General features: G+C 38.6%; 2 protein-coding genes across 5 annotated transcripts; both read left to right on the top strand.

Annotated features, from left to right (window-relative positions):
- Nucleotides 1-38,788: 38,788 nt before the first annotated feature.
- Nucleotides 38,789-91,129, top strand: LOC138204482 (collagen alpha-1(XVIII) chain-like). 4 transcript variants are annotated; one of them, XM_069159785.1, is made up of 44 exons: nt 38,789-38,877; nt 38,975-39,057; nt 68,150-68,397; nt 68,489-68,659; nt 69,206-69,337; nt 74,144-74,218; nt 75,523-75,618; nt 77,809-77,935; nt 78,277-78,320; nt 78,606-78,794; nt 78,993-79,019; nt 79,222-79,275; nt 79,388-79,468; nt 80,205-80,252; nt 80,332-80,466; nt 81,583-81,636; nt 82,081-82,116; nt 82,270-82,404; nt 82,621-82,680; nt 82,794-82,820; nt 83,418-83,462; nt 83,888-83,950; nt 84,103-84,138; nt 84,221-84,304; nt 84,443-84,508; nt 84,781-84,843; nt 84,988-85,077; nt 85,186-85,221; nt 85,335-85,388; nt 85,644-85,700; nt 85,934-85,993; nt 86,087-86,128; nt 86,822-86,849; nt 87,005-87,073; nt 87,283-87,308; nt 87,457-87,546; nt 87,627-87,780; nt 87,898-87,971; nt 88,121-88,249; nt 88,670-88,717; nt 88,815-88,877; nt 88,956-89,153; nt 89,234-89,349; nt 89,448-91,129. In XM_069159785.1, the coding sequence occupies exons 1-44, from the start codon at nt 38,867-38,869 to the stop codon at nt 89,647-89,649; spliced, it is 3,726 nt and encodes a 1,241-aa protein (XP_069015886.1). In that variant the 5' UTR covers nt 38,789-38,866; the 3' UTR covers nt 89,650-91,129. The 4 variants fall into 4 exon arrangements, with proteins under 4 accessions (XP_069015886.1, XP_069015885.1, XP_069015884.1 ...); XM_069159784.1 differs by having other exon boundaries at nt 84,778-84,843; XM_069159783.1 differs by having other exon boundaries at nt 88,815-89,153.
- A 543-nt stretch (nt 91,130-91,672) lies between these two features.
- Nucleotides 91,673-92,968, top strand: LOC138204264 (apolipoprotein D-like). Its single transcript, XM_069159387.1, has 5 exons — nt 91,673-91,767; nt 91,906-92,010; nt 92,158-92,279; nt 92,365-92,453; nt 92,557-92,968. The coding sequence occupies exons 1-5, from the start codon at nt 91,753-91,755 to the stop codon at nt 92,793-92,795; spliced, it is 570 nt and encodes a 189-aa protein (XP_069015488.1). The 5' UTR covers nt 91,673-91,752; the 3' UTR covers nt 92,796-92,968.
- Nucleotides 92,969-144,179: the final 51,211 nt, after the last annotated feature.

The raw sequence follows: 144,179 nt of genomic DNA, 5'->3' as shown, positions 1-144,179 counted from the left end.
TAATACAAAGTACATGAGAATGCTTCCCCCGAAATGCAGTTTCCAATAATTTTTTTTTTTTTTTAAACGTGAGAAAGAGGCCTTTAATGTCTTCTGGGGGAATTCAAGGCCTGATAAACCCATGATGGATTTAAAGGAAAGTAGGATTTCAAGAGACTTTTGTCACAGTTTTTATGCTGGTGTCAGAGAAAGAAAATCCCCCCCCCCCTCCCCCCTTAAAAAAAAAAGAACTACACAAACAGAACTACACACCCGGTGCCGCAATCTTTATTTCATGCCAGTGGCACCACGCAGGTCCACAATCACCGCGCCGTTCAACGCCGCCTCGGAGTCAATAAAGTCTTGTCTGAATTCGTTTCTCGTATCGCCCCGTAGAGGCGGTATGCTAATATCATCCCTCAGACAGACTCCTTGTTCCCGGTGTTTGGCTCGGGCTTCAGGTTTTTTTTTTTCCTTTTCTTTTCGCTGTGCCAGGAATGAGCTGCCACTTTGATGACACATTAAAATACTCTGACACGAGAACAGAGAAATCCATCTCCCCGCCGAGGGCCGCCACTCGCGGCGAGGCGCGAGTGTATTGTTGAAGGTGACTGTGGGGGAATGTTGATGAGAGATGGGCTCGTTAGTTCTCCTCCATTATGCATTCAGGGGGAACTCGGCCTCTGAAGTTCGCCGACAGCTGCGCGTGTCCCCGTCCCTTCGTCCCGTGTCGACGCGGCTCTTTATCGATCGGAGTGGGTCACGAGATGGAAGAAAAAACAAAACAAAACAAAACCCCACGGGTAAAAGTGGCTTAAACGCTACGGATGTACACTTGGTGTCGTATTTGAAGTTGACCTACAATCTGACGTTTGCTGTTCAAAGAACGTATTTTATTGCAGAAAAACAAAATATGAACGAAGGATAGTGACTGAAAAAACAAGTTGATTTTGAGTCCCGAGGAAGATGTTCAGCCTGTCTGAGCAAGTCCTGAAGTCAAATGAACAAAATACAGGAAGAGATGCGAGTTATTCAGGACAAATCTTAATCTGAAGTCATTCCAGACAAAAATCTAAGCTGTGAATATTTTTTGAACGTTGAACCTTTTTCCTTTTAATTCTGTCCGAACAGTGTTTTTACCATTTTCATTTAATGCATTTAACTTTTCTGAAATAAATTTATAAAAAAGTGCGTAACAAACTTTGCGTATCCTCCGTACACAGACATCAAACCGATATTACTAAATTAATAAACTGACTAACACGTTTTCTACTTCATGTATTTTTTATTGTTTGTTTTTTTTCTAGCAGAGCCAAAGTTTTAGATCTTGATTTCTTGTGATCAACTGCCCTCTGGGGACCAAATGTATATTTGTGAGCTATTCCAACACAAAAGAAGATTTTGGTCCAAACTAATCAGTCTGATGTTGAGCCGCGTTCACCTTCATCATCAACACACAACACAGTGCGGTTAATGAAGGCTGGGACACGCGAATGTCATGTTTATCCAGCCCTGTTTGTTTGGATTTAAAAAAAAAAAAAAAAAAAAGTTATTCCACTCTTATTCTGAAAATATCTTTATATAAATTTTTTTTTTTTTTTTTAAATGCTGTTTACGATTTTTGCCGCCGTCAGATCAGACGAGCCGAAGCGTCGGTCCTTTATTCTGTCATATCATCATGTGATATCATATCATAGCATCATATCTACGTACGACTCGTCGTGTGAAATGTTGAACGTATGGAGCCTCGTTGACTGATATGTTCTTTAATCCGATGCAGGTTTCCGGTCTCGGGAGGATTTTCTTTCAGGGGCGAACGACCTCCTCCTGTGGGTGAGTACTCCATCAACACGGGCATCTGGCGATTTCACCATTAAGTTCTGCAGAGAGCGCACGTCCTGGTTTTTGTTGTATTTGTGTATTTGTGTACAATTTATATATAGAAGGGTTTCTCCGTCTCAGCCTGCAGCTAATTCACTCTGATGAAATTGCATACCGGCGGCAACCTAATGACTTGATTGCAGCCCCCCCCCCCCCCCCCCCCCCGTTATGTTCAATCAGTGCTTTCAATTGAGAATAAATGCACACCCGCACGCACACACTCTGATTTGTGGTATAATTTGAATGTGTTTTTTTTGGGGGTTTTTTTTGCGGGTTTTGAGGGGAAATTCAAAGCGCCGTTTGTCAATTATCCGTCACATTTACGAAACATCACGGGCAGCTCGTCGAAAAGGTCAAAGGTCAAACTCGTTCACCTTTCGAAGCAAATTGGAAAAATCAAAGCGTGGGGGGGGGGGGGGGGAGGGGAGGGGAGGAGGAGGGGGGGGTGAACGGACTTCTCCTTTAAAACCGCTCTGAGGAGCCTCTGACCTATTGGAGAACAACAATGGAGCAATCCGATGGAGGGGGGGGGGGGTGTCGCATCCAGCATGTGATGAGGTAAGTGTGGCATTATCGATCCGGCAGCAACCCCCCCCCGCTTCGATCACCGGGTCCTGAGGAGAGCTGCCTTGCTGCCGCTCAGCCCACTCATCACCCCAGTGTGTTTCACACCCACGCTGAAGTGTCCTCCCCCTGTCACACACAACACACACACTCACACTCACACACACACACACACACACACACCACACACACACACACACACACACACACACACTCTTAATACTCCTCACAAAAGACAATCTTTGCTCTGTCAAACAAGGCGAGGAGTGAAGTGACCTTTCAATCATTCCTCCGGGATGGACCGGGGCGGAGTCTGTCCCCCCGTCTCCCCCGTCCCCTCTCTCTCCACCTCCCCCCTCCCCCCCACACACACACACTCTGACAGAAGATTGGAAAAAATAGGGAAGAAAAAAAAACCGCCTGCCTGGATTTTGTTGCTAGGCAGCGCGGCCCGGCAATGACAGTGTGTCAACAACGAGAGGAGAATGAGGACTAGATTGCGCCGCGGTCGGTGGACATGAGAGGACGTGTGATTGGCGGAGACCGCTCGGTGTGCTCGGGGAGCTCCGAGGCACGCCCGAGGCGCCGGGAGGTCGTCGGGAGCGCCGCTCGCGGACGCAGCCTTTCTTTCTGCACGTTACGCCCCGGCAATCGTGATTCCTCCCCCGGCGACGAATGACCTTCAGATGACTTCGGTGCGAAGTCATCTGAAGTGCTACGCCCACCGTTGAAAACGCAATCAGGGCATCTTTTGGCGTCGCCCCGAGAGCGGGAGGGCCTTGATTGTAGTTCCCGGACGGCTGATGAACCGTCGATTAGTGGTGCGCTCGCCCGCGGCGTGAACCTTCTGTTTCAGGCCACGATGTACTTCTGGAGGTTTTGCGCTTTAAATTTTTATTTTTTTTTAAAATCCAACTTATTAATCTTTCTTACTCGGTTTGATGTTCATGTAAAAAAAAAAAAAATCCCCGTCGCTCCGTTACAAAGTCGGAACATTTGCAGGCGTCCCACCCGACTTTGACCATTTCCGCATCCGCCGTGTTTGTCGTGGTTACCGTGACAACGGACACCCGAGGAAACGCTCACCGCCGTTCGTCTCCAACAGTCAGAAAATTGAGTGTCGTTACCAGCAAATTTCTATTTGTGCCGTTTTTGGTTTCGGGCATTTTTTTTTCTGTCCAAATATTCCATTATTTGTTTCGTGCAGCGATTGCTTGAAACGTTGGAAACCGAATACGAATCATATTCAAAGACACTAAAACCCCGGCCGACTTTTACGACTTACAAAATACAATTTCAGCCGACACAAATAGGATTTGAGGGTTTTAATCATGTCGACCAGGATTTTCTTTGAGTTGAAATCTTTACAGGAGTTTTGATTTTGCAGAGCTTTTGTAGAAAAAAAGAAAAACAACAACAACTGAGCCGTACGGATGTGCCCGAGATGGGAGTTTGATATCACGTCTTAATAGTTACCTTTGAGAATAACAGTCATCCTGGTAAAAAAATAAATAAATAAAGTTGTGGTGCTGAATGATTTCTAGTCTGCGCTGAATCTTTGTGTGTTTTCAAGGCTAAAAAAAAAAAAAAAAGAAGTTTTTACAGCAGCGGAAGGTGCAAAATAAAATGCGACAGGGTGGACGAACAACGTAACCGGCGTTCAAACGTCGGCTGACACCCACGCAGGACGGGTCAATTGGAAAAAAACAAAAAACAAAACAAAAAAAAAGGCATTTTGAATGATTTGAGGAAGAGTTTAGAAAAGAAAATGATGAAGACGAGTTGGACAACCGTGACAGGCGGGAGGCCGGGAGTCACACTCACACCTGTTTGCGACGACGGCGGCGGCGGCGAACGGTGCGAGATGAAGTGATGAAGTGAATGTAGCGGACAGACGGACGAGTGTGGAGAGACGCTCAAAGGAACCACAAGTGGCCCACTGTTCCCCCGGCAGCAGCACCTGCCTCGCCGCCTCCCTCCTCTTTATTACCCGGCAACAGAACGCCACTTAAGGCCACTGCACGGGGTGTGTGTGTGCGTGTGTGTGTGTGTGTGTGTGTGTGTGTGTGCATATATGCATATGGGAGCGTTACAACAGGTTCTGATATTTACCTCCTTCTGGGAGATGCAAAATGTCATGAACAAGAAAAAAAAAAACATGAAAATACCTGCTTTGCTCGTGATCCATAAAGCGCCCCTTCAATTATTGACTGATGCTCATCGTCGACACGTCATAAAGAGTATGAGCCTTGTACTCCTTAGTTACTGTTGCTACGCCAGTCGAGCTTTTCCGTTCTCACATTTGCACACTTTGTACCAGGGCGGATTTTTATTTATTTATTTATTTTATTTTTTTTAAGTCATTTAAGTCGAGACGTAGACGGAAAAGCAGGCTTCTCATTTTGAGCCAATTACGGCGTTTTTTTTTTGGCAGATTTGATCTGTCGTAGAATTAAATGTCTCTTTTTTTTTCTTTTTTTTTTAATGAGATCTCTGCGTGTAAATACGCAGCTGACAAACACGACATTAAACCGCGAAAGGTGGACGCGCAAAGAGTAAACGATCCCACCGGTCGACGGTCCGACGGGCTTCGCGTTGTTCGTGTATTGCGGTGCGGGTTCTGGTATTATAAAGAGCTACCAAAATATCCTTAAACTTATCTTGTCGATTCCAACGCGGCGATATTCATTTGAATTTACAAAACTCACTGTAATCTAGCGGGTGTGAAAAAAAAAAAGAAATCTTAAGAAATAAAGCTCAAAAGCAGTTTTAATAACTAATTCTGCAGCAGCACTGATCCCGACCTCTTCACACATCCAGCTGTTGTTGTCATGTGAACCGCCGCGGCCTGTTTAGTCCTTTCAGCAGCCAGCCTTGACTCACAGCAGATATCCTGCTGAATATTAGTCTGTAACAAAAAAACAACAAAAAAACAACATTTATAAAGATTTGCGATGTTCAGAATGAAACACCTCTTCTGTTTAAATCAGCGGGGGGGCTAAAAACCTTAGATTTGTTATTGACTTCCTCGTTGCCCGCTTGAAAATCAATGCGAAGAAACAGAGGAGTCATTTTTTTCAGGAGCAATTTACGACGAGGGCAAATCCTGCCGGTCGATGGTCAATCGATGACAGGCCGAGTCTTCACCTGCTGTCTGTCCGGAGATAATTGCGCCGCGGATAATTGGCCTCGGTGATTCGGATGCCGTCCCGAGAATACGCAACTAGTGACGTTCTCTGTATTTTTTTTTCATCTCCAGCTGAAACAGAGGTGCTCGTTGGGGAGCGCTGCGGGATGCCGGGACACACGGAGGTTTTGCTCGTTGGGGAGCGCTGCGGGATGCCGGGGCACACGGAGGTGCTCCCGTTGGGGAGCGCCGCGGGACGCCGGGGCACACGGAGGTGCTCGTTGGGACGCCGGTAAACACGGAGGTGCTCGTTGGGGGAGCGCCGCGGGATGTCGGGACACACGGAGGTGCTCGTTGGGACGCCGGTAAACACGGAGGTGCTCGTTGGGGAGCGCCGCGGGACGCCGGGACACACGGAGGTGCTCGTTGGGACGCCGGTAAACACGGAGGTGCTCGTTGGGGAGCGCCGCGGGATGCCGGGACACACGGAGGTGCTCGTTGGGGAGCGCCGCGGGACGCCGGGGCACACGGAGGTGCTCGTTGGGGAGCGCCGCGGGACGCCGGGACACACGGAGGTGCTCGTTGGGACGCCGGTAAACACGGAGGTGCTCGTTGGGGAGCGCCGCGGGACGCCGGGGACACACGGAGGTGCTCGTTGGGGAGCGCCGCGGGACGCCGGGAAACACGGAGGTGCTCGTTGGGGAGCGCTGCGGGATGCCGGGACACACGGAGGTGCTCGTTGGGGAGCGCCGCGGGACGCCGGGACAAACGGAGGTGCTCGTTGGGGAGCGCCGCGGGACGCCGGGGCACACGGAGGTGCTCGTTGGGGAGCGCCGCGGGACGCCGGGGCACACGGAGGTGCTCGTTGGGACGCCGGTAAACACGGAGGTGCTCGTTGGGACGCCGGTAAACACGGAGGTGCTCGTTGGGGAGCGCCGCGGGACGCCGGGGCACACGGAGGTGCTCGTTGGGGAGCGCCGCGGGACGCCGGGACACACGGAGGTGCTCGTTGGGACGCCGGTAAACACGGAGGTGCTCGTTGGGGAGCGCCGCGGGACGCCGGGACACACGGAGGTGCTCGTTGGGGAGCGCCGCGGGACGCCGGGAAACACGGAGGTGCTCGTTGGGGAGCGCTGCGGGATGCCGGGACACACGGAGGTGCTCGTTGGGGAGCGCCGCGGGGGACACCGGGACAAACGGAGGTGCTCGTTGGGACGCCGGGAAACACGGAGGTGCTCGTTGGGGAGCGCCGCGGGACACCGGGACACACGGAGGTGCTCGTTGGGGAGCGCCGCGGGACGCCGGGACACACGGAGGTGCTCGTTGGGGAGCGCCGCGGGACGCCGGGACACACGGAGGTGCTCGTTGGGGAGCGCCGCGGGACGCCAGGAAACACGAGTGTGTCCAAACGACTGCCGACGTCGGCGAGAACAGCGCGACGGGAACACGAGGCAAAAATCCCCAAAACAAAAGCAATGATGAAGAGGTACAAAAATTAACATATAAATGTTTTTTTTTTGGTTTTTATTTTTGCCCCTTTAGGACTTGAACATATAACTGTGCTTTGATGTTAGTGGACCTCTCAAAGAAAAAACAAATCCTCAGCAATCTCTGATCTTACTTTTGTTTTGTTTTATGTCCTACTTGCTCTACAAGCTCAGCACGTCTCATTTCTACCGTTTCGTTCAGTTGATGAGGATTTCATTTCTGCCTTTTTTTAAAAAAAAAAAAAGTCTTCGTAGCGCCGGTCGAAACCCATTAAACCCCGGTTAGTTTTAAAGTGTAAATCCCGACAAAGTCCCGGTACCCCCAAGAGTCCCGTGTGAAAACGAAATTCAACATTCGACTTACAAAATGTTTTTTTTTTTTTTTTTTTTTAAAACGCACTTATTTTAAACTAAACCGCGATCTTCTCCTAAAACCCGACCCGAGCGCTTTCGGTACGTTTGTCGTTGTCGCCACGACGACGAACATCCGCAAACGCTCGCGGTAGTGAATTTGAAAACGCTGGAGCGAAGCTCAACGCGACGCGGCCCGTCGAGGCTTTTCTTTATTCACGCATTTCCTCCGTCTCCGCTGCGAAAAAAAAAAAAAAAAAAACACCGACGTGCAAATATTTTTAAAACGATAATCTGGATTTGCAGGAGCGGGACAACGCCCGGGTGCGACTGACAGCATTAATCTGCGACGTGTCAAAAAAAAAAAAAAAAAAAAAAAAAACATGGGCTGCGGATGAAGCGCGCCCCGCATTATTTGGCACCGGAGCCTAAACAACATGCGTGTTTCATAGCCTGCAGCCATGACAGCACCCACGCACAGCTTTTCTCTTTTTTTTTGACTGAAAAACTGAAATTCCCATTTTACGATCTCAACGTCAAATGACAGTTCAGATGTTTCTATCGTTGGTAGATTTCTGCTGAGATAACAACGGCACGACGGCGGCGATACGACACGATGTCGGATTCATTCGGTCGGCGGTCGGACGCGCCTGCGGATCAGCGGTGTGTAAAAACTTCTACGCTGAAGACAACACAAATTTTTAAAAAAATTCATTAAATCCCGATAAAAAAAAAAAAAAAAAATTAAAAAAAAGTACAAACAGAATAAGTCGCCGTGCGTTCGGTAACTATCGACTAACTTCTGAAATGTACACGCGTCTTCGGGGGATCATCCCGAAGAATACATGGTCATGTGTTCCAGTACAAAGGGATGAAGTGCTCACACACACACACACACACGCACACACGCACACACACACACGCACACGCACACACACACGCCTCCTCAGCTAATGGGAAAGGGGACTCAGCCAGCTGGTATAACACAAACAGACACACACACACACACACACACACACACACACACACACACACACACACACACACCTAATCCACCGTACGATTTGTCACCCCTCCAAATCCTATTCATCCCACTTCCTATTCACTGCTGTAGAGCCTCTCCAGCGGAGTCTCCATCAGCTTTGTTCTCCGTCTCAATGGCTCGAGCCTCGCAGTCACAGCGACACGCAGCGCAGATGAACACATTTCTCGCACTGCAAAAAAACAAAAATAAACAAATAAATAAAAAACGAATGACTCAATGAATCGGTGTGTTGAGTTTCAAAGATGTTGTGTTCTGGAGAAAGATTTTAAACTACATTTCAAAATATGCATTTCTGTTTCATCACTTCGTACTGTTTGAAGTTTTATTTCTTCATTTATTATTATTTGTTTTTTTTCAAGGAATAGTTTGACAGTTTGGTGTCTTGTTAAGAGTTAGACAACATTAATACAACTATTTTTTATTTGTTCGCGAAATTTTAACGGAGCGACTTAACTTATTTTAGCATGGAGAAGCTCTCTAAACCTCCTAAACGTTATATCTCATTTGTTTACTCTGTGAAGATTTAAAAAAACAACAACAACAACATCTTACATCCTGGACTTTATATAAACTGGGAACTTATTTTTGCCGAGGCAGCAACTCTGCCTTCAACTCCAATCTGTTCCAATCTGAGCAGCGTCTTCACAAACTGCTTAACACTAATCTTGGGGCACCTTATGCCCACCGGACTAAGTCTCGCCCTAAAGGCTAATCGTGTGTTGGCACAAACCTCAGGTGGGACTGACCAATGGCAGGGCGGCGAGGAGATTGAGAATGAACTCGGGTGACCTCCATAATATATTACTTCCATAACACCCAATGAATGCCTTACGGGGCCGTCATTACAGGCCTGGGCTTGTAACAACATGATGACAGGGCGCACACACACACACACACACACACACACACACACACACACACACACACACACACTCTGAGTAGTAATAAAAACCCATTGACACATTTCCAATTATAAACTCTTGTAAACAAACACAACACCGATGTCCTCTGTGAGCTTTTATAAAAGTTGAAAGCTGAATTATACGGTTTTTTTCCCCCCTTAAAACTATTACAAAGTTTGAAATCGATCATGTTCGGGTGCATCAGTAACTATACGTCCCAGTTTTGGAGACAAATCCAAAATTGTTGACACCCATATGATTCGGCTTATTATTTTAATAATATTTTTTTTTCTTCGTATTCTCCCATTCCTTGACTTTGCTTTGCAGCCTGTGATATAACAGATACGTAGCTCCACCACGTGGATAGAGTTGGTATTACACCGACTTCAATCACTTCAACTTTGGTCTCATATTGAACAATTCAGTTTTTTTTAGTGTAGAGTTTAAAAATAGGAACACGATTAATGATCATGTAAAAGCCGTCGTATAGAACAACACAGAAGTAACTCAACACCTCAACATTAAAAAACAAAAACAGTCCCACCAACTTATGTGTCTAGATGTTGGCTACCAACATCAATTCATAATGAAATAGATCGACGTCATATCTTCAATGAAATGTCCGATTCTGCCGATGGTACAAATAAAACGTTTTGATGTTCGGAGGAATCCGCGTCACTAACGCATCTGAATCATCAAACGTGGACTCCCTGACTTGTAGTAACGCATTTTTGAGGCGACTGGTGTTTTATGGCGTTAGCACTCAGCGGAGGTATTAATTAAGTTGAACAAGATGTTGCGCATCGGATCAAAGGATCCTCAGCTTTCCCATAATCTGACTTTGATATTTCAGGGAACACGGTTCAAATTCAAATCTACCGCAGGTTATCAAGCGACCATTAGCTGGCATCAGCCACTGTTAGCCGCCGGTCGCGCTCGATCGAGTGAGGCTTCAGGAGCAGATCCCCCACGGAGGCGTTGAACTGAGCTGCGGTGTATTTCCGAGCTCACGCTTACGCGTGACATTTTGACCCATTTGAAGTCAGCGGGAACGTAAAGATATCGTCACGTTTTAAGCACACGGCAGAATTTTTTGGCGACTCGAGTCACGCTCCTTTCAGCTCTGCTTTTGGTCTCCACCAACTCCCGAGGGAAACGGGTTTAAGAATACGAATCGCATCTGCTTGAAGTTTTATATTTCTAGTAGTGTCGTTATATTTTTGTGCTGCGGCACACGGCGCCCCAACTGTGTGTCAGCGCCGTGGAAGGTCATCGTTTATCTTCTGACCAAATACCCTCGTCGGAGTCGTATCTCCAAACAATCCCTCGGGTGCGGCAAAATGCTGACAGTCTTCACCCTTCGCTGGAAGTGTGTGTGTGTGTGTGTGTGTGTGTGTGTGTGTGTGTGTGTGTTTTGTTTTTAACTGCGTGCTGTGTGGGCTGCACCGAGTGTGTTTGCAGCCAGCAGAGGGAGGTGCAGTTTCACATTGAGAAACGTGGAACAGCTCGTCCCGTTGAAGTGTTTGACGTCACACCGCCGGCTCATAACGCGTACCGACGTTTGCATTGACACGTGCCGGCCGGTAACTTTAAATAATGAGCTTCTTTTTTTTTTTTTACAGCACATAATGGGCAAAAACACACACACACACACACACATCTGCAGGCAGACAGATGTTTTTTTTTCTTTTCATCATCTCTTTTGCACCTCACTGTTTTCTCTATTGGATAAAACTCTTTCTGTTCCATTTATTTTCATTTTAATGGAGATTTCTGGTGTAAACTGTGATAATAAGCTACAAAATGAAGCAACCTGTACTTGCCTATACGTACCTGGGTTCTGTGCACCATTTAACTACTTGGCTATGAACTTTTAACCCCCCCTTGCCTCCCCCCCATGCCATAACACCTGACACCCCCCCCCCCCCCCCCCCACCACCACCACCCACCCACCCACTGCTACTCAGATCTTTCTCCATTCATTTCCCATCTTTTTTGTTTTGTTTACCTGGTTCCTTCATTTCTGGCTTCATCATCTGTTCTCATCTCATCACACGGTTTTTTTTCCCTCCCTAATACTCGTCTTCCAGTCTGGTTCTCTTTTTTTTTTATTTTTACCTCCACTCTTGGCCTCTTTTGACACCTTCCTTCCTCCCCCTCCTCCCCCTCTCGCTCTCTGTCTGACTCATCGTCCTCACCCCCCCCCCCCCCCCCCCCATACCCCACCAATACTTTTGGACTTTACCTTCTCTCAGATAACGAACCTGACTCATTGACAAAAGTGCACTTAATCAGCCTTTCTCCGTCTTTCTTCTTTTCCATGCTTTTATCCCGGTCTCAGCTAGCCCCCCCCCCCCCCCCCCCCCCCCCCCCCCCCCCCCCCTAATGCTCGCGGAGCCTTTTTTTTTTTTCCTCACCTTCCTCTCATTCTCTCCAGGCTGTGACTCATCCTCAAATCTCCTGTGTTATTTTCCCTCGTTGTGCATCGGCGTTAATGTTTTTTTTGTGGGGAGGGAGGAGGAGGAGGAGGAGGGGGGGGTTTAGTAGCACATGTGCAAGACGTGGGAATAGCTAATGTGGTGCAGATCATCCAGATGTTGCATCTCCCAGCTTGTGACCAGGAGTAGCACGGTGACCAGAAAAAAAACAAAAAACACCACAACATTTACAGATGGTTCATGGATTAATGCCTGACACTGTAAAAAAAAAAAAAAAAAAGGCTTCAAGGATCGGGCAGGAATTTAAACAACAAGGCGTGGCGGTGCCAAAACACTATACAGCAATCACAAACTGAACCTCTCGTGTAACCACGGGCGTTTAATTCAAGTAATTCACACCTAAGATCTGAATTAAATGTATTTGCTGCTTGTGCTGACTGTTAAAGTGCCAGTTTGTGAGCAAGTCTGCTTTTTTTTTTTTTTTTTTTTCCAACTAAATTATCAAGACAGCAGTGTCTGCCATGAACAGTAAATTTCCTTATTTGAAGATTCTCATTTGGGAGTTTATCCTGGAAACGTGGCTCCCTCTAGTGGTACAGAAGTGACACTACTCAGTGCCTTTTAAACATCCAGAACAGTGTTATACTCTCCTGCATGATCTATTAAAAGACACCTGTAGGTGTCTAATATGCCAGATGATGAATTTAAACAATGGTATACGCATGATAATGTATTCAAAGAAGAACGAATCATTTTTATGTACCATTACTGAACGTGCAATCCCATTTCACACGTTAATATAAGACATAGAAGAAGATCAGAAATGACTTATGTTACAGGTCTGAGTTGGAAAAAGTGGGTTAAAACAGGAAAAAGTCAAAAATACCTTCATAGTAGCCTCATGATGACGCAATGTAGCGTGTAGATTCAGTTATTTGTTCACCACAAATTCTCGCTTTCTTGAATTGCCCACGAGAATTGAACTCAAGTGAATAACTACTTATTAATATGAAATGAAGTTCAGCTGGAAGCCTCAGGTGAAAATCCAAATCTCGATAATGATAATAATAAAAGCCAGATTCTAACAACAGCTGTACAACTTCTGCCTGAGTGCTTGAAACATCTTGTTTTAAAGGGGTTTTTGTGTCGCTGGGCAGAAAATGGCCACAACAAGTATTTACCTTGACGCAGTGCCTCTGTATTTTTTTTTAATTTTTATTTTTTTACTGTGTCTCTGTTTACAGTCCCCTCCTTCTTCCATTTGAAAGCGTTTTGAGCCTGTTGTGTTGTCTGCAGACAGCCAGCGGTTCAGATGTAAACTGTTAAGTGTTTGCAGAGCATTGAATGCCACCCAAGGATGTAGAGACCTCCTCCCGCTCTTTGTCTGATTTTCATTTAAAACCGCCGGCTTGAAATTCGGTCCTGTCACTGTTGCAGCAAAGCTGCGGAGGCTTTTTCAACAGACGAACACTTGCCAGCGGTCGCATTTAAGAGGAAGGAATGCAGCCGGCGGATGTAAATCTCAGTGGCTTCTCAGAGAAATGTGACATTTTTGATCAATAATCTGTTGTGGATCAGTCGGTTGTTGGATGGGGTATTTTTCTAGATTTCTACACCTCCTCGTGGACAGGAGGTGTCATTTTTAAACAGCACCCTCGGCGGCTCGGGAAGAACTGCTGCGAACAGCATGAATAGTCGACAGCGAAAGAAAAAGGCCTGCAGGCACTCGCAGTTAAGAAACAGAAACTCTAAGAAAGAACTGCTGTCGTCCTGGTGACACATTTTCTATGACGATTAAAAAAAAGAAAAAGCCAGCGGGCGCGCTGTGCATCGTGCAGCTGTGACTTCCCACGTGAGCCGTTGCTCCCCGCTCGCTCCCCTGGCGGAGGCTCTTCATCACGAGGCTCCGGCTCCGTGGCCGACCCCACATTTTCCACAAAATACGTGATTTTCAACCTCGTTGAGCTTGAAGTAGAACTTGACCTCGTGGGCTTTAAACATTACGTCGGCTCATTCAATTGATGTTAAAAATCAGTCGCGCGTATAAAGAATCAATGTAAGTTGCAGAAAAGGGTGCAAGGGTGTGTCATCGTGGCTTTGATGTTTGTTCTTTGGAAGATTTTTCCACGAAAAAGTTGCTTCCATCTCCTTGTACCCGATGGTTTCCCTTAAATGGAAACGGCGGCCTTTTTAAATGGCAAAGTTTTCCAAATGTTCCAAATGAGCATTGACCTTTTATTGACCTGAAAAAGATCAGATTTGTTCTGACCTCCGAACAGGGACAAGCTGTTTGTTCATTTGTGAACTCTTTGACCTTTTTTCTCTGTTGACCAGACTTATATATATATATATATAAAAATAAAACCTTTTTCACATCGGCAGACCCCCAAACTATTGCTTCAGTTCACACCCGCTCAGGGGAAAACTGCTGAGTCAGCTGGGCGGGGAGGACAAAGCTACACATGCACGCCAGCGACAAAAAGCAATTCACAAATACTGACATGCACGACGCAGACAATAGAAGCTGCGACCCAAACATCTTCTCTTGGACACAAGTCCTGCTTCATGTGTAATTCTCTCCACCGCACACACTTCTCTCTGGGGTCACAATATGTTTCGTGGTCATTAGTATCGCAGCAACAGTGGAAATCCCCCCCTCCCCTCCGCCCTCCTCCTCCTCCACCACCACCACCACCACCACCACCCCCTGGACCATCGGTTGTGGATTTCCTGCGAGCGGCTCTGCTTCACTCTCGTCTGGCAAACTACATGAAAAACTGAGAACAATGGGGGAAAAAAAAGAAAAGAAAAAAAGTGACCATTATCTTCCACTGACCTTATCTGACACATTTAGTCATTGGAGTCTTTATTTTCACGCTCAGTGAATTCAAGCTGCTTTCGTGCTCCACCCGTAAACAGGAAGTGACTTGGTCGCGTTAGTGAGATACGGACGTTGGACTGAGCTTTACGAATTATTCCACAACTCTTCTAAAAGTATGAGATTTTTAAAGATGTTATTTCAAACTGGTTTTTTTTGTTTGTTTACAAAGCAGCGTCCCCCTGGAGCTCTTATCTCCACGGTGACGTACCTGCCAAGTCCCGCCGCATTTTCTTGGGGTTTGTTTTGGAATAATTTGACTTTTACAGTCCTGCGTAATGTGGATTTTTGGCTGCCAACCCACTGTGCATTACTAAGCCATTAAAACGGCTAATCCACGAGGAGCTCGGGTTCATTTCGAGTTTACCACATGCCTCCGTTCTCCATTACAGCGCTGAAATAAAACATTAAAACTCCGATAAGGGTTTTCTGAACCTCTTGCCAGCAGTGAGCTGTTTCTGTAAGACGTCACGTCAACTTTGGCACGCTCGTAGAGAACATAGTCCCGTTTCACCGTTCGCTGTATAGATCTGCCCTGGAAAATGCTCCTTTCTTTCTCCTTTTCGTACCCTTTAGTTATTATTTCCACAATAATTATATCCGTCACGCGAGTTACGAAACATATTTTCTATACTGCCTCCTTTATTCTTTGATCTCGCTGTAGCTCAACGGACAGCAATAAGTTTGGATAACAAGACGTATTTATATTGCCGGTATTACCTGTATGTTTTCCGAACGAGTCTCATCCATTCCCAACTGGAAAAGCACAAATTAGTCATATGTTTTAGAGCAATAAATTGCCGCTATTAAAATACCTCAAATCCCTCTACCCTTGCTGGCATACTGTTTCCAGTGTCGCCATAGCAGCACTCCACAGGAAGCAAAAAAAAAAAAATCTCTCATTGGTGCAGTCCATGGGACGATTGTGTCACTTCATCTAAATTCCATTGTTCTGACACTGTCCCCCCTCCCTCCCCCCCCTCCCCTCCCACACATACACACTGCATAAGCATGATATTAAGACAGAAATATTTCAACAGATGGTGAATCATTGGTGAAGGCTCACCAGTGCTGGACACTGCCCCCTTTTAAAGGCATGAATATGGTCAGAGATGCCTCTGAGGGGCTGAAATGACCACTTTTGGTCAAAAAGATGCTGTGATTTATTTGATTTCTTCCTGAAAGCCACACCAAACCATGGAAACCAAAATCAAACCAAAAGGCCGACCAAAGCTTTATCAGTGGCTCAAACGCTTTTTAAATTTGTTTTAAAACACACTTTTTGTGCTCCACTCTTGCTCAACTATTCGTCTGGTATGCGGGACTCGAGGGTAGTGTGTGAAAGGCCTTGAAGCTGCGAAACTTCAAGGCCACCGAGGCTGGGTGGGAAGGTCGCTGCGCTGCGGGGGTGAATGTGAACTGTCAGCGTTTTAACATGAATATCCTGTACTTCAAACCTCTCTCGTACTTTATTTGTGTTGTTGTTTTTTTTGTCACAGTTTTGGTCTTTCTGCCTCTTAATTACTCATTTTGGTCCCTGTTTCACTCCCTCAACTCACCAGAGGTCTCCAGTCTCTCTCTCTCTCTGTATCTCTGTGCCTGGTCTGACGCCCACCTCACCTGTAGCCACTCTGCAACCAGCCCACTCAGCATATCTGCTGCCAGTCTGCCACCACATAGTTGCCGAATCCTAAACCTTCATTGCTCGGTTCCTAACCCATAGTTGTCCTCGAGTTCTGGCTCATTGTCGATTTAAAAAAAAAAATTTATTTTAATTTTTTTTGTCAGCCTTGGACTCTCTGGATTTGTGACTCTGCTAAAGTCTGTTTGCTTCAAACTGCCGCAGCATCGTGTGTTTGGTTCCTTCGTCTTGTTGAATTGTAACGCGTTTAAATGTTTGCGTTGTCGGTCCAATACTTGCTATAGGCAAATAGGTCAAAAGCCAATTGTAAAATTGACACCAGAAACTTAAATCTAGGTCCTGTAAGGATTAGTAATCCAAACTACCATGTAAAAATAGAATAAATTCATTCCTCCAAAAATAAGGCAAAGTCCATCTTCACACTTTTAAGATTGGCTGGTAACATAAGCAAGATAACAAAGAGCCAAAAAGCCCCTCCGTGGTGACTGATACATCTTTTGTGGGCTTTACATAATCCAATAATAAACTACTAAGCCACACATTTTTTAATTTTTTTTTTGAGAAAAGAGTTTTACTGTCTAACGACTGTTTGAAAGACGTCCCCTGCTCCCAAAGAGCAACATTAAGAGGAAACACTAGTATATCAGGATATTAGCCTCGGGGGCCGGGAGGACGTTCCTCAGCCGGGCCTCACGCTGTGGATCTTGGCTTTTAAAATGGGCGGTTTGTCTCGTCCAGCGTTTCCAGGCCTCTGGAAGGAAGCAGGGCCCAGCTTCTGCACTTCCACAGCGTTGGGTTGCTGCAACACCTCAAATATCAGACCGCCTGGCGGTTCCTGGTACTCATCGGTGATAAGAAGCTTCGGAAAAGTTCAAAGTTTAGTGTAAACAATGCATCACCTCTGTATATTCATATGAATTCCTCCTTCTTTTTTTTTTTATTCTGTCCTGCTGTCCAAATTTTCAGTTTTATCACTTATCTGCAGCCCAAACATGATCTGAAGTAGAATTAGTTGTTTGAGCCACCGTGAAATCAAAACTAGCACCAAAATGACCATTAATAATAATAGAAAGAAAGATTAATATATAGAATTCCAACACAGTCTTCCGGTGTGCCTTTAAGCAAAGCACTGAATCCGTTGTTGTGGTTCAGCTGATCCTTTTGCATGAAATGTAATTTGCTTGTAATGATATGAGAAGAAATATTTCATATATGGCAATGCAGCGCTAATACGAACAACATGGATCCTCGCGGTGGCCCAAATGCAACCTTTTCTCTTTTTTTAATATTTATTACAAATGATTTACATATTATTGGATGTCTAAAAGTCAAGGTGGAAGGTTTAACTCTTTGCCAAGCTGGCGCCTTTGAGAGGCTTCATCATGGTGCAGTGGTGCTTTAAGCTATTTCGAATCGGATTTAGCCCGATCAAGAAGCACAATTCCTGAGACGTTGAACCTTACAGTGGCGCTCGAAGAAAGAAATGTCTGATAGAATGATCTGCTAGATATGAACAGGATAGCCCAAAGTCACGGTGTTCCTCCATGTTCGAAATTTCCTTCCAATTTATTTGATAGCACAGATTTTTTTTTTTTGATTGACAGACAGCCCAAATGACTGTCTGACCTTTAGCATCCCCTTACGTCTAAAATTGCAACAAAATAAATTAGACCAACTCATCACTTCATCCTTTCTAAGCACCGGTCTCATAATCAGGCCGTGAGGTCGGAGGTCGCGGACGTTGATTTCTTCTGCAGATTTGAAGTTTGTAATTCTCCTCGTGGACCGGAACGCGTGGTCGGTCGGTCGGTGAAATTCCAGATGATGGACACTCGAGTCGAGGAGCGCCGGTGGGCGACTGACTACCTGTCCATGTCATCAGCTGCTGGAAAAGACATCCGTCTCCGTCTGATGGAGTGTGATCACCCACGCTCCCTTTCCCCCCTCCCCGGTAACCTGAGAACATCTGGACCGGGAGTGAGCTCCCGCAGGGCCTCGCCACGCATTTAAATTCACAAACGTGGACTGTGTGTGTTTCAAGTTTCAGTTTCTTTGGATCACAGCTAGCAGAGGCGACAGCGTTCGTCCTCCCGGTGCGGGAGCTCAATCTCAATCACGGGGAAATGTGTTTTATGGGCGTATATTTACTTGCCAAGTTTAATCTGATTGAAAAAACATGAGAGGAGACAAAGATTTTTGTTCCCGTTCACTTCCACGATGTGGAGGATTTTTTTAGCTGTGGCTCAGTTCATTGACCAATGCCAACAAACCAGGAGACAGTTAGCTTAGCTTAGCTTTGCAGAAAGACAAGGAAAAACAGCCTGTCTTCTTCTGTCCAAGAACCCCCAAGAAAAGTCAAATATTAAAAACTGCTGATGTGGCACATTTTCATTCAGCATATTCCACATCTCACAGCGACGTCAATGTTCCAGCGATTTACTTGGTTCTCTTTCTTTTTCCTTTTTTTTCTTCTACAGAACTACGAATGCGAAGGGAAACGTTGTTTGGTGTCATCATTTTCACACACACACACACACACACACACACACACACACACACACACACACACAGTCCGGCCGGTTATTTTCCCAGAAAGCCCCTTCGCCGTCGTTACCTTGGAGATAACCTCGGTCTTGCAAATTGGCCATATATAGTCAGCAGGTATGCGCGCACAAATACACACAATCCTGGACGCACACAGACACGGTAATCCCTGTGGGAAAGGCGGACGGGGTTTTGTGTGGAGGTTGCGGGAGATAGGGGCGAGCATTCATTACGTGTAAGCGATATCCGCAGGATCCGAGCGGAGCATCCACCCAGGTCCGAGCGCTTTCCGCAGGTCCGCTGCTGACTCTGCATCATCGAGCGACAGATGAGATTTTCATAAAGACACCAGAAGCCAGACCTGATTTTTTTGTTTTTGTTTAGCGTCTTGCTTTAATTTTCCCCGCCTGAAGAACTCAAGGAAAATGCAATCGGCCAAAAATACACGTTACAATAATAACTTAAATCAAATGCATTGAGATGTGATAATAGAAAGAATAACAGGTCCTCATTACTCTCCTCGCTCGATGCTGGTTGCTTCATTTAGAGCCGCTTGTGAAAAGCCGGCCAGCTTTGGGAGCTGTTTGTCTTGAAGGATTCCTTCTCTTGAAGGAACGCATGCTTTCAACTTGATTCATTTCGAGTGGGAGTTTATTGTGAAGCGTTTCGTCGAGGTGAACGGGGCGGTCTGTCCCGACAACTCGCCGGCCACGAGCAAGAAAGAAATACTAAGAAAGAAAAAAAAAAAAGTGACATCGCTTTCTCTCTTCAAGGGAATCTTCAGAAGTTCCTTAATGGTCTCTTTTATGGTACTTTAGGTTAGACAGCGACCCTTTGATAGAGCCACATGTCAACACCAGGAAGCAGGTTCACTGATACGAAGACCAGCGGGATGGAAACGCTGCACTTCCTGCCTTTTTCCTGCTCTGTCACTATTTGAGTAGAAAAAAAAAACAACAACAACCACAAATGAGTTTCCTGCTTCTATTCATTACAATTAAATACATGATGAACTTTAACTGCTTTCTTCTTAGGAAGCTGCAGGAGAACTAGTGTTTGCATACAGGCTTTTAGGAAACTTTACTGCATTTCGATTGGTAGAAGTCTGTTTGGAACAGGAGGACCGACTTCAATTCAAAGTTGTTTTTTCAGTCCACAGGAAAAATACAAAATAAAAAGGATGGACATAGTAGATATCACACAGGAGGAAAAGGACATTAGCAACATCTGAAATTTCGTGGTTGTGTCGGGTCGTGCGGTGCTGGAAAGTCACTCTTGGACTTTTATGAAAATGTTAAATCCATAATGCAACGTGATATTTTCAGTGTGCCGCATAATAGATACCCCGGGGCTAACAAATCATTCATCCGTTAAAGGTTTGCTTTTTGGACTTCAGAGTTAAAGAACACTTTCAATGCATTTCTCGGTAGAAGGCTGAAAGTCGGCACATCAACATCGAGCGAGGCCTTTTATTAACTCAGAGGAGTTTCTTCACTGGTTTTGAGGAAATAAAACATATTTTCAGAGGGTTTTTTTTTTTGTTGTTTTTTTTAGACAAACAAGCATCTCGTAAATCTGAGTCCACACGTGCTGATAAGAAAAGAGACCATCAGACCTTTCGCTGCTGCTGCTTCCTTTAAAGGTATCAGGCCGGTGCGATGCAGACCAAACCGTTCTTACGAGGAACAGATTTTTGGATGATGGTGTTTACTTGATTTGTGTGACGCTCGTTCGCCTGCTTTTTAACGGTCCTCGCTCTGGAGCTGCCGGGAGGGTAAACAGGAACAAACAAAAAAACCAATGGAAAAAAAAAAGAAAAGATGAAAGGCTTCGCTGTGCAGGCAGCAATCTCACAATCTCACACTGAAATGTTATTACCATGCAGTGGGTTAGAAGTGGACGTCACCGTTTTACTAAATGAGTTGTGTTGTGTCCTGTCTTCCATTCATCATTTGCCACTTCTGTTAAAAAGGTTGAGTACACCTCAACGGCTGCAGCCAATGGCAGATCACCAACACTGGCATCCTTTTCATCCCACCAGAAATCTGTTATATGCTCACAATACTGACAATACGGCATAAAAAGAGCTGCAAGTAATGTGTGCAGATGTCCTCCCCTCTTTGTAAACAGCAGGTAAGAGAAAGGAAAAGAAAAAAATAGGGATGGCTGGATTCAACGCTCTCTTTTTATAGGGCGAAAAGTGAATATTAACCATATATATTTCTGACCAAATATCTTTGATATTTGCATTGCAGCTTTTGCAGTGTTTGTCTGAATTTACTCCCTGATGGGAGGAGTTTTCTGCTTCTCTCTCCGTTATATCATCGTAAATTGATTATGTCTGCGTTTTGTTTTCTCTCTCCGCCTTTTACTGCGAGTAACCCCCCCCCCCCAAATGGAAGCGCCACCTGTGTCGTCCCACTCGGTCTCTGTGACCGCTTTTTCCTGTTTCCTCTCAGAGGTGGAAAATAACCCTGCAGAAAAACAGGGAGTCACGGGGCAGATAACGAGGCGCTCATCAGAGCACGGCTTTTCTATTACAGCACATTAGTCTTGTTTTAATGGAGTTCAAGTGAAACCAGCTGCTCTTCTTCTTCTTCTTCTGCTCCGGTTTTCACATCTGAGAGGATTTATATCCTTAAACTATATGAAGGGTTTGATTAAGGATTGTTTTTAGATAGTTGTTTGTGGATAAACACGTTTTTTTCCTACAAATATGTCAGTCATCTTTCCAGCCATCATTTTTCCCCCCAGCTTCCTCATTGTGTACGAGTTATGTACCGCGAGATATTTGGGGATATTTAAAAGCAGAACCACAAGAAAAGGGTTGTTTCTGAGGTCAAGGTTTTCCCACCGTCCCATTCCCAGTTACATCACTGGTTGTGGCGGAGAGCGCTTTCTGGCTCCGACTCCCTGTTTGATCCGCAAGAAAAGATGACAGATCTCTTTTACATCGAGCCCGGTAGAAGTCGACAGTGTTTTGACACTTTTCAGTCATGTCATTATTATTACTGCCAATCAATTACCACTGTTTCAGTGAATTTCCATTGCGGTTGGATTAATGGTACATTAAATTGTCGGGATTTCCATCCTTCCAGGGTGCTGAAACAAAGCCATCTATCCCCTCTTTAAGAATCAAACTTTAATTTTTTTTTCTTCTTTAACGTCATTTCTCTTCAGCTGGCGCACATTATTATTTCTTTTGAGTCCTTGGATCTGACAGGACTGTCTAGACATTGTGATTCAGTTTCAATGTCATTCTCCTGGAAGAGTTGCTCTACTGTTACCAATTATAAACTCTTTATTATATATATTTTTTTAATCCTTTAAAATATGCAGAAATGAAATCGGGAAAGGAGGTGTTTCTTTTTTCTTCTTCTTTTTTCTGCAGTGTTTTTTGTGAAAATATATTTCAAAATACAATCAAATACAGGTGAAGTTAGTCCAAGTTGTGCGATTGCTGATTCAGCCTGCGAACAGGGATCTCCCTCATTACTGCTGACTAATACACTTTTTCCAGGATGGAGCGTATTTCAGCCCGATTTACACCCAACCAGGTGTTGTGCTGGAAGAAAACAATGGACGAGGTGGAGGTGATGTCACGGTGGCATTTCCTCCACCGAGACCGTCCTCTCCGGTCTATGCGAGGACGCCGGCGTCATTTTTACGGATGTTTTTTTTTTTTATCACGTGTTTATTTCCAAATTAAGTTCAAGATACAACATTATTCTGATGTGGAAGAGAAGTTTAAACCGACTTTTAATGGTACCCCCGCCGTGCAAAAGTGAGTCATGGTGGTATTTTCAAGAGAAGCAGAGAGCTGATGGTTTGGTTGGGTTTTCCATGTGTGCAGCACGTGTCTGTATTGTGCGTTTTTTTGTGTGTCCTTTCTTTTCCGCCTTGCTTATAATGTTGTGAATGTGTTGTCAGATTGATTCCTGCATTGGTCCCTCAGGGCCACCGTACCCGAGTATTTATGAAGCTTAAACCGGAAGGGAGGAAAATTTTTTTTTTTTTATCTTCCTCTTCTACACGTGGGAGTAAATTACAAAAAAAAAAAATCCCTTTTAATACGTCATATACTCTGCTGTAGACTACACAATGAGATGACTCGGCAAAATCCACGAAATGACTCATTTCACCATCAGAATTTGATCCATTCGATACTCCGATGACATTCAGCATTGTGTGAACTGGTTTAGACAAAAGCTTCGTCCTTTATTTCTATTTTTTTTTTACACCCTAAATCTGTAAAACATCTCAATCCTGCGCAGCACCGTGTCGTCTCCCGAGTCCGAGTTGTGATCAGAGGTGTTCTCTCACACAGACATCACCGTACAACTGTTTTTCCCTGGCAGAGTACGTCCTCATCATGACTAAGTGATTTTGATGGGAGCGAGTCCCCGTGGGGAGAATTTGACATGAGTTGATGAATGACCAAAATCAAACAAAAAAAAAATGAGTGTAATTTCAAAAGAGGACTCGTCTGTTGTTGCAAAAAAAAATCCTCCCTCATCGACTCGCACAGCTTCATTAACACTCGGTGTTATTCCTTCTTATTGTAAATCATCAAAGCGGAGTGAAACACACACACACACACACACACACACACCAAAGGTCTGCGTTACATCTGTGTGCCACCACCACTGCAGGCCTTACACAGAGGTGTGTGTGATTGTGTGTGTGTGTGTGTGTGTGTGTGTGTGTGTGTGTGTGTAGATTCCCTGGTGGGCAGTGTGTTTGTTCACGGTAGCAGCTTCTAAAGTCTTCTAACACCCCCGTCCCGCCGTCCCCCCCGTCCCCCCGCAGCAGTCGCAGCATCCATCGGTGGTGTTTTACATCCCCTCAAAAAAATCTACAGTTTTAAACACACTTGCGCGCTTTCTGCTGCTTAAACGATCAAACACGGTCGTAGTCGTACACCTTTTAGGATGTCACGAGGGAGGCGTTCGCTGTCTGTCGTCCAGAGGAATGCTTTCAGTGTTGGAAAAGCTCAAGGTTTTTCAAATGACAGTTGGCACCCGTGGCGTCCCGCGTACGACTGTACGTGCGGGGATTTATGATGCCTGTAAAGCTCGCATTCCTGTGTGACAGGAAGTGTGTTGTTTGCCAATGTGTGCGTGTGTGTGTGTGTGTGTGTGTGTGTGTGCGTGTGTGTGTGTATGTGTGTGTGTGCGTGTGTGTGTGCGTGTGTGTCAGATGGATGAGAAGGAGCAGAGAGATCGACGGTGGCTTTTCAGGGTTGGCCGACGGCGAGTTAATCTGCGATCACGTCATCATCGTCTGTCTGAATCGTGTCTCGTCTTTTGAGCCCCGCTAGTTTTCGTCTGTGTTACGATCACAAAGTTGTTTTTTTTTATTATTCTTTTGACCCCCGAAGAAATGACAATGTGAGGGAAGCGAATAATTGAAACCAGGGGGAACATAAGAGGGATTATCTCCTATTTGAAGGAGGGAGTGTCGCGGAACAAATGAGAGGAAGAAGAAGGTTGGACAGGAGAAGACAGACAGGAGGTGTCTCTTGAAGTAAAGACGTGTCATGTTGCAGATGTAGGGCACCCAATGATACTCTTTCAAGTTTTTTGCGTTTGATTAATCGGCGGAGGATGGCTTTATGTTTCAAATTAAATTCTGGCTCAGATTCTTTTTCTGGAGTTACCCTGCAGTTTATACGCTCTTTATTGTTGTTGTTGTTTTTTTTTAAATCCACTTGAAATACTCCAGCGACATATTGAATTTAATTAGATTTCAGCTTCGTTCTTTCTGAATTCACGCTACAAACAATAATAAACTCGCATTGGCATCGGCGTTGTTGACATCTCTGGCAGTCAACATGAATGAACCCAGAGGGATTTGAAGAGGACTTCTGTCACTTCCAGAGATCCTTGTGAATGTTGCATACTTTATGAGCGACGCCATGAATCTTTAAAGCTGCACGGAGCAGGTAAAAGTCTCCAAGGAGCAGCGGGTTTCGCTGTCTTTTCTATTAAATATTAAACGATAGTAAATAGATGCCTTGCGGTATTTAGGCTCCGTGGGGAAGTAGATGATACACCGGGGAGCTCGAGCATCATGGGTAATCCTGCCAACCAAAGGAGTAAAACGTAGCCGCGGGGGGAGGGGGATGAACTGTGGATGAGATATTCGGTTTGTGGGAACAAATAAAGTCACGAATCTGATGTTGGCTGCTTGTTTTGGAGGTTCGACACAGTTGATATCTGCATTTTCTCTTCGGATATTTTTCTGTCTTGTTTCGTCGCCTGTTTTACTTTCATATATTTTGTAGCAGTTCATAACAGATGAGCAGTTCGTGATGGTTACTAAAAATATGCAGAATCTTAAAAGGAACCTTGCTGAGACTTTTCACATGCCATTTGAACTGAATACACTTTTAAAATCATGCACTGAGTGGGATTATATTTGCAAAAGTGTTTTACTTGTGGTCCACTTTTTCTCATTTTTATTCACATAATTCTTAACTTGCAAGTCACGAAAGCAGAAAGCTCTTTCCTCGGACCCAGTGGTTATTGCATGATTTTCTCAGGTATTTCATTTTAAAACCATTTTACTCCAACCCTGACCAAATCTGATGCCACATTTTGCTCATCCCAGATGTACACGATGGGAATGTTTTGCCATATTTTACTGTAGTGATTTAAACAATTACCACACACGCACACACATTTTTCTTGCCCAAGAGTTAAAAAGCTGAAGTTGTGATTTCAGTCTCTCGAAGGTCTTGCATCAGTTGAATGCCTCTTTTTTGTAAAATTTCAGTTAAAGAAATAAAAAGTACTCTTTCGGGCCTGTTATTCTGAAGTAATACACATTTTAGAGGGCGAGTTCAATGCTTGTTGCAAGCCCTTGAGAGATTTCAAAAGATCATTCATTTTTGAAGTTTCTGTGCTTTGAGCAGCTGCCGTCCCACTTCAAATCTTTCGGGATGTACATTTCTAGATGTCCAGCTCATCTGCTTTTCTTTTTTTATTTACTCACCTGAGGAGCGAAAGTAGTTCATGTGGACAGAAGGTGTTAAACATCTGTCTCAATATAAGGATAACACTGACTGATGATGTAATTCCTGGCTAATGTAGATGAATAGCGAAGAGTTGCAGCAGCAGGACACCCTATCTTTCCCCTCGCAAAGCAGGATGTGGACGGTGACACATCCACTGAGGTATTAGCTGCGAGTCCCTGGTGTGGGAGATAAGATGGGATATAGGAGATTAATGACTCTGTTATTGTTTAAGTAGTGGAAAGTCTGGGTCACAGCAGGAACAATTACTCCACTGTACGCCCGAGCCATCTGTATCCCCTGACTCAACTAATGCCGTCCTCAAATTCAATTAAGTTTTAAATCTCTTTCCACTTGTAGAGGATTATATAATCAAAGTCGCGTTTTATACAACGCAGACAAGGTGTGTTTTTGAAAGGTAAAGCTTAAAAACGAACCAATATCAGAGACTCACTGAGCCACCGTGCCACTTAAAAGTATCGCGGGGATGAAAAAAAGCAAAAGCTTTTAAAAACTTTGCAGCAGGTGGAAAACATCATTTCAGCCAAGAAAAGCCAGCGGTGAGTTTAAATCAGCGACCTTTGCACCAGTTAACATCTGCTCTGGTGTTACTTTACGCAGGACAGGGAAATCAAAAAGGAAAAAAAAAAAATCCACCCCAGAACTCACTGATTGTTCCTTTTTTTTTTGTGTGTTTTTTTTTAGGAGTCTGTCAATTACTGTTCACTAAACGGGCCCATGTGTGTTCCGTGTCAAACATCGGCAGCCGCAGGCGTTGTCGTTTGATCAGTGCAGGAACAAATAAAAAGCATCAGGGGTTCCTGTGTGCCGGTCCCTCTGCAGACCTGGCAGCACAGGAAGCTTCTCTGTTTGCAACCCTGACAAAATGATCCCCAAAAACCTGGAAACCGAAGTTTGGTGGAAATGAATTTGCCAAAAAAACAGAAACGTCTGCCAGCACAGAGGCGTAACAGCCGCTCATCCTCAGAGAAAACACCCGCTGAATCCAAATCCAAGCAACTCAGAGGTTTTTAAATGGAAATAGATTTACATAACGCCCTGGCGGAGAGCAGAGTGTCTGGCAAAACAAAAGTGTGGATTGATTGGGATTTTTTTTTTTTGGGGGGGGGGAATAGATACGCCCAGTTGAATCCTCAAATCTGGCAAGCCGTGGACACGAGGGGGTTTTGGTGCAAAGAGCTCACTGTAAATCCCTTGAAAAAGAGCTCAATCTGAAGCCAGGAAGACGGAGGACAATTCCTGATTTAGACTGATGATCTGCGGTGTAACGCTGGAGGTTTGTCGAGTATCTTTTCTGTGAATCCTCAGCGAGCTCAGGAGCCCAACGCTGCCTCAACCGCTGGGAAGTCTGACGATTTATATAACACCAGCTGTTGGTTGCCAACGTGCAGCACGTAGGAACGGTGAGAAATCTGAATTCTGATGAGGATGTCACTGATCACAAATCCCACGTAAACAGAGGTGGAGCTCCGCCCCTTTATGAAACACACAGAGATCAGAGGACAGAAACACAGCACAGACTCTCACACTGAGCTGGAAAGAAACAGCTGCTAATTAGGTCAATTATATAAATACAATATTTTTGGCTGGACAGCAACAGTGATCTAACTTTTGATGCAAGACAAAATTTCATGATCTCACCAGACAAGGTCACATTTTATTTTCGTACTTTTGCTGGATTGGTTTTCAACGCCGTCAGAGAATCATCACTGCAAACCTGAATTCCGTGCAAAGCTCCTCGTCTCCTTAAAACAAAGCGGGAGCAGACAAACGCGGATTAAACCTTCAGGATGACGTCCGCTGCTGCAGCGCCGCTTATTTCCATGTGCTGCCTGCGTCAGTCTTTCTTCGCGTTTTCTGTAAAACGCCTGCGAGTGTGTGTGAGCGGAAATTCAAAGAGGCACTTCAGTTTCGTGGTCATCGAGGAAAGAAGAGGTCACTTAGCTGAGAGGAGGAGAGGACACCACGGAAACACTGATGCGCGGGTTACTCTGTTGACTTGGAGTTTGCGTGTCCGTCTCAATACATCTGAAACCGTCCGAGTCACCTCAGGGTGATAATCCTTTTAGCAAATTGCTGCGAAAAGAAAACAACGTTCCCCGCCGTGCAAAACCACAGGGAGTTCAAACATGTGAAAAGAACCCATCACTGCATAGAACTCCATTTTTTTTAAATTTATTATTATTTCTCTTCATGCATTTCACAAGAAAACACATTGAAAATGTCCTAAAATGAAAGCTTGACTTTATTCTTTGAATCAGAATGAAAGTGAAGTGAAAACTGACTTTGATGGTAGTTTCACTCTGGTATTTCATTCCTCTGAGCTGATTGGTCGGATTCCCCCGGCCGCACTTATTATTGACTTACCTGAACTGTCTGGGAGGTGACGTAGAAACATGACGCTTGTGATGGTGCTCTTACAATATCCAAAGATGATGGCAATACACCTCCCCCGAACAAATCAAAACCCAAACATTATTATCAAGACAAGCAGCAAATTCTTACATTTCGAAACATGGGATTGTCGGTTGTTGTTGTTTTTTTTTTTTTTGCTTGACAGTATATCAAGCGGCTGATTCATTTGTATTTCAGTTCAGTTTATGGCTGTTTGACATCGAAGCGAAGGCACATACGATCATTTTGCCAAACACGCATGTGAATATTAAAAAAGCTCAGACTTTCTGAATGTTGGTTGTTTCAACTTGTGCTTTTTTGTTTTTCTCCCTTTTTTCGATGCAGAAACTGTGATGTCCTGAATTTTTTTTTTTTTTTTTTTTTTTGCAGCATATTGCATCAGAAACAGCAAAATGTAAGTTAACCACTGTATCCCAGTCCTAACGATTAAGTGAAGCCAATTCAAAGAACGTATTTCTCGACCGATGGGAAAACACAAATCTTTCTGTGCCGATGAACACACTCGGCCGCGGGGATGAAAACCTTTCGACCCGGTCGTGACCTGCATCAAGAAAGAAACCTCTTGTCTGCTCTTCTCGCCATCAGACGTCCACCTTTTAATTGGCTGCCAAAGTTGAAATTGGAAGCTGCTTCAACCTGCCTGCCTGTCGGAGGAGGAGGAGGAGGAGGAGACAGAAGATGGACGGCGTGCCGACTCCACCGGAGTCGGAGGCTCCTCTCTGGCGAGTTCAAAGTGAGTTTCATCACGCTCTTACCTTTACAGACTTTACAACAACACGGCGCCGTACGTACTCGGGCCCGTCCTTGAAGAGGGATGAGCAGGTAATAGGGGTGCGATAGAGTGGTGACAGTAAGCTGAATGGTGGTCAAGGATTGAGGAGTTATTCTGCACACAGAGAACAAAGACGGCATCAGTCAGGACGGTGAAGAGAAGAGGGCCTCTTTGTTTTTGATCGTTTGCCAGTGTCATCATCACGTGAGCAGGTGTGTGTGTGTGTGTGTGTGTGTGTGTGTGTGTGTGTGTGTGTGTGTGTGTTTGTACACGTGTGCACACGCTTAAGAAAAGCTTTTCTTGGACAAATCCTTCATGGCTGATCTGACAGTCCAAGAAAAGAATTTTAAGATTTCGGTTTTTATCAAGCGGCAGCCGTCGCCATCTTTTTAGTTAGGAGCGGTTTGGAGCAGGAAGTGACCGTATTTGGACGAGCTGGGGGTCCGACTTGATCTGATTGGAAACCCGCCGATACTACGCTGTAACCTGACTGCACCACAGGCCTGTCAATCAGACAGACACACCCCGCCCCTGTTTTTTTTTTTTGTTTTTTTTTGGAGCCAACCTCTAGTGGCAGTCGGTGGTACTGCAGCTTAACGCACTTCTGCATCTGGGCTTCATTTTTCAGACCAGGAAGCTACGTCCACTTTCATAAACAGTCTTTGGTTTTTATTAGTTTCTCAGCATCGTAGTCATATTTGGACGCTCACACCATTTCAAGTTTGCCATTCCACAGGAATTCTGAAAAATTTGTTCAGGGAAGTCCCGTCGGACCAGCACATTTTTCTGACAGCAGTTAGACATGCTCTGCAAGTCGTCCACCCTCTTTGTGTGGACACAGCTGCTGTCTTGACAAGCTTTAACTGCAAAATCGCCTTTTCCAGCCAAAACCCAACCGCAGATGCAGATCGGTCGATGATATGAGGGACAGACTTCGCGGATGACCTCACATTGTGTTGCTGTTGTTCATCATTTCCTCTCTGCATTGTCAGGGGACCTTTTACTGTCTGCTTGGCAGGAAGGAAGCTCTTTGGTGTTTGACTGAGTTACAGTCGACACCAGTTACAAAAACTGCAGATACTTGCACGATTACATAAGAAAAGGGAAGGACGCAGCGTCATTTCGGTTTTCAGAATCCCGCGTCGACATCATCTCAGTGGCTCCGTGAGGTAAAGGGAGTCGGGTTGGTACCGAACTGAGTTGAAGCAGCTCCTTACATCACTGTGGAAAGCGTGCCAGGAATGAAGTAGCTGGCTGATGCAACTGCTCGAACAAGTTATTAAAGACCCGTTTTCAGTCTGTTTTTGAAATACCTTGTGACCTGTTACCCCGTTTGCAAGACAACAGCCACAGTTGGTTCGCCTTCCAAAAGAACAGGTTTTTGACCTTTTAGGTTTGGCAAAGTCTAAAGCTACTCCTCATCTTTAAAAAGAGGTCCTACGTTGCCTGTAATGCTTGGATCATACTACACCAGAGGTATCCAACCCTTTTATTTCCTCTGACAGCTTCTTCATTTATCAACCGCTGCGCCCGTCGAGTGCAAATTTCAAAATCAAAGCTCGGTGAGTTAAATCTAACCTCCGAAGATATTTCATTGGGATTTTTTTGGTGGTTATTATCAAACGTTTCTATCTTATTAGGGCTTGATGGCTTATCAATACGAGCGATATTATCACCACGTAATGTTACAAAAGGAAAAAGAAATGAACACCCTCGAACGAACTTTGATAAAAAAAAAAAAAAATAACGTTTTCAGTCTCTCAATTGGCCTTGAAGGTCTTAATTTGGAGGTTTAGCTCCAATTCCAGTTCCATTAAGATCAAAATCTAATCTAAAAGATAACAACGGCATTATAGACGCAGCGCTGAAACCTTTCATGAATACTTTAGACAGGTTTTTATCTGCCCATTCACGGACCCACACTTTACACCCAGCTTCATTTCACACGTCGCTGCACGCCGTTCAAGTCGAGCTTTTTGAATTTGGCCCAAACAAAGCAGTGCCGTCTGCAACACGAGAGGAAAGAACAGTTCGGTGCAGAAGTTTTGTTGAAATTCATCTCTCCTCTCTCCATCTGGGAAAAAAAGAAAAGTGACTTTTTTGATCGACGCTCAACAATGTTGATCCGCCCACAGCGGAGACGTCAGAAGTCCTGACTGGAAATATTGGACGGGGGAGTGATGGAGGTTATTTATGGTCCCGGGGGCTTTAGTCAGGGCAGCAAACACAAGGAGAAGAGGCCGGATTGTCCCGAGTCAGATGTTAATAGCAGACTTTTGGACGGGACACCCTCCCGGCGCTCCTTCTTGTGTGAAGCACATTTTCCCTGAAGCCAGTTCTTCACCTTGACGGCATTCTGCCTTTTTAAAATCTGTGTTCTGATCTGCACGAGATGTTCGCCATCCAGGAACGACGAGCAACGCAAACAGATGTCCGCGATTGTCCGTCTTTTCCTCCACGTCTTCCAAATTGTGCGTTCAAAGACATCTTTTCTCTCTCTAGACAAACATCGCTGTAAACTCAACACTGCAGGTAACTGATTTCAGATGCATGTAAAGCATTGCGATGCCATGAATTTGAAATGTGTTTAAATATTAAGAAATCCTCGTTAAAAAAATATTTGGTGCTGATTTCTTTTGATGCATTAGTTGCAATTATGCTTCTTGTCTTTTTTTTTTTTTTTTCCTCCAGTGTGAATATGGGGGAATGTTTTTTTTTGGTGGGGCGTGAGAACATGCACTGTAATGTCCGGTAAACTCTTTTGATTGCAGTGTGTACATGTTCAGTTAGTAACACAAAACCCCAGCAGCCCCACCTTCGCTAATGAGAATGATTACATGCGCTGATGTAGAAATAAACTAAAAACTCCAGCTTTTGAAAAAAAAAAAAAACAACGCGTTTGTATTATCTTGGATACTATCTTGCGGAGAATTCGAAATGAGCCGAGAAAAACCTGGAGAGAAATCCACCGAATATAAACACGCGGTTAAATTCTGAGAGATTTTGGTTTTCAGCAAACTTCTTGACCCCGTCTCCCCCGCCACGGGACCCGGGAAGGTGATGATGCACAAAAATGTACGAACAACTCTTTGCTTTATGAGCGGAAAAAAAAAAAAAAAAAAATGGAGAGCGTGTTGAACTTCTTGGCAGACAGATGACGGTATGTGAATACAGCCTGACCACAAAGCGAGGCAGCTTCTCTGTGTTTACCTGCCATTTTTTTTCACGAGTCAGCAACACCTGTACACACAAACTCATTTACATGCGCTCTCTGAAGGTGCTCAAACTATTTTACCGCAAGTAATGTGTTTCTCCGCCTGGAGCCACATTTTTGTGTTTTTTTATTTTTTTTTATGCGATGACACTTCATGAATTTGTGCCGTAACAGGTTGAGCAGGAAATATTTATGCAGCATTAGTGGTCAGCAGTAGAATATGTATGTTTTGCTTTGATAAACTAGCTTTTTTGGGCAACCTAGCCAAATCACTCACCTTTGCTTCGATGACCAGAACAGTTTATTTGTAGCGGAGAGACTGAACATCTAAAGTTTTGATTTATCGCATCGACCTACAGCTTCACAAGAATACTGCTTTTTATATTTTCATGCATCCATTTTTTATTTTTTTATTAACACAAGCCCTTTCTAGCATCATAAGCTGATCTTGAGTTGCACCGAGTGTCTTTATTTGTGCACAAAAAGCCACCAGCTAGTTTAACATGAGTAAATCTCCTGTATTTGATCCAGCCTCCCAACAAACTGGGTTTCGTCCTTCAGGAGAGACAAACTGGAAAATCTGTATTATTTCTTGTGAAGTGAACTGGTGAAGATCAGAAAAGGGGACAGAGCAGGAATGCACTTAATTCTTTGCAGCTCATTGAAGCCAGCTGCTGAAAACCTTCATTACTCACCTGAAGATCACCAACTAATTTCTCCCCCCTGCATAGAGCTATCTGTATCATCCCACGCTTTAGCTGGAAGCCTCCCAAATTTTCTTGAATTTTCTTAACTTAAATTTTGTAAACTCTCAATCTAGTGTCAAGTTCACTGGTTAATGAGAATATTAAGTCCACATCCTCCAAAAACATCATAACTTACCCAACTTATCAGACAACTTGCAGGCAGAGAAGATGAAGAGGAGGACACCGCTCAACGCTTTAATGTGATCTGTGCACCGAAAAGGACATTTTCAATGATGAGTGAGCTGCTTTTTTTTTGGATGAACCAGGCATCAAATGTGGAAAGAAGCTGGAAACTAAAACACGGTTTTAATGCCAGGTAGTATCCATAACAAACACAAGGACACACATGAATCATAGAGGCCAAATTAAGGTAGATTTTTTTTTTTAGACTTCATGTAAACATCCTAAAAGAAGAAATTGTTCGGTCCACAAACTAATTTCACTGTTATAAAACACAAAATAAAATAAGGGGAAGTTTTATGTTGCACAATAATAAAAGCTACAAAGTTCCAGCTTTTAAAAACAAAACAGCCATCGTGTGTAGGAGTTCTCATTTTTCCACCTTCCCGTCCAAAACTGCAGCTGCAGGATGAATGAACAATATCTGGCCGCTGCCGCTACCAAATCCTCCCCTGACTCACGCCTCCATTACATTCAGGCTACTTTACATTTACTATTTCATATTACAAGCAAAAATACTAACACAGTATGACAGTTTAACATCGTTACCATGCGGCCTGCAGCCCGAACTCTCTCAGCGAGCGCTTGTCACTTATTGTCGAGGATTATCGAGCGTCGAGGACAGACAGTTCAGAGGTCAAAGCTTCTGGCGTTTTTACAAAGGAAAACACCTTTTATATGTTGGCGCTCGCAGATGGGAACACTTGTAAGGAGCCGGGGACGGTAATAGCAGCTGCGCCGTAGCAGTCAATCTGCAGATAAATGGGATTTTAAATGTACCTCGACAACACTGGCATCTCTCGCTGCTTGGCACGCTCTCCTGCAGCTTGAACACCTGTAAGCAAACCACATTCCTGTAAAGTTACGGGAGCGGAAAGATAACCCCAAAGAGGAGCTGCAGCACATTTCAAGCCAGATGATCGATCGATCGATCATCTGGCTTGCTGGTAAAGTCTTTTCAATATTCAAAGAAATTGCTCTATGAAGATTTGTGTACACTTAAATGGAAACAGACTTTAAATGCAGACATTCTGCAGATTTTGTTAACATAAACAAAGACTGTTGTCTTCTTCTTTCTTTCTTTCTTTCTTTCTTTCTTTCTTTCTTTCTTTCTTTCTTTCTTTCTTTCTTTCTTTCTTTCTTTCCTGACAGAACTTTTACTGGAAGGCACACTGGTCTTGTTGATTTGAGTGAGACAATAAAACCTTTAAACTATTTTACATGTAAACACGTGTTACATTCAAGCCAAACAAGTTCATAAAGTACTGATTCGGATAAATCTCTCTGATTTACAGTATACAGAGATTTTAATCTGGTGTCTGGTGAGACACTCCCTCGTTGCCTCGATGATTTTATACTGAGCATGCTCAATGGGCGGAGCTTTGGTTTATGCTCATTTGAATGAGAATAGAATACTTCAATCGTGTGTCTTTTCTAGACTGAATGTTTATCGGACTAAACTGATCAAATTTGGATCGTCAATTGAGTCATTTCATGGCGGTAGGACGTTCAAAACGATTTACAACTGTACCGACAAAGGAACGGCTGGCTGGGAATCCAACCGAGGACTCGCAGTGTTTGCACCCTAATCACGAGTCTGTCAAGTCACCTTTACTTCATAATTAAGACATTGTCTTTTCGTGCTTTGTTCGAAGAACTTGAGTTACATGGTTACGACTTAATCAGTGTTTTAATTGAGATGCAAACAAGCTCCGACAGCATGAATACAACTTTGCAGATGATCCCGCTCTTGCACAAAAAAAAAAAAAAAGGTTGATGCCTGATTTTCAAGCAAAAGTATTTGAGTTGCATGGTTTTCTTTTCTGCCTTTATGAGTCATGTTGATGTGCAGCCCATTTTATTCGTTTATGAAAGGCGTATTTCTTTCTTGACCAGTTCTAAAATGGATTTCTATCCTGCATCTTATTTGTCTCGTGAAAAGTCTAAAATCCATCCGCTTTTCTCTTGTAGAAAAGCAGCGCGACCTATTAGCTCGTGTCCCTGTCGATCACTCTGCGCCTGAATAGTTGTTGTTCAGTCGCAGGGCTCCCCGTTTGTTAACGCTGCGTTTTGAATCTCAGCTTAAAGAACACCAGACTCACTAGTTATTTTCCGCGTTGACCCGAGACCCGCACGAGAACAAGGTGCCGCTCTGCCGTCATCCCACCCTCGGAGATGAAGTGTGACCTTTGAACCCCGGCTTTGTGATGAGGCTTCATAATGCGCGAGACCTCTGGTCCTTTAAGTGTGGGCTGCGGAGCCCACGTCAGTCATGGCGGGGCGGGAAGGTGAAAAAGCAAAGAAAATTACAGAGGAATGAGAAACTAAAAAAAAAACACAAAGACGCCACTTTATTTTGGCGAGTTTCACAAAGTTAGAAGATGTGCTGGCTTTTACTGGAAAAGTGGCTGCAAATTTGTATATATCAAATATTGTATTTATTTCTTTAATATATATATAAAAAAAAGAGCACGATAACAACAAACAAACTATTGCTAAGACCTAACGCCGGCATCAAACTGGTACATGTAACATTTTAAGGCAGCAGAGTCCTGCTATCGATAGATTGAGAATGAAGCCGAGTTGTTCTTGCTCTTAAAACAAGTAATCACCCAACACCTTTTTTTTCTTTCAACTTCAGATTTGTTCGCCACCTTCGCTTCGAGGCGTCTCCGGAAAAAGACGGCGAGGGCGACGGCGTGACGGCCGATAAGGAGACAATTTAAAGGATTCAAGGCGTGACACTGAAACCTGATCAGCTCAGCTTTCCTCACGCAGCGTTGTTGTCTGAAGGTTAATAGATACCCTACGTAGGGGTCAGAGGTGGTGAGAGGAATCCTCCACGATAAGACCTATTCGAGACACACACAGTGGCATTTTCAACTGCTCATCTAGATTAACGGTGCTTTCCACATTCGTCTCACTCTCGTCCACATTTGTCAGCTTTAAGGGGCCCCTTCAGCTTCGTTTTACAACATTCGTGTCGCTTTTATGTCCCGTGATCAAGTCCAGAATCGTCGAAGTACAAAAAAACAAAAACGGTTTACTCTTGATTTTTATTGTCGTAACCTCTTTGTCTCTAAAAATCTCTTCAGTGTCTTTCAGCAGCGCTGCAGTCTTACAGCCACAAACAGCTTAAGTTCCTAACATGGAAATTCCCTTTAAAAAAAAAAAAAGCTCCTTCTCCGACTTTGCAGCCAGATGTGTTTTCTTTTTTTTTTTTTTTTTTTTGGTTCCTCGGTGTTTTGATGTCAGCTCAGCCTGCTTTTCTCAAAGACTTCATGCTAAAAGAGCGATGGCGATCTGGTTATCTCACTGACTCACATCGGCGAGACCTCGGTCCGACCCACCTCCCCCACCCCCCCGCCCCCCTCCCTAATCTGCAGCCACCCACAGTCTAACAGCTCTCACCCTCCTGCTCCGTGTTGCTGTTTTCTTTGCATAGAAACGCCAGGCTGCTGCTGCTGTTGTTGTTTTTTTGTCTCCTCGCCTCTTTCATCACAAAGCGGAGTTGTTGTTTTTTCTTCTCTCTCACTTTGTTTACCTCCAAATACACAGACTGCTATGGAGATCGGTGAAACGTCTTATAGGTGGGAGTGGGTGCAGAAAAGGGGGCGGGGGTGTGGGGGTGGGGGGGGTCTTAAGTAATCCCGGTGACCCACCAACTGTATTTGTTTGCACTTGGGATTTTAGCAGAAAAAAACGAATTTCCAATAAAACATGAAACTTTTCTCCACGTATTTATTAAATGAATATTCATCGCTCTTTTTGTTTCCAGTTGTTATGTGGAAACTTCCGTACGACTGATGCGCACCGGCCGACGCAGTCGGGAGGAAAGATGTAATGAAGATTTGTTTTCCAATGCGGGGAAGCGTGACCTGCTTATGTTGCACAAACGTCTTTGGTCTCAAAGTCCCGTGATGTGAATGCTTAATCGTTCATCCCGAATAGAGACTCAAAGTTAACATCCCACAATAAGTTACAGGTGTGTTTAGGCCACTGAAGTACTTAGTTAAAGAAACATTGCCAGTATTTGAGCCATATGTGAGCATTGCAGCAACCCTAAGAGAGATGGAGCTGTATTTGAACCTGCAGTCCAGTTGTGCTGGTGGTGTGCATCACCTTTTACTTTTCAAACTAAATGAAGCACCTGCGTGTAAAACATGGACGCAGATTTTGGACACGTGGCGCTGTTAATGTTTTTTTTCTTGCAACTCAACTGAAGTGAATTATAGAAATAAGTATTAAATGATGGTGGATTAGCCTCGAACAAGACCAAAGGTAAAAGACAACGGTTAACCTCGTTTCAGAGGAGGGGCTCCTGAAAAGGATCGCGTTGTATGAATTTGATCAAAATGAGAATCGGCTAATACGGAGCCAGACGTAAATGTCGATATGCTGTAAACAGAGTTGCAGCTTGTTCGGAGGTGATTTGGTTGAAACTGTGATCGTGGTTTGACGTCAGAAAACGGGGCGTTTATAAGACAAATATCTGACTCGGTGTGACTTTACGCTGAAGAAGGTTTATCGTTCAACGGCAGCAAACTCGCAGCCTGTTAGGCGTTCGGAGGAATGTGGCCTGACGACGGGCCTGACGACGGCCTGACGACGGGCCTGACGACGGCGCTGGTCCGTCTGCCTGAGGTCAGCGAAGTGAGGACAGCTCACCGCTGCTCTCTAAACAGCATCGTTGGCTCTTATCTGTCCGAGCCATCAGAGACGAGGTCTGAACACGTCCTTATCTGCCCCACCCCCCACCCCCCACACTCCCTCCACCACACTGGCTCCTGCAGCTATTCAAACCCCCCCCCCTCCCTGGGGGGTTTGTGTGTGTGTTTGTTTTGGGGTTAGACTCCGAATGTAAAATGCTCTTAAAGTCCAGACATTGCGGCGGATGAATCACCGGCGGTGTTTATGGTCCAGTTATGGAGAAGTTTGTGTTGGAGTTTGCGATTGAAGGAGCTCAAGTTACTCAAGGCCTTGAAAACAGAATTGGTCAGATGGGGTGTGACATCATCAGGTGCAAAGTTTTACACCTTTCTAGGTAATAATAAGTCAAATCAGTAGATTTCTTTACAGAGTGATAAAGAAAAGCCACTCGATGCGATGACGACGACTTCTTCTCCTCACTCCACTTAAAAAGAAAATCTGTGGATGCTGCAGATCTTAAGGTGTCGTCCCCCCCCTCCCCCCTCCCCCACTTTTCTGATAAGTCAAGGCCACACAAGGCTTCTAAGGAAAGCGAGAGAAACCACATGGGTGAGGAAGAGGAGGACTTCACTGGAGTGTGTTAATTTGTATCTGGAGTTGTGAAGAAGGCTGGATTGGAAAGTGGTGGTCCAGGGAGAGAGAGAGAGAGAGAGAGAGAGAGAGAGAGAGAGAGAGATGTAGGGGGAGTCGGGTTTCAGCTTCAGCAGGGCCCCTTGAGTCCAGACTCACTGAAGCTGCCTTTGTTTGACTGTGGAGAGAGAGAGAGAGAGAGAGAGAGAGAGAGAGAGAGAGGGGAGGAGGAGGAGGAGGAGGAGAGCGAGAGGTTTTTAGTTGGGACAGAGTGAGAGAGCGAGGCAGAGTGGGTCCCATCTCTCTCTCTCTCTCCTTCCAGTCACCACCACCACATATGAACAGGGCAACTTCGGCGTGGACCTGAAGCTCAGCGTCACGGAAGATGACTTCACGGTAAATGAAACTCACTGTGTTTTCTCCCAGGAAGTTGTTTTAAATCCCCTCTGAGTGCGTTTTCTCACTCTTTAGTTGTGTTTTTTTGTTCGTGCAGCACTCCCCCCTGGTTCTTTGGATTATTTCTACTCGCCCTGCGGTTCTGCTGCCGCTGCTCCTCTGCCTATCAGCTGCTGGACGGTATGTGCACTCTGTCTGTTGAATGCTCGGTGCTGGAAGTGTTGTTGTTTTTTTGTTTCTGATGTTGGTTGAACTTCCTGCTGAGTTGATAAAACTGGTGCACTCTTATCCTGGACCTGGAAAAAGTGCTGCAACCAGGCACGGCGTGATATCACTAGGAGAAGTATGCATGAATATGACTTTGTTGCTGTTCTGCTCACGTTGGGAGGTCATATGAACATTTTGGACCTCAATTTTCTTGGAATAAAAGTAGTGTCATTGCACCTTCGATATTTATATTTTAATTTTTTTTTTTTTGAAAAGGCATGCAAAGGTAGCTTTTCACTCTTTATTTATAATTATGTAATATCCTGGCAATAGTTTCCCTCTTTTTCACTGCAGATCATCCAGGATCTTTACTCACATGTAGGTGATAATTAAAGTGCACATATAGCGAAGACACCCCCCCCCCCTCTCCAGAGGAGTCTTGTTTGGATTTCAGTCTGTGTTTTGACGGCATCCTTAAAATTCGGCCCCTATTTGACGAGACCAGGACGTCCCAGGAGATAGCAGGTTGGGTCCACAAGTCTTTCTGCGTGAGAGTGTTTATAATGGAAATAGGGAGGCAGGAATGTGGCCAGTGACAAATAGAGCTCCCCCGAACTCTTTGGAAAGTCTTCTCTTTCAATGAATGTCTCAACATCTGGGTGCACGAGGGCAGGCGTCTGCGCTGTGTGACGGTTGGGATGTTTCTCCGAGCTCCTGCGGAAGCGCTTTGCTTCTTTCTGCAGACTGTTTTCACAGCTTAAAACGTAAAGTTTCTTTCCACTGATTAACAGATCAGTGTGGACACTTCAACATGTTCCCAATTAGTGCTGAAAGAACTGCAGATTTTCTTTCCCCCCCCTCGCAATTGGAAACAGGCGAAACCTCACAACGTGCACTTTGACAGACAAGCTGGGCAATCAGTAGCGCTGCGTGATTAAGACGGTGAAGAAGATGATGTAATGCCGAGCGCTGGAAGCTGCTTGTGCAGAGATGAAGGTCACCGTCGATAATGTCTGAGAGCTTCATGTTTTCTGAGTTTTCGTCCCGGCCTTCGGACAGACGGGCCGACGTGTCATCGCTGCTTCCGTCAGCGTGCTGGAATCCAGATTGGCATTTTCAGTTTTGCGTTTTCGGATGTGTTGACCTATGAGCACCACAAAAGACCTCCATGTCACAGAAGCAGCATTGTCTTCACCCTGTCAAATAATTACAGGGTCTCTTGGTCCCCATGAAACTTAATTATCCATCTGAGATTATCATTTATAAACACCACGTGGGCTGCTGGCGGTTTTAGAAAGTGTGACCACGTTTGTCCCTAATAATGAGATAAGTGGATGATGATGATGCTGCAGCAATTGGAGATGTCGGGAGTGAATATATACATCTCAGCAGAAGTTGAAGTGGATGTGTGTGAGGAGTTTTAAAGTGTTATTTTATTGTCCACTCTCCTCTACTGTAGCTCCTGCAGATGTTGGCTGAGCCAGCGGCTCCATCCTCAGGCTGTTTGTGCGTTTGCCATATTTATAATCCCTCTGCCATGATTCACTTTTTCAAGAAGGGAGCAAAAAGAAGTGTGTGTGTGTGTGTGTGTGTGTGTGTGTGTGTGTGTGTGTGTGTGTGTGTGTGTGTGTGCGCGCACGCGCATGCTGGCTGACTTGCCAGAGAGAGCACCAGGGACAAATATTTCCAGGCTGCATGCTGTAAATATTCTTGAAAACAGAGCTGTCGCCGTGGCAACATTCACATTTCTGTGCGCAACTGTAGACACGAAGCTGATATAATCCTCTTTTCTTTTGCGTGAAGCGGTGCTTGGGTGAATTAACTACTTAACAGGTACATGACTCTTCTGATTTAACTGAAAAAAATGACGTGCGAAGTTAAAAGACGCGTGTGGAAGAGGATATCAGCAGATCAACGAGAGGATGAACGAAGCCAACGAGAAGAATGGTTAAGTGATCGAGGGGTGAACGGGTGACTGAAAGGGAAACGCCGTACATTAACGAAGAAATGTGACGAGTTGGTGAAAGAAAATGTGCTCGTTTACTTGATCTGCAGCGGAGAGGCTGACGTTGGCATCCGGGTGCGTTTTAAAAACATTGCTGATATTCTGTTCTGGTTTTCAGCCCTTCGTGAAACACTGACGCTGTTATCACAGCAGAGAAACAGACACATTCGAGCAAAAAGACAGAAAAATGCACGAGCGACTCTCACAGTGAGCGAAGTAGATGGCCGAGTAGTTACTGGACGTAACTTGAGTTCTATGAGTACATTTGTGTTTCGTTTCTTCCAGATGGGGGTAGCGAAAGGTCCCATTGGCAAAACGATGGTGGAGTCCACACTCGTATATTTACTATTTACTGTATATTTGGCTAATTTGCAATTCAATATATTGTGAACATAAATGCCCAAAAATACGTAAATAACCGCTCCAAAAACGATAAAAATGTCTTTGGCCCACGTTTCAGAAGAATCACTTCTACGACAGTCATGGTTTCCATCTACAGATGAATCATAAAAGCGCGTCCTCGGGGAATTGACTGCTTTGAATCTACACTAATGAATCTACGCTTAATGAGTAGCATGTTAACAAACCCAGTATATAGTGCGGCGTGCTTGTGTTCGTCTACAAACCCGACCTACGAAGAAGAAAAGAAAAAAAGAGCCCACACATGCAAACTTGCATCTCCTTCTTCCATCTGCTGTACACATGGTGATTATACACAAAATAACAATGTTTTTAATTATCTAATGTGCCACGAATGACCGGTGACGATGATGAAGATGATGTGAGTCTTAGAGAATGTGGTTATGATGATTACATTGAGCTGAGGATAATGATGATGATGATGAAGATGATGCTAATTATGACAGGACAAGGGTGACGATAGATGAAGTCCTTGGAGATCATGAAGGGTGTCGTATGTATCACCAGCAGTCAACGGGGCGGGAAATTACTTTCAGTGAATTATGCGTGACCCACATCTGACTCGCGGATGAAGCTGTTTTAAATCAGAACATTTCCAGCGTTGAGTCATCGACGGACTTTCGAGTTCAGTCGAACATCCCAAAAACAAAGCAGATCCTGTTTGACAGAAATGAAATGCCCTCACCAGTTTATCTTCGACTCTAAAGTTAAACAGTTTTTGATCTTCCGCTAAAGCTACTAATTATTATTTTCTTTTCTTTTATCTGATGTTTGTTCAGTGAAGGTCAACAGAGTCTGTTTGCTTCCCCCTCCCGAGTTTTTCCCATCGCAAGAGAGAAAGAGGGTTTCTCTCTCGTACGCAAAACAAAAAAAACAAAAAAAAGTTGCAGCCAATCGACGCGTTAGTATCAAAACGTGATAAGAAGTGGAGACGGAAGCTCCACCTGCAGGAGGACAAATTGCATGTTTGTGTAATTTATTAATCCAAAATCCAGAAAACAGCAGAAACACCTGCAGATGCTGATCTGTCAGCAGATGTGTGTTTAACATCCAGTTGAGGGAAGTAATGTGCGAACTCTTCCAGATCTGTTTTCTTGGTTGGGATTCTTGAGTTTGGCTTCGGTTGGCTGTCGGTCATCCAGACTGCAGGCCCGCTGGGAGGTAACACTGTTGTCTGTGTTTCTTGGTTGTTTGTATATAATATATATAGATATATACTGTACTGTATATACTGTGCATTTTATATTTTATATTTTTTACTGCTATTTTATTGCTTTTTTATTGTTCTATTATTATCTTATTGTTTCTGTATGCTGCTGTAGCGAAAAAATTTCCCCTCGGGGATTAATAAAGTAACTACCTAACCTAACCTAACCTAACCTAACCTAACCTAACCTAACCTAACACGTCAGCTTCTGATTGCAATTGCAAGTTCAACTTTAGCCCAGTCAGATCTTCAGTTCTCTCCAACGATGATTTCACGAATGAGTAAGCAAAGAAAACAATCACTGGAGACTTTTTATAGTCTGTGACATTTTCCTATAAATGAATGTCCAGTTTGTTTCCATCCTTCAAGATGATGTAATACACGAGTGAGATCAACGTACAGTTTATGAAAGTGTTTTTTTTTCTTTTTTGCCTTGAAATACTTCATACTAGGTATCTTCAGTGTAAAATGTCACCCAATAAAACAAAAAACAAGCTGATGATATGATTACGAGCTGCTCTATACGTTCTAAGCGGCCAGATGTTTCTCCAACCACGTACATGTGTGTTTATACTCCCGACACAGATGCACCAGTGTGTCTCCGTGAGGTTTTTACAAGAACTAAATCGCTGTCTCTGCTACATTATGAGATCACGATGTGATTACTGTTTACAGCTGAGACATTCAGCAGATGCTCACTTGAAATAATCAAGTGTTGGACACCAAATCATAACAAAAAAATACATTTTAAATGGAGTTTTGTTTTATTTTGCCAAAGTGTTTATCTGGTTCGATTTCAGTTCTTGGATCGAGAGAAGTTGTGTGTTTCTGGACTGGTTGGTTCAGGGTCAAAGGTTTCCACTTGCAAAATGAAAAGACAGTCTGTGGTATAATATTCACATTTTTATTTGTCAATATAAAAGAGAACTGTTCATGATTTCCGCTGCTAAAAAAGTCAAAAAATAGAAGATGCAGATGACGTCTGCATTAAAGGAAGAGTTCAACATTTTGAGGAATGTGCATAATAACTTTATTTGACGAGTGTTAGTTCATGAATCGTATCACAAGTATGGTTGCAGTGCAGCTGTCGATGTGTTTTCAGTCTTAATACGAAGCTAAATTCATCAGCTGCTGGCTTAAAAATGAACTTTATTCTTGTCATTTCACAGATTTGAATTCTTTGTTTATTCTTCAGTTCGTGATTTAATCATTTCTTGTGGTTGTTTACACTTTAAAGTGTCGGCGACCTCGAACGGATTCAAGATGCGTTGTCGGTTGTTTGTGTTTTCTGCATCCCAGGTTGTTCCTGTTTACTTCCAACTGCCAACTTTGGTCCACTCTGGTAGACAACTGTTATCTTTCATCTGGATTGCAAATCATTGCTCTCACTTGCAGCTGATTTTGTTACTTGGCCTTGATTTTATTCTTTTTATTTTTTATTTTTTTGTATTAAACTCATGCAAATCTTTTAAAAAGAACCAGGACATCACCTAGAAGCAGCTCAAGGGTCACCGACAGACTTTAAAAAAAAAAAACTAATATGGATTCTGCTGACTCGGCAGTCTCTGGGCCTTATTGGGTTCTATCTGCAAATAATAGAAAAACAAAAAGAAAACCCTCAACCAGAAACATGTGCATTATCCTGTGTTCAAAGCACCAAACCGGAGGAACAAACGCAGGATGCGTTCAGTAGAGGAAGGTTTCTGTGAGGGAGGATGAAGTTGTGACGCCAACATGCCACTCTGACCTTCTTTTTGTGTTCTTTATAGTTTATGGTCGTTTTGTCCTCTTTTAGTAAAACCCTACGAGTGGCTATAAATAGATCAGCGTGATGGCTTTTCATTAAGAAAATGTTTTAGCGAGATCTCCTCAGATAAATTGACTCTGCTTCAGCCCGTTAATTGCTCCCTTATCTGACCATCGCTCATTTAAATCAAAGCTTTGGCCATCAAAGGCTTTTCATGCTGAAAGCTGCCGCCTTGAGCTCTTTGTTGGCTGTTTTCAACTGTTTTCTTTTCCTTGGTTTTAATATTGGATGACGCAGATCAAACAGAGCAGCGCTTTGAATCCCTTTACTTGCTGCTGTTCTTGTTCCTGTAGAGCTGTTTAATGGTAAATAGCACAAGACAGTTCAAAATAATAACAACAATAAGAATAAACTTTACTTGTTTTGCACCTTTTCATACATGAAATGCTGCTCAAAGAAAACTACCTGCAGCGTTTCACATAAAAACAGATATAAAGGAACATTTAAAAAAAATACAAAAAAAAGAAATTAAAACGCATAAAAACAGATAAAATGCATCAAATAGAGTTGAAATATAAAATAAAGCAACATGCATTTTAACTCTGACTGTTTGTGGAGCATCAAACATGAAGCAGGATTACAAGAAAGTTCTTCCGTAGCTGAGCGTTGGTACGTTACAGCGTGTCGACACGAGTGCGCTGTGCTGATTAACAATACGACACATGATGTAAAACTCATGACTCGACTGTATTCTGTAGGAAACGGCGCGCTCATGCATCAAAAACACCCCAATTTACGCTGATGTAAAGTGGTCCGAATCTGCCGTGTTTATTTTTCCTGGGAGCGGCCGGCTTCCTGGCCTTTTTTATTTTTTTATTTTGCACCGCTGAAGCCGGATGGCTGAAAAACATGGAATTTTTCTAACAGCCTGGAAATTGTCTGTCAGGGCGGAAAGATGGAGCTGCAACAAGCAGGTGTCTGTTCAGCTGCGCGGAGACCACAGGCTGAGAGGACATGTCCTGTCATAGCAGCAAGAAGGAGCATCTGACTCTGCAATGAGGTCATGGAGTGCGGAGCGGCAGCGGTGTGTACAGTGATTCTGTACGTACAGTCGTGAACGGTGTGTGTGTGTGTGTGTGTGTGTCAGCTTGTGTATAGTTGTATAAGTAAGCCACGTATGTCTGCTGGTGGCGTGTGTTCGTGCTCCAGGAGGAGGGTTTTCCTCTAATGACAGAGCGAGTCGTCAGTGAGGACAGATTTACGAACACTTCCTTCTTTCCTTTTCCTTTTCCTTTTTTTTTTTTGCATTGAATCATCACCTTTATCCTCCTTGGTGCTCTGATCTCTGCTTGTTTGATCGGTCTATTGCCTCTAAACCAGGATGTTGGTGTTGAAGATAAGAATGTTTTGCGTCGCGTTTGAACTCTTGAAATCTCGACTTTAGGAGATCATCCGCCAACGGACCGACGTTAACTATCCCTTCAAAGTTTCCATGCATGTTATTTTCAGTCCTTTTTTTAAAACATTCCCAAAAGTATGTGGACACCTGAATATTATATGGGATTATTGAACGTCAGTCTGGATGTGACCGGTCGTGTCCACATACTTTTGGCCGCAAAATGTAACTTCTCTTTTTTTTTTTGATAAATCTGGATCAAACTATTTTATAAACCACGTTATTTCTTTTTTTGCTCACTTGAGACATTCTTTAGCGAGGTCACACCAGGTCACGGTGTACGGCTGTGGCACCGGTTGGTATATTGTTGCAACCTTGAACCATCGTGGCTCTGGTTTTATCTGCTGTCGAGCTGATATGACTTGTGGTCATAAGCACAAGAAAAAACAGACTTCAAAGAAAGTCTCTTGTTTAAACTCCACAGAAACTTGACCTTTTACATCTTTTATCTTTTTTTCCCTTGTTGCAACAGTGGGAACATTTGAAGACCACCCATTTGATTTCTATGCTTTTTAAAGTCTTTCTGATGCATTTCATTTGAATTACAGAGGGATTAAGGTTTTTCTTTGGCAGCCTCAAGCAGTGAGAGATCAATATTAGGATGATGAGAGGAAAATTAAAAGACATGTTCTCTGAAGAGCTTCAGTAATGAGGGTCCTGGTTGTTTCCCAGTGGTAGTGGTGGAGGTGGTGTTGTGTCCACGCAGCTGGTCTGCAGCTGGGTTGTTTGTGAGCACACTGTTGATTCTCCCCCCCTGAAAAACATCCCAACAGAAATCTAATTAATGGTCTCAGTTTACATTATTGTGTCACCACCGCTGGCAAGTAAACACCAACGAAACATCTGTCTCTGTCTGCGTCTCCTCTTCTGACTCTTCTTCCGGCTTCAGTCGCTCTCCGTCGTGCATTTTCTCCTCTTTGTTGTTAATTTGTTGTTTCGCTTCCTTTGCTTTTTCTTTCATGCAGATTTCTTTAAAGAGCCCTGTGCTCTGCTGCTGTGGTTTTAATCCTGGAAATTTTAGCGGGAAGTGATAACCGTGAAAATCAAAGGCGGTTTCTCAGGTTTTATGGTTAGCGCTTCGCCGCCGCTGTTGTTGCCGTCAACCTGAATTGAGGGCTTTTAATTTGAAATGAGGGCTTTTAATTTGAAATGAGGGATTTTCAATGGAAACGAATACAGAAAGTCGCGATCATTTGGGCGACCAGCGCTGCAACTTTTATTACTCGCTGACAATCACTATCGCTTACTCAAATGACACACCTGCTCGTGGTTAGGAATAGAGGTTGGGTTACGGCATGTGTTGTGTTGTGAAGCGATGTGTTGGAAAGTCTGTAATTCCTTCAGACAGACCCTTTTCTGCTCACTCATTGACATACATTAATATTTAGAGGTCTGTCCCTGTTGTTGCGGTCCAACCAAGAAAAGAAAAAAGCTGGTTCTGTGCTCTTCCAGTCCATAAGGCTTAAAACAGAGATATAAAGTTGGAGTAAATTTTGCTGCGATTTGCCCTGAATGAGTACGAGGCGTATTTATTGACTGGAGCGTGTTTGTGGTTTCTAACTGGAATTCACTGATGTGACTTTCCATAAAATTCAGAGTCAGCAAACCTTCGTGGGCTGGTAAGTTTGTTTTCAAGAAGGCTGCAAACAGAACCTCAAGTTAGTGCGGTCACAGACATGAAGTCAAACATGTTGTTGCTGATTTTCTTCTTGTCGAAGCTCAGTTTGAAGCGGGTGGGTTTGTAATAGATTAGATTTGTTTCCCATGTCTCTGGTTGATGTATACAATATGAGGTGGAGTGAGTTTCTCTTGTGTCCAGAATCATAACACCATGACGTGTCCTAAATTCTCTGTAATTTCTCAATAAGTTCTCTATAATTTTTGATCGATGGCCTGCAATAAAAAAAAAGATACTAAAATGGTCAAAACAGCTTGTTCATTTCCCGGAAGGTCTCCAACCAAAATGCGTCAATGCTGATAAAACAAAATTGTTTTCGGGTGGTCTTTATTTTTTCAGGCTCTGTAATCTTTGCCAAAACTAGATTTCATTGTAGCCTGTAATATAACGCGGCCTTTAAGATGGCCCAATGTTAAAGTGGCTAAAGATGTGACTTTGATTATTTTTCTTTGTGATCTCACAACAAGCAAAACGAAAAGAGAGATACCAATAAAAAAAAAACAGCATATGAACATCTTTGCATTGCCAGCTTTATGCTAAGGGTGAGGGTTTATCCGGTTCTGTCGGGCCTTTAGAAAGTTGTAAGTATTCACTCAGGCTAGCTGCCCGGTTTTAAATGAGAACCAGATTTGGGTACCGAGCAAAACAGCACAGCAGTAATCAGCCATACTTATCACTTCAATATTGGTTTATTTAACTTCAAATCTGTGGATTATTCTCACATACTTCTTGTTGCTTTCATAAATCGGGCATTAAAATCGGAGCGATATCATCACTCTGGTGTTGTTCTCCTGTTGATTTGGTAAATGGAGCAAGCTGCTTCTCGTCATCGATTCAGTAAATTTTTAATGAAGCGTCATTGCAGTTTAATTCGATAAATATTGCACTAACTCTGCCTTTGTAGCTACACTTCAAAATTTTATGCAATTTTGTTGCTACGCAAACTATTTTCAACTAAAGACAGTCGTTCAGATAACATCGTTTTGTTCGCAAAAACCATTGATGGTCAAAATTGCTTGAAGTCTGTCAATAAATCAACAATCGTAGGTGTAAATCGAGGACTTCTGAAAAGGTATTGCTGAAAAATTACCTTGATTAAAGTCTTTGTTAAAGATACAGGAGCATTCGAGTTCCCAGGAACAAATGCGGATTTCTAGAAACCCTTCAAATATTATTCTAGCTGAGTACAGAGAACTTTGTTTTTCTTCTTCTTCGGGGCCTCGGTTGAACAATGCTGTCATCAGGCAGTGCCTCGGGCAACACCAGACATCCCCGTCTGGTGCTCAGAGCCCTGAAAGCTTTCAGCAGCTTCTTTTGACCAGAGTAGAAAGAAAAACAGATCAACTTTCCAAAAAAGCTTTTTCCAACTCGGGAGCAGGTTCAACACTTATTCAAAACCCGGAAAAGAGTCTGAATGTTTTCATTATGCTTAATTGGAGATCTCTGCTTATTATGCATAATTGGGCTTTTAGATTAACAGGGAACCACAAGTAAGAACGACCAGTTCAATGGGATCGGCAGATGAATCATCAGGTTCTCGTTATAGTTATATAATCGCCATGAGACCGCCATCGTGCAGTTCTCAAGCTTACGAACTTTTCAACAACCTCTTCGATCAAAGTGCAGAGAAAAAAACTGAAAAACAGTTTTGTTGTCGAGCCTCCCACGAACATGAAAGCAAACATCAGGTCCTTGTTGTGTTCTTGTCCTTCCAAATAAAAATCCCATTTTCTATATATCACCAGCTCATGTTGGATTTAAACACAAACGCTACGTCACTTTCTTATAATATCTGTTAAAAAAAAACAAACGCAAACCTCAGTTTCCCCTCAGCAACTGATCTACTCTCACTTGATTGTAATGACGTAATCAGCTGGATTTTTCCACTTACTCAGCAAAAGCAGTCGCGGTATGAAGTAATTTGCCTCCTCCACCCCCCCAAAAAAGCAACTACTTCCCATAAAAACTGAATGAAACTTGGAAATGCGGCTAATTTTAAGGAAACGGTTTTAATGGAAAATCACGGTGGTTAGCACGATGTATCTGGCACACAGGGCCTTCAATTAACTGTGAAATGCTGGTAAGTTTTGCCTGGGGTTTGTCTGGCGAACGTAGTGGTCTCTCTGGTGGGAAGCTGCACCGTTTTAACCAGTGGATTCTTGTTATTTTGTAGTTTTTAATCCGTCACAGCTGTACTATTTGCTAACAATTTGTTTTCTGCTCTGACTTACTCCCGTAGATATCGAGTAAATTGCCTGTTTTGCCGATCCGCCGAATGTTTACAGGCATGCTAAAATGTTGTTCTTTAGAAGAGAGATTTATTCTGTGTTTTATTAATAAGCAGATTTTTTTTTATCATTACACGGTTTAGGTCTGACTAGATTCAATGCAAAAAATCTCCAAACCTCCTGCTCACAAATCAGCTTCCTGCTTCCAATAAATAAAAAGTAAAAAAGTATTGACTCTGTACTTGAACAATGTCCTGTATATCGCTTCATCAGCACAATAACAGCTGAGTCAAACCTGGCAACGAGGCCAAGGGGGAAGAACCAATTTATTGTGATGCTGCGGTTTGCCTGAAGAGACTTCTGCCCATTTAGCAGGCAAACCCCGGATTTGATAACTCTCCGTATCTATCTGGCAGCAGATATGAAACGTGACCTCTGCTCCAATTTCCTCTCAGCAAATCACACCAACTGGGAAATTGCTTTTTGCTTTTGAGATGCATTGTTGAGCACAACCTGACTGGGAGCACTCGTGGCCAAAAGCTCCAGTTTTTTGGCAGAAGCTGAATCTTTTGTTTTTATATTTGGTTTCGTTCTCGCAGCTTAGCCCGAACACAGCAGAACGAGACTTGTAAGCTGATATGTTTCGGATGAACTCAGTGCCTTCCCTGAATTGTGGCCAGGGGTTGTAGCAGCTTCAGTCACCTTTTAGCCAGTCTGTGAGGAAGTGCTTTATATTTGCCAGTTGTGGGCAACCAGAAAGAAACCTCACGTTTCATTTTTCCTTCGATGGTTGGGGCACTTACAAATGAGGAAGACATTAAGAAAACAAAGGATTTGTGGTTTGAACTGACAAGGATACTTAAAGAGAGAGTTATAGAGGGGGACAAAAATAACCTATTGATTATACATGTTGAGTGCAGTAAAATATCTTCATATGGTGTCATAAATTCTGGAAGACTTGGACTTCCATTGGCTGGTTGGAAATATCACAACATGCATTTTAGTTGTAAAACCTGTAAACGGTTTCCTCTCATTTCCCCCATCTGACTCCTAAAGACCCGTCCTTGAGAGCAAGACTTTAACCCGACTTCATCCTCATTCAAGACACTTTACAGCTTCATAGTCCATTGCCAGGCAAAGCGAGAGACTTCCGGAAGCAGGAAGGTCAACAATCGCGGCCTGAGAAACGCCGCAGAGCATGTCATCAGCCTGCTAGGCTTTCTGTTGGATCCCCGTGAGGCACCAAAGATGTCCAGTAAATCCTCTTTTATGAAGGAAAGGAAGGTTGGCCATCCTGATGTTGAAGCAAAGGAAAGCCTAAAAATGAAAGGGACAGTGGAGTAAGAGTACTTCATAAATGAAAATCTTTTACTCCGTATGTGATGAAACAATCAGTAATTTGAAACCTAATCCTTTCACATTCTCATCAGTTTCATGGTTCCTTCTTGAGGGCAGCAAAGTTCGATACTTTTATGGCACCATTAGTATTTAGCATTAAAAAAATGCCTTGTCATTTGGCACCAAATTTCGATACCTACGCTACATCCACACCAACACATTTTCATTTTAAAAACAAATCTTTTGCCTCGTTTACGCAGGAGTTAATGCGATCGATGTCCGTGAGCCGCAGCAGTTACAAATAAAATCTCTTGGTTTCAACTTATTTAGCTTGAATCTTACATTGGAACACTTTATTTCACTCTTTTCAGAATCATTTTTTGGGTCACAGGAGTTGCGTCTGCTTCAGTAAACAAAAGGCTTTTCTGTGTGCATTCGGCAAGCAAGCTTCTCTTGGTAGTACGAGGCGTTCACAGGACATCTGAAATCGTAGCGTTAAGCCATAACTCGCATGAGGCGTTTAGGGGACTTCTGTTAGTTGTAGCTACAAAAAAAAAAAAAAAAAAAACACGGGAAAGCTCTAAACATGTTTACATCCAATCATCTCAGAGTAAGAACTGTGCATTTCGTCCACGGCAGGACGTGAGGCCACTCATCCCAAACTATCCCAACAGGTGTTTTGGTTTTTCCGACATTTGTTACCAATTTGTATGGACTGTCAGTACAAGGCAGAGGAGCTGAAACCAATTTAGTTTAATATGTCATATTTATATAAAGTGCATGTAGGAAGCTGCTTCATGAAGGGCTGGAAACAGTTTGAATTGGAGCAGAAATGCACCTGCGATTATCTAGAGCAACGGCTAACAAACAAAACAACGTTCATGACTTCACCTTCGAATATCTCTAAAACTAAAAACACAAGCAGAAGTAATTTCACAAAAATTTAAGATTTAAAATCCTAATGATCTGTTTTCTGAGATACTTGCGTGCGTGCAAATTACAAGATCGTCATGCTGTCATTTTCTTTCCTCTCGCATGAGGAAATGAACTCCAGGTCAGATGTTGCAGATCAAAGAGTGCCAGAGAGCCAGCAGGTACTTGAGGATTTTTATGGCGGCCAACAGCTACGTGCAATCTCCTCTGTTTTAGGGGGTGACTGTTGGCGAAGAGAAAGGCCAGCGTCTAAATCTGGACGGCTTTACACGCGTGCAAAGAACTCACAACACACACACACACACACGCAGCTTTAGACCGGCTGAAGTAAGGATGTAACATTTGCTTCTGGATTAAGTTACTTCAACAATGGCCCTGTAAATCAAACTGCTCGTTCTGTAGAGCACCGAAGGGGAAAAGATTGTAGTGCAAGTTAGTTATTAAATTTTAGAGTGTAGAGTCTGTCACAGGTTAGGTTTAATTTAGAGTAAGGAGAAAGGTTCGGCAAGTAGTGGTCATGGTTAGGACGGGTCTCCGGGGAAGGAATGTAAGTCAATGTAATGTCTGAATTATGGGAAAATTGGCCTCGAATAGAGCACTTTGACTCCATTTTGAGTTTAATGACTGGATTTCTTTATAGTTATGAAACTATTACGACAACGTTTCCACTCTGGAGCAGCGTCATGTTTGGTTGAACCAACATGGTTTTGCTTGCTTAATGAAAGACTGTGAACCTTTCGCTGTGGATGAGTTCAGGGGAACAAAAACCTGACTCGCTTTCATATATTCTTTGTTGTTGTTTGCATTTTTGTTGTTGTTGTTGGGTCTGGTTTTGCTCCAAAATGATTAGTAGGTAGGAAATTAGTAATCAGAAATACAATTATTAACAGTCCTAACGAGCAATCGATAGTTTTAAGTCCTGGATCAAAAGGAAAATACAAGTAATTTGTCGGTTCCATCTTTTAAAGTTTAAGGATTGGCTGCTTTTCGTCATAAACCAAAACTCTCTCTTTCTCTCATTCTCTCTTTTGTTTCATTTCCACTCTGAAAGTGTCAAAGAGGTAAAGTGAAGCCTCTGAGTTTCCTAAACGTTCCCATCTGTTGGCCCAACAACAACTGCGTTACCTCAAAACCTGTCCGTTCTCTATCGACAAGTTGACATAATGGAGATACACGAAGATGGTCTCAGTGGGGTAATACGGACCCGTTGAGGATATGGCAAATAAAAACAAGCTGGAAGCTGCCGGCCTCGACTGTAAAAACAGAGCTGAAGTTGTTTTTTTTTATCCTTTGGAGCAGCAGCTGGAGCAGAGACATCACAAGCTTCGAGGCACTTAAGGAACTGGACCGTTACTGTGCGCGATGTTGGACTGCTGGGATAATGGTTATGAGGCTGAAGACTTGAACACGTGGATGTTTGTCTGTTGATTTTATGTTCTTGTTTTACACAACAACAAAAAAAAACTGAATTTGCAGATTCTTTAAGAGCAGAGGCGAAGAAGAAGATTTTGTAGAAGCAGCGTAACTGCTAGTTATTCCATCGATACCTGAGTAAAACCTTTGCACCGTGATTAAGAGCGAGACGATTAAGGTGTTTACCTTTTTAAGTGCTTGGTATTGGCTTTCATGTGGTTTGAGAATCTCTTGCACACCTTCTTTCTTATCTTTTTATTTTTATTTGCTCACTTTGTTTTCTCTCAATCAGCCCTTTGCTTTCTTTTCTTTCTCTCATGACAGATTTCCCCGTCTCCTTCCCCCCTTTCCGTCTCTTTCGCGTGTCAGATGTTGGCCAAATGCAACACTCAACCCTGCACAGTTCATCAATTTCCATTCTTTTCTTAGTTTGCCCGGACGTTGGAATTAAACTACCACCCCGCATCCAACTCTTTTTTTTTTTTTTCCAGTGAATATTCATCCAATTGAGTGTTCCCGACGAGGCTCTGTCTTTTCAACACTCATTGGGGAGACGAGAGGAATTAAGTTGAAATCACAGGCCAATGAGCTCGACCCGGCTTTGACCTGACAAATGATGCTAACAGCTGCTGAGTGTTCGTGGTTGTTGTAGGACACTGGGGTCAAGGATTGGGGTCATTTCCTCCCCAAGGTGAACCTGGACTACATTTTGACCCAATTTAGTAACCAATGCGTTGTGAGACCGTTTCGATGTGAGAAGCTTCTGTTTCCATTTTTTGCTCAGAGGGTTGTTTGGATGTTTTTTTTCCCTCCATAATGGTAATCTGCACTGTTTTCAGTGATAAGGAGGAATCACTGGAGTATGTTTTTCACTGTACTTCTCAAGTTGGCAGCTATCCTGGATAATTCCGATAAAAAAAAGAAAGAACTGATTAACTGCAAGCCATATCTTTTCCTTTCGACTTGAGTCGGCTTTACAGGCCTCGCTGAAGACAAAGTAAAAGCCCTCGCCGTCGAGCTGTGGGTGGGCAATCCTCCAAAACTTAACAGAAAGTAGTGGCAGTAAATAGAGCTTCAAATCACATCGGCTTTATAACTCAACGCCGGATTTATAACAAGCCACAAGGGCGTTAGCGAGGTCGTGCACTGAGAGGTAAGACCCGGCTCACAGTGGGGATCCCGAAGGTGTTGGATGAGGCCGGGGATCTGTGCGGACCGGTTCCGGTTCGGAAAAAAAAACATTCCTCTGTAGGCTGCATGGTAATATTTACTGTAAAGGCCTTGCACAGACTTTTAACAATACACTGAATATCCCCGCGTTCTGCAGCTCTTAGATTTTCCTTGACTGAATCTAGTCGTCCACAAATATACATCCGCAGACCAGATATTTGAGGCTTGCTCACACAGCCCACCCGCCCCCGTCTACAGTAGCTCATTCATTCGTCAGGTTGCGTTCTCCTGGCATCTGCCAAACATAGGAGCAGCCCTGAGCTCAAAAAGAAACAATGTTTGCTTTTCAGATGTTCTCAGCATTTTGCTCTTGTTTGTTACAGTAACGGGAACCTCTTTACGGGCACAGCATACTGAAAGTAGCAGCTTCATCGTCTATGAAAAGAGTAAATATATTTTCTGGATACACAAAATTTCACATTTGAAATGAGCACTTTGCGCTGCGGTCAGCCGGGTCACTCTCGCCTGGGTCTGCCAGGCCGGTCCGGACTCTTTAAACAGTGATAGTCAGCAGGCGCCGTTGGACGCAGCCACGCTTCAAGTCAATGAATGGACTGGACTGCGAGCGGATTGGCCGAGGGCCCGCTCTTCAAACTGTAGCGAACAACTCGCACCGCCGAGCCAAAGCAGATGGTATCACTCAGACCACCACCCCACCACCCCCACCCCCCTGTAGCAATGGTTTGGATAAGCTACACGAGTATCTCCTATGTGATGAATACAAACATGTCAAACCTTCGCTCGGCTACAGAAAGCCTCGGTGTTCTTCTCTGGGAAAAGAAAGAAAAAAAAAGGGGGTTTCTGTACGGCTTCAGGATTTGATATGGAGGAAGATTAAAAAAAGGTCACGTTCGGTTTCAGATGTTGATCCTTCAGTCGCACCTCTGTACATTTGCTGAGTTTATGTTTTTTTGGTTTTTTTTTTTTCCTTCTATCTCAGTTTTCTTTAACCGGTGAGAAACTTTTTTTTCTCCTCCTGTGACAGAAGCCATTACAAACTGTACCCGTGTCAAAGGTCCCGGTTATGTCGTCGATGAAGTGGAAAAGAAGCTTTTTACCTTCCTTTATTTAGCTTCTTTTAACTGATGATTGATTGTCTCCATCTTGTTCACTCACATTGTTCCCTTCCCTCAATCCTATTCTCTCTCTTTTGCCCTGTTGCTCCTTTATCACAATCATTTCAATGGAGAAATCACCATTTCATCATCCCAGCTCCCTTTTTTCTTGCTGAAGTAAGACGGAGACTTCGCAAATGTCTCTCCGCAAGTTCTGCATTGAGGACTGGACGTTGTGGCGGCAAGCTGCCAAAAAAACGGGCCGTGTTTTTGTTTTTTTAGCTAGCCCATCATTCTTCTGACACTTTGGTCAGAGTGCAGTTTCTACAGCTGGTTAAACACAGCTTGGGGTAAGCCGAAACAACATGCCGTTTACACGGAGCCCCGTGACATCTGAACCCTGTAGACATCCGCTTTTAACATCAGACCGGAGTTGCTTTAATTAACTCGAAGGCAGAGTAAGAGAATGTCTTTCGAGAAGGTTTAAACACGGGTAAGGAAAAACTTTTTTATCTTAATAGATTGGGATGAATAATGGTAAAACAAAGACTTCAAAGTTTAAGACCAAGAACACAGAAGTTTATCGTTGTAGAGTCGAGCCCTCTTTGACTTGCCGTATGCCACTCTAAAGATTTTCCGCTGGACTGGTGAGTCCAAACATCTTCATTGATTTTCAAGTGACCAGAAGTATCCCTTTAAATAACTCAGCGTCAGGAGAAAGGCTGTTAAAAAGTGCAGAAGCAGACCAGGTTCTGTTGCATTTGGTCGCTCGGTCACAGATAATATTGTGATAGGTTTTTATTTCCTAAAGAATTTCCTTTTTTGCCAGCATCCCTGCGTAAGCTGCGTAAAATATCCAATTGGATTTTCTTGAATAAGCAAACTTCAAATTTGGCATGACCATTTTTTAGGGGAACATTTGATCTCTCGTAGCTGTTTTTGGCTCGTTTAATCGGACAAATGTGAAGTTAATGGTTGTGAATGTACCTGTAGTGAATGATACATATACGTCACTCACATGATCTGTGTTCTTAAAGGTAAATAAGCACATGAGGAAGCTTAGTTTGTGCACAGGTCTAAGACATGGTTGACCTACAGATGTTTCTACCTAAACAGAAAAGAGCATGTTTTTTTTTTTCTTTTAAATATCAAAAACAGACTCCTCAAAGCGGCATGTAACTCCAATATTCTACTGGAAAGTGACCTCAGGGGCTTTAAGTGAAAACTTAAGTAAAAAATATGTAAAATATTTTGCTTTACAAAGGTGATACTGTTCTGCTGCCGACGCTGCCAAGCTGCTGCTCCACATTGAGATGGAAGATAACAGCTGCCGGCAGTGTGTGTGTGTGTGTGTGTGTGTGTGTGTGTGTGTGTGTGTGTGTGTGTGTGTGTGTGTGTGTAAATGTGTGTGTTTTTGGGTGAGACGGGACAGGAGGGATACTTGGCACCACTAACCTACAGTAACCGGCCTCACGGCTGCCAGCTCGTACGGGCACAGAAGAAAAAGAAAAAAAAAAAAGGTCCTTATTAGTGACCCGGCTCCTGTTCAGTCTTTTGGCTTATATGGGCTCAGTCCACAGCTTCGAGTCACCGAACCAAAACAACTTCAAATCAGAAGGACAGTCTGAATTCCTACAAGCTGAGCAGATTCCTGTTTTCACTTCTCGCTTTTGCCAAATTTAGCATTTTAGTAGAAAGAAACGGTTGCTTGAGAATGAAAGAAATGGGATATTTTTATTTGGTGTACCATGAAAATGCCTTCACAGTCAGAAAAAAAAGAAAGAAAACATCGTGACATAAATCCTGCCACCCCGACCTCATTCTACCTTGACCCGCCGTGACCCTCTGTCCTGCTGGATGCTACGATTACACCGTCTTCATTAGGAAGTCATTATATGCTCCTCTTCCACGGTCTGCTGGAGTCACACCGAGACCTTTTCACCCCTCGTGAAACCTACAGCGGCGTTCCCACGCGACCCCGTCGAAGCATCGTGCAGTCTGCAGCACAACTTCAGCTGCTTTTGTTCACGCATGGATGGAAGATGTTTTGTGATGTCCAATTATTTAAGGGAAACCGTCCCGATATTGCACCCTAAAAGTCAGACGTCTTTGCGCTCTGTGGATCCAGTGCCTACATACCATCAACACTGTAGGCATTTGCACAAATCGCCAAACTGTCCATTTCACGGGAAAAAATAAGTTGATCTAAGAGCAGCTTTCCACCAAAAAAACAAAAACAAAAAGTCAGCGCATTTCAGTCAGAGCTTTCCACTGTATATATTATCATACATTAAATGGAGGGTCGTCTGTAAGACCACCGGCCGGGAAGAAGCTGGTCCGCCTCGCTGAGAAACCGTAAACCTCGCTCCCCGAGACGACTGCTGGATGAAACACAAGAATGCGCTCCGCTTACCGCTCCCAACCCAGACCTCACTTTACCTGTCACACATAAGGCTCCCGTTGTGTATCAGTGTGTGTCAGTGTGTATCAGTGTGTATCAGTGGGTATCAGTGTGTATCAGTGTGTGCGAGAGCTACAGAGAGAGAGGCCTATTTAAATCTGCGTCAAGACGGATTTCTGTGTGGATTTCTGCACTCATTGTTGCAGCTTTAGTCTTTTATGGTCTCCGTTGGCTGCATTTCACAAATTCAGTTCTGGTATAGGATTCTGGCTCCGACAGAAAATTCTTCTCAGCACACAAGTTGTGGTAAATTGAGCCTTAAGAGCACGGTGCAAAGCAGTCTGTACTCTTAAAGTGATGGATGAACCTCTAAATTCTTAAACCATTTAAAAAAAAGAAGAAGGGAATACCAACTCGGTCACTAATTCCCTAATCCAGTTGAAGCGGGAGCAGAGCAGCGAGAGTTACTGCGAAGCCGGCAATATCATGACGTTGCAAAAACGCTGGCAATACCTCCACTGTAGAGACCACTGAGGTGCATTCCTGTGTAGTTTGAATGGGAGTGCAGGAAAATATCCAGAATGGAAACGTCTTCAGTATCAGTGATGCTTTTTTTTTTTTTTATTGTAAATTGAATGCATTTATTTTCTGCCAATTTTCTTGTGTCCAGTTGCATCAAATGTCCTTTCTGCTCTCTTTCAGGGATCTTTTTGGCATGTCCAGGCCTGAAGGCAAATATTATCGCCCCAATTGTGTTTGAATTGTTCCAAATGTGACACAGTTGTTTATTTTGCCTCAAGGATGAACTGATTAGAGTTTGGTGGTCAGAGGTCAAAGTTCAGGGTCACCAAGACTTTGTTTCCCTCTTATCCGTCTGTCCAGTTCTCGTGAACGCAATATCTCAAGAACGCTTTGAGGGAATTTCTTTAAACTTGGCAAACACTTGGTACCAACGATAAACTTGTATGATTTTAATGGTCAAAGGTCAAAGGTCAAGGTCACTGTCCCATCACATTGGCCTACACTCGTGAATGTGATATTTCAGGAACCTCTGGTGACAATTTCTTCAAATTTGTCACAAATTTAAAATATAACGCCTTACAAATGTGGCACGAACATGTCTGCACATGAACTGCATGTACTGAACACTACAACTTGGTGGTAATTCTAGTAAAAAAAGATCTTGAGCGACTTCCAGCACCACCTCCCTCCCACCTTGCAACACGCAATCCACTATTTTCTGATCCCAACCACTTCATTAAACGCAGAGCGGAGAGCAATAAATCGCTCGATAAAAGTAGACACAATGCTGAGGTGAGAAACAACTGGACAACAACTGCACCGCCAACTCAGTCCATAACAACCACAGGCAAACAGAATCAGCGACGAGGCACACAAAGCTCCGCAGTAATGAATCCCATCTCCTCACATCTGGAGCTTCGCTCGGTGGTTTCAATTCTACATCTGGCATCAGTGAGGATGAGACAATGTGCACTGCCTCATTTCTGCGGTGGGTCATTTGTTGGACCAGAAGTTGACGCCAGATAAGTTTCACTTCGACACAGAGAGGGTGTGCCGGTTTGGGCCTCAGTGGCAGTGTGGCGTTTCCACTTCATTTCAAGGCGGTATGGGTGACAGATTCTGGCAAGTTGAAGGGCGTCTTTTTGCACATATTTTTTCATTATGTTGTCACTGAACATATAAAAAAATACGATGAGGTGATCCTGTTAAAAAAAAAAAGCTAACTAAGCTCAATCAAATCTGTGCTCAAAATCATGATCATGATCATAAACACTCAGAGAAGCAACATTTTCAGTCTCCTGAAACCTTGAAGTTTAACGACTCTAACCAGTCACTCTGCGGCCGCTTTGCATTAAATCTCCATCACAACATCTCATTTCCTCTTTGCCGGAGCATGTAAAGTTTGGCTACTGTGGAATTTCCCCCCAAACATTTCATGTTTTTGACTCGTTTGCACTTCACCTGATAAGTATTTTCATTCATTTTTCCACTCGAGCACAATGCTGAAGTAGCTCTTTTTTTTTGTGTCGGTGTCCAGAGCTCCGTTCGGATGTTAACTGAGGACACAGACAGAGTTTTGGTTGACTTTGTAAAGCGGCGCTAAAACATGATGTGTCATGGAAAATCAATTTGTTATGTAATCCTGCACACAGAGTTTGGATGTGATTGATGGTGATGTTGTTGGTAACAGCAGATTAATGCCGGCAGGATTTTCTTTCCTTCTGCATCTAATAAAGTTAATGCGGCTGCTGTTCTCAGCATCAGGAGTGTTTATACAATCAACCAGTGACAACAAATATGGAGAACACCTACGCATTATGGACGGCATGCAACAATAGAAACAGGCTCTTGTGAAACTTATATTTAAACACTATTCTGTCAAAAGTTCCCAAATGTTTGAGCAGGAAATTGGTTGAAAACTCTCTCATCTCAGTCTGCTGGAGACTGGCTCTGCTAATTAGGTCTGTATGTTTTCTTTACTGCCTCTGTCCTGATAAGTATGCTCAAATGGAGCCTGTAGATGGCTTAATAAGAGAAGTGAGGGATTTATTTAAGTATAACTTAAAATACCAGCGCTGGAAATGCACTTGGCTCCGTTCCACAAGGTCGGACGCCGCGATTTATTCCGATTCCCGTCAACCATCTGGTTCATCTTACGAGCTGCTAAAATTTAAATGGCTGTAAAAGCTGCTCCCATTTTATAGGACAATCAGCTGTTCTGTTGATGTCCTGTTGCAGGGCTATTAAAGAATGAACTCATGTTGGCTTTCATTGTGGAGATTGTCCCGGTGCTTTGGGGATTGATGGAGCCAAAATGTCATCATAGCCTGGCAGGAATAAAAAACTAAACATTGTACATTTTTAATATCGCTGTATCTCGCGATATCATATCTTTTTGCGAATGTTTTCGAGACGTTACTTAAAAGGAACCGAGCGTCTCTTGATGGTCGGACATCCTGACATTTTCAGACCTTAACCAAACTGAGAACAAGCTCCTCTTATGCTTCTGCTGTACATTAAAGCTGCACGAGCCAATTTACCCACTTCTGGAAACCCCACATGGCAGCTCCACGTATCTGTTTGCATTTCCAAGTGTATGAAGGGCTCCATTGAAGCTGTGCTTCCTCAGGACTAAATCAGAGTATTTAGGGTGAATTTATAGGACTCTGTTGCTGTCCTAATTTCTGATTTATACTTGAGGTGGCAGCACAGACAAATTGGAAGAAAAACTAAATCAGATTATCAAACCTGAAAATACAGTTTTATTTTTCCAGTGCATCACAAAGTTCCACTCACCTTCTACAATAGAGGAACGGAGGTAGAAACAGACATCCAGATAAGCAAACCGACATCTTTCTACCACTGGAAAACAGGTTTTTATTTTTTTCCATTACTTGGGTGAACCCATCTTTTAAACAGTAGGAGAAACTTTCCCACACAAATCATAATCTCCTCAGTCTCCATTTGTGGCTCATATGGCTCAGCTGCTGATGCTGCTGCTGCTGCCGCTGCTGTTGCTGCTGCTGCAAGGTGCTTGCAACACCATGTGATCTGTTTCCCCGTCGGGATCCATAAGTGGATGCCATATCAACCACAAGCTGTCTGTTTTGGATAAAACTTCTCTGAATAGCTGCATCAAATTGAGCAAATGTGGTAGCCTGCTGACTTGGAGACATTCTGTTCGGGGGGTTGGATTGTCTGTTTCTGTGAACGCGGGCCTCTTATTCCTATGTGAGCTGGACTATCACATTCCTGACATACAGGAGTCACATGCGCAGGTGCTACCTCATTCCTAAGATGTATGAATGTCACATTTCTCCTTGAGCATGATAGCCACACTCGCATCATGCAGTTTTATCTCTCTGGGGTTTGATAGTCATTTATCTACTGGAACAAGATTATATCATTCAGTGGATTTGTTGGGGAATGTGGTTGTTTTTTTTTAATCTTATTTCCTCGCTGGCTTAAGTAATAATAAAAATATACTTTGCTAAACTTGCTTCTCGTATAAATCGAGGGAGTTCAGAGAGATTTTAAAAGCCAATATTTCTGGATGAGAATTTGATTCGGTGGCATTAGCAGTAGGATTTTCCTCCTTTCTTGGGGGTACAAATAGTGTTTTCATTGTTATTGAAAGCAAAATGTGATGTAGCAAAGTCAAGAAACACGTAATTATAGCAGCATTTAGTGTGTTTCTTTTTGCTCCGGGCTGACTAGCTTAATCTCAAATCTCTCAAACGTTCACGCAGGAGAGAAAAGTGTCTTTGTTTCTGACGTCAACCTCAACAAGATCTATTCGTCTCAGACTCTGTGCTTTTCTTGATAATAATGGCGCGGCCTCTGGCACTTTTAGCTCGACGCTAACAGAGCAGCTTTGTGCCAAATGGGGGCGTGGCCTGTAGCCTCATCTGGTCTCACACATTAATTTAACTTTCTGCTTGTCACAACCCAGATCACATCTCACGTCACTCAGTCGAACACTGAGAACCTTTAGGATGTGAGAGGAGTCGTGTTTTGTCTGTGTGAAGAAAAAGAGCGCATTAATCTGTAGTTGTAAAAATCCAAATCTGGTTAAACGTAATAAGCGTCTTTAAAATAAAACAGGTGTGAAATGTCTGACGTGGTTCGTTAAAAACTTACGACTGAACTGCATCCTTTTCATGTTTTGCCATTTTAACAAAATATTTTCCGCATCATACATATGTATAATTGATTCCCTGCCTTCAAAGAAAGCCATTCAATTTGAATACCATTTGCATTTTAATTTGTCGGCTTTCTATTTTTGTCAAGCGCGTTATTGTTGCCTGGTGATTCAATTGTTAGCAGCTGCATTCCCTTCATTCACTCACACGTTCAGTATTTGAAGATCTGCTGGCAAAAAGCAGCTTTTTATGTCCAATAAATGACTAAATGCACCTCATTAAATCAGTGTTTTTTGCGTATTGTTCGTTGTCTGGCTTTAATTTTCTTCAACGCTGCTCTTTATCGCAGTCTTATCGGAGCTAACTCTTTTTCACTGAGATTTTTTGCAAATCTATCTGCATGTAAGTTACCCCAGTTCAACTTCCATCAAGCAAAAACATGTTTGGAATCAGAAAAGGGTGAAAATAATTACGGGAAAATGAGGGAATGGGGGGGGGTGGGGGTGGAGGGGGGGGTGATGTGTCTAAATACTTGCATAATATTTGAGTTATTTATTGTGGGATTTTGTGCATATGTACTTCCAGATGAGCAGCGGTGTTGTAAATTGCATAAACACACGCTGTATTCCTGCCGCGGTCTCCATGGAGACGGGATGTCGAAGAGGTTTCAATAAGATGTGCGAGTCCGTGATCAGATGTGACGGCTCGTTGCAAACCGCCGCGCGCTGACTGACAGCCAAGTGATTGTGGCCGACGCCGTGTCGAGCTGTCCGACTGCATCCGTCATCACCGCGCTATTACGAGACGCCTCGTTTTCTTTTTTCTCGCGTTTGAAGCGGTTGGTATTATAACGTGACAAAGTCAGAGCTCGCCAGAATGTGTTTAAAACATCAAAACGCTGCACTTTCAATCAGAAGCGCCGAACTTGAAAATCACCGGTTTAATTGCATGTAATGACGTGTCCGGCTTATAAACTAGAGGGATGACGTCGGTTCGACTCTGCGACTCGACTGAGTGGATCAGGAGAGGAGCGGGCGGGAAGACAAGCCGCAGGAAGTTGTATTTCTCTGCAAACATTTTTACTCCTCTTCTCATCGCTGAGCTGTGAAGACTCGCGTCACTTCTCTTGTTGCCTTTTTTCGACTGGAAACTACAACCCAGAGCAGCGCTGAGGCATTTCCCTTAAAGAAACATATTTCAGTATGAGAGGTTTATTATTGTATATTAAGGCCTACAAGTCCTACAAGAGTTGCAGGGAGAGTTTCGCCCCGTCTGACCCGATGTCATATTTACTTGCTGAGGTGTTTGATTTCACTGGTTTTCTCTCACTTGACCTCATAATTGCATCTTCTCACCGATTTTGATGAATGCAAAAGGTTCCCTGAAATACACATTTAACTCTCCATTTAAGTGGATGTTAATATATTCTTGACTGATAATAGGAAGTGAATTGCCTTTGAGGAGCAGTTTAGTATAGTAATTGAAATTTTTTTTTTTACCCAAGGCCAAACAGTTTAAATATTTGAAATATAGATGATGCTTACGGTAGAAATGAGCTCACAGCTTTCTTTCTTTTTGTCTGGAGGCTTTAAGAGCACAGCGAATCCTGTGAATATATTGTCACTCTGTGTCTTCACTAAAATGACATCACACACTCATCTCCATTAATTTTGACAGCTGGTACTCCAACACTCAACCCCCCCCCCCCCCGTCCCCTCTCGTGAACAGGGAGTTCACATGGATGAAGCCAGTTTTATTCCTCCGGTATTCAAACGCTGAATCGCATGGCAGCCTCTTGTACTTTATTTTTAAACACCTTGAACTTATTACGAACACTCGCTTGCAGGACACGCAACTGCATCTCCCCAGCCGTCCTCCGCTCTCTTGTTCCAGCGCAGGTGGAGCTCCGACTCGGCCAGAGCCGGATACTCGGAGGAGAAAGCCACACCCTGACCGGAATTACTCAACTTTCTCACAGTGTGAGAATCTTTTTTTTGCCCTGGCATGCGTTACATGTTTTCACTGCTCTACTTTATTATTCGCTTTATCAAGACGGTGATGTTCACAAGCCAGATTTCCTTTGACGTGATCAGCTGTTTTATCAAACAATAATGAGATGGCGTCGGGAGGATGATGACAGACGATTAAAAAAAAAAACAGTGATTTGGCCGAAGCTCTTGTGAAGTCCTGCAGCATCATGAGAACTGGAGCGAACGCGGGGAGTGTATCCCCGTTTCCACGGCGATGTGTCCAGCTGTGTTAAGTCTCTGACTCTGGAGGAAAACATCTGCGGTGAAGTCACCGTCGGGCAAACGACGGCGCGGACAGACTTCGCTGTGGGAATTTTGGGCAGAAAGACTTTGGCAGGACTTCATCAGTGAGAACAAAAGAGAAGATGGAGTGAAGATCGCGTCTGGCGGTCACGATTCAGTCACCGAGCTCTGATTCTAGGACTTTTTTGTCAGTCAGAAATGGGTCAACGAGTATTTGAAAGATATCTCTTACAGATTTCACTGTATCAGCTTAATAATTAGAAAAATTCTGACAATCACAAGAAAGAAAAATACTTTTTGACCAATTCTCTTTATTTCAGACGTACTCGTCAATAAATTCCAGTCAAAAGAAATATGAACTAAGAGGACTGAACATGCTTTCAGTTGTTTATCGCACCTCCAATTTTCATGATATCCAGCTTTTTGTTTCTATGGACACTTTGGACATAAAGTGACTTCCAAAAATGTAAATGCTGAATTGCAATTCAATTGAAGTGAAGTTTTTTTTTACTGTTATGTGAAAATCTATCTATAATAAGACCACACCCACACTAAGTCTGGAAATAATCTGAAGATGCACGTTTGGATTGTTCAGTATTAATTGAGATCTTTTTTACCAAATTAATTACCTAAAATTGCTTGCAGGAGTGCCTAAAGCTGCAATACCACCGATGGCCACTAGAGGTCGGCTCCAAAAAGCCTGCGGCTCCATAGACTCCCATTCAATTTCCCTCCTGAAACAAGAAGTGAATACATTTTCTCCACGAGGTATCTCGGTGTTGTTAGCTGAAGTTGCTCCTTCTCATCAGTTTTGTTCATCGGAAAATAATCCCAGTTGTTACTTAGAAAATAATCTTCAAAAAGACGTGTTTTTTTTTTTTTTTTTTTTTTTTTTGGGGGGGGGGGGGGGGGCGTGTCAGTTTGATTGACAGGCCTGTGGTGCAGTCAGAGTACAGATATTGGTGGGCGGGACGTAGTGACGTCGGTTGTCCAATCAGATGAAGCCAGATCCACCGCTCTGATCTACACTACCTTGCGTGTTTTTTTTTGTTTTTTTAGCAGAAGTAACTCTAAACTACAAATCCAGTAAAATCCCCGAGATCAGCTGCGGTGGAGGTTCGGCAGCAGAGCGGTGCGGGTTGCCCTTCATTGTTATGTTTTGTTTAATTGCCTTAGTCAGTCAGGGGTTCCAATCCAATTAATGATGGAGGGAGGGGGGAGGTGTGTGTGTGTGTGTGTGGGGGGGGGGGGGGGTTAAGCGTGCCTCACCGGCCACACACACAGTGTGCGTCTTAATGTTTGCACTCCCAGCCTGTCTCCCTCGTTTTTTCCCCTCCACTGTTTTTTTGGGTCTTCGTCGCTCTTTGGCACAACAGACGAACACACGCCACGCGGTACGTCTAATTTACAGGAGCTGCCACTGCGCAGCGTGTGTGTGTGTGTGTGTGTGTGTGTGTGTGTGTGTTCGTCCAGCCTAATGCCTTCCAGATGCCTCGGCCCTCTGCACCCTGCTTGCCCATACGCTCTGAAAGAACAGACGGATTGTTCCTTCATGCTAAGGAGAACCAGGTGTGAGTGTGAGAGATGTGTTGTGGTAGGTGGGCAGTGGAAAAAAAAAAAAAAAAGTGCGTGCTGTGCGTGTGCGTGTGTGTGTGTGACTGACGAGGCAGACGGATGCTCCTTTCTCAGGCTCGACTGTTTGTCATACTTCAAAACCTCTTAAAAGCACATCGTATACAAAGAATTTCAATCATGCATCTTTTCAGTGTGTTTTTTTTTTTTTTTTCTTTGTTAGATCATTAACAGATGACACAAGATAATTGCAACACAGCTGCCACTATCCGGACTCTGGAATGCTCTAATTTCCAGAGCAGCATTTCAGTCCTGACCCAAAGCAGGATTAACCCACTAGGGGGGCCCAGAGGGCAGAGATGATCTGCCCCCCCTCCCCCCCTCATGCAGCATACTGCACATGGCAGCTTCATTTTTTTTGGTCGACAACTCCGGTAGCAACCATCACTCCACCTGCCGTCTTAAAGCTCTTCGATTTTCTCACAATATTTGTGACTGCTTTAATGAGCGTGGCCGTGTAAGTGTGTTCACTGTTTATTTGGGGTGAATTATTGTCCTGGTTTTCATTATACGCACGGTGATTTGTTCTCAGGTCTGTTTTTCTCTCTCTGCAAAACATATATTGATCTCGATGACAGTTTTTCATTTAAACTCGTCCCACAGATTTGCTGCGTATCAAGTATTTTTGTGTATTTTGATGGAACATGTAAAATGTAAAGCAAAAGATAATTAAACTGCCCCTTAATAATGACCATATATTGTATTTTATTGGTGCATCTTCTGCATCATATATCAAATTTGACGTTCTTTTGCATTTTATTTCTTTTTTTTATATGTTGAAATTACATTCTAGCACGTTTTTATGTTCCTATATATCTTTTTTTTAAGTGAAACACTGCAGGTTATTTTCTTGCTGCGAAGCACTTTGAGCTGCAGTTCCTGCACGAAAGGTGCAATACAGATAAATGTATTGTTATTATTACGACAATTTCCCTTAAAATCGCATACCACAAACTAATTGATGCATAATAAACACTTGACCCTCAATAATCCTCTTTTTTTTTTTAATGGTCTTTTACGGTATAAATAATACAAGAAAGTGACATAGTGCGGTGAGAAAGATTGTTGAGATAGTTCACTTTACTTCCAGTGACTGACATTCGACGCTCCGAATACTAATAAACAACTAATTCATGAACCGTCAGATTCTTCACCAGTAAAGTTGAGTTTCAACCTTCACACCATTTTTGTTTCCAGATGGCAACAATCAGTTTTCTTCCCGCTCTTCGTTTGACGACTTTTTCCACGTCTATTTATTTGCGTTGGGTAAAAGGTGTCAGGAGACCAATGATGAACTCTGATGCACTTTGTTGGATGGGAACAATATTTTCTTTACCCCTGCACTCACATGGTTTCTCCCCTTTTTGTGTTTGTTTTTTTTGCAGATCAGGGTTCTCAGGGCGCCTTGGACCTGACGGAGTTGATCGGCGTTCCCCTCCCTCCCTCCGTCTCCTTCGTCACGGGCTTCGAGGGTTACCCGGCGTACAGCTTCGGCCCCGACGCCAACGTGGGCCGCCTCACCAAGTCCTTCATCCCCGACCCCTTCTATCACGACTTCGCCATCACGGTCACGGCCAAACCGACCACGCGGCGCGGCGGAGTGCTGTTCGCCATCACGGACGCTTATCAGAAAGTACGGCGATGTGATTTTCCCTATTTCTTTTACTTTCTCCCACATGTAAACAAAAGAAAAACTAAAGGCTGTCCTCGTTTGCGTTCTTAAGATCGCACAGTTGGGTGTGGCGTTGTCCGAAGTGGAGGATGGTTCCCAGAGAGTCATACTGTACTACACCGACCCAGAAACCAGAGGCGGGACCCAGGAAGCAGCTTCCTTCAAGATGGGAGACCTGACGGGAAGATGGGCGAGGTTCACGCTGACGGTGCAGGGCGCCGAGGTGAGCGTGGGGCGTTCGCTCCGTCCGGGTGAAGACGCTTCACGAGCTCTCTTCAGAAACGTTGAATCATTATCGAATAATTCAATGAGAAATAATTGACTGGATCTGCGGATGTTGCATACAAAATTCACTGATGTAAGAACTTTAGTCTTCATACCGTTGTGGAGTTTTGATTTTGATTGTAGCGGGGCGCAAACATTATAATAACAAAAAAGGGGTTCACAAATATTCTTTTATTTTCAAATAAGGCAAAATTATTAACTAAAACTGAATTACAAAAACAACGGAGTATTGTAGTAAATTGCAAATCCGGTGAAACAGTTCGACTCGCTGATGTGAAGGTGAAAAGTCCTCAAACTTATCCTTTAATTCCAGTCTTATGCAGAAAAAAAAAAATGGACATTTCCAGTGAAAATTTATGCTTTCGCCCAATTTTGGACATGCGGTCCTCACCGAGGGCCGTCAGATAGGTCGCATTTATCCTTCTGAGATGTTTATTTAACGCGTCATGTTGTTGTTTTTTCTGCCCTCGTCTCTCCCTCTCAGGTGCGTCTCTACATGGACTGCGAGGAGTACCACAGAGTGGCGTTCTCCAGGAGCGCTCAGCCTCTGACCTTCGAGGCCAGCTCGGGGATCTTCGTGGGGAACGCCGGCGGCACGGGCCTGGCCAGGTTTGTGGTGAGTACTTCTTTTACTGCTGTCCTTCTTGACAGCTGGGTTTTTTTTTCCTGGTTAGTTCATTCCTTTATTCCTAAAGTCAGTGGGTTTGCATCAGTGCACTCAGAGTGGATATTGAACGCGCGGCTACTCGCAGAAGCAAATGTGGCGTTTGGGCGGCTGACTGCTTTTACACTTGAGATATGAAGACGATAGCGTTTGCTGGCGGCTTCACGGCCGCCACGGGAAACGAGGAACGAAGGAGTACATGGTTTATGAGCTCTTCCTCATCCTATGAGAGCCCCCGAAACGACAGGCTGGTCTTGATTTACATATGTGGAATATGGCTGACAGTGTTTCATCTTGGAAGAACTCACGCTGAGTGCAACTGTGAGTGCAGCTGCCAATTCTGCCAGAATAAAACAAAAAAGAGTGCAATCAAACAATACGCTATAAGGGTGGAGGCTTCGGTCGCTGTTAAAGACTCTCCTTGTGGGTTCACAGTGATCATGTGCGAAATGCTGAGAAAAAAAAAACTCAGATCCGGGAGAGTTATTGACATTTGACATTGATATTTTTCTCCCGATCATCTGTGATTTGCTGTTTTCTAATCACACTGTCGAGCCAGTGTTCGTTACAAATCGAGTAAATCTAAAACTTTGTCCAAAGAATTGTTAGATTATTTGATTTTAATACATTTTAATAAGAAAAGACAAATTTCCTATGAGGAAACACGCGAACGATTCTTCCTCTGAATAAATCAACTCGTAGCCGGCGGCTAAACTGGAAAATATACACGACCTGTGACTTTAATAACCAAAAAAAACAAGCCTCTTCTGTGCTGCTCCTCAACCTCCGGTCCTCTTCGTTGTTATGTAAGTTCATGTGACGGACAAACTACGAGATGTTTTATTTCCAGGACAGTGGAAATAAGTTCTTATTGCCAAGCAGCTTCTTCTTGTTCTTTTTTTTTTTTTTTTCCTTATTAAGATTTTATGAGAGAAATCTGAGGAGAGTTTTAAAGAAATCCAGCGAGCCACGTAGGGGTGTGTGTGTGTGTGTGTGTGTGTGTGTGTGTGTGTGTGTGTGTGTGTGTGTGTGCGTGTGTGTGTGTGTTTCTTGGTCTCACAGGGGAGTCTGTGTTGATACTGGAACAATCTCTCAAACAGGTTCGTCTACTTGCTGCGGTTTAATATCAAGCCTGACGTCGGTGTGTACATCACGAAGAGCTCGAGTTTCATTTCAGACCAAAATCAGTATTGTTTAAAACATTTTTAGGTTCATCTGTTTCCACAGACAAACACACGACGATTTTTAAAGATTTTATAGCGTCTCAGAAGGCCTCGCAGGGACACACCAACACGATGTTTGTTTTCCCCCAGTGTTACAATTAAATCCGGTTTTATTTTAGTTAGGATAAAATACGTTTTTGATTTTATCCCACGAGTCACAGCCATGGACTTTCTTTTTTCCAAAGCGTCATGGAAACAAAATCGTTATATCTCCACTAAAATACCAATTTATCTTTGATTAAATCTCAGTAGAAACAGTCGATGGACGGTTTTATATAATCGGAAAGAGCCGCGTTAGCAGTTTTCCCTCCTCCAGTGTTTCACTGACTTTTCGGTGCTCCTGTTGCTGCTGCCTCTGGCTCAGTTTGTGGCATTTTGTTACGACCGGTTCGATCTTTTCGTGTAACTCGGCTACTTTTTAGCCTTAGCATGGATGAAGCCAGATGAGTATTTTGAGCGAACGCGATACAGAAGATGTCAAAATTAGCGTTACAAGAAGCCCCCTGGTGGCTGAATAGTTACAGTGCATTAAACTGCAGCATTTGATTTCCCGTGGTTTGTCAGCCTCTTCACTGCTGACTGGATGATAAAAACCCAGAGAGAGCCCTGTGTAGCATGTAGCATTGTTCCAGAGCTGTGAACTTTCAGTCTGACCATTAAAAGTTTGAGAGACTTCACCTATTGCCCCCTCTTAGACTTTTTCCTCTCCTATTTATTGCCAGTAAGCTCCATCTCTTTCCCGACTCTCTTCACCGTCTCCTCGTCTCTCAGACAAAGAGGACCAGCACTGAGCGTCTGTCTCCAGCTGTTCAGTGTTTGCACTCACAGCTCTGTCAAAGATCCTCCTCCTCCTCCTCCTCCTCTTGTCAGGGAGAACAACAACAGCCACGATGCAGCAGTAGCTCCCTCACTGACACGAACACATAACAAATGGATGAAAATATCTTCCTCCTCCGCTGGTTTATTCACTCAAATACTGTCTGTTTTTTTTGTTTTGTTTTTTATTCTCCCTGAGTGACTCTTGAACACGTTTGTCTCTCTGAGTGTATTTTATGAAGCCACAGTTTGAAGCAACTTTTTATTTTGTTGAATTCTGACTTAAATTGTGCAGAATAAGAATCGTGTCTTTATGCCAACGGTTTTTTTTGTGGGTTTTTTTTTCATCTCACTTGTGAAGGTAAAGATACTGAATCCATGTCGAGGCCTCAGTTCATCTCAGTCGTTATCCTCGCTCATATCACACACACACACACACACACACACACACACACACACACACACACACACACACACACACACACACACACACACACACACACACACTCACTTGGCCGGCGCTAGTTAAAGTGACTCGCTGCAGACACAGAACAGGACCTTGGAAAAATACTTAGCCTTCTCCTGAGGCATCTCTGGCATCTTAAGACTCCTTCAGTATCAGTCTGTTTACAATACTCAGACCGCAAAATAGTTTATTTAGCCCGAGTTTATGACCTGTAACCAGCCACTAGGGGGCGATATAGATGCTTGGCCTTCACTTTTAGGAGCTGTCACATCACCTTTATAAACAGTCTATGATCCAGACGTCACAGGAAACATGGCTCGGTCTGTATGCGAGTCATTTAGAGGCTCTAGTGATCAAAGTAGATTGTGATTACACTGTTTGAAGCCAGCAGCAACCTGCCTCTTGTGTTTGGTTTCAGTCATCTGTGCCATAGACGTATCTGTGTGTGTGTGTGTGTGTGTGTGTGTGTGTGTGTGTGTGTGTGCGTGTGTGTGCGGTAAGCTCCAACCCCTAAATGTGCCACTCAAACCGCCTCACACTGACTAATTCACTCACTGCCTTTGAGTGTTTACATTCGCGTAATTGAAAAGTTTTAACAAACTGACCAACTTAATCATTCCTCCGCACGCTTGTGGCTTCAGCTCAGAGGGGATTTCACCTCTTCAAATTGTTTGAAAGGAGCGGAAAAGGTTGCGTGGCGCGTTCGTAGTTTGTTTCAGATGCGTTTGTTTACAGCACAAACAGATGCCTCTGATTTCGGTTCCTAAGTCGCATCCACCCGTTTCCTTCCCTCGCTCTCTATCCCTCCTTTTTCTCTCTCCTTTATCACCGTTTAAATTTCACAGGACGCTCTTCTTCCCATTAAAAACAGGTGTTTGTCATTTGGCCTGAGCTCAGGATTAATTCACTTGGCTGAAATTGTCTTTGGCAAGAATGTACTGATCTAATGAGGCACACCAGTGCTCAGATTTAAAGGACCATACACTCATCTGTACACCTAAAAACTGTAAAACCATCCCTTTCCCCTCCAGATAAAAACCCCTCCTCACTTTCATTTGCATACAGCTGCACTAAAATCAGGCATCTGGCCACAGAATTAAAGCTTTACATCTCTTTGTGATAACTTGTCAGAATATTGACTTCCTGCGTCGACTGTCATGATTCGTTCTCATTTCTTTTCATTCTTAAAAATGCGTTTTTTTGTTTTCTCCCTGCGTGACACCTGCGGCCAGAACTATTTCCAGTAGGCATCACGACAAAGTTTAGCCGAGCCATAATCAATCAGCCATAATCTGCAGGGTACATGTCCTCTTCACGGTAAAACACAGATGGTCTTAATCTCCGTGGAATAAAACAATGCCGCACGGTGACAGTCGGGGTTCGGAGGGCATTAAACCGTCACACTTCACACGGGGTCTGTGGACACATTGATGCCGAAGCACATCTTTAACTGTGTCCTGGTTATTAACCTCATGTCCCCCCCCCCCCCCCCCCCCAATTTTTTTTTTTTTTTTAAAAATGGCACCTTTTAATGACATAATCCTCCTTTTTTAAAATGCAAAATAATCCGGAGATACTTTAAATTCAATCCTTTTGTGTTGAGCTCAAATGCAGCATCTGTAACTCTATATCTTTACTCACATGATGATGTTGCAGCTGTTCTTTGGTGCCAAAGGGAGGGATTGTGCACGGACCCAAACATCATTATCCAAGAAAGCAACAAAAAAACAACCACTCTAGAATTTGACACTTTATCATTATTTTCTCTGCATTGTATAAATGTTGCATCCTGCACCATTTTTTTTTTACCTGCTTATCCTGCAGTGGATCGCAGGCCTGGACAGGCAGCCAGTCGCAGCCTAGTTAAACATTTAAACGTTATTAAAGTAATTATTGTGAGAGGACTTGTCCAATAAAATGTCTGGATGTTTTATATATAAATTATGGACTCGGGCTTAAATACTGGTGTGAAAATGATCTTTGGAGCACAGACATACACACAAACACCTGTTTCCCAGCCAGATGTTGGCGACAAGTGTGCGAATGTGTTGCGCGTTAATGTGTACTGTGCCATAAATTATGTGTGTGCTGATTGAGGACGGGAGAGAAAGAGGCCACGTCCGTGTGTGGGAAATGTCCGCTATGCTTCCATAAAACTTAATGACACAGCATGAAGTAAATTATCACGGAATAAAACGCCGACTCGCCTTTTATGCCACTCCTCTCTCTGTCTCTGTCTCTCTCTCTCTCCAGGGCTCCATCCAGCAGCTGGTGCTGAAGTCAGATCCCACGGCCCCAGATGACCAGTGTGAGGAGGACGATCCATATGTGAGTCTGCGTGAACACACTCATTAACACACACACACACACACACACACACCCACACACACCCACACCCAGAAGCTGTGAAACAGTCGGACATACTTCTTCCAGAACAGACGCTGCAAAACTGGAACTGTTACTCCCTCTGCTGGTGGGGAAAAAAAAAAGGGCACTACGGGAAGTTGTGCATGAATACAGGGCCGCAATGCATGAGTGCTGAGTGTGCATTTTTATTTTTTTTTATTTTATGTTTTTAAACCTGACTTTAACCCCATCGAGCATCTTCAGCATGAACAGGAACCCTGACTGTAAGTGGTTCCTGAACTCCCGGCGTCAGTGTCGGACTTCGTTGATGTTCTGTTTGATGAATGAGATCAAATCTCTGGTGGAAAACTTTTTTCAGAGAGTGTGGAGGTTGATATTACTGCAGATTCATTCTCAGGGTTTTTAGTCAGTTTGGAACAATTAGTCTATCAGTAGATAATGAATCAGAAAAATATTCTGTTGATCATTCGAGTCATTTTTCAAGCAAGAACGCAAAACATTATCCGGCTTAACCTTCTCAAATGTGAGGCGTTGCTACTTTCCTCTGTTTTATATAATTATCAGTGGGATGTCTTTGAGTTTTTGAGGACTGTGTCAGACAGGCATAAAAAAAAAAAAAAAAAAAAAAAATCCCCTTGGTCTCTGTAAATGTTTACAATAATTATTTTATGACATTTGAAGGTAAACAAATGGATCAATAAACCCAAATGGCAGATTAATCAGTGATGAAAATAAATAACTTGTTGTGACCGTACAGATAACACACAACGGTGTAATGTTAAGCTGTCCATATACTTTTGGCAACATTGCGCAATATAAGACTACCACATTAAGGATAGTATGCATATGAACAGAAGGGACAGTTTAGAGTATGTTAGAGCTTCATCCAGGCAGTTTAAGGTTTCCAATGATCGCGTGCATCAAAAGTGAGTTTCGTGGGAGCTCGGGTGCCAAATTTTCTTTCTGCCATCATCTGTTCAGTATTTGGATTTCCTAAAAAGATGATATTGTTTAGAACATTTCTGATCTTCAGTGTTTTTTAAAGACAGCAAACACAATCGAGACAGAAACTGTGGGAACCAAACTCTGGGATAAGTCTCTTTTTTTTTTTTTTTTTGTCTTACTTGTATTTTTGGCCAGTTTCCTCATTTAATTTTCTCTTCCCCACAGCTTGAACTCAAATGGCATTCAGTCTGCTAATCTCTCCTGCCTCTCTTCATGTTTATCTTCTGATTCCTCTTTCCCGGCTCTCGTTTTCACCGCAGGCCTCTGGATACGGGAGCGGCGACGGCGGCGCTTACGAAGACGTTGAGGGAATAGACGAAGTGAAGAAGATTGTGGAGGAGAGAGAGTATGCCCTGGTGTGTGCACACGCGCGCGCACACACACACACACACACACACACACACACACACACACACACACACACACACACACACACACACACACACTCCATACTTGTGTTTTTCCCATTCAGCCGAGCTGGACGTGGACCAAAGAAAACTGCTCTTATCCTGTCAGGCCTGTTGGAGGCTGGAACATGATGATATATGTTGCTCCCTGCCAGCTGTGTGCTCTCTCAAATTAATTAAACAAAATACTACAGGGCAACAGTGAGGAGACGCAAGGATAGGACGAGGACTGGAATTTTTTTTTTTTTTACTTTAAGAAATAGTCCCACAGTTTTGGGAAACTTGTCGTTAGATGAGAGGATCGTTGCCGGTAACCTGAGCTGAGCTGAAAGGCTGAACGCTGGAGAAAAAACAGGTCGCATGGCTCTCCGACTTATAAGATTTCATTTTAATGTTACTGTGAGACATAAAGGCAACCAGAGACCGCAGAGATAAGTTTCTGCGGGTCGGAGTCGATGTCTCAAAGATATTCGGTGCTTACTCAATTTTGGGGGCACTTTTTTTAAAAACAGTTGCGAAATTAGTGCAAAAAGTTTCTGCTTCTAATGCCACATGAGCCCAGATCAACAAACATACAGTAAGTCACCAATTTGTGCCAACAGGAGGAAATAAAAAGTACACGACTCATCCTCGTGTGTAGAAAACCATCTGTATGTGTCGGAAACTATTTTATTTATATTTTGACGTAGCTCCTCATAAACTTCTGACGTGTACGACGCACAAGTTAATGGATCAAATAAAGGCTTTGTCAGTGCAGGTGCAGGATTGAACTTGGTCTCTGTTCGTGTGAATGTCTGATATAAAAATTTTATGAAAATATAATGATGGCTTAATGTAGGATCAGGATACTGGCCTAAACTTTAAAGCTAATGAATTTTTCATAATCTTCGTGGCAATTTTTTGCACCTCAATCAGTTTTTTCGAGGCACTCTGCGATTTCTTGGGGAATCTTTGCCCCTCTTACTTTCCTACACTGGCTGAATTTAAACATTTAAAACAAGACATAAGAGGTTAATTAGTGGGATTTAGAGGAGCTAAACTCTGTTTCCTGTCTTCATGCTAAGCTAACTGTCTGCTGGCTGCAGCTTCATGTTCACGTACAAACATGAGAAACAGTCAAATCTTCTCATCCAACATTCCTATTCATATGTGAATATTACTTGAAGGAAATACAGTTACTTACCTGTTTATATATGAAATAAATGTCTAGCAGAAGAAAAATGGCATCCTGGCTTGACACCTGATCAAAATCTACTGAAATAAAAATGATTTTGGACTCTTTTCAAAGCATTTAAGACTGTGCTCACAAATTCTGTTCAGGAGAAAAAGCCATGCATCGTGCACTAATTTACAACACAAGAACTTTTAAAGCCTCTCTGCAGATAGAAACCATCTACTCATAGAGGAGAGATACATTTTCTTCCTCATCTACAGCCCAAATATCTGACGCCACTGATGCTTCCTCAGTGACTTGAGTCCTGTTATATATATATATGGAGGAGTTTTCCAGTTGTGTGACAGTGCAAATCCAGCCGGTCTGAGCTTTTTGAAAGTTTTTCTCCCTCGGCACATAGAAGGACTGTCAGACTCTAATCCAACGCTCTTCAGGAAAGAAAAGGAGATTTATTGCTTTTTCATTTGGCAGTTATTTTCAGCAGATCCTTCATGAACGAGGCAACGGGCTTTTCTGAGGCGTGAGGTCACGACACTTCGCTGCACATCTCGCAGGAATAATGTTGAATTAATACATTTTCTCTGAGCCAGTTTGGTGCGACGTGTTGCCCTCGGTACGACGCTGTAGTCGGATCTGGTCTGAGAGGAAACATTTTCTTTTTTCCAACTTGTTTTGTTGGATTAGAACCAAAAAAATAAAAGTGTTTGTTCATGAATACATCAGAGAGACAAAAGATAGAGTCATAAATTGTAGAACACAGCACGTGTAGTCTTTTTAGTTCTCTGTAATAACCAAGTTGTAGAAAGTTTTACATAAAAATGGGTAAAAAGTACTCAAAGTTTGTTCAGCTACGATATACATTTTTTGTTGTTCTTTTTTTCTTTTTCTTTTTTCATATAAACTTGAACACATCTGTTCCGCATTACAGAGCGAACGTATTCATAGGTTGTCATTGTGTTTTACAGCCCTTCCCGGACCTGGACCCCACCTACAGCGTCCCGGTCCGAGCTCCGCCCACGCAGATGTCACCGAGCGATGATGAAGACGGCGAGGAGACTTCAGGACAGGAAGCGGAGATGACCACAGTTGAAGGTAAAATACGTTTAATTGATGGTGCCTTTTGTTTTTAAATGTGTGTGCTGACGTAGAAGTGATGCTGTAATGTATTTACCAGGGCTGCTCCCTCTCAGCTGCAGTTCCCAAATTATCCAGCAGATGGTGCCGAAGGCGTTAACACAGCTACACCTCCTTGTGTGTCTCTTTTTTTTCTTTTCCTCTGACCTGCTCTGAAATAAAGTTTCACATCCTTCGTATATGTTACCGTTCTGCACACTTCCTCCTTTTTTCAGATCATATTATTAAAGTTTTTATAATTATTCACTCAAAACTGAACAGATTAGTTTTAATGTGTTAATTTGTGTTTTGTGTTACAGTCACATCATTTCAGACCGAGACTCCAGCCTCCGCACTCGACGCTGTGAGTCGGAATTTAATTAATGATTTCTGCAAAATAGATTAAAATAATACGTACTGTATATGTGTGGTGTTTCAATTATGCCCAAGATAGTTTCATTTGCTTCACTTTTTATAATATACCCTGCAGTCACCGACATTATGCAGATCAAATAATGAGAAATCAAGGTTTTGTTATTAAAATAAATTTATGCACACATGACTGCTGATTGGCTCCTTTTACTGAGGTATAACTAAACCGTTTTATACCTTACTGTACTCCAATTAATGAAATAATTTCAACTTTCAGTCCTTCCAGGTGTCCCGAGGACAGAAAGGGGAGCCTGGAGAGCCCGGTCCATCTGGTCCCCCAGGACCTCCCGGCCCTTCGGGACACGGATCGGGAGAGGGGGAGGGAGGGGAGCCTGGACCACGGGGTCCACAAGGACCACGAGGTCCTGCAGGCCCGCATGGTCTTCCTGGGAAAGATGGACAGCCTGTGAGTTTTATCTGCTTGTGTTCTGCTTCATTTTTAACACGAAAAAAATATTGTATTTTTGAACTAAATGTAGGTTTCTATTTACAGAACATGAGATGAGCTTTTTAGAGCGCCAACAGCGCTGTTCTGTTGTTGTCTCGGGCTGCAGGTTAGATCGTAAAATGATGGATTGGTTTTCTGTTTTTATCTCTTCTCCAGGGAAGCAAAGGTGAAGCTGGTGTTCCTGTAAGTGAAACCCTTTTTCATCGGTTCTTTTTAGTGTCTGTGCAGAAAACCGATGCTCTAATGTTGCAAATTTCAACCTACGTAATTTATAGAGCTTCACTTTATATTCCTGCTGATACCAAACGCTGATTCCAACTATTCCTAATATCACTATCTGTGTTACTGTGATACATCTGTGCGATTGTCTATTTTTTTTTCCCAGGGAGCAACAGGGTTTCCTGGAATGCCAGGAGATCCTGGTCCTCAGGGAGAAAAGGTAAACAATATCTCTTTTCTGATACCCTGTCATGGACCTTTTGTTTGAATATGTAATTCATCTCAGTAATGTACAAATAAACACACAAACATCCGACTGCTGTATCTCTCAGGGGGATCTTGGTGTTGGACTACCCGGTCCGCCAGGGCCTCCTGGACCTCCAGGTCAACCCAGCAAGACCTCCATGTTCATGGTAGGTTGTTAAGTAACTTTTTCAGCCTTCTCTTGGTCTTAGAAACATCTGGTGTTGAGTTCAGCAATATTGGTCTTTTGTTTCCTCTTAAATTGGGCGAGCTGAGCTTAAACGTAAAATTTGTGTTTTTATTTTTTACATTTGTCATTTTTTAATTTGGATTGTATTGTATGTGCATTTATCATGGTGACACTGTTTTGAATGTTGATATGGTTTGTTGGATTGTGACTATAAAAAAGTGGATGAAACTTCTGGGTCGACAAAAATTTGGCCTATGCAATACCACCAAGTGCCTCTAGAGGTCGCCTCCAAAAAGCCTCCAGCCCCATAGACTCCTATTCAACTTCAATAAAGTCACTGAAGTTCTGCTAATTAAAGCCGCTTCTTCTCCCTAATCCCTGAATGAATTAGAAAATAAGCCTCAAAAAGATGTGTTTTTGGGGGCGTGTCTGTTTGATTGACAGGCCTTTGTTCAGCTTTTTGTTTGTGATGAGGTTACATTTACAGTTCGAAGGCATTTCCTGTGACGCCTGTGTTCTTTTCACTTCGTTTACTTACGTTTTTATGCGCAAATAATATTTACAAATGGGACTATGAATATAAATTTTAATACTAAATTAAATATTAATGTGAAATGACTGACGCTTTGATTTAGGTCTTAAAAAACCTTTTAAGTTTCTGACCCAATCAGAATCCAGTAAGTGACTCTTCTTTTTGATTGTCGTGTGTTTATCAGGAGGCCTCCGGCTTTGAAGACTTCGACAGTGATGCGGAGATTATTCGGGTAAGTGAAGTTCACTCTGTATTCTACCGGGTCGCCCGCCGTCATCTGACCATCAGCTCATCTGTTCCTGTGTTTTCAGGGTCCACCGGGACCTCCAGGTCTTCCAGGACAGCCGGGGCTCCCAGGAAACCCATCTGAAGACATCTTTCCTGGACCGCCTGGCGCTCCGGGAAAAGATGGAAAGGATGGAGGGAAGGGTGAACCCGGACTTCCTGTGAGTTTAGGATTCTTTCCTCCTTCCTGTTTTCCCATTTTTCACTCCGAGTTCATCATTAAGAGCAAAATATAAACCTAAAAATGCGACAGAACCTGACATTTATGTGCATGTTATATACTCTCGTTACAACATTATACTGCATGTTTCTACTATAAACTCTTCCTCAGGTGCAGCAAGGCTCACACCGAGAATTTAATATTTTGAAGATTTCACAGTTGCTTCCACATAAAAATCTGTTTCGTTTGTTGACTTTACTTCAGCAAAACAGGAGAAATATGCATTTATATTGTTCTGACCGAAGCAGCACATCTTAATTTAAGATAGGATTTACTAAAGGATCAATTCGTTTCTGAAAAAAACAATGCCGTGTGAAAGATTTTCTCTCTTCAGCTCATGAGGTTCACCTATAAAGCTGAAGCAACACTTGCATTGTTGACCTAGGTTCTGTTTTCAGGTGATTGAGGACTGGTTTAGTGGATCTGGGTCTGGTTCTGGGTCAGGGTCCGGTCAGGTATTAACATCTGGTCCCTTTAAACACAAGGGACCAAAAAAAAAAAAGACAGTATTTCCCCCCCAACCCCATGTTCATCTACTGCTTTCCTGCCAGCGCCTGCTGCCCAGCGTGTGCAAACATCGTGAGAGTGTGTTGAGAAGAGAGTGAGACCTCGATGTAAATGTGTGCAAACATTCATTTCAGTATGAAGTGTGTAAATCTTTGTGCACCCACGCTCCAAAACTTCAGATACGTCTTATCGTATTTTCGAGCTCGAACATGGCTGCAGCTGTCGCGTCCTTTGGGGGGGAAATGTGTCTTTTTCGCTTTCAAATTTTAGGAGCTTTTACTAACAGTGTAAATGGGCTACTCACAGGTTCACAGTATTTTACTGCTGGATTGTTTTGCTTCATTAAAAAAAAAAATGAACTCACTTCAGCTCGTTAGCTTTGTTCAATGTGTTTGCCTCTGCGTACTCGCACACGGCATCCACCTTCGCTCCATGAATATATGGTAGCAGCAGTCAAGCAGCTCATGCAAACAGTATGATAAATATGCATATTGTTGCCCTGCTCTGGAAGTATCTGGTGAATACAAATCTCGTGTCGTCACGGTTACAGGGAGTCGATGGAAATGACGGCGGTCCAGGACCTGCTGGGGACAAAGGAGACAAGGTGAGGCGGATGATCGTCGCAGGTTTATTTATACAGCACATTTCATACAGCATGTATTCAAGGCTGTAAGAAAGTTACTTGTTAACTCTTAAATTCTCCTTTTTTTTTTTTTTTAATGCTGATGTTGTAATAAACGTCCTGGACTGACACACCCGTCTTTGATCCGCCTCCTGCTCGTTGTGATTTCCTCCTTTTGTGTGAACCCCCGCTGTGATTTCCCTCGAGTCGGCCTCTTAGTGCTCCATTAGCAAAAAAACAATTACACAGACTAAATAACCAGCTGACACGAAGAGGCCGGGCTCTTAATGAGGTGACCCCACGGACTAATAAAGCCGAGGGGGCTCGAGTGTAAACAAGCCCGTGTCGCTGCTCTGAACAACAGTCCGTCTCCAGTCAACACGGTAGCTGACGTGATTCTTTATGTTTTTATTTGCTTGTTGTCAGGGAGAGCCGGGCGCCAGCGGGCAACCGGGACCGAAGGTAAGATCTGTTTTTTTTTTTTAGCTTCGACTGGATAATGAACCACCATTACTAATATTAGGAATCATAGTTACATGTGTTTTAATATTTTAACAGCCGGAATATATGTTCGCAGTTTTAAAGGTGATTCAATTTGTCGTCCGTCTCTCTCAGGGGGATCAGGGCCCGCCAGGGTTCCCAGGATTATCAGGGTCAGATGGTCCGGAAGGGCAGCCCGGTCCCAGGGGTCCATCTGGCCCTCCCGGGCCCCCAGGACCTCCAGGAAGAGGCTTCACCCTGGACTTTGAGGTACACACGAATCTATTGTTTGCGACGGGTTACAGCGTGATGATTTTAGGATGATATTATCGACACAATACTCAACCCCAGATCTGAATCCATCAGCTGTCTCAGTGGAAACGTGTCATTGACATTAGAGGGGATAAAGATTTTATGAAAAAAAGATGAGACATGTTGGATGCACAATTAAATCATTGCTTGTTACTGTTTTGTTATGTTTTTTAGGACATGGAAGGATCTGGGATTCAGACCGGTTTGGGAGCTGCAATGTCAAAAGGTCCACAGGTACAAATCTGATACAATGAGTGTGTCGTTTAATCATCATTTCATTTTAACGTGTCACAAACAGCTCCTATTATCACTTAAGATATGACACCGGGGTTTGTTTTTCTCCAAAGGGTCCTCCAGGAAATCCTGGACCCAGGGTAAGATATATTCAGTGTGTGTCCGTGTTAACATGTACTTTACTGGTTGTGTTATTTGTTGAAGCTACAGAGCAAAACTGTGACACACGCACAGTGAAGTTCATTTCTTTGGCAAGTTTATTCACAATAATCAATAATGTTTCAAAAAGAAGGAAAAAGTCAAAGATACTCTGTTAAAAAAAATAAAATACCTTTATTCAGATGGCTGTTTCATAATCATTTCAAATTCTAAAAACAAGATTTGAAATCTTCAGACAATGTATATTGTCATCACTTAATATTAATAAAGTCAACACTATAATCATACTATTTTCAGCGTGTTGTCCTACAGTTGGCAAACGGTAGCGGATCAAAACGAGGCTTCGAGTTGACGTGCATCAAAAAAATACACTTTAAATGTCAACATGACAGTTCTGACATGTGATGTTTGTTTTTATTGGATATTCAAGCACCTAAAACATGTAAATGAATTTGTACCTCCCATGTACTAACCTCTATACAGGGGTCATATTTTATTGTTGGGTTAAGACACTTTTTCAAAGTTTATTTTCTCTGTATTTTTGTCTTTATTTTTTTCCCCCTTTGTGCCTCTCGTAGGGAAATGACGGTTTAGACGGTTCCCCGGGGAAACCAGGGCAAAAGGTGAGTCTGCTGTCGACTGTTATCTCAACTGTCCCTCTGCTGCGCTTCCTAAGATGTCAGGTGCTATCCGAGCACCAATCAGACAAGCTCGTTAAAAGTTTACACCCCTTTAGGTCAGTTAAACGGCTGTTAAGTTAACGAGCTTTTGTGCAGAACGGTGTCGTAGACGGTAGAGATGCTCTTCTCTTACGAGTTCACAAGCTGCCTTGTTGTGCTGTCTGATCTCCCAGAGTCTCTTTCAGGAGGAAGCATCACAACCCAGTGCACCGCAGAATTTATTGATCATTTACCACTGTTTGTCTCTGAGTGAGGAAGACAGAGTCCAAATCTGTTTCCATTTTTAAATTATTACGCAGGGTTCTTACAATTATCTTTATGATTTACCAGCGATGCATGCTGATAATGTGTCTTCATGGTTTCTGCAGGGGGACGCAGGTTTTAGAGGACCACCAGGGGTTCCGGGTTCGGAGGGACTGAAAGGGGAAGAGGTCAGTATTATAAAATGATTCTGATTGAAATTTATGAATAAACAATCTTAAAAGTGTCACTTGCATGAACTTTATTTCTACAATTCAGTGAGAAAAAAAAAACACATTAATGAAGAAGAATACTGATTATTTGTTTTGTCTTTTGTTTACAGGGTCCAAAGGGTGGTAAAGGTGTTTCAGGACAAAAGGTGAAACCATCAACGGGTGGATATTTGGATGTGTGTTGCTGTTTTTTCCTGAAAGGCTAAACTGTCAACTGTGTTTTTTCAGGGGGACGCTGGACGGGACGGGCTCAGTCTACCGGGACCTCCGGGACCACCTGGAGCACCGGGAAGAATTATCGACCTCCAGGATGTAAGTCACTCTAACATACACCAACACAGTGAGCCATTCAGCTAAAGTTTCCCTGCATGTGCTGTTCTGTATAACCAGAGTGATGAAGTTGTTTTAGTTTTGTTTTTATTGACAAACTTCCCCCTTCTGTCTCGTCAGCTCCTACTTAACGACACAGATGGTGCCTTGAACTTCTCAGGGATTTTTGAAGCTCAGGGACCCGCTGTGAGTATCGCACGGAAAAACTCCGGAGACCAAATGTTTCAAATGATGTCACGACAACTAAAAACTGTGACGCTTCGATAGCAGTTGTTGGTTTACGAGTGTCGCAGTTTTGCATTCAGCTGTCGGCTTTCCTGCCACAAAGAATGGGAAGTAACGACACAATTGAGTACACAAACATAGATGTGACGGCACATAGAAAAATACGTTCGACTCGGCTATAATTTCTGATATGAGAACAGGTATGTGATGTTTGATTTCCTCCATGTTAGCAGGGACCACAGGGTCCAAAGGGTGACCTTGGGTTGCCAGGTATTCAAGGACCTCCAGGACTGAAAGTAAGTGAAAAGTACTCAAAATATAATCATCTTTTTGTACTCGTATTTTTCTGTAATACACACAGCAATGAAAGTTAACATTTGTGTACATGCATGTTGCTTCTCTCTGTTTACATATTTGTTTACTTACCTGTATGTGTGCAGGGTGAAAGAGGTGAGCCGGGATTTGTGATTGCAGCAAATGAATCGATGGCGTCAGGCCTGGCTGGGCCGGCGGGACCCAAGGGAGTCAAGGTTACATCTCCTTATTTCATTGAGCCAGATTAATTTTAAGCCACTTCCCTGAGAAGTTATGTTCATGTGAAATGACTCTTTGGGAAATAATAAAATCTCTGTTTGCAGGGAGAGGACGGCGCGTCGGGGTCTCCTGGAAAGCCAGTATGTATTGACAGCAAACAACCGCAGCCAAATATCATTATATTTTCTGGAATTAAATGTACATTAGATTCATTTGATGAATCCAGTCAGTCACTCGCTTCCATTCCCATCAGGGGCCAACGGGACCACAAGGACCAAAAGGAGAATTTGGTTTCCCTGGACGACCGGTAAGCATCCTGAACCTCACCAAATATTCATTAAAATGACATAAAAACTACTCATGAATTCCTGACCATTGGTTCTTTAATCAGGGGATTCACGTTAAACCTACATATATATATATTTTTTTTTTTAGTTGTTTCTTTGTGAGTCTACAATGAAAACAGGCTCTCATAAGCTGCCGCTTGATGTGTTTTACGGGAAATTAAATTCCACATTGATGCATTTTAATGCTTCTGGATAACGTCTCTCCATCTTTGTAGGGTCGTCCAGGCCTGTTAGGACCGAAAGGAGAGAGAGGAGACTCTGCAGCCCTGCCAGTGAGTCACACATAAAAAAATCTGCTCATGAAACACCCACATTTCTATGATTTATTTGTGCTAGTTTGATGTTTACATGACATGTCTACCGTTGCATGAATATTAATAGCACCTAGTTTTTCTCCCTTTTGGTCACCAGACTTTGAATTGTCTCAAATATTCACATTTTCTACTTTTTTTTTTTTACACTTACATTTTTTATTTTGTTGACATCTCCTTCTTCTCTTTCTCAGGGGGCTCCGGGCCCTCCGGGACCGCCGGGCCGTCCAGGAATATTCAACTGTCCCAAAGGAGTAAATACACACACTCATTTTCACACACTCCGTTCTTCTCACCTGTAATTTTGTGTTTCACATACTTACTGTCGTCTCTCCTGGTCTCTGAAGACAGTGTTCCCCATCCCTCCCAGGCCCCACTGCAAAATGCCCGTAGGTTTCTGACCGTACCATTATATGCTACTGAAGCATGTTTTGCTAAAAAGCTTTTATTACAGCCTCTGTTAGAGAATATTAATAGTTTTTTTTTTTTTTTTTTTTTTTTTTTTTTTTTTTTTTTTTTTTATTGTGTTTTCTCATAGATCCTCCTTCTTTTTTTTTTTTTGCCAATATTCTAACTAATATATTTATTTTGCACAAAGATAAAAGACTCATTGGAGTCAGTTGCGCTGCAATGCACCTTTAATTTTCTCTGACATCGGCTGTATTAAAGTCAGAGTTCGGATGAATCGGTTATCTTTAGGTCCCCTCCTCTACGCAAACACTCTTTTTCTCTTTCACGTCTCCCTCTGCTTCCCCCTCCTGTGTGCAGATAACGTGCATGTCCTTCTGTGTAACGCTGGTTCTACGTAATCTTTTAATATCTCAGAACGTTTTAAGGATGGTTCCAAAATATTCCTGCATGCTGCATGTCAAGTATAGAAAGTTGAAGGCTCATTACAGCCAACCAAACGAGGTGAAATCACATCTACGAAAAATCTGCATGTATCTGCACGTTGATGATAATATTCACATTACAGATTGGATGATTTAATGCTGTAATTGGAACACATGAAGCATTTGTTTTACTGACAATGTGACAAGTTAAACAAACACTGTTCATGTGTTTTTCCTCCAATAAATCAGCTTCATCCGAATGGAACCATTGCAGCAGGTAGGTTGGATCACCTTTTATAATTTCATTAATTAATTCCATTAATTAAACATTAAGCACCAAAGATAATGTTAAAAATGTACAAGTGTTTACATTAAACTGGTCCTGATGCAAATAGGTCAAACTCCACTTAAATTTGTCTTTCCGTCTCCAAGGTAACTGTCAGTCTGGATCAAAAGGAGAAAAGGGAGAGCGGGGCGTCCCTGGAACGATGGTGCCGCCGAGTGAGTCAACAATTTCTCACTCAGTACCGACATGAAAACATTAAGTAGCATTAAATATCATCAAAGAGAAACATAATGTGCAATGAATAGAAAGTGGGTCACAAAAAACAAGTATATGTTTTTTTTTTTAATACAATCACCTGCTGTGATGACACAAACTAGTTTTTAGAATAATGTGGAACCTTCGTAATTGTTTTTCTCTTTTCCAGGTAATTATCTTCCCAGAGGAGGCTGGGTATGTTTGTTTTTTTTATTTTATTTTTTTTACTTTTGAACATGCTGACTTATTGTACTTGAGTCTCAACTCAAGTGTTATGTGTGTGTGTGTGTGTGTGTGTGTGTGTGTGTGTGTGTGTGTCTTTGCCTGTGCGACACACCCACAGTGGTCGAAGGGTGATCAGGGCATCAAAGGGGAGAAAGGAGACTCGGGGGAAACGGGCTCTCCAGGACCAACAGGCAGACAGGGACTGGTGGTGAGTCAGCGTTTAATTAATACACAACCATGGCATCTCTTTGAAAGAAACTCAGTAACCTTCCTCCGGACACGTTTCAGGGGCCTAAAGGAGAGTCAGTGATTGGTCCCGCAGGACCCCCCGGAGTGCCAGGCTCACCTGGTAATCCGGGCTATGGCAGATCTGGTCCTGTCGGTCCTCCCGGGCCACCGGGGCCTCCGGGCCTCCCTGGGTCAGCCTTAAGATACGGTTTAGGTACGACTCATTAAACATACAGTATGTTGTACGATGGAACTTATTCAAGGCCATCTGAAAGATAAGATAACTTATCATGAGCTGGATAAAAAGGTGTTGACATATTTGTTGTGGCAGGTCCGATCACCGTTGGCCATCCTGGACCTCCGGGACCACCTGGACCTCCGGGACCTTTGAGCAACGCAGCGTTTGTGAGATTAATTTGTTTCTACCATCCATAAACCCACCATGCCATATAATGTTGAATTACTGCCTTCAGAGCTGTAACTCTCTTAATTCATTATTGCAAAAGAAAATACAAAATCCATTACAAATTTTCTTTTCTGTATTCGTTTTCCAGCTGAAGACATTTTCAAGTCGTGAGAGTATGATGCAGCGCACGGCCAAGGATGCGGAGGGGACTCTGGCGTACGTCACGACAACAGGAAGTCTCTTCCTCAAGGTTTCCCAGGGATGGAAAGAGATACAGGTAATATATAATGCCAAGATACAGCTGATGTAGGTACTTATGTTCTTATTAGTCATATTTAATGCTTGTTGATTTCATTTGTAATTCAAAATTCAACAGCAAGTACAGAGCGCTTATTGATCCTTTTGGTTTGATATTTGTGTATCTGAATCAGCTGGAAAAAGTTTTTGATGTCAAATAGTCTCTTTTTTTAAGATGATGATTAAATATTTATTGACCAGTGTACAGCAGTGACTGAAAAAAACCTTGTTATTGGTTAAAAAAAAAACGACAACTTTAATTACATTCCTGTATGGAAAGTGACAGAATCGCATGATGATTGTCGATTTCTATTAATATGACTTATCAATAATGTTTACCTTATAATGCACCTTAAACAAAATGCTTAATGGTGTTGTTGTTTCTGTTTTGTCCCGTCAGCTCGGCAGTCTGATCTACCTCTCCAACAACATCATTCCACAAGATGAGGTACTTAGTGTTCATTTTTTTTCGGCTTTCAGCTCAGTAAAAAAATGTCGAATGTTATATTGGAGCGATCGTCCATTCAACACCTCTTTTCATTCAGCCTCGAGTTTCATATCATGTAAGAGGAGACACGATGGAAAGAATACATTCGGTTAAAGAAAGGGTGAGTTTCAATAAGTTTGTTGTCATCACGGTGACTCCACACGCACAGTTTAAAAAGACTCTTCTTGTGTTTCCGCAGCTCAACCTGGTGGCCTTGAATCAGCCTCACTCGGGCGACATGATGGGTCTCGACACGGCCGACCGGATGTGTTACGAGCAGGCCAAGGCGATGGGTTTGGCTCCCAACTACCGGGCCTTCATCTCGTCCAACAGACAGGACCTGGTCCACGTCGTCTACCCCGGTTTCCGGGAAACTCTGCCAGTGACCAACCTCAGGGTGAGTCAGCTCTCCTGCTGTCTGCTACTGTTTAACGAACACTAAACCGCTGACACTGAACACATTGTGTCTTCCCTCAGGGCGACATCATGTTCAGGAACTGGCGGACAATTTTCAGCGGCGACGGGGCGCCGATCAAAGCCAGGATACCCATCTACTCCTTCGATGGCCGGGACGTCTTAGCTGACCCCTTCTGGTTCGTGAACCTGACTTTCCGCCGACTCGTCTGTTTCTTTGAGTCTGCTCCTCTGTCTGCTAGTAGTGATATATTGTTCTGTCCTCCCCTTGTGTCAGGCCTCAGAAGAGCATCTGGCACGGCTCCACCAGCAGGGGGCTCCGGGTGGTGGACAAACACTGCGAGACGTGGCGAGCGGACCACGTGTCCGTCACGGGCCAGTCGTCGAGCCTGACCTCGGGTCTGCTCCTGGGCCAGCAGACGCGAAGCTGCTCCAACGACTACATCGTCCTTTGTATCGAGACCCACAAAAACCCTTAAAATAAACAAAAAAACTCCAGCTCCCCCCCCCCCCCCCCCCCCCACCCCTCCCTGCCTCCCCCGAGGAACCCATCCCCACCAGCATAAAAATGTTAAACGCTCTGGGAAAACATCAGAGTGTTTTTTTTCAGCACATCTTTGGTGCTACGTGCAGCATTTGCTTTCTCTTACAAAGAGGATGTAACGACTTGTCACTCCCCCTCTCCCTCCTCCGGCATCACTCAGTTTGAGGAAGATTAAGAGGCAGTAACAACCTCTTGACAACAGCCCGAGGTATCATCCGAGAAGTCGATGCTTCGCTCTGGAACTGGAGTCTTTTTTTTTTGTGGATTGCTCGCAAAGGAAAAGTAATGAATGTCCCTTTGTGCTGAAGCAGTCGAAAAGATTTCCAACCTGAGGGGGAACATAATGTAATGCAAAAACCTGCAGCAGTTGTACTCATTCATGGAAATAATCTTAGCAATCTCAAACACAATGAGGTCATGATTTATTAATGGTGAAAATGATACACGTAGCACCTCTCGTTTTATCCGAGAAAAAGTGGCTTCAATTGCAAAAAGACACGTCTGACTCACTTCAAAAACCAAAAATTTAAAGTAGAACAGATGGATTTTTTTTTTCCTTTAGTCATCCAGGTGTGTTGAGGACAAGATGTCTCTTTCTTCTTCAGAAGACTGAAAGACTTAGTCCGGTTGCAGGAATCTGCACCTGTCCCGAAACGTGGTGGTCCAAAGACTCTTTGTGGTAGAAACGTAAAAAAGCCGACGTTCATTATTTTGTTTACAGGTTGTCATGGAACTTTTTTTAAGCCCATTTTTTTTTTTTTATGAATTTCAGGAAACATTTACTCAATATTTCCAAGGCCAGAACTTTCCACAACTCAAATTGTCCCTCGTCCGACAAAGGGATGACCAGGCGACCCGTGTTGCCACCAAAGTAATTTTTGATGCACTGTACTTCCTTTTTTTTTAAATATATATATATATTTTCTAGTTCAACATTTTCATCCTGGAAAGTGTTGTTTGTGTTGTAGCTTTTCATCCGTCTTGGTGATCTCACTTCTTAGCAGCTCTTCCTCTTCATAGCCTATTTAATTTAAATTCAATGATTTATTTATACCGTCACAGCACATAACATGAAATCAGATGATTAAATTTAAGAATGTAATTTATCGTTTGTTTTTTGTCAAATGACTGTTTCTTCTCACTTTTTGCCTGTTTTCTATTTTATTTTTTTTGTTGTTGTTTTTTGTACGTTGTCTTTTTTTTTAACATTTTTTTTTTTATTAAGATCTGAGATTTCTGGCAAATGTTGACGACAGTCTAAATTCAATTCTACCCGGTGTAAAGATGCCATTGAAACAAGCAATGTAGTTTTATATTAGAAATAAATACTAGAAAAACTCCAGGGGCAAAAGTGAGAGCACATGTTTTGTATAAATATTGGTGCTTTTGTTGAATAAAGATTTCTCTTTTCATAATCTGTTTTTGTTTCATTATCATGACATTGATGAAATGAACTGCTTCCCTCAAGGAGTATTTTAGGTTAGGTTAGGTTAGGTAGTTGATTTATTAATCCCTGAGGGGGCATTTTTTAATTTTAGTGTCCTCCAGCTGGTAGTTTTGATTTTACAGCACACAATGTTTGTGTTTGTTCAGTCTTACCTCTTTGTCTGGCTTATTTTTGAGAATAACTCCAATAACGCAGTAGGAATGTTCCTCAAGTTCGACATTTTGGAGGGCTTTAATTTTGAGTCCATATTGGATTTTCTGAGTGACACGTTGAAATAGTCGAATACCATCCTGAGGTGGGACATAGGATATCTTCTTTTAAAATGACTTGAAGTTCTAGTCTCGTGAACCCCCGTCCCACACGGATAACACCGATTCTGAAGTTGCATAACAGCATGCGTCTTTGCAACCTTTGTCCTAAATTGGATTCCAACCCGGTTCCGCAGTGGTTAAAAGGTTTCGTAAACAGAATCTAAATATAGCTCCTCAAACTCATTTTGCCTTCCAAAGGTCCGCCGGCGAAAGAAAAAACAACTACGCTGATAAATTGGAGTCGTAGTAAGTGTGCTCCTATTTTACGTTGAACCTGGACATGAAGGCACTACAGGTAGTCGGCAATTTTCCACTTCATGACAACATTTCTAATACGCAAAATACATTGTGAATTACCTGTCGTGACGTTGGGTAGCTTAGCATAACTCTAAAAGTCAGTTTAACCATTAATGGTTTTAACTCTGGTGTGGAGGTCCTGTCTGTGCTTCTCCTGGCTGCAGCAGCAGCTGATGGTCAATCTTTCCACTATGGTCGTTGCCCCCAGCCACCTGTTCAAGAGGACTTCATCATGACCAAAGTAAGATACTGAATGAATGTTGCTCATTTCTTGATTTTGAGCTTATTGAGCAGATGTAAACGGGGTAATGTAGAAGGTTTGTGTCTTATTTAAGAAAATTCCATTCAAATGCCAAAATTTAAAACCTTTTCTCTCATCTCGCTCCAGTATATGGGTACCTGGTATGAAATAGAGAAGCTCCCAGCTTTGTTTGAAAGAGGAAAATGTAACCAAGCAAAATACACTCTTCTCCCTGATGGCACGGTCAATGTTTACAATGCAGAGCTTTTGTAAGGATTCAACCGTCTCAACAGTTTTATATTCACCATTTACCTTGTTTAGGATTAATTGATGGGCCTCTTCTCCTCCATACAGATCTAATGGGAAGATAAACTCAATTGAGGGAGTTGCCAAAGTTAAAGACCCATCTCACCCTGCGAATCTCGATGTCAGCTTCTTTAAAGGTAAATATACTATAGAAGTATTTTTTCGTTTAGAAAATTGAGCTTGTATGTTGTACTATTGGAATACAAAACTGAATAACTTCCACTGTACTAATTTTACCAGGTGTTCCAGATGCTCCATACTGGGTACTCTCCACAGATTACCAGTTATATGCGTTGGTGTACTCCTGTACTGACTACTTTGGACTTTTTCACTTTGACTTGGCTTGGATCCTGGCTCGCGCTCGTGTGCTGCCTGACGGTGTCATTAGCCTGTTACATGATAAGCTGACTGATGCAGGTGTAAATGTAAACCGCCTTTTAGTCTCCAACCAGACTGGTTGTGATGGTCTTATTCAGTAAAAGAGAAAACGTAAAAAGTGTAACCAAGTGCTGATTATATGCTTGAACTGTACTGAAAATAATGGTTGACTTATTGTTTTCTTTTGCTATATAAGTATGTATATGGCTGTTTATGTATGAAGCTGTATATGTATATATATATATGTAAAATATGAAGAGAAAGTCAAACCATAGTATTTTGTCCAAATCGTCATTCTATAGTGACTTTTTTTTAGGCCAAAAAAAAAATCACAAAAATGTCATACGAAAGGATGACGTTTTTTTTCGACCAATTTTTAAAAAAAATGCTTATAGCATGATGTTTTGAACGACACAGGTATGACTTTCTCTTCATATTTTAGACGACATACTATGCCTTTTTTTTGGTGCAAAAAAATCACAAAAAGTCATACTATAGTGTGACTTTTTTTTCGGCAAAATTCTTTTAAAATGCTTAAGACTACAGTATGTTGTCTAAAATATGAAGAGAAAGTCATACCATACCATGTTCAAAACATCATGCCTTTTTTTTTAGTGCAAAAAAATCACAAAAAGTCATACTACAGTATGACGTTTTTTTTCGGCCAAAATTTTTTAAAATGCTTAAGATTACAGTATGTCGTCTAAAATATGAAGAGAAAGTCATACCATACTGTGTCGTTCAAAACATCATGCCTTTTGTTTGGTGCAAAAAAAAATCACAAAAAGTCATACTATAGTATGACCTTTTTTTTCGGCCAAAATTTTTAAAAATCCTTAAGACTACAGTATGTCGTCTAAAATATGAAGAGAAAGTCATACCATACTGTGTCGTTCAAAACATCATGCCTTTTTTTTGGTGCAAAAAATGACAAAAAAAATGACAAAAAGTCAGACAATAGTACGACCTTTTTTTCGACCAAAATTTTTTAAAATGCTTAAGACTACAGTATGTCGTCTAAAATATGAAGAGAAAGTCATACCATACTGTGTCGTTCAAAACATCATGCCTTTTTTTTGGTGCAAAAAAATCACAAAAAGTCAGACATTAGTACGACCTTTTTTTTCGGCCAAAATTTTTAAAAATGCTTAAGACTACGGTATGTCGTGTAAAATATGAAGAGAAAGTCATACCGTACTGTGTCGTTCAAAACATCATGCCTTTTATTGGGTGCAAAAAATCACAAAAAGTCATACTATAGTATGACCTTTTTTTTCTGCCAAAATTTTTAAAAATCCTTAAGACTACAGTATGTCGTCTAAAATATGAAGAGAAAGTCATACCATACTGTGTCGTTCAAAACATCATGCCTTTTTTTTAGTGCAAAAAATCACAAAAAGTCATACTATATTATGACCTTTTTTTTCGGCCAAAATTTTTAAAAATGCTTAAGACTACAGTATGTCGTGTAAAATATGAAGAGAAAGTCATACCATACTGTGTCGTTCAAAACATCATGCCTTTTATTGGGTGCAAAAAATCACAAAAAGTCATACTATAGTATGACCTTTTTTTTCTGCCAAAATTTTTAAAAATGCTTAACACTACAGTATGTCGTCTAAAATATGAAGAGAAAGTCATACCATACTGTGTCGTTCAAAACATCATGCCTTTTATTGGGTGCAAAAAATCACAAAAAGTCATACTATAGTATGACCTTTTTTTTCTGCCAAAATTTTTAAAAATGCTTAAGACTACAGTATGTGGTCTAAAATATGAAGAGAAAGTCATACCATACTGTGTCGTTCAAAACATCATGCTTTTTTTTTGGTGCAAAAAAATCACAAAAAGTCAGACAATAGTATGACCTTTTTTTTCGGCCAAAATTTTTAAAAATGCTTAAGACTACAGTATGTCGTCTAAAATATGAAGAGAAAGTCATACCATACTGTGTCGTTCAAAACATCATGCCTTTTTTTTAGTGCAAAAAATCACAAAAAGTCATACTATAGTATGACCTTTTTTTTCGGCCAAAATTTTTAAAAATCCTTAAGACTACAGTATGTCGTCTAAAATATGAAGAGAAAGTCATACCATACTGTGTCGTTCAAAACATCATGCCTTTTATTGGGTGCAAAAAATCACAAAAAGTCATACTATAGTATGACCTTTTTTTTCGGCCAAAATTTTTTAAAATGCTTAAGATTACAGTATGTGGTCTAAAATATGAAGAGAAAGTCATACCATACTGTGTCGTTCAAAACATCATGCTTTTTTTTTGGTGCAAAAAAATCACAAAAAGTCATACTATAGTATGACCTTTTTTTTCGGCCAAAATTTTTAAAAATGCTTAAGACTACAGTATGTCGTCTAAAATATGAAGAGAAAGTCATACCATACTGTGTCGTTCAAAACATCATGCCTTTTTTTTGGTGTAAAAAATCACAAAAAGTCATGCCATAGTATGACGTTTTTTTTCGGCCAAAATTTTTTAAAATGCTTAAGATTACAGTATGTGGTCTAAAATATGAAGAGAAAGTCATACCATACTGTGTCGTTCAAAACATCATGCTTTTTTTTTGGTGCAAAAAATCACAAAAAGTCATACTATAGTATGACGTTTTTTTTCAGCCAAAATTTTTTAAAATGCTTAAGATTACAGTATGTGGTCTCAAATATGTAGAGAAACTCATACCATACTGTGTCGTTCAAAACATCATGCCTTTTTTTTGGTGCAAAAAATCACAAAAAGTCATACTATAGTATGACGTTTTTTTTCAGCCAAAATTTTTTAAAATGCTTAAGATTACAGTATGTGGTCTCAAATATGTAGAGAAACTCATACCATACTGTGTCGTTCAAAACATCATGCCTTTTTTTTGGTGCAAAAAATCACAAAAAGTCATACTATAGTATGACCTTTTTTTTCGGCCAAAATTTTTTAAAATGCTTAAGATTACAGTATGTGGTCTAAAATATGAAGAGAAAGTCATACCATACTGTGTCGTTCAAAACATCATGCTTTTTTTTTGGTGCAAAAAATCACAAAAAGTCATACTATAGTATGACCTTTTTTTTCGGCCAAAATTTTTAAAAATCCTTAAGATTACAGTATGTGGTCTAAAATATGAAGAGAAAGTCATACCATACTGTGTCGTTCAAAACATCATGCCTTTTTTTTGGTGCAAAAAATCACAAAAAGTCATACTATAGTATGACCTTTTTTTTCTGCCAAAATTTTTAAAAATGCTTAAGACTACAGTATGTGGTCTAAAATATGAAGAGAAAGTCATACCATACTGTGTCGTTCAAAACATCATGCTTTTTTTTTGGTGCAAAAAAATCACAAAAAGTCAGACAATAGTATGACCTTTTTTTTCGGCCAAAATTTTTAAAAATGCTTAAGACTACAGTATGTCGTCTAAAATATGAAGAGAAAGTCATACCATACTGTGTCGTTCAAAACATCATGCCTTTTTTTTAGTGCAAAAAATCACAAAAAGTCATACTATAGTATGACCTTTTTTTTCGGCCAAAATTTTTTAAAATGCTTAAGATTACAGTATGTGGTCTAAAATATGAAGAGAAAGTCATACCATACTGTGTCGTTCAAAACATCATGCCTTTTTTTTGGTGCAAAAAATCACAAAAAGTCATACTATAGTATGACCTTTTTTTTCGGCCAAAATTTTTAAAAATCCTTAAGACTACAGTATGTCGTCTAAAATATGAAGAGAAAGTCATACCATACTGTGTCGTTCAAAACATCATGCCTTTTTTTTGGTGCAAAAAATCACAAAAAGTCATACTATAGTATGACCTTTTTTTTCTGCCAAAATTTTTAAAAATGCTTAAGACTACAGTATGTCGTGTAAAATATGAAGAGAAAGTCATACCATACTGTGTCGTTCAAAACATCATGCCTTTTATTGGGTGCAAAAAATCACAAAAAGTCATACTATAGTATGACCTTTTTTTTCGGCCAAAATTTTTTAAAATGCTTAAGATTACAGTATGTGGTCTAAAATATGAAGAGAAAGTCATACCATACTGTGTCGTTCAAAACATCATGCCTTTTTTTTGTTGCAAAAAATCATAAAAAGTCATACTATAGTATGACGTTTTTTTTCGGCCAAAATTTTTTAAAATGCTTAAGATTACAGTATGTGGTCTAAAATATGAAGAGAAAGCCATACCATACTGTGTCGTTCAAAACATCATGCCTTTTTTTTGGTGCAAAAAATCACAAAAAGTCATACTATAGTATGACCTTTTTTTTCGGCCAAAATTTTTAAAAATCCTTAAGACTACAGTATGTCGTCTAAAATATGAAGAGAAAGTCATACCATACTGTGTCGTTCAAAACATCATGCCTTTTTTTTGGTGCAAAAAATCACAAAAAGTCATACTATAGTATGACCTTTTTTTTCTGCCAAAATTTTTAAAAATGCTTAAGACTACAGTATGTCGTGTAAAATATGAAGAGAAAGTCATACCATACTGTGTCGTTCAAAACATCATGCCTTTTTTTTGGTGCAAAAAATCACAAAAAGTCATACTATAGTATGACGTTTTTTTTCAGCCAAAATTTTTTAAAATGCTTAAGATTACAGTATGTGGTCTCAAATATGTAGAGAAACTCATACCATACTGTGTCGTTCAAAACATCATGCCTTTTTTTTGGTGCAAAAAAATCACAAAAAGTCATACTATAGTATGACCTTTTTTTTTCGGCCAAAATTTTTAAAAATGCTTAAGACTACAGTATGTCGTCTAAAATATGAAGAGAAAGTCATACCATACTGTGTCGTTCAAAACATCATGCCTTTTTTTTAGTGCAAAAAATCACAAAAAGTCATACTATATTATGACCTTTTTTTTCGGCCAAAATTTTTAAAAATGCTTAAGACTACAGTATGTCGTGTAAAATATGAAGAGAAAGTCATACCATACTGTGTCGTTCAAAACATCATGCCTTTTATTGGGTGCAAAAAATCACAAAAAGTCATACTATAGTATGACCTTTTTTTTCTGCCAAAATTTTAAAAAATGCTTAAGACTACAGTATGTCGTCTAAAATATGAAGAGAAAGTCATACCATACTGTGTCGTTCAAAACATCATGCCTTTTTTTTGGTGCAAAAAAATCACAAAAAGTCATACTATAGTATGACCTTTTTTTTCGGCCAAAATTTTTATAAATCCTTAAGACTACAGTATGTCGTCTAAAATATGAAGAGAAAGTCATACCATACTGTGTCGTTCAAAACATCATGCCTTTTATTGGGTGCAAAAAATCACAAAAAGTCATACTATAGTATGACCTTTTTTTTCGGCCAAAATTTTTTAAAATGCTTAAGATTACAGTATGTGGTCTAAAATATGAAGAGAAAGTCATACCATACTGTGTCGTTCAAAACATCATGCCTTTTATTGGGTGCAAAAAATCACAAAAAGTCATACTATAGTATGACCTTTTTTTTCGGCCAAAATTTTTAAAAATGCTTAAGACTACAGTATGTGGTCTAAAATATGAAGAGAAAGTCATACCATACTGTGTCGTTCAAAACATCATGCTTTTTTTTTGGTGCAAAAAAATCACAAAAAGTCAGACAATAGTATGACCTTTTTTTTCGGCCAAAATTTTTAAAAATGCTTAAGACTACAGTATGTCGTGTAAAATATGAAGAGAAAGTCATACCATACTGTGTCGTTCAAAACATCATGCCTTTTATTGGGTGCAAAAAATCACAAAAAGTCATACTATAGTATGACCTTTTTTTTCGGCCAAAATTTTTTAAAATGCTTAAGATTACAGTATGTGGTCTAAAATATGAAGAGAAAGTCATACCATACTGTGTCGTTCAAAACATCATGCCTTTTATTGGGTGCAAAAAATCACAAAAAGTCATACTATAGTATGACCTTTTTTTTCTGCCAAAATTTTTAAAAATGCTTAAGACTACAGTATGTGGTCTAAAATATGAAGAGAAAGTCATACCATACTGTGTCGTTCAAAACATCATGCTTTTTTTTTGGTGCAAAAAAATCACAAAAAGTCAGACAATAGTATGACCTTTTTTTTCGGCCAAAATTTTTATAAATCCTTAAGACTACAGTATGTCGTCTAAAATATGAAGAGAAAGTCATACCATACTGTGTCGTTCAAAACATCATGCCTTTTATTGGGTGCAAAAAAATCACAAAAAGTCATACTATAGTATGACCTTTTTTTTCGGCCAAAATTTTTTAAAATGCTTAAGATTACAGTATGTGGTCTAAAATATGAAGAGAAAGTCATACCATACTGTGTCGTTCAAAACATCATGCCTTTTATTGGGTGCAAAAAATCACAAAAAGTCATACTATAGTATGACCTTTTTTTTCTGCCAAAATTTTTAAAAATGCTTAAGACTACAGTATGTGGTCTAAAATATGAAGAGAAAGTCATACCATACTGTGTCGTTCAAAACATCATGCTTTTTTTTTGGTGCAAAAAAATCACAAAAAGTCAGACAATAGTATGACCTTTTTTTTCGGGCAAAATTTTTAAAAATGCTTAAGACTACAGTATGTCGTGTAAAATATGAAGAGAAAGTCATACCATACTGTGTCGTTCAAAACATCATGCCTTTTATTGGGTGCAAAAAATCACAAAAAGTCATACTATAGTATGACCTTTTTTTTCGGCCAAAATTTTTTAAAATGCTTAAGATTACAGTATGTGGTCTAAAATATGAAGAGAAAGTCATACCATACTGTGTCGTTCAAAACATCATGCCTTTTATTGGGTGCAAAAAAATCACAAAAAGTCATACTATAGTATGACCTTTTTTTTCTGCCAAAATTTTTAAAAATGCTTAAGACTACAGTATGTGGTCTAAAATATGAAGAGAAAGTCATACCATACTGTGTCGTTCAAAACATCATGCTTTTTTTTTGGTGCAAAAAAATCACAAAAAGTCAGACAATAGTATGACCTTTTTTTTCGGCCAAAATTTTTAAAAATGCTTAAGACTACAGTATGTCGTCTAAAATATGAAGAGAAAGTCATACCATACTGTGTCGTTCAAAACATCATGCCTTTTATTGGGTGCAAAAAATCACAAAAAGTCATACTATAGTATGACCTTTTTTTTCTGCCAAAATTTTTAAAAATGCTTAAGACTACAGTATGTCGTCTAAAATATGAAGAGAAAGTCATACCATACTGTGTCGTTCAAAACATCATGCCTTTTTTTTGGTGCAAAAAAATCACAAAAAGTCATACTATAGTATGACCTTTTTTTTCGGCCAAAATTTTTATAAATCCTTAAGACTACAGTATGTCGTCTAAAATATGAAGAGAAAGTCATACCATACTGTGTCGTTCAAAACATCATGCCTTTTATTGGGTGCAAAAAATCACAAAAAGTCATACTATAGTATGACCTTTTTTTTCGGCCAAAATTTTTTAAAATGCTTAAGATTACAGTATGTGGTCTAAAATATGAAGAGAAAGTCATACCATACTGTGTCGTTCAAAACATCATGCCTTTTATTGGGTGCAAAAAATCACAAAAAGTCATACTATAGTATGACCTTTTTTTTCGGCCAAAATTTTTAAAAATGCTTAAGACTACAGTATGTGGTCTAAAATATGAAGAGAAAGTCATACCATACTGTGTCGTTCAAAACATCATGCTTTTTTTTTGGTGCAAAAAAATCACAAAAAGTCAGACAATAGTATGACCTTTTTTTTCGGCCAAAATTTTTAAAAATGCTTAAGACTACAGTATGTCGTGTAAAATATGAAGAGAAAGTCATACCATACTGTGTCGTTCAAAACATCATGCCTTTTATTGGGTGCAAAAAAATCACAAAAAGTCATACTATAGTATGACCTTTTTTTTCGGCCAAAATTTTTTAAAATGCTTAAGATTACAGTATGTGGTCTAAAATATGAAGAGAATGTCATACCATACTGTGTCGTTCAAAACATCATGCTTTTTTTTTGGTGCAAAAAATCACAAAAAGTCATACTATAGTATGACCTTTTTTTTCGGCCAAAATTTTTAAAAATCCTTAAGACTACAGTATGTCGTCTAAAATATGAAGAGAAAGTCATACCATACTGTGTCGTTCAAAACATCATGCCTTTTATTGGGTGCAAAAAATCACAAAAAGTCATACTATAGTATGACCTTTTTTTTCTGCCAAAATTTTTAAAAATGCTTAAGACTACAGTATGTGGTCTAAAATATGAAGAGAAAGTCATACCATACTGTGTCGTTCAAAACATCATGCTTTTTTTTTGGTGCAAAAAAATCACAAAAAGTCAGACAATAGTATGACCTTTTTTTTCGGCCAAAATTTTTATAAATCCTTAAGACTACAGTATGTCGTCTAAAATATGAAGAGAAAGTCATACCATACTGTGTCGTTCAAAACATCATGCCTTTTATTGGGTGCAAAAAATCACAAAAAGTCATACTATAGTATGACCTTTTTTTTCGGCCAAAATTTTTTAAAATGCTTAAGATTACAGTATGTGGTCTAAAATATGAAGAGAAAGTCATACCATACTGTGTCGTTCAAAACATCATGCCTTTTATTGGGTGCAAAAAATCACAAAAAGTCATACTATAGTATGACCTTTTTTTTCTGCCAAAATTTTTAAAAATGCTTAAGACTACAGTATGTGGTCTAAAATATGAAGAGAAAGTCATACCATACTGTGTCGTTCAAAACATCATGCTTTTTTTTTGGTGCAAAAAAATCACAAAAAGTCAGACAATAGTATGACCTTTTTTTTCGGCCAAAATTTTTAAAAATGCTTAAGACTACAGTATGTCGTGTAAAATATGAAGAGAAAGTCATACCATACTGTGTCGTTCAAAACATCATGCCTTTTATTGGGTGCAAAAAATCACAAAAAGTCATACTATAGTATGACCTTTTTTTTCGGCCAAAATTTTTTAAAATGCTTAAGATTACAGTATGTGGTCTAAAATATGAAGAGAAAGTCATACCATACTGTGTCGTTCAAAACATCATGCTTTTTTTTTGGTGCAAAAAATCACAAAAAGTCATACTATAGTATGACCTTTTTTTTCGGCCAAAATTTTTAAAAATCCTTAAGACTACAGTATGTCGTCTAAAATATGAAGAGAAAGTCATACCATACTGTGTCGTTCAAAACATCATGCCTTTTATTGGGTGCAAAAAATCACAAAAAGTCAGACAATAGTATGACCTTTTTTTTCTGCCAAAATTTTTAAAAATGCTTAAGACTACAGTATGTGGTCTAAAATATGAAGAGAAAGTCATACCATACTGTGTCGTTCAAAACATCATGCTTTTTTTTTGGTGCAAAAAAATCACAAAAAGTCAGACAATAGTATGACCTTTTTTTTCGGCCAAAATTTTTAAAAATGCTTAAGACTACAGTATGTCGTCTAAAATATGAAGAGAAAGTCATACCATACTGTGTCGTTCAAAACATCATGCCTTTTTTTTAGTGCAAAAAATCACAAAAAGTCATGCTATAGTATTACCTTTTTTTTCGGCCAAAATTTTTAAAAATCCTTAAGACTACAGTATGTCGTCTAAAATATGAAGAGAAAGTCATACCATGCTGTGTCGTTCAAAACATCATGCCTTTTATTGGGTGCAAAAAATCATAAAAAGTCATACTATAGTATGACCTTTTTTTTCTGCCAAAATTTTTAAAAATGCTTAAGACTACAGTATGTGGTCTAAAATATGAAGAGAAAGTCATACCATACTGTGTCGTTCAAAACATCATGCTTTTTTTTTGGTGCAAAAAAATCACAAAAAGTCAGACAATAGTATGACCTTTTTTTTCGGCCAAAATTTTTAAAAATGCTTAAGACTACAGTATGTCGTCTAAAATATGAAGAGAAAGTCATACCATACTGTGTCGTTCAAAACATCATGCCTTTTTTTTAGTGCAAAAAATCACAAAAAGTCATACTATAGTATGACCTTTTTTTTCCGCCAAAATTTTTAAAAATCCTTAAGACTACAGTATGTCGTCTAAAATATGAAGAGAAAGTCATACCATACTGTGTCGTTCAAAACATCATGCCTTTTTTTTGGTGCAAAAAAATCACAAAAAGTCATACTATAGTATGACCTTTTTTTTCGGCCAAAATTTTTATAAATCCTTAAGACTACAGTATGTCGTCTAAAATATGAAGAGAAAGTCATACCATACTGTGTCGTTCAAAACATCATGCCTTTTATTGGGTGCAAAAAATCACAAAAAGTCATACTATAGTATGACCTTTTTTTTCGGCCAAAATTTTTTAAAATGCTTAAGATTACAGTATGTGGTCTAAAATATGAAGAGAAAGTCATACCATACTGTGTCGTTCAAAACATCATGCCTTTTATTGGGTGCAAAAAATCACAAAAAGTCATACTATAGTATGACCTTTTTTTTCGGCCAAAATTTTTAAAAATGCTTAAGACTACAGTATGTGGTCTAAAATATGAAGAGAAAGTCATACCATACTGTGTCGTTCAAAACATCATGCTTTTTTTTTGGTGCAAAAAAATCACAAAAAGTCAGACAATAGTATGACCTTTTTTTTCGGCCAAAATTTTTAAAAATGCTTAAGACTACAGTATGTCGTGTAAAATATGAAGAGAAAGTCATACCATACTGTGTCGTTCAAAACATCATGCCTTTTATTGGGTGCAAAAAAATCACAAAAAGTCATACTATAGTATGACCTTTTTTTTCGGCCAAAATTTTTTAAAATGCTTAAGATTACAGTATGTGGTCTAAAATATGAAGAGAATGTCATACCATACTGTGTCGTTCAAAACATCATGCTTTTTTTTTGGTGCAAAAAATCACAAAAAGTCATACTATAGTATGACCTTTTTTTTCGGCCAAAATTTTTAAAAATCCTTAAGACTACAGTATGTCGTCTAAAATATGAAGAGAAAGTCATACCATACTGTGTCGTTCAAAACATCATGCCTTTTATTGGGTGCAAAAAATCACAAAAAGTCATACTATAGTATGACCTTTTTTTTCTGCCAAAATTTTTAAAAATGCTTAAGACTACAGTATGTGGTCTAAAATATGAAGAGAAAGTCATACCATACTGTGTCGTTCAAAACATCATGCTTTTTTTTTGGTGCAAAAAAATCACAAAAAGTCAGACAATAGTATGACCTTTTTTTTCGGCCAAAATTTTTATAAATCCTTAAGACTACAGTATGTCGTCTAAAATATGAAGAGAAAGTCATACCATGCTGTGTCGTTCAAAACATCATGCCTTTTATTGGGTGCAAAAAATCATAAAAAGTCATACTATAGTATGACCTTTTTTTTCTGCCAAAATTTTTAAAAATGCTTAAGACTACAGTATGTGGTCTAAAATATGAAGAGAAAGTCATACCATACTGTGTCGTTCAAAACATCATGCCTTTTTTTTGGTGCAAAAAAATCACAAAAAGTCATACTATAGTATGACCTTTTTTTTCGGCCAAAATTTTTATAAATCCTTAAGACTACAGTATGTCGTCTAAAATATGAAGAGAAAGTCATACCATACTGTGTCGTTCAAAACATCATGCCTTTTATTGGGTGCAAAAAATCACAAAAAGTCATACTATAGTATGACCTTTTTTTTCTGCCAAAATTTTTAAAAATGCTTAAGACTACAGTATGTGGTCTAAAATATGAAGAGAAAGTCATACCATACTGTGTCGTTCAAAACATCATGCTTTTTTTTTGGTGCAAAAAAATCACAAAAAGTCAGACAATAGTATGACCTTTTTTTTCGGCCAAAATTTTTAAAAATGCTTAAGACTACAGTATGTCGTCTAAAATATGAAGAGAAAGTCATACCATACTGTGTCGTTCAAAACATCATGCCTTTTTTTTAGTGCAAAAAATCACAAAAAGTCATACTATAGTATGACCTTTTTTTTCCGCCAAAATTTTTAAAAATCCTTAAGACTACAGTATGTCGTCTAAAATATGAAGAGAAAGTCATACCATACTGTGTCGTTCAAAACATCATGCCTTTTTTTTGGTGCAAAAAAATCACAAAAAGTCATACTATAGTATGACCTTTTTTTTCGGCCAAAATTTTTATAAATCCTTAAGACTACAGTATGTCGTCTAAAATATGAAGAGAAAGTCATACCATACTGTGTCGTTCAAAACATCATGCCTTTTATTGGGTGCAAAAAATCACAAAAAGTCATACTATAGTATGACCTTTTTTTTCGGCCAAAATTTTTTAAAATGCTTAAGATTACAGTATGTGGTCTAAAATATGAAGAGAAAGTCATACCATACTGTGTCGTTCAAAACATCATGCCTTTTATTGGGTGCAAAAAATCACAAAAAGTCATACTATAGTATGACCTTTTTTTTCGGCCAAAATTTTTAAAAATGCTTAAGACTACAGTATGTGGTCTAAAATATGAAGAGAAAGTCATACCATACTGTGTCGTTCAAAACATCATGCTTTTTTTTTGGTGCAAAAAAATCACAAAAAGTCAGACAATAGTATGACCTTTTTTTTCGGCCAAAATTTTTAAAAATGCTTAAGACTACAGTATGTCGTGTAAAATATGAAGAGAAAGTCATACCATACTGTGTCGTTCAAAACATCATGCCTTTTATTGGGTGCAAAAAAATCACAAAAAGTCATACTATAGTATGACCTTTTTTTTCGGCCAAAATTTTTTAAAATGCTTAAGATTACAGTATGTGGTCTAAAATATGAAGAGAATGTCATACCATACTGTGTCGTTCAAAACATCATGCTTTTTTTTTGGTGCAAAAAATCACAAAAAGTCATACTATAGTATGACCTTTTTTTTCGGCCAAAATTTTTAAAAATCCTTAAGACTACAGTATGTCGTCTAAAATATGAAGAGAAAGTCATACCATACTGTGTCGTTCAAAACATCATGCCTTTTATTGGGTGCAAAAAATCACAAAAAGTCATACTATAGTATGACCTTTTTTTTCTGCCAAAATTTTTAAAAATGCTTAAGACTACAGTATGTGGTCTAAAATATGAAGAGAAAGTCATACCATACTGTGTCGTTCAAAACATCATGCTTTTTTTTTGGTGCAAAAAAATCACAAAAAGTCAGACAATAGTATGACCTTTTTTTTCGGCCAAAATTTTTATAAATCCTTAAGACTACAGTATGTCGTCTAAAATATGAAGAGAAAGTCATACCATACTGTGTCGTTCAAAACATCATGCCTTTTATTGGGTGCAAAAAATCACAAAAAGTCATACTATAGTATGACCTTTTTTTTCGGCCAAAATTTTTTAAAATGCTTAAGATTACAGTATGTGGTCTAAAATATGAAGAGAAAGTCATACCATACTGTGTCGTTCAAAACATCATGCCTTTTATTGGGTGCAAAAAATCACAAAAAGTCATACTATAGTATGACCTTTTTTTTCTGCCAAAATTTTTAAAAATGCTTAAGACTACAGTATGTGGTCTAAAATATGAAGAGAAAGTCATACCATACTGTGTCGTTCAAAACATCATGCTTTTTTTTTGGTGCAAAAAAATCACAAAAAGTCAGACAATAGTATGACCTTTTTTTTCGGCCAAAATTTTTAAAAATGCTTAAGACTACAGTATGTCGTGTAAAATATGAAGAGAAAGTCATACCATACTGTGTCGTTCAAAACATCATGCCTTTTATTGGGTGCAAAAAATCACAAAAAGTCATACTATAGTATGACCTTTTTTTTTCGGCCAAAATTTTTTAAAATGCTTAAGATTACAGTATGTGGTCTAAAATATGAAGAGAAAGTCATACCATACTGTGTCGTTCAAAACATCATGCTTTTTTTTTGGTGCAAAAAATCACAAAAAGTCATACTATAGTATGACCTTTTTTTTCGGCCAAAATTTTTAAAAATCCTTAAGACTACAGTATGTCGTCTAAAATATGAAGAGAAAGTCATACCATACTGTGTCGTTCAAAACATCATGCCTTTTATTGGGTGCAAAAAATCACAAAAAGTCAGACAATAGTATGACCTTTTTTTTCTGCCAAAATTTTTAAAAATGCTTAAGACTACAGTATGTGGTCTAAAATATGAAGAGAAAGTCATACCATACTGTGTCGTTCAAAACATCATGCTTTTTTTTTGGTGCAAAAAAATCACAAAAAGTCAGACAATAGTATGACCTTTTTTTTCGGCCAAAATTTTTAAAAATGCTTAAGACTACAGTATGTCGTCTAAAATATGAAGAGAAAGTCATACCATACTGTGTCGTTCAAAACATCATGCCTTTTTTTTAGTGCAAAAAATCACAAAAAGTCATGCTATAGTATTACCTTTTTTTTCGGCCAAAATTTTTAAAAATCCTTAAGACTACAGTATGTCGTCTAAAATATGAAGAGAAAGTCATACCATGCTGTGTCGTTCAAAACATCATGCCTTTTATTGGGTGCAAAAAATCATAAAAAGTCATACTATAGTATGACCTTTTTTTTCTGCCAAAATTTTTAAAAATGCTTAAGACTACAGTATGTGGTCTAAAATATGAAGAGAAAGTCATACCATACTGTGTCGTTCAAAACATCATGCTTTTTTTTTGGTGCAAAAAAATCACAAAAAGTCAGACAATAGTATGACCTTTTTTTTCGGCCAAAATTTTTAAAAATGCTTAAGACTACAGTATGTCGTCTAAAATATGAAGAGAAAGTCATACCATACTGTGTCGTTCAAAACATCATGCCTTTTTTTTAGTGCAAAAAATCACAAAAAGTCATACTATAGTATGACCTTTTTTTTCCGCCAAAATTTTTAAAAATCCTTAAGACTACAGTATGTCGTCTAAAATATGAAGAGAAAGTCATACCATACTGTGTCGTTCAAAACATCATGCCTTTTTTTTGGTGCAAAAAAATCACAAAAAGTCATACTATAGTATGACCTTTTTTTTCGGCCAAAATTTTTAAAAATCATTAAGACTACAGTATGTCGTCTAAAATATGAAGAGAAAGTCATACCATACTGTGTCGTTCAAAACATCATGCCTTTTTTTTGGTGTAAAAAAATCACAAAAAGTCACACAATAGTATGACGTTTTTTTTCGGCCAAAATTTTTTAAAATGCTTAAGATTACAGTATGTGGTCTAAAATATGAAGAGAAAGTCATACCATACTGTGTCGTTCAAAACATCATGCCTTTTTTTTGGTGCAAAAAATCACAAAAAGTCATACTATATATAGTATGACCTTTTTTTTTCGGCCAAAATTTTTAAAAATCCTTAAGACTACAGTATGTCGTCTAAAATATGAAGAGAAAGTCATACCATACTGTGTCGTTCAAAACATCATGCCTTTTTTTTGGTGCAAAAAATCACAAAAAGTCATACTATAGTATGACCTTTTTTTTCGGCCAAAATTTTTTAAAATGCTTAAGACTACAGTATGTCGTGTAAAATATGAAGAGAAAGTCATACCATACTGTGTCGTTCAAAACATCATGCTTTTATTGGGTGCAAAAAATCACAAAAAGTCATACTATAGTATGACCTTTTTTTTCGGCCAAAATTTTTTAAAATGCTTAAGATTACAGTATGTGGTCTAAAATATGAAGAGAAAGTCATACCATACTGTGTTGTTCAAAACATCATGCTTTTTTTTTGGTGCAAAAAAATCACAAAAAGTCATACTATAGTATGACCTTTTTTTTCGGCCAAAATTTTTAAAAATGCTTAAGACTACAGTATGTCGTCTAAAATATGAAGAGAAAGTCATACCATACTGTGTCGTTCAAAACATCATGCCTTTTTTTTGGTGTAAAAAATCACAAAAAGTCATGCCATAGTATGACGTTTTTTTTCGGCCAAAATTTTTTAAAATGCTTAAGATTACAGTATGTGGTCTCAAATATGTAGAGAAACTCATACCATACTGTGTCGTTCAAAACATCATGCCTTTTTTTTGGTGCAAAAAATCACAAAAAGTCATACTATAGTATGACGTTTTTTTTCAGCCAAAATTTTTTAAAATGCTTAAGATTACAGTATGTGGTCTCAAATATGTAGAGAAACTCATACCATACTGTGTCGTTCAAAACATCATGCCTTTTTTTTGGTGCAAAAAATCACAAAAAGTCATACTATATTATGACCTTTTTTTTCGGCCAAAATTTTTAAAAATGCTTAAGACTACAGTATGTCGTGTAAAATATGAAGAGAAAGTCATACCATACTGTGTCGTTCAAAACATCATGCCTTTTATTGGGTGCAAAAAATCACAAAAAGTCACACTATAGTATGACCTTTTTTTTCTGCCAAAATTTTTAAAAATGCTTAAGACTACAGTATGTTGTCTAAAATATGAAGAGAAAGTCATACCATACTGTGTCGTTCAAAACATCATGCTTTTTTTTTGGTGCAAAAAAATCACAAAAAGTCAGACAATAGTATGACCTTTTTTTTCGGCCAAAATTTTTAAAAATGCTTAAGACTACAGTATGTCGTCTAAAATATGAAGAGAATGTCATACCATACTGTGTCGTTCAAAACATAATGCCTTTTTTTTAGTGCAAAAAATCACAAAAAGTCATACTATAGTATGACGTTTTTTTTCAGCCAAAATTTTTTAAAATGCTTAAGATTACAGTATGTGGTCTCAAATATGTAGAGAAACTCATACCATACTGTGTCGTTCAAAACATCATGCCTTTTTTTTGGTGCAAAAAATCACAAAAAGTCATACTATATTATGACCTTTTTTTTCGGCCAAAATTTTTAAAAATGCTTAAGACTACAGTATGTCGTGTAAAATATGAAGAGAAAGTCATACCATACTGTGTCGTTCAAAACATCATGCCTTTTATTGGGTGCAAAAAATCACAAAAAGTCACACTATAGTATGACCTTTTTTTTCTGCCAAAATTTTTAAAAATGCTTAAGACTACAGTATGTCGTGTAAAATATGAAGAGAAAGTCATACCATACTGTGTCGTTCAAAACATCATGCTTTTTTTTTGGTGCAAAAAATCACAAAAAGTCATACTATAGTATGACCTTTTTTTTCATCCAAAATTTTTAAAAATCCTTAAGACTACAGTATGTCGTCTAAAATATGAAGAGAAAGTCATACCATACTGTGTCGTTCAAAACATCATGCCTTTTATTGGGTGCAAAAAATCACAAAAAGTCATACTATAGTATGACCTTTTTTTTCTGCCAAAATTTTTAAAAATGCTTAAGACTACAGTATGTGGTCTAAAATATGAAGAGAAAGTCATACCATACTGTGTCGTTCAAAACATCATGCTTTTTTTTTGGTGTAAAAAAATCACAAAAAGTCAGACAATAGTATGACCTTTTTTTTCGGCCAAAATTTTTAAAAATGCTTAAGACTACAGTATGTCGTCTAAAATATGAAGAGAATGTCATACCATACTGTGTCGTTCAAAACATAATGCCTTTTTTTTAGTGCAAAAAATCACAAAAAGTCATACTATAGTATGACCTTTTTTTTCGGCCAAAATTTTTAAAAATCCTTAAGACTACAGTATGTCGTCTAAAATATGAAGAGAAAGTCATACCATACTGTGTCGTTCAAAACATCATGCCTTTTATTGGGTGCAAAAAATCACAAAAAGTCATACTATAGTATGACCTTTTTTTTCGGCCAAAATTTTTTAAAATGCTTAAGATTACAGTATGTGGTCTAAAATATGAAGAGAAAGTCATACCATACTGTGTCGTTCAAAACATCATGCCTTTTTTTTGGTGCAAAAAATCACAAAAAGTCATACTATAGTATGACCTTTTTTTTCTGCCAAAATTTTTAAAAATGCTTAAGACTACAGTATGTGGTCTAAAATATGAAGAGAAAGTCATACCATACTGTGTCGTTCAAAACATCATGCTTTTTTTTTGGTGCAAAAAAATCACAAAAAGTCAGACAATAGTATGACCTTTTTTTTCGGCCAAAATTTTTAAAAATGCTTAAGACTACAGTATGTGGTCTAAAATATGAAGAGAAAGTCATACCATACTGTGTCGTTCAAAACATCATGCTTTTTTTTTGGTGCAAAAAAATCACAAAAAGTCAGACAATAGTATGACCTTTTTTTTTCGGCCAAAATTTTTAAAAATGCTTAAGACTACAGTATGTCGTCTAAAATATGAAGAGAAAGTCATACCATACTGTGTCGTTCAAAACATCATGCCTTTTTTTTAGTGCAAAAAATCACAAAAAGTCATACTATAGTATGACCTTTTTTTTCGGCCAAAATTTTTAAAAATCCTTAAGACTACAGTATGTCGTCTAAAATATGAAGAGAAAGTCATACCATACTGTGTCTTTCAAAACATCATGCCTTTTATTGGGTGCAAAAAATCACAAAAAGTCATACTATAGTATGACCTTTTTTTTCGGCCAAAATTTTTTAAAATGCTTAAGATTACAGTATGTGGTCTAAAATATGAAGAGAAAGTCATACCATACTGTGTCGTTCAAAACATCATGCCTTTTTTTTGGTGCAAAAAATCACAAAAAGTCATACTATAGTATGACCTTTTTTTTCTGCCAAAATTTTTAAAAATGCTTAAGACTACAGTATGTGGTCTAAAATATGAAGAGAAAGTCATACCATACTGTGTCGTTCAAAACATCATGCTTTTTTTTTGGTGCAAAAAAATCACAAAAAGTCAGACAATAGTATGACCTTTTTTTTTCGGCCAAAATTTTTAAAAATGCTTAAGACTACAGTATGTCGTCTAAAATATGAAGAGAAAGTCATACCATACTGTGTCGTTCAAAACATCATGCCTTTTTTTTAGTGCAAAAAATCACAAAAAGTCATACTATAGTATGACCTTTTTTTTCGGCCAAAATTTTTAAAAATCCTTAAGACTACAGTATGTCGTCTAAAATATGAAGAGAAAGTCATACCATACTGTGTCGTTCAAAACATCATGCCTTTTATTGGGTGCAAAAAATCACAAAAAGTCATACTATAGTATGACCTTTTTTTTCGGCCAAAATTTTTTAAAATGCTTAAGATTACAGTATGTGGTCTAAAATATGAAGAGAAAGTCATACCATACTGTGTCGTTCAAAACATCATGCCTTTTTTTTGGTGCAAAAAATCACAAAAAGTCATACTATAGTATGACCTTTTTTTTCGGCCAAAATTTTTAAAAATGCTTAAGATTACAGTATGTGGTCTAAAATATGAAGAGAAAGTCATACCATACTGTGTCGTTCAAAACATCATGCCTTTTTTTTGGTGCAAAAAATCACAAAAAGTCATACTATAGTATGACCTTTTTTTTCGGCCAAAATTTTTTAAAATGCTTAAGATTACAGTATGTGGTCTAAAATATGAAGAGAAAGTCATACCATACTGTGTCGTTCAAAACATCATGCCTTTTTTTTGGTGCAAAAAATCACAAAAAGTCATACTATAGTATGACCTTTTTTTTCTGCCAAAATTTTTAAAAATGCTTAAGACTACAGTATGTGGTCTAAAATATGAAGAGAAAGTCATACCATACTGTGTCGTTCAAAACATCATGCCTTTTATTGGGTGCAAAAAATCACAAAAAGTCATACTATAGTATGACCTTTTTTTTCGGCCAAAATTTTTTAAAATGCTTAAGATTACAGTATGTGGTCTAAAATATGAAGAGAAAGTCATACCATACTGTGTCGTTCAAAACATCATGCCTTTTTTTTGTTGCAAAAAATCACAAAAAGTCATACTATAGTATGACGTTTTTTTTTCGGCCAAAATTTTTTAAAATGCTTAAGATTACAGTATGTGGTCTAAAATATGAAGAGAAAGTCATACCATACTGTGTCGTTCAAAACATCATGCCTTTTTTTTGGTGCAAAAAATCACAAAAAGTCATACTATAGTATGACCTTTTTTTTCGGCCAAAATTTTTAAAAATCCTTAAGACTACAGTATGTCGTCTAAAATATGAAGAGAAAGTCATACCATACTGTGTCGTTCAAAACATCATGCCTTTTGTTTGGTGCAAAAAATCACAAAAAGTCATACTATAGTATGACCTTTTTTTTCTGCCAAAATTTTTAAAAATGCTTAAGACTACAGTATGTCGTGTAAAATATGAAGAGAATGTCATACCATACTGTGTCGTTCAAAACATCATGCCTTTTTTTTGGTGCAAAAAATCACAAAAAGTCATACTATAGTATGACGTTTTTTTTCAGCCAAAATTTTTTTAAATGCTTAAGATTACAGTATGTGGTCTCAAATATGTAGAGAAACTCATACCATACTGTGTCGTTCAAAACATCATGCCTTTTTTTTGGCGCAAAAAATCACAAAAAGTCATACTATAGTATGACCTTTTTTTTCGGCCAAAATTTTTAAAAATGCTTAAGACTACAGTATGTCGTCTAAAATATGAAGAGAAAGTCATACCATACTGTGTCGTTCAAAACATCATGCCTTTTTTTTAGTGCAAAAAATCACAAAAAGTCATACTATATTATGACCTTTTATTTCGGCCAAAATTTTTAAAAATGCTTAAGACTACAGTATGTCGTGTAAAATATGAAGAGAAAGTCATACCATACTGTGTCGTTCAAAACATCATGCCTTTTATTGGGTGCAAAAAATCACAAAAAGTCATACTATAGTATGACCTTTTTTTTCTGCCAAAATTTTTAAAAATGCTTAAGACTACAGTATGTCGTCTAAAATATGAAGAGAAAGTCATACCATACTGTGTCGTTCAAAACATCATGCCTTTTTTTTGGTGCAAAAAATCACAAAAAGTCATACTATAGTATGACCTTTTTTTTCGGCCAAAATTTTTAAAAATGCTTAAGACTACAGTATGTCGTGTAAAATATGAAGAGAAAGTCATACCATACTGTGTCGTTCAAAACATCATGCCTTTTATTGGGTGCAAAAAATCACAAAAAGTCATACTATAGTATGACCTTTTTTTTTCGGCCAAAATTTTTTAAAATGCTTAAGATTACAGTATGTGGTCTAAAATATGAAGAGAAAGTCATACCATACTGTGTCGTTCAAAACATCATGCTTTTTTTTTGGTGCAAAAAATCACAAAAAGTCATACTATAGTATGACCTTTTTTTTCGGCCAAAATTTTTATAAATCCTTAAGACTACAGTATGTCGTCTAAAATATGAAGAGAAAGTCATACCATACTGTGTCGTTCAAAACATCATGCCTTTTATTGGGTGCAAAAAATCACAAAAAGTCATACTATAGTATGACCTTTTTTTTCGGCCAAAATTTTTTAAAATGCTTAAGATTACAGTATGTCGTCTAAAATATGAAGAGAAAGTCATACCATACTGTGTCGTTCAAAACATCATGCCTTTTTTTTGGTGCAAAAAAATCACAAAAAGTCAGACAATAGTATGACCTTTTTTTTCGGCCAAAATTTTTATAAATCCTTAAGACTACAGTATGTCGTCTAAAATATGAAGAGAAAGTCATACCATACTGTGTCGTTCAAAACATCATGCCTTTTATTGGGTGCAAAAAAATCACAAAAAGTCATACTATAGTATGACCTTTTTTTTCGGCCAAAATTTTTTAAAATGCTTAAGATTACAGTATGTGGTCTAAAATATGAAGAGAAAGTCATACCATACTGTGTCGTTCAAAACATCATGCCTTTTATTGGGTGCAAAAAAATCACAAAAAGTCATACTATAGTATGACCTTTTTTTTCTGCCAAAATTTTTAAAAATGCTTAAGACTACAGTATGTGGTCTAAAATATGAAGAGAAAGTCATACCATACTGTGTCGTTCAAAACATCATGCTTTTTTTTTGGTGCAAAAAAATCACAAAAAGTCAGACAATAGTATGACCTTTTTTTTCGGCCAAAATTTTTAAAAATGCTTAAGACTACAGTATGTCGTCTAAAATATGAAGAGAAAGTCATACCATACTGTGTCGTTCAAAACATCATGCCTTTTTTTTAGTGCAAAAAATCACAAAAAGTCATACTATAGTATGACCTTTTTTTTCGGCCAAAATTTTTAAAAATCCTTAAGACTACAGTATGTCGTCTAAAATATGAAGAGAAAGTCATACCATACTGTGTCGTTCAAAACATCATGCCTTTTATTGGGTGCAAAAAATCACAAAAAGTCATACTATAGTATGACCTTTTTTTTCGGCCAAAATTTTTTAAAATGCTTAAGATTACAGTATGTGGTCTAAAATATGAAGAGAAAGTCATACCATACTGTGTCGTTCAAAACATCATGCCTTTTTTTTGGTGCAAAAAATCACAAAAAGTCATACTATAGTATGACGTTTTTTTTCAGCCAAAATTTTTTAAAATGCTTAAGATTACAGTATGTGGTCTCAAATATGTAGAGAAACTCATACCATACTGTGTCGTTCAAAACATCATGCCTTTTTTTTGGTGCAAAAAATCACAAAAAGTCATACTATAGTATGACCTTTTTTTTCGGCCAAAATTTTTAAAAATGCTTAAGACTACAGTATGTCGTCTAAAATATGAAGAGAAAGTCATACCATACTGTGTCGTTCAAAACATCATGCCTTTTTTTTAGTGCAAAAAATCACAAAAAGTCATACTATAGTATGACCTTTTTTTTCGGCCAAAATTTTTATAAATCCTTAAGACTACAGTATGTCGTCTAAAATATGAAGAGAAAGTCATACCATACTGTGTCGTTCAAAACATCATGCCTTTTATTGGGTGCAAAAAATCACAAAAAGTCATACTATAGTATGACCTTTTTTTTCGGCCAAAATTTTTTAAAATGCTTAAGATTACAGTATGTGGTCTAAAATATGAAGAGAAAGTCATACCATACTGTGTCGTTCAAAACATCATGCCTTTTATTGGGTGCAAAAAATCACAAAAAGTCATACTATAGTATGACCTTTTTTTTCTGCCAAAATTTTTAAAAATGCTTAAGACTACAGTATGTGGTCTAAAATATGAAGAGAAAGTCATACCATACTGTGTCGTTCAAAACATCATGCTTTTTTTTTGGTGCAAAAAAATCACAAAAAGTCAGACAATAGTATGACCTTTTTTTTCGGCCAAAATTTTTAAAAATGCTTAAGACTACAGTATGTCGTCTAAAATATGAAGAGAAAGTCATACCATACTGTGTCGTTCAAAACATCATGCCTTTTTTTTAGTGCAAAAAATCACAAAAAGTCATACTATAGTATGACCTTTTTTTTCGGCCAAAATTTTTAAAAATCCTTAAGACTACAGTATGTCGTCAAAAATATGAAGAGAAAGTCATACCATACTGTGTCGTTCAAAACATCATGCCTTTTATTGGGTGCAAAAAATCACAAAAAGTCATACTATAGTATGACCTTTTTTTTCGGCCAAAATTTTTATAAATCCTTAAGACTACAGTATGTCGTCTAAAATATGAAGAGAAAGTCATACCATACTGTGTCGTTCAAAACATCATGCCTTTTATTGGGTGCAAAAAATCACAAAAAGTCATACTATAGTATGACCTTTTTTTTCGGCCAAAATTTTTTAAAATGCTTAAGATTACAGTATGTGGTCTAAAATATGAAGAGAAAGTCATACCATACTGTGTCGTTCAAAACATCATGCCTTTTATTGGGTGCAAAAAAATCACAAAAAGTCATACTATAGTATGACCTTTTTTTTCTGCCAAAATTTTTAAAAATGCTTAAGACTACAGTATGTGGTCTAAAATATGAAGAGAAAGTCATACCATACTGTGTCGTTCAAAACATCATGCTTTTTTTTTGGTGCAAAAAAATCACAAAAAGTCAGACAATAGTATGACCTTTTTTTTCGGCCAAAATTTTTAAAAATGCTTAAGACTACAGTATGTCGTCTAAAATATGAAGAGAAAGTCATACCATACTGTGTCGTTCAAAACATCATGCCTTTTTTTTAGTGCAAAAAATCACAAAAAGTCATACTATAGTATGACCTTTTTTTTCGGCCAAAATTTTTAAAAATCCTTAAGACTACAGTATGTCGTCTAAAATATGAAGAGAAAGTCATACCATACTGTGTCGTTCAAAACATCATGCCTTTTATTGGGTGCAAAAAATCACAAAAAGTCATACTATAGTATGACCTTTTTTTTCGGCCAAAATTTTTTAAAATGCTTAAGATTACAGTATGTGGTCTAAAATATGAAGAGAAAGTCATACCATACTGTGTCGTTCAAAACATCATGCCTTTTTTTTGGTGCAAAAAATCACAAAAAGTCATACTATAGTATGACGTTTTTTTTCAGCCAAAATTTTTTAAAATGCTTAAGATTACAGTATGTGGTCTCAAATATGTAGAGAAACTCATACCATACTGTGTCGTTCAAAACATCATGCCTTTTTTTTGGTGCAAAAAATCACAAAAAGTCATACTATAGTATGACCTTTTTTTTCGGCCAAAATTTTTAAAAATGCTTAAGACTACAGTATGTCGTCTAAAATATGAAGAGAAAGTCATACCATACTGTGTCGTTCAAAACATCATGCCTTTTTTTTAGTGCAAAAAATCACAAAAAGTCATACTATAGTATGACCTTTTTTTTCGGCCAAAATTTTTATAAATCCTTAAGACTACAGTATGTCGTCTAAAATATGAAGAGAAAGTCATACCATACTGTGTCGTTCAAAACATCATGCCTTTTATTGGGTGCAAAAAATCACAAAAAGTCATACTATAGTATGACCTTTTTTTTCGGCCAAAATTTTTTAAAATGCTTAAGATTACAGTATGTGGTCTAAAATATGAAGAGAAAGTCATACCATACTGTGTCGTTCAAAACATCATGCCTTTTATTGGGTGCAAAAAATCACAAAAAGTCATACTATAGTATGACCTTTTTTTTCTGCCAAAATTTTTAAAAATGCTTAAGACTACAGTATGTGGTCTAAAATATGAAGAGAAAGTCATACCATACTGTGTCGTTCAAAACATCATGCTTTTTTTTTGGTGCAAAAAAATCACAAAAAGTCAGACAATAGTATGACCTTTTTTTTCGGCCAAAATTTTTAAAAATGCTTAAGACTACAGTATGTCGTCTAAAATATGAAGAGAAAGTCATACCATACTGTGTCGTTCAAAACATCATGCCTTTTTTTTAGTGCAAAAAATCACAAAAAGTCATACTATAGTATGACCTTTTTTTTCGGCCAAAATTTTTAAAAATCCTTAAGACTACAGTATGTCGTCAAAAATATGAAGAGAAAGTCATACCATACTGTGTCGTTCAAAACATCATGCCTTTTATTGGGTGCAAAAAATCACAAAAAGTCATACTATAGTATGACCTTTTTTTTCGGCCAAAATTTTTAAAAATGCTTAAGACTACAGTATGTCGTCTAAAATATGAAGAGAAAGTCATACCATACTGTGTCGTTCAAAACATCATGCCTTTTTTTTGGTGCAAAAAATCACAAAAAGTCATACTATAGTATGACCTTTTTTTTCTGCCAAAATTTTTAAAAATGCTTAAGACTACAGTATGTCGTGTAAAATATGAAGAGAAAGTCATACCATACTGTGTCGTTCAAAACATCATGCCTTTTATTGGGTGCAAAAAATCACAAAAAGTCATGCTATAGTATGACCTTTTTTTTCGGCCAAAATTTTTTAAAATGCTTAAGATTACAGTATGTGGTCTAAAATATGAAGAGAAAGTCATACCATACTGTGTCGTTCAAAACATCATGCTTTTTTTTTGGTGCAAAAAATCACAAAAAGTCATACTATAGTATGACCTTTTTTTTCGGCCAAAATTTTTATAAATCCTTAAGACTACAGTATGTCGTCTAAAATATGAAGAGAAAGTCATACCATACTGTGTCGTTCAAAACATCATGCCTTTTATTGGGTGCAAAAAATCACAAAAAGTCATACTATAGTATGACCTTTTTTTTCTGCCAAAATTTTTAAAAATGCTTAAGACTACAGTATGTGGTCTAAAATATGAAGAGAAAGTCATACCATACTGTGTCGTTCAAAACATCATGCTTTTTTTTTGGTGCAAAAAAATCACAAAAAGTCAGACAATAGTATGACCTTTTTTTTCGGCCAAAATTTTTAAAAATGCTTAAGACTACAGTATGTCGTCTAAAATATGAAGAGAAAGTCATACCATACTGTGTCGTTCAAAACATCATGCCTTTTTTTTAGTGCAAAAAATCACAAAAAGTCATACTATAGTATGACCTTTTTTTTCGGCCAAAATTTTTAAAAATCCTTAAGACTACAGTATGTCGTCTAAAATATGAAGAGAAAGTCATACCATACTGTGTCGTTCAAAACATCATGCCTTTTTTTTGGTGCAAAAAATCACAAAAAGTCATACTATAGTATGACCTTTTTTTTCTGCCAAAATTTTTAAAAATGCTTAAGACTACAGTATGTCGTGTAAAATATGAAGAGAAAGTCATACCATACTGTGTCGTTCAAAACATCATGCCTTTTATTGGGTGCAAAAAATCACAAAAAGTCATACAATAGTATTACCTTTTTTTTCGGCCAAAATTTTTAAAAATCCTTAAGACTACAGTATGTCGTCTAAAATATGAAGAGAAAGTCATACCATACTGTGTCGTTCAAAACATCATGCCTTTTATTGGGTGCAAAAAATCACAAAAAGTCAGACAATAGTATGACCTTTTTTTTCGGCCAAAATTTTTAAAAATGCTTAAGACTACAGTATGTCGTCTAAAATATGAAGAGAAAGTCATACCATACTGTGTCGTTCAAAACATCATGCCTTTTTTTTAGTGCAAAAAATCACAAAAAGTCATACTATAGTATGACCTTTTTTTTCGGCCAAAATTTTTAAAAATGCTTAAGACTACAGTATGTGGTCTAAAATATGAAGAGAAAGTCATACCATACTGTGTCGTTCAAAACATCATGCCTTTTATTGGGTGCAAAAAATCACAAAAAGTCATACAATAGTATTACCTTTTTTTTCGGCCAAAATTTTTAAAAATCCTTAAGACTACAGTATGTCGTCTAAAATATGAAGAGAAAGTCATACCATACTGTGTCGTTCAAAACATCATGCCTTTTATTGGGTGCAAAAAATCACAAAAAGTCAGACAATAGTATGACCTTTTTTTTCGGCCAAAATTTTTAAAAATGCTTAAGACTACAGTATGTCGTCTAAAATATGAAGAGAAAGTCATACCATACTGTGTCGTTCAAAACATCATGCCTTTTTTTTAGTGCAAAAAATCACAAAAAGTCATACTATAGTATGACCTTTTTTTTCGGCCAAAATTTTTAAAAATCCTTAAGACTACAGTATGTCGTCTAAAATATGAAGAGAAAGTCATACCATACTGTGTCGTTCAAAACATCATGCCTTTTATTGGGTGCAAAAAATCACAAAAAGTCATACTATAGTATGACCTTTTTTTTCGGCCAAAATTTTTTAAAATGCTTAAGATTACAGTATGTGGTCTAAAATATGAAGAGAAAGTCATACCATACTGTGTCGTTCAAAACATCATGCCTTTTTTTTGGTGCAAAAAATCACAAAAAGTCATACTATAGTATGACGTTTTTTTTCAGCCAAAATTTTTTAAAATGCTTAAGATTACAGTATGTGGTCTCAAATATGTAGAGAAACTCATACCATACTGTGTCGTTCAAAACATCATGCCTTTTTTTTGGTGCAAAAAATCACAAAAAGTCATACTATAGTATGACCTTTTTTTTCGGCCAAAATTTTTAAAAATGCTTAAGACTACAGTATGTCGTCTAAAATATGAAGAGAAAGTCATACCATACTGTGTCGTTCAAAACATCATGCCTTTTTTTTAGTGCAAAAAATCACAAAAAGTCATACTATAGTATGACCTTTTTTTTCGGCCAAAATTTTTTAAAATGCTTAAGATTACAGTATGTGGTCTAAAATATGAAGAGAAAGTCATACCATACTGTGTCGTTCAAAACATCATGCCTTTTATTGGGTGCAAAAAATCACAAAAAGTCATACTATAGTATGACCTTTTTTTTCTGCCAAAATTTTTAAAAATGCTTAAGACTACAGTATGTGGTCTAAAATATGAAGAGAAAGTCATACCATACTGTGTCGTTCAAAACATCATGCTTTTTTTTTGGTGCAAAAAAATCACAAAAAGTCAGACAATAGTATGACCTTTTTTTTCGGCCAAAATTTTTAAAAATGCTTAAGACTACAGTATGTCGTCTAAAATATGAAGAGAAAGTCATACCATACTGTGTCGTTCAAAACATCATGCCTTTTTTTTAGTGCAAAAAATCACAAAAAGTCATACTATAGTATGACCTTTTTTTTCGGCCAAAATTTTTAAAAATCCTTAAGACTACAGTATGTCGTCTAAAATATGAAGAGAAAGTCATACCATACTGTGTCGTTCAAAACATCATGCCTTTTATTGGGTGCAAAAAATCACAAAAAGTCATACTATAGTATGACCTTTTTTTTCGGCCAAAATTTTTAAAAATGCTTAAGACTACAGTATGTCGTCTAAAATATGAAGAGAAAGTCATACCATACTGTGTCGTTCAAAACATCATGCCTTTTTTTTGGTGCAAAAAATCACAAAAAGTCATACTATAGTATGACCTTTTTTTTCTGCCAAAATTTTTAAAAATGCTTAAGACTACAGTATGTCGTGTAAAATATGAAGAGAAAGTCATACCATACTGTGTCGTTCAAAACATCATGCCTTTTATTGGGTGCAAAAAATCACAAAAAGTCATGCTATAGTATGACCTTTTTTTTCGGCCAAAATTTTTTAAAATGCTTAAGATTACAGTATGTGGTCTAAAATATGAAGAGAAAGTCATACCATACTGTGTCGTTCAAAACATCATGCTTTTTTTTTGGTGCAAAAAATCACAAAAAGTCATACTATAGTATGACCTTTTTTTTCGGCCAAAATTTTTATAAATCCTTAAGACTACAGTATGTCGTCTAAAATATGAAGAGAAAGTCATACCATACTGTGTCGTTCAAAACATCATGCCTTTTATTGGGTGCAAAAAATCACAAAAAGTCATACTATAGTATGACCTTTTTTTTCTGCCAAAATTTTTAAAAATGCTTAAGACTACAGTATGTGGTCTAAAATATGAAGAGAAAGTCATACCATACTGTGTCGTTCAAAACATCATGCTTTTTTTTTGGTGCAAAAAAATCACAAAAAGTCAGACAATAGTATGACCTTTTTTTTCGGCCAAAATTTTTAAAAATGCTTAAGACTACAGTATGTCGTCTAAAATATGAAGAGAAAGTCATACCATACTGTGTCGTTCAAAACATCATGCCTTTTTTTTAGTGCAAAAAATCACAAAAAGTCATACTATAGTATGACCTTTTTTTTCGGCCAAAATTTTTAAAAATCCTTAAGACTACAGTATGTCGTCTAAAATATGAAGAGAAAGTCATACCATACTGTGTCGTTCAAAACATCATGCCTTTTATTGGGTGCAAAAAATCACAAAAAGTCATACTATAGTATGACCTTTTTTTTCGGCCAAAATTTTTTAAAATGCTTAAGATTACAGTATGTGGTCTAAAATATGAAGAGAAAGTCATACCATACTGTGTCGTTCAAAACATCATGCCTTTTTTTTGGTGCAAAAAATCACAAAAAGTCATACTATAGTATGACCTTTTTTTTCGGCCAAAATTTTTAAAAATCCTTAAGACTACAGTATGTCGTCTAAAATATGAAGAGAAAGTCATACCATACTGTGTCGTTCAAAACATCATGCCTTTTTTTTGGTGCAAAAAATCACAAAAAGTCATACTATAGTATGACCTTTTTTTTCTGCCAAAATTTTTAAAAATGCTTAAGACTACAGTATGTCGTGTAAAATATGAAGAGAAAGTCATACCATACTGTGTCGTTCAAAACATCATGCCTTTTATTGGGTGCAAAAAATCACAAAAAGTCATACAATAGTATTACCTTTTTTTTCGGCCAAAATTTTTAAAAATCCTTAAGACTACAGTATGTCGTCTAAAATATGAAGAGAAAGTCATACCATACTGTGTCGTTCAAAACATCATGCCTTTTATTGGGTGCAAAAAATCACAAAAAGTCATACTATAGTATGACCTTTTTTTTCGGCCAAAACTTTTTTAAAATGCTTAAGATTACAGTATGTGGTCTAAAATATGAAGAGAAAGTCATACCATGCTGTGTCGTTCAAAACATCATGCCTTTTATTGGGTGCAAAAAATCATAAAAAGTCATACTATAGTATGACCTTTTTTTTCTGCCAAAATTTTTAAAAATGCTTAAGACTACAGTATGTGGTCTAAAATATGAAGAGAAAGTCATACCATACTGTGTCGTTCAAAACATCATGCTTTTTTTTTGGTGCAAAAAAATCACAAAAAGTCAGACAATAGTATGACCTTTTTTTTCGGTCAAAATTTTTAAAAATGCTTAAGACTACAGTATGTCGTCTAAAATATGAAGAGAAAGTCATACCATACTGTGTCGTTCAAAACATCATGCCTTTTTTTTAGTGCAAAAAATCACAAAAAGTCATACTATAGTATGACCTTTTTTTTCGGCCAAAATTTTTAAAAATCCTTAAGACTACAGTATGTCGTCTAAAATATGAAGAGAAAGTCATACCATACTGTGTCGTTCAAAACATCATGCCTTTTATTGGGTGCAAAAAATCACAAAAAGTCATACTATAGTATGACCTTTTTTTTCGGCCAAAATTTTTTAAAATGCTTAAGATTACAGTATGTGGTCTAAAATATGAAGAGAAAGTCATACCATACTGTGTCGTTCAAAACATCATGCCTTTTTTTTGGTGCAAAAAATCACAAAAAGTCATACTATAGTATGACCTTTTTTTTCGGCCAAAATTTTTAAAAATCCTTAAGACTACAGTATGTCGTCTAAAATATGAAGAGAAAGTCATACCATACTGTGTCGTTCAAAACATCATGCCTTTTTTTTGGTGCAAAAAATCACAAAAAGTCATACTATAGTATGACCTTTTTTTTCTGCCAAAATTTTTAAAAATGCTTAAGACTACAGTATGTCGTGTAAAATATGAAGAGAAAGTCATACCATACTGTGTCGTTCAAAACATCATGCCTTTTATTGGGTGCAAAAAATCACAAAAAGTCATACAATAGTATTACCTTTTTTTTCGGCCAAAATTTTTAAAAATCCTTAAGACTACAGTATGTCGTCTAAAATATGAAGAGAAAGTCATACCATACTGTGTCGTTCAAAACATCATGCCTTTTATTGGGTGCAAAAAATCACAAAAAGTCATACTATAGTATGACCTTTTTTTTCGGCCAAAACTTTTTTAAAATGCTTAAGATTACAGTATGTGGTCTAAAATATGAAGAGAAAGTCATACCATGCTGTGTCGTTCAAAACATCATGCCTTTTATTGGGTGCAAAAAATCATAAAAAGTCATACTATAGTATGACCTTTTTTTTCTGCCAAAATTTTTAAAAATGCTTAAGACTACAGTATGTGGTCTAAAATATGAAGAGAAAGTCATACCATACTGTGTCGTTCAAAACATCATGCTTTTTTTTTGGTGCAAAAAAATCACAAAAAGTCAGACAATAGTATGACCTTTTTTTTCGGCCAAAATTTTTAAAAATGCTTAAGACTACAGTATGTCGTCTAAAATATGAAGAGAAAGTCATACCATACTGTGTCGTTCAAAACATCATGCCTTTTTTTTGTTGCAAAAAATCACAAAAAGTCATACTATAGTATGACCTTTTTTTTCCGCCAAAATTTTTAAAAATCCTTAAGACTACAGTATGTCGTCTAAAATATGAAGAGAAAGTCATACCATACTGTGTCGTTCAAAACATCATGCCTTTTTTTTGGTGTAAAAAATCACAAAAAGTCATACAATAGTATGACGTTTTTTTTCGGCCAAAATTTTTTAAAATGCTTAAGATTACAGTATGTCGTCTAAAATATGAAGAGAAAGTCATACCATACTGTGTCGTTCAAAACATCATGCCTTTTTTTTGGTGCAAAAAAATCACAAAAAGTCATACTATAGTATGACCTTTTTTTTCGGCCAAAATTTTTAAAAATCATTAAGACTACAGTATGTCGTCTAAAATATGAAGAGAAAGTCATACCATACTGTGTCGTTCAAAACATCATGCCTTTTTTTTGGTGCAAAAAAATCACAAAAAGTCATACTATAGTATGACCTTTTTTTTCGGCCAAAATTTTTAAAAATCATTAAGACTACAGTATGTCGTCTAAAATATGAAGAGAAAGTCATACCATACTGTGTCGTTCAAAACATCATGCCTTTTTTTTGGTGTAAAAAATCACAAAAAGTCACACAATAGTATGACGTTTTTTTTCGGCCAAAATTTTTTAAAATGCTTAAGATTACAGTATGTGGTCTAAAATATGAAGAGAAAGTCATACCATACTGTGTCGTTCAAAACATCATGCCTTTTTTTTGGTGCAAAAAATCACAAAAAGTCATACTATAGTATGACCTTTTTTTTCGGCCAAAATTTTTAAAAATCCTTAAGACTACAGTATGTCGTCTAAAATATGAAGAGAAAGTCATACCATACTGTGTCGTTCAAAACATCATGCCTTTTATTGGGTGCAAAAAATCACAAAAAGTCATACTATAGTATGACCTTTTTTTTCGGCCAAAATTTTTAAAAATGCTTAAGACTACAGTATGTCGTCTAAAATATGAAGAGAAAGTCATACCATACTGTGTCGTTCAAAACATCATGCCTTTTTTTTGGTGCAAAAAATCACAAAAAGTCATACTATAGTATGACCTTTTTTTTCTGCCAAAATTTTTAAAAATGCTTAAGACTACAGTATGTCGTGTAAAATATGAAGAGAAAGTCATACCATACTGTGTCGTTCAAAACATCATGCCTTTTATTGGGTGCAAAAAATCACAAAAAGTCATGCTATAGTATGACCTTTTTTTTCGGCCAAAATTTTTTAAAATGCTTAAGATTACAGTATGTGGTCTAAAATATGAAGAGAAAGTCATACCATACTGTGTCGTTCAAAACATCATGCTTTTTTTTTGGTGCAAAAAATCACAAAAAGTCATACTATAGTATGACCTTTTTTTTCGGCCAAAATTTTTATAAATCCTTAAGACTACAGTATGTCGTCTAAAATATGAAGAGAAAGTCATACCATACTGTGTCGTTCAAAACATCATGCCTTTTATTGGGTGCAAAAAATCACAAAAAGTCATACTATAGTATGACCTTTTTTTTCTGCCAAAATTTTTAAAAATGCTTAAGACTACAGTATGTGGTCTAAAATATGAAGAGAAAGTCATACCATACTGTGTCGTTCAAAACATCATGCTTTTTTTTTGGTGCAAAAAAATCACAAAAAGTCAGACAATAGTATGACCTTTTTTTTCGGCCAAAATTTTTAAAAATGCTTAAGACTACAGTATGTCGTCTAAAATATGAAGAGAAAGTCATACCATACTGTGTCGTTCAAAACATCATGCCTTTTTTTTAGTGCAAAAAATCACAAAAAGTCATACTATAGTATGACCTTTTTTTTCGGCCAAAATTTTTAAAAATCCTTAAGACTACAGTATGTCGTCTAAAATATGAAGAGAAAGTCATACCATACTGTGTCGTTCAAAACATCATGCCTTTTATTGGGTGCAAAAAATCACAAAAAGTCATACTATAGTATGACCTTTTTTTTCGGCCAAAATTTTTTAAAATGCTTAAGATTACAGTATGTGGTCTAAAATATGAAGAGAAAGTCATACCATACTGTGTCGTTCAAAACATCATGCCTTTTTTTTGGTGCAAAAAATCACAAAAAGTCATACTATAGTATGACCTTTTTTTTCGGCCAAAATTTTTAAAAATCCTTAAGACTACAGTATGTCGTCTAAAATATGAAGAGAAAGTCATACCATACTGTGTCGTTCAAAACATCATGCCTTTTTTTTGGTGCAAAAAATCACAAAAAGTCATACTATAGTATGACCTTTTTTTTCTGCCAAAATTTTTAAAAATGCTTAAGACTACAGTATGTCGTGTAAAATATGAAGAGAAAGTCATACCATACTGTGTCGTTCAAAACATCATGCCTTTTATTGGGTGCAAAAAATCACAAAAAGTCATACAATAGTATTACCTTTTTTTTCGGCCAAAATTTTTAAAAATCCTTAAGACTACAGTATGTCGTCTAAAATATGAAGAGAAAGTCATACCATACTGTGTCGTTCAAAACATCATGCCTTTTATTGGGTGCAAAAAATCACAAAAAGTCATACTATAGTATGACCTTTTTTTTCGGCCAAAACTTTTTTAAAATGCTTAAGATTACAGTATGTGGTCTAAAATATGAAGAGAAAGTCATACCATGCTGTGTCGTTCAAAACATCATGCCTTTTATTGGGTGCAAAAAATCATAAAAAGTCATACTATAGTATGACCTTTTTTTTCTGCCAAAATTTTTAAAAATGCTTAAGACTACAGTATGTGGTCTAAAATATGAAGAGAAAGTCATATCATACTGTGTCGTTCAAAACATCATGCTTTTTTTTTGGTGCAAAAAAATCACAAAAAGTCAGACAATAGTATGACCTTTTTTTTCGGTCAAAATTTTTAAAAATGCTTAAGACTACAGTATGTCGTCTAAAATATGAAGAGAAAGTCATACCATACTGTGTCGTTCAAAACATCATGCCTTTTTTTTAGTGCAAAAAATCACAAAAAGTCATACTATAGTATGACCTTTTTTTTCGGCCAAAATTTTTAAAAATCCTTAAGACTACAGTATGTCGTCTAAAATATGAAGAGAAAGTCATACCATACTGTGTCGTTCAAAACATCATGCCTTTTATTGGGTGCAAAAAATCACAAAAAGTCATACTATAGTATGACCTTTTTTTTCGGCCAAAATTTTTTAAAATGCTTAAGATTACAGTATGTGGTCTAAAATATGAAGAGAAAGTCATACCATACTGTGTCGTTCAAAACATCATGCCTTTTTTTTGGTGCAAAAAATCACAAAAAGTCATACTATAGTATGACCTTTTTTTTCGGCCAAAATTTTTAAAAATCCTTAAGACTACAGTATGTCGTCTAAAATATGAAGAGAAAGTCATACCATACTGTGTCGTTCAAAACATCATGCCTTTTTTTTGGTGCAAAAAATCACAAAAAGTCATACTATAGTATGACCTTTTTTTTCTGCCAAAATTTTTAAAAATGCTTAAGACTACAGTATGTCGTGTAAAATATGAAGAGAAAGTCATACCATACTGTGTCGTTCAAAACATCATGCCTTTTATTGGGTGCAAAAAATCACAAAAAGTCATACAATAGTATTACCTTTTTTTTCGGCCAAAATTTTTAAAAATCCTTAAGACTACAGTATGTCGTCTAAAATATGAAGAGAAAGTCATACCATACTGTGTCGTTCAAAACATCATGCCTTTTATTGGGTGCAAAAAATCACAAAAAGTCATACTATAGTATGACCTTTTTTTTCGGCCAAAACTTTTTTAAAATGCTTAAGATTACAGTATGTGGTCTAAAATATGAAGAGAAAGTCATACCATGCTGTGTCGTTCAAAACATCATGCCTTTTATTGGGTGCAAAAAATCATAAAAAGTCATACTATAGTATGACCTTTTTTTTCTGCCAAAATTTTTAAAAATGCTTAAGACTACAGTATGTGGTCTAAAATATGAAGAGAAAGTCATACCATACTGTGTCGTTCAAAACATCATGCTTTTTTTTTGGTGCAAAAAAATCACAAAAAGTCAGACAATAGTATGACCTTTTTTTTTCGGCCAAAATTTTTAAAAATGCTTAAGACTACAGTATGTCGTCTAAAATATGAAGAGAAAGTCATACCATACTGTGTCGTTCAAAACATCATGCCTTTTTTTTGTTGCAAAAAATCACAAAAAGTCATACTATAGTATGACCTTTTTTTTTCCGCCAAAATTTTTAAAAATCCTTAAGACTACAGTATGTCGTCTAAAATATGAAGAGAAAGTCATACCATACTGTGTCGTTCAAAACATCATGCCTTTTTTTTGGTGTAAAAAATCACAAAAAGTCATACAATAGTATGACGTTTTTTTTCGGCCAAAATTTTTTAAAATGCTTAAGATTACAGTATGTCGTCTAAAATATGAAGAGAAAGTCATACCATACTGTGTCGTTCAAAACATCATGCCTTTTTTTTGGTGCAAAAAAATCACAAAAAGTCATACTATAGTATGACCTTTTTTTTCGGCCAAAATTTTTAAAAATCATTAAGACTACAGTATGTCGTCTAAAATATGAAGAGAAAGTCATACCATACTGTGTCGTTCAAAACATCATGCCTTTTTTTTGGTGCAAAAAAATCACAAAAAGTCATACTATAGTATGACCTTTTTTTTCGGCCAAAATTTTTAAAAATCATTAAGACTACAGTATGTCGTCTAAAATATGAAGAGAAAGTCATACCATACTGTGTCGTTCAAAACATCATGCCTTTTTTTTGGTGTAAAAAATCACAAAAAGTCACACAATAGTATGACGTTTTTTTTCGGCCAAAATTTTTTAAAATGCTTAAGATTACAGTATGTGGTCTAAAATATGAAGAGAAAGTCATACCATACTGTGTCGTTCAAAACATCATGCCTTTTTTTTGGTGCAAAAAATCACAAAAAGTCATACTATATATAGTATGACCTTTTTTTTCGGCCAAAATTTTTAAAAATCCTTAAGACTACAGTATGTCGTCTAAAATATGAAGAGAAAGTCATACCATACTGTGTCGTTCAAAACATCATGCCTTTTTTTTGGTGCAAAAAAATCACAAAAAGTCATACTATAGTATGACCTTTTTTTTCTGCCAAAATTTTTTAAAATGCTTAAGACTACAGTATGTCGTGTAAAATATGAAGAGAAAGTCATACCATACTGTGTCGTTCAAAACATCATGCCTTTTATTGGGTGCAAAAAATCACAAAAAGTCATACCATAGTATGACCTTTTTTTTCGGCCAAAATTTTTAAAAATGCTTAAGATTACAGTATGTGGTCTAAAATATGAAGAGAAAGTCATACCATACTGTGTCGTTCAAAACATCATGCTTTTTTTTTGGTGCAAAAAAATCACAAAAAGTCAGACAATAGTATGACCATTTTTTTTCGGCCAAAATTTTTAAAAATGCTTAAGACTACAGTATGTCGTCTAAAATATGAAGAGAAAGTCATACCATACTGTGTCGTTCAAAACATCATGCCTTTTTTTTGGTGTAAAAAATCACAAAAAGTCATGCCATAGTATGACGTTTTTTTTCGGCCAAAATTTTTTAAAATGCTTAAGATTACAGTATGTGGTCTAAAATATGAAGAGAAAGTCATACCATACTGTGTCGTTCAAAACATCATGCTTTTTTTTTGGTGCAAAAAATCACAAAAAGTCATACTATAGTATGACGTTTTTTTTCAGCCAAAATTTTTTAAAATGCTTAAGATTACAGTATGTGGTCTCAAATATGTAGAGAAACTCATACCATACTGTGTCGTTCAAAACATCATGCCTTTTTTTTGGTGCAAAAAATCACAAAAAGTCATACTATAGTATGACCTTTTTTTTCGGCCAAAATTTTTAAAAATCCTTAAGACTACAGTATGTCGTCTAAAATATGAAGAGAAAGTCATACCATACTGTGTCGTTCAAAACATCATGCCTTTTTTTTGGTGCAAAAAATCACAAAAAGTCATACTATAGTATGACCTTTTTTTTCGGCCAAAATTTTTAAAAATCATTAAGACTACAGTATGTCGTCTAAAATATGAAGAGAAAGTCATACCATACTGTGTCGTTCAAAACATCATGCCTTTTTTTTGGTGTAAAAAATCACAAAAAGTCACACAATAGTATGACGTTTTTTTTCGGCCAAAATTTTTTAAAATGCTTAAGATTACAGTATGTGGTCTAAAATATGAAGAGAAAGTCATACCATACTGTGTCGTTCAAAACATCATGCCTTTTTTTTGGTGCAAAAAATCACAAAAAGTCATACTATATATAGTATGACCTTTTTTTTCGGCCAAAATTTTTAAAAATCCTTAAGACTACAGTATGTCGTCTAAAATATGAAGAGAAAGTCATACCATACTGTGTCGTTCAAAACATCATGCCTTTTTTTTGGTGCAAAAAAATCACAAAAAGTCATACTATAGTATGACCTTTTTTTTCTGCCAAAATTTTTTGAAATGCTTAAGACTACAGTATGTCGTGTAAAATATGAAGAGAAAGTCATACCATACTGTGTCGTTCAAAACATCATGCCTTTTATTGGGTGCAAAAAATCACAAAAAGTCATACCATAGTATGACCTTTTTTTTCGGCCAAAATTTTTAAAAATGCTTAAGATTACAGTATGTGGTCTAAAATATGAAGAGAAAGTCATACCATACTGTGTCGTTCAAAACATCATGCTTTTTTTTTGGTGCAAAAAAATCACAAAAAGTCAGACAATAGTATGACCATTTTTTTTCGGCCAAAATTTTTAAAAATGCTTAAGACTACAGTATGTCGTCTAAAATATGAAGAGAAAGTCATACCATACTGTGTCGTTCAAAACATCATGCCTTTTTTTTGGTGTAAAAAATCACAAAAAGTCATGCCATAGTATGACGTTTTTTTTCGGCCAAAATTTTTTAAAATGCTTAAGATTACAGTATGTGGTCTAAAATATGAAGAGAAAGTCATACCATACTGTGTCGTTCAAAACATCATGCTTTTTTTTTGGTGCAAAAAATCACAAAAAGTCATACTATAGTATGACGTTTTTTTTCAGCCAAAATTTTTTAAAATGCTTAAGATTACAGTATGTGGTCTCAAATATGTAGAGAAACTCATACCATACTGTGTCGTTCAAAACATCATGCCTTTTTTTTGGTGCAAAAAATCATAAAAAGTCATACTATAGTATGACCTTTTTTTTCGGCCAAAATTTTTAAAAATCCTTAAGACTACAGTATGTCGTCTAAAATATGAAGAGAAAGTCATACCATACTGTGTCGTTCAAAACATCATGCCTTTTTTTTGGTGCAAAAAATCACAAAAAGTCATACTATAGTATGACCTTTTTTTTCTGCCAAAATTTTTAAAAATGCTTAAGACTACAGTATGTCGTCTAAAATATGAAGAGAAAGTCATACCATACTGTGTCGTTCAAAACATCATGCCTTTTTTTTGTTGCAAAAAATCACAAAAAGTCATACTATAGTATGACGTTTTTTTTCGGCCAAAATTTTTTAAAATGCTTAAGATTACAGTATGTGGTCTAAAATATGAAGAGAAACTCATACCATACTGTGTCGTTCAAAACATCATGCCTTTTTTTTGGTGCAAAAAATCACAAAAAGTCATACTATAGTATGACCTTTTTTATCGGCCAAAATTTTTAAAAATCCTTAAGACTACAGTATGTCGTCTAAAATATGAAGAGAAAGTCATACCATACTGTGTCGTTCAAAACATCATGCCTTTTTTTTGGTGCAAAAAATCACAAAAAGTCATACTATAGTATGACGTTTTTTTTCGGCCAAAATTTTTTAAAATGCTTAAGATTACAGTATGTGGTCTAAAATATGAAGAGAAACTCATACCATACTGTGTCGTTCAAAACATCATGCCTTTTTTTTGGTGCAAAAAAATCACAAAAAGTCATACTATAGTATGACCTTTTTTATCGGCCAAAATTTTTAAAAATCCTTAAGACTACAGTATGTCGTCTAAAATATGAAGAGAAAGTCATACCATACTGTGTCGTTCAAAACATCATGCCTTTTTTTTGGTGCAAAAAATCACAAAAAGTCATACTATAGTATGACCTTTTTTTTTGGCCAAAATTTTTAAAAATCCTTAAGACTACAGTATGTCGTCTAAAATATGAAGAGAAAGTCATACCATACTGTGTCGTTCAAAACATCATGCCTTTTTTTTGTTGCAAAAAATCACAAAAAGTCATACTATAGTATGACGTTTTTTTTCGGCCAAAATTTTTTAAAATGCTTAAGATTACAGTATGTGGTCTAAAATATGAAGAGAAACTCATACCATACTGTGTCGTTCAAAACATCATGCCTGTTTTTTGGTGCAAAAAATGACAAAAAGTCATACTATAGTATGACCTTTTTTTTCGGCCAAAATTTTTAAAAATCCTTAAGACTACAGTATGTCGTCTAAAATATGAAGAGAAAGTCATACCATACTGTGTCGTTCAAAACATCATGCCTTTTTTTTGGTGCAAAAAATCACAAAAAGTCATACTATAGTATGACCTTTTTTTTCTGCCAAAATTTTTAAAAATGCTTAAGACTACAGTATGTCGTCTAAAATATGAAGAGAAAGTCATACCATACTGTGTCGTTCAAAACATCATGCCTTTTTTTTGTTGCAAAAAATCACAAAAAGTCATACTATAGTATGACGTTTTTTTTCGGCCAAAATTTTTTAAAATGCTTAAGATTACAGTATGTGGTCTAAAATATGAAGAGAAACTCATACCATACTGTGTCGTTCAAAACATCATGCCTTTTTTTTGGTGCAAAAAATCACAAAAAGTCATACTATAGTATGACCTTTTTTATCGGCCAAAATTTTTAAAAATCCTTAAGACTACAGTATGTCGTCTAAAATATGAAGAGAAAGTCATACCATACTGTGTCGTTCAAAACATCATGCCTTTTTTTTGGTGCAAAAAATCACAAAAAGTCATACTATAGTATGACGTTTTTTTTCGGCCAAAATTTTTTAAAATGCTTAAGATTACAGTATGTGGTCTAAAATATGAAGAGAAACTCATACCATACTGTGTCGTTCAAAACATCATGCCTTTTTTTTGGTGCAAAAAAATCACAAAAAGTCATACTATAGTATGACCTTTTTTATCGGCCAAAATTTTTAAAAATCCTTAAGACTACAGTATGTCGTCTAAAATATGAAGAGAAAGTCATACCATACTGTGTCGTTCAAAACATCATGCCTTTTTTTTGGTGCAAAAAATCACAAAAAGTCATACTATAGTATGACCTTTTTTTTTGGCCAAAATTTTTAAAAATCCTTAAGACTACAGTATGTCGTCTAAAATATGAAGAGAAAGTCATACCATACTGTGTCGTTCAAAACATCATGCCTTTTTTTTGTTGCAAAAAATCACAAAAAGTCATACTATAGTATGACGTTTTTTTTCGGCCAAAATTTTTTAAAATGCTTAAGATTACAGTATGTGGTCTAAAATATGAAGAGAAACTCATACCATACTGTGTCGTTCAAAACATCATGCCTGTTTTTTGGTGCAAAAAATGACAAAAAATCATACTATAGTATGACCTTTTTTTTCGGCCAAAATTTTTAAAAATCCTTAAGACTACAGTATGTCGTCTAAAATATGAAGAGAAAGTCATACCATACTGTGTCGTTCAAAACATCATGCCTTTTTTTTGGTGCAAAAAATCACAAAAAGTCATACTATAGTATGACCTTTTTTTTCTGCCAAAATTTTTAAAAATGCTTAAGACTACAGTATGTCGTGTAAAATATGAAGAGAAAGTCATACCATACTGTGTCGTTCAAAACATCATGCCTTTTATTGGGTGCAAAAAATCACAAAAAGTCATACCATAGTATGACCTTTTTTTTCGGCCAAAATTTTTAAAAATGCTTAAGACTACAGTATGTCGTCTAAAATATGAAGAGAAAGTCATACCATACTGTGTCGTTCAAAACATCATGCCTTTTTTTTGGTGTAAAAAATCACAAAAAGTCACACAATAGTATGACGTTTTTTTTCGGCCAAAATTTTTTAAAATGCTTAAGATTACAGTATGTGGTCTAAAATATGAAGAGAAAGTCATACCATACTGTGTCGTTCAAAACATCATGCCTTTTTTTTGGTGCAAAAAATCACAAAAAGTCATACTATATATAGTATGACCTTTTTTTTCGGCCAAAATTTTTAAAAATCCTTAAGACTACAGTATGTCGTCTAAAATATGAAGAGAAAGTCATACCATACTGTGTCGTTCAAAACATCATGCCTTTTTTTTGGTGCAAAAAATCACAAAAAGTCATACTATAGTATGACCTTTTTTTTCTGCCAAAATTTTTTAAAATGCTTAAGACTACAGTATGTCGTGTAAAATATGAAGAGAAAGTCATACCATACTGTGTCGTTCAAAACATCATGCCTTTTATTGGGTGCAAAAAATCACAAAAAGTCATACCATAGTATGACCTTTTTTTTCGGCCAAAATTTTTAAAAATGCTTAAGATTACAGTATGTGGTCTAAAATATGAAGAGAAAGTCATACCATACTGTGTCGTTCAAAACATCATGCTTTTTTTTTGGTGCAAAAAAATCACAAAAAGTCAGACAATAGTATGACCATTTTTTTTCGGCCAAAATTTTTAAAAATGCTTAAGACTACAGTATGTCGTCTAAAATATGAAGAGAAAGTCATACCATACTGTGTCGTTCAAAACATCATGCCTTTTTTTTGGTGTAAAAAATCACAAAAAGTCACACAATAGTATGACGTTTTTTTTTCGGCCAAAATTTTTTAAAATGCTTAAGATTACAGTATGTGGTCTAAAATATGAAGAGAAAGTCATACCATACTGTGTCGTTCAAAACATCATGCCTTTTTTTTGGTGCAAAAAATCACAAAAAGTCATACTATATATAGTATGACCTTTTTTTTTCGGCCAAAATTTTTAAAAATCCTTAAGACTACAGTATGTCGTCTAAAATATGAAGAGAAAGTCATACCATACTGTGTCGTTCAAAACATCATGCCTTTTTTTTGGTGCAAAAAAATCACAAAAAGTCATACTATAGTATGACCTTTTTTTTCTGCCAAAATTTTTTGAAATGCTTAAGACTACAGTATGTCGTGTAAAATATGAAGAGAAAGTCATACCATACTGTGTCGTTTAAAACATCATGCCTTTTATTGGGTGCAAAAAATCACAAAAAGTCATACCATAGTATGACCTTTTTTTTTCGGCCAAAATTTTTAAAAATGCTTAAGATTACAGTATGTGGTCTAAAATATGAAGAGAAAGTCATACCATACTGTGTCGTTCAAAACATCATGCTTTTTTTTTGGTGCAAAAAAATCACAAAAAGTCAGACAATAGTATGACCATTTTTTTTCGGCCAAAATTTTTAAAAATGCTTAAGACTACAGTATGTCGTCTAAAATATGAAGAGAAAGTCATACCATACTGTGTCGTTCAAAACATCATGCCTTTTTTTTGGTGTAAAAAATCACAAAAAGTCATGCCATAGTATGACGTTTTTTTTCGGCCAAAATTTTTTAAAATGCTTAAGATTACAGTATGTGGTCTAAAATATGAAGAGAAAGTCATACCATACTGTGTCGTTCAAAACATCATGCTTTTTTTTTGGTGCAAAAAATCACAAAAAGTCATACTATAGTATGACGTTTTTTTTCAGCCAAAATTTTTTAAAATGCTTAAGATTACAGTATGTGGTCTCAAATATGTAGAGAAACTCATACCATACTGTGTCGTTCAAAACATCATGCCTTTTTTTTGGTGCAAAAAATCACAAAAAGTCATACTATAGTATGACCTTTTTTTTCGGCCAAAATTTTTAAAAATCCTTAAGACTACAGTATGTCGTCTAAAATATGAAGAGAAAGTCATACCATACTGTGTCGTTCAAAACATCATGCCTTTTTTTTGGTGCAAAAAAATCACAAAAAGTCATACTATAGTATGACCTTTTTTTTCTGCCAAAATTTTTAAAAATGCTTAAGACTACAGTATGTCGTCTAAAATATGAAGAGAAAGTCATACCATACTGTGTCGTTCAAAACATCATGCCTTTTTTTTGTTGCAAAAAATCACAAAAAGTCATACTATAGTATGACGTTTTTTTTCGGCCAAAATTTTTTAAAATGCTTAAGATTACAGTATGTGGTCTAAAATATGAAGAGAAACTCATACCATACTGTGTCGTTCAAAACATCATGCCTTTTTTTTGGTGCAAAAAATCACAAAAAGTCATACTATAGTATGACCTTTTTTATCGGCCAAAATTTTTAAAAATCCTTAAGACTACAGTATGTCGTCTAAAATATGAAGAGAAAGTCATACCATACTGTGTCGTTCAAAACATCATGCCTTTTTTTTGGTGCAAAAAATCACAAAAAGTCATACTATAGTATGACGTTTTTTTTCGGCCAAAATTTTTTAAAATGCTTAAGATTACAGTATGTGGTCTAAAATATGAAGAGAAACTCATACCATACTGTGTCGTTCAAAACATCATGCCTTTTTTTTGGTGCAAAAAAAATCACAAAAAGTCATACTATAGTATGACCTTTTTTATCGGCCAAAATTTTTAAAAATCCTTAAGACTACAGTATGTCGTCTAAAATATGAAGAGAAAGTCATACCATACTGTGTCGTTCAAAACATCATGCCTTTTTTTTGTTGCAAAAAATCACAAAAAGTCATACTATAGTATGACGTTTTTTTTTCGGCCAAAATTTTTTAAAATGCTTAAGATTACAGTATGTGGTCTAAAATATGAAGAGAAACTCATACCATACTGTGTCGTTCAAAACATCATGCCTGTTTTTTGGTGCAAAAAATGACAAAAAGTCATACTATAGTATGACCTTTTTTTTCGGCCAAAATTTTTAAAAATCCTTAAGACTACAGTATGTCGTCTAAAATATGAAGAGAAAGTCATACCATACTGTGTCGTTCAAAACATCATGCCTTTTTTTTGGTGCAAAAAATCACAAAAAGTCATACTATAGTATGACCTTTTTTTTCTGCCAAAATTTTTAAAAATGCTTAAGACTACAGTATGTCGTCTAAAATATGAAGAGAAAGTCATACCATACTGTGTCGTTCAAAACATCATGCCTTTTTTTTGTTGCAAAAAATCACAAAAAGTCATACTATAGTATGACGTTTTTTTTCGGCCAAAATTTTTTAAAATGCTTAAGATTACAGTATGTGGTCTAAAATATGAAGAGAAACTCATACCATACTGTGTCGTTCAAAACATCATGCCTTTTTTTTGGTGCAAAAAATCACAAAAAGTCATACTATAGTATGACCTTTTTTATCGGCCAAAATTTTTAAAAATCCTTAAGACTACAGTATGTCGTCTAAAATATGAAGAGAAAGTCATACCATACTGTGTCGTTCAAAACATCATGCCTTTTTTTTGGTGCAAAAAATCACAAAAAGTCATACTATAGTATGACGTTTTTTTTTCGGCCAAAATTTTTTAAAATGCTTAAGATTACAGTATGTGGTCTAAAATATGAAGAGAAACTCATACCATACTGTGTCGTTCAAAACATCATGCCTTTTTTTTGGTGCAAAAAAATCACAAAAAGTCATACTATAGTATGACCTTTTTTATCGGCCAAAATTTTTAAAAATCCTTAAGACTACAGTATGTCGTCTAAAATATGAAGAGAAAGTCATACCATACTGTGTCGTTCAAAACATCATGCCTTTTTTTTGGTGCAAAAAATCACAAAAAGTCATACTATAGTATGACCTTTTTTTTTGGCCAAAATTTTTAAAAATCCTTAAGACTACAGTATGTCGTCTAAAATATAAAGAGAAAGTCATACCATACTGTGTCGTTCAAAACATCATGCCTTTTTTTTGGTGCAAAAAATCACAAAAAGTCATACTATAGTATGACGTTTTTTTTCGGCCAAAATTTTTTAAAATGCTTAAGATTACAGTATGTGGTCTAAAATATGAAGAGAAACTCATACCATACTGTGTCGTTCAAAACATCATGCCTTTTTTTTGGTGCAAAAAATCACAAAAAGTCATACTATAGTATGACCTTTTTTATCGGCCAAAATTTTTAAAAATCCTTAAGACTACAGTATGTCGTCTAAAATATGAAGAGAAAGTCATACCATACTGTGTCGTTCAAAACATCATGCCTTTTTTTTGGTGCAAAAAATCACAAAAAGTCATACTATAGTATGACCTTTTTTTTCGGCCAAAATTTTTAAAAATCCTTAAGACTACAGTATGTCGTCTAAAATATGAAGAGAAAGTCATACCATACTGTGTCGTTCAAAACATCATGCCTTTTTTTTGTTGCAAAAAATCACAAAAAGTCATACTATAGTATGACGTTTTTTTTTCGGCCAAAATTTTTTAAAATGCTTAAGATTACAGTATGTGGTCTAAAATATGAAGAGAAACTCATACCATACTGTGTCGTTCAAAACATCATGCCTTTTTTTTGGTGCAAAAAATCACAAAAAGTCATACTATAGTATGACCTTTTTTATCGGCCAAAATTTTTAAAAATCCTTAAGACTACAGTATGTCGTCTAAAATATGAAGAGAAAGTCATACCATACTGTGTCGTTCAAAACATCATGCCTTTTTTTTGGTGCAAAAAATCACAAAAAGTCATACTATAGTATGACCTTTTTTTTCGGCCAAAATTTTTAAAAATCCTTAAGACTACAGTATGTCGTCTAAAATATGAAGAGAAAGTCATACCATACTGTGTCGTTCAAAACATCATGCCTTTTTTTTGGTGCAAAAAAATCACAAAAAGTCATACTATAGTATGACGTTTTTTTTCAGCCAAAATTTTTTAAAATGCTTAAGATTACAGTATGTGGTCTCAAATATGTAGAGAAACTCATACCATACTGTGTCGTTCAAAACATCATGCCTGTTTTTTGGTGCAAAAAATGACAAAAAGTCATACTATAGTATGACCTTTTTTTTCTGCCAAAATTTTTAAAAATGCTTAAGACTACAGTATGTCGTCTAAAATATGAAGAGAAAGTCATACCATACTGTGTCGTTCAAAACATCATGCCTTTTTTTTGTTGCAAAAAATCACAAAAAGTCATACTATAGTATGACGTTTTTTTTCGGCCAAAATTTTTTAAAATGCTTAAGATTACAGTATGTGGTCTAAAATATGAAGAGAAACTCATACCATACTGTGTCGTTCAAAACATCATGCCTTTTTTTTGGTGCAAAAAATCACAAAAAGTCATACTATAGTATGACCTTTTTTATCGGCCAAAATTTTTAAAAATCCTTAAGACTACAGTATGTCGTCTAAAATATGAAGAGAAAGTCATACCATACTGTGTCGTTCAAAACATCATGCCTTTTTTTTGGTGCAAAAAATCACAAAAAGTCATACTATAGTATGACCTTTTTTTTTCGGCCAAAATTTTTAAAAATCCTTAAGACTACAGTATGTCGTCTAAAATATGAAGAGAAAGTCATACCATACTGTGTCGTTCAAAACATCATGCCTTTTTTTTGTTGCAAAAAATCACAAAAAGTCATACTATAGTATGACGTTTTTTTTCGGCCAAAATTTTTTAAAATGCTTAAGATTACAGTATGTGGTCTAAAATATGAAGAGAAACTCATACCATACTGTGTCGTTCAAAACATCATGCCTGTTTTTTGGTGCAAAAAATGACAAAAAGTCATACTATAGTATGACCTTTTTTTTCGGCCAAAATTTTTAAAAATCCTTAAGACTACAGTATGTCGTCTAAAATATGAAGAGAAAGTCATACCATACTGTGTCGTTCAAAACATCATGCCTTTTTTTTGGTGCAAAAAATCACAAAAAGTCATACTATAGTATGACCTTTTTTTTCTGCCAAAATTTTTAAAAATGCTTAAGACTACAGTATGTCGTCTAAAATATGAAGAGAAAGTCATACCATACTGTGTCGTTCAAAACATCATGCTTTTTTTTTGGAACAAAAAAATCACAAAAAGTCATACAAAAGTATGACGTTTTTTTTTCGGCCAAAATTTTTTAAAATGCTTAAGATTACAGTATGTGGTCTAAAATATGAAGAGAAACTCATACCATACTGTGTCGTTCAAAACATCATGCCTTTTTTTTGGTGCAAAAAATCACAAAAAGTCATACTATAGTATGACCTTTTTTATCGGCCAAAATTTTTAAAAATCCTTAAGACTACAGTATGTCGTCTAAAATATGAAGAGAAAGTCATACCATACTGTGTCGTTCAAAACATCATGCCTTTTTTTTGGTGCAAAAAATCACAAAAAGTCATACTATAGTATGACCTTTTTTTTCTGCCAAAATTTTTAAAAATGCTTAAGACTACAGTATGTCGTGTAAAATATGAAGAGAAAGTCATACCATACTGTGTCGTTCAAAACATCATGCCTTTTTTTTGGTGCAAAAAATCACAAAAAGTCATACTATAGTATGACGTTTTTTTTCAGCCAAAATTTTTTAAAATGCTTAAGATTACAGTATGTGGTCTCAAATATGTAGAGAAACTCATACCATACTGTGTCGTTCAAAACATCATGCCTTTTTTTTGGTGCAAAAAATCACAAAAAGTCATACTATAGTATGACCTTTTTTTTCTGCCAAAATTTTTAAAAATGCTTAAGACTACAGTATGTCGTCTAAAATATGAAGAGAAAGTCATACCATACTGTGTCGTTCAAAACATTATGCCTTTTTTTTGTTGCAAAAAATTCACAAAAACTCATACTATAGTATGACGTTTTTTTTCAGCCAAAATTTTTTAAAATGCTTAAGATTACAGTATGTGGTCTAAAATATGAAGAGAAACTCATACCATACTGTGTCGTTCAAAACATCATGCCTTTTTTTTGGTGCAAAAAATCACAAAAAGTCACACTATAGTATGACCTTTTTTTTCGGCCAAAATTTTTTAAAAATCCTTAAGACTACAGTATGTCGTCTAAAATATGAAGAGAAAGTCATACCATACTGTGTCGTTCAAAACATCATGCCTTTTTTTTGGTGCAAAAAATCACAAAAAGTCATACTATAGTATGACCTTTTTTTTCTGCCAAAATTTTTAAAAATGCTTAAGACTACAGTATGTCGTCTAAAATATGAAGAGAAAGTCATACCATACTGTGTCGTTCAAAACATCATGCCTTTTTTTTGTTGCAAAAAATCACAAAAAGTCATACTATAGTATGACGTTTTTTTTCGGCCAAAATTTTTTAAAATGCTTAAGATTACAGTATGTGGTCTAAAATATGAAGAGAAACTCATACCATACTGTGTCGTTCAAAACATCATGCCTTTTTTTTGGTGCAAAAAATCACAAAAAGTCATAACTATAGTATGACCTTTTTTATCGGCCAAAATTTTTAAAAATCCTTAAGACTACAGTATGTCGTCTAAAATATGAAGAGAAAGTCATACCATACTGTGTCGTTCAAAACATCATGCCTTTTTTTTGTTGCAAAAAATCACATAAAGTCATACTATAGTATGACGTTTTTTTTCGGCCAAAATTTTTTTAAATGCTTAAGATTACAGTATGTGGTCTAAAATATGAAGAGAAACTCATACCATACTGTGTCGTTCAAAACATCATGCCTTTTTTTTGGTGCAAAAAATCACAAAAAGTCATACTATAGTATGACCTTTTTTTTCGGCCAAAATTTTTAAAAAATCCTTAAGACTACAGTATGTCGTCTAAAATATGAAGAGAAAGTCATACCATACTGTGTCGTTCAAAACATCATGCCTTTTTTTTGGTGCAAAAAATCACAAAAAGTCATACTATAGTATGACCTTTTTTTTCGGCCAAAATTTTTTAAAAATCCTTAAGACTACAGTATGTCGTCTAAAATATGAAGAGAAAGTCATACCATACTGTGTCGTTCAAAACATCATGCCTTTTTTTTGTTGCAAAAAATCACAAAAAGTCATACTATAGTATGACGTTTTTTTTCGGCCAAAATTTTTTAAAATGCTTAAGATTACAGTATGTGGTCTAAAATATGAAGAGAAACTCATACCATACTGTGTCGTTCAAAACATCATGCCTTTTTTTTGGTGCAAAAAATGACAAAAAGTCATACTATAGTATGACCTTTTTTTTCGGCCAAAATTTTTAAAAATCCTTAAGACTACAGTATGTCGTCTAAAATATGAAGAGAAAGTCATACCATACTGTGTCGTTCAAAACATCATGCCTTTTTTTTGGTGCAAAAAATCACAAAAAGTCATACTATAGTATGACCTTTTTTTTCTGCCAAAATTTTTAAAAATGCTTAAGACTACAGTATGTCGTGTAAAATATGAAGAGAAAGTCATACCATACTGTGTCGTTCAAAACATCATGCTTTTTTTTTGGTGCAAAAAAATCACAAAAAGTCAGACAATAGTATGACCTTTTTTTTCGGCCAAAATTTTTAAAAATCCTTAAGACTACAGTATGTCGTCTAAAATATGAAGAGAAAGTCATACCATACTGTGTCGTTCAAAACATCATGCCTTTTTTTTGGTGTAAAAAATCACAAAAAGTCATATTATATTACGACCTTTTTTTTCGGCCAAAATTTTTAAAAATCCTTAAGACTACAGTATGTCGTCTAAAATATGAAGAGAAAGTCATACCATACTGTGTCGTTCAAAACATCATGCCTTTTATTGGGTGCAAAAAATCACAAAAAATCATACTATAGTATGACCTTTTTTTTCTGCCAAAATTTTTAAAAATGCTTAAGACTACAGTATATCGTCTAAAATATGAAGAGAAAGTCATACCATACTGTGTCGTTCAAAACATCATGCCTTTTTTTTGTTGCAAAAAATCACAAAAAGTCATACTATAGTATGACCTTTTTTTTCTGCCAAAATTTTTAAAAATGCTTAAGACTACAGTATGTCGTCTAAAATATGAAGAGAAAGTCATACCATACTGTGTCGTTCAAAACATCATGCCTTTTTTTTGTTGCAAAAAATCGCAAAAAGTCATACTATAGTATGACGTTTTTTTTTCGGCCAAAATTTTTAAAAATGCTTAAGATTACAGTATGTGGTCTAAAATATGAAGAGAAAGTCATACCATAGTGTGTCGTTCAAAACATCATGCCTTTTTTTTGTTGCAAAAAATCACAAAAAGTCATACTATAGTATGACCTTTTTTTTCGGCCAAAATTTTTAAAAATGCTTAAGACTACAGTATGTCGTGTAAAATATGAAGAGAAAGTCATACCATACTGTGTCGTTCAAAACATCATGCCTTTTTTTTGGTGTAAAAAAATCACAAAAAGTCAAACAATAGTATGACGTTTTTTTTCGGCCAAAATTTTTTAAAATGCTTAAGATTACAGTATGTGGTCTAAAATATGAAGAGAAAGTCATACCATACTGTGTCGTTCAAAACATCATGCCTTTTTTTTGGTGCAAAAATCACAAAAAGTCATACTATAGTATGACCTTTTTTTTTTGCCAAAATTTTTAAAAATGCTTAAGACTACAGTATGTCGTGTAAAATATGAAGAGAAAGTCATACCATACTGTGTCGTTCAAAACATCATGCCTTTTTTTTGGTGCAAAAATCACAAAAAGTCAGACAATAG

This window comes from Embiotoca jacksoni, unplaced genomic scaffold (genome assembly GCF_022577435.1).
Source record: "Embiotoca jacksoni isolate LCO1_2020_lvr unplaced genomic scaffold, fEmbJac1.0.p SCAF_25, whole genome shotgun sequence".
Classification (NCBI taxonomy): domain Eukaryota; kingdom Metazoa; phylum Chordata; class Actinopteri; family Embiotocidae; genus Embiotoca; species Embiotoca jacksoni.
Note: the sequence above shows the minus strand (reverse complement) of the source record. Positions and strands in the feature narration are given on the sequence as shown.

Coding starts and splice junctions, on each gene's coding strand:
- LOC138204482 (XM_069159782.1), top strand. Junction 74,219..75,522: donor GTGAGGAGGACGATCCATAT/GTGAGTCTGCGT, acceptor TTTTCACCGCAG/GCCTCTGGATACGGGAGCGG. Junction 89,350..89,447: donor GTCTTAGCTGACCCCTTCTG/GTTCGTGAACCT, acceptor CCCTTGTGTCAG/GCCTCAGAAGAGCATCTGGC.
- LOC138204264 (XM_069159387.1), top strand. Junction 92,011..92,157: donor AGGACTTCATCATGACCAAA/GTAAGATACTGA, acceptor ATCTCGCTCCAG/TATATGGGTACCTGGTATGA. Junction 92,454..92,556: donor CGATGTCAGCTTCTTTAAAG/GTAAATATACTA, acceptor TAATTTTACCAG/GTGTTCCAGATGCTCCATAC.